Below are 144,179 nucleotides of genomic sequence, written 5' to 3'. Positions count from 1 at the left end.
AGAGGCCTTATGGAATAGAGTGGCACTTCCCCCTCCAATTTTCAAAAGTACAAACACTCTAACCAGAATCACAATTCGGTAATGAAAAGCAGACATTATTGCGATGTAATCTTGAGCGAGGTAGGACCCACTATCTGCGATTTCCACAGTCTTGGAACTCTTTTCACTCGGGTATAGTGTATCCAGGAGTCTACTCCAGCAACTTTGATTGCGGTGAATGTAGTCAGGAGTACTTGATAGGGTCCATCCCAGTGCTCTTTTAAGGGTTCTTCATTCCAAGTTCTTATATACACCGTGTCTCCAGGCTCTATATCATGTACCGGATTCTCGAGCGCTTAGTGGGCGATTCCACACTAGTGCGGATCTGAGTCGATTCAATGCCCTGCCAAGAGACAACACATAATTGTACAAGTCCTGATTTCCTTTCACATGTACCTCTGGGTTTGGGTTTGGTGCTTCATATGGTTTGCCATACAAAATCTCGTATGGACTTACTGACATTCCACTCCTAGGTTTAATCCTAATACGCAACAATGCTGTTGGCAATGCCTGAGGCCATTGAATTTTTGCTTCCTGACAGATCTTGCTAAGTTGCCTTTTTAGGGTTTGATTCATTTTCTCCACTTGTCCACTAGACTGGGGTCTCCATGGGGTATGTAACTCCCATTTAATTCCCAAACATCTGCTGATTTCTTTTACCAATTGTGCAACAAAGTGTGGTCTCCTATCGGAGGATATCCCCAGTGGTACCCCAAATCTAGGGATTATTTCCTTTAGTAACCATTTTACAGTTTCTTTCGCCTGGTTGGTGCGACAGGGGAAAGCTTCTGGCCATCCTGAAAAGGTATCTACCCCAACTAGTATTTACCTGAATCCTCGGGTTCTGGGAAGTTCCGCATAGTCTATTTGCCAATAATCCCCAGGTTGTATGCCTGTCTTTATTTTCTCCATTTCTATTTTTCTTTTTACTAAAGGATTATTTTTCAAGCAAATTTCACACTTAGCTGTGATAGACTTTGCCATTGTTAACATCTGGACCGAGATAATTTGTTTTCTTAAATAAGTTACCAGTGCTTCTGCACCCCAGTGACGCTTCTGGTGTTCCGTCTGAAGTATTCCTCTCATAATAGTGGTTGGTACCACAACTTGTCCATTGGTGGTTACATACCACCCAGAATTATTCTTGCTGGCTCTTACCAGACTTGCCAATTTTTCGTCTTCTGTAGAATATTTAGGTGGTTCTGAAGGTAATAAATCAATTGCTCTTACCTTCTGGGAGACAAGACCCACCATTATCCTCACTTGCCGTGCTACTGACCGAGCTGTTTGATCAGCAAGCCTATTTCCCTCAATGATTTTTGATGTTCCACTTTGATGAGCTTTACAGTGCATTACAGCAACTTGTGATGGTTTTTGAATGGCATTGATCAGGTTCAGTATCTCCTCCTGGTACTTAATGTTTGTTCCTTGTGAAGAGAGCAGTCCCCGCTCTTGCCAAAGGGCTCCATGCACATGAACAACTCCGAAAGCATATTTTGAATCAGTCTATATATTAACTTTCTTGTTTTCGCTGAGTTCCAATGCCCTGGTCAAGGCGATTAACTCCGGTTTTTGTGCTGAGGTGTTTGACGGTAAGGGTTTAGCCTCAATTACTGTCTTGGCAGTAGTAATCGCATATCCTGCATGCCGCATTCCGTTCTCCACAAAGCTACTGCCATCAGTAAAGAGTTCCCAGTCAGTTTCTGCCAGCAGAGGGTCTTTCAAATCAGGGTGACTTGCGTGGGTATATTCGATGACTTCCACGCAATCATGTTCCAGGTCTCCTTCTTCAGTACCTGCACCCAAAAACTCAGCAGGATTCATTAGGTTAGTAGTTTTTAGAACAACATCATCTTGTTCTGTCAGAATTACCTGGTATTTCATCATTCTGCTTGGGGACAGCCAATGGCCCCCCTTTTGTTCCAATACTGTTGTCACCATATGGGATACAAACACTTCTATCCTTTTTCCCATAGTTAATTTTCGGACCTCCTGGATCAGTATTACTGTAGCACCTACCGCCCGTAGGCACGCCGGCCACCCAGCACTTACCGGATCTAGCTGTTTAGAAAAATAGCCAACAGGTCTTTTCCAGGATCCCAGTCGTTGGGTTAATACCCCCAAGGCAAGTCTTTGTCGCTCGTGTACAAACAGCTGGAAATCTTTGCTCAAGTCTGGCAGGCCCAAGGCAGGTGCCTACATCAAAGCCTGTTTTAGCTTTTGGAAGGCTTCATGTTGTGGTTTTCCCCACATGAACGTCTTATTCCCTTGTGCTTCGTATAAAGGTTTAGCAATCAACCCATAGTCCATAATCCAAAGTCTGCACCATCCTGTCATTCCTAAAAAGGATCTTAATTCATATAAGTTTCATGGTTCTGAAATAGCACAGATAGCATGCACACGGTTTGTATCTAATTTCCGCTGTCCTTGAGAAAGCTCGCATCCTAAATAAATCACAGTCTCGGATGCAATCTGAGCTTTACTTTTCGATACTTTGTACCCATTCATTCCCAATTGGTTCAGTATTTCAATCGTTACCTGGATGCAGAGTTCTTGTGTCTCAGTCGCGATCAAAATGTCGTCTACGTATTGTAGCAACAGGTACCGTTGTCAAGGGATTTCAATGTGGCCTTTCGTAGTCCATTCCTCGAGTTCCTTGGTCAACTGATTTCCAAAAATAGTTGGGCTATTCTTGAATCCTTGCGGCAGACGTGTCCAGGTTAACTGAGTTTTCCTTCCATTGTGTGGATTTTCCCATTCAAAGGCAAATAGCTTTTTGCTTTCCTGGTCGAGGGGTATGCAGAAGAAGGTATCTTTTAAATCAAGTACAGTAAACTATTTATATTTCTCTTTCACAGATGTTAACAAGGTATATGGGTTTGCAACTACCGGATAAATGTCCTTAGTGATCTGGTTTACAGCCCGCAAATCTTGGACTAATCAGTAACTACCATCGGGCTTCTTTACTGGAAAAATTGGAGTATTATATTCTGATTCACATTCCTCTAGAATTCCATATCTCAAAAATTTTTCAATTAGAGGAACTATTCCTAACCTAGCTTCTACTTTCAGTGGGTACTGCCTCAACTGTACTGGCCTGGCATTTTCCTTTAATTCCACTTTTACGGGCTGGGCTGTTTTCGATTTCCCAGGTATGTCAGTTGCCCATACCGTGGGGATCACCGCCTCCTCCACAGCTTGTGGTATTTCCACTAACGGGTTTTCTTTTAATAACAGAATTTGTCCTACCTTGGATTCTGGAATTTTCATTACCAGGTTTCCATTCTCAAATGTTATCACAGCATCCAATTTGGTCAATAAATCCCGTCCTAGAAGGGAAACTGGACAATCTGGAACATATAAGAACTCATGGGTTAATTCCTTTTCTCCAAAACACAGATCTAAGGGTTGCAGGAATGGCCGTACTTCTTCCCTCCCTGTGGCACCAACAATCGTTGTTGTTTTATGACCTATTGTTCCCTGTAAGGAATTTAGCACAGAATAAGTAGCCCCTGTATCCACTAAAAATCTCACATCCTGGCCCCCCACTTGTATTGTCACCAGGGGTTCCTTATTCTGGGTATCTGTTCTTGTGCTGCCATATAGTCAGCTGTTATTATTATACTCCCCCAACACCATAGTTTGTATTGCATTCCCTGCTGCACTTGGTACCTGACTCGTGGAGCCCGCACGGTTCGGGCATTCATTTTTCCAGTGTCCTTCCTCCTTACAATAAGCACATTGATTTATATCAAGCTTTACAACAGGTGGTCTTAAAGGAGTTCCCTGAACATTCCAAAAACCGCGCCCTCGGCCGCCTCTGGTTCCCCTGCCGCGGGCTTCCGTTCCTATTCTCCTGCCTTGCTCTTGGACCAGAGCCAACAAGTCTTGCTGAGAACGCCTCGACTGTTCCTTTTCTCTATTATTATAAACTTTCCAGGCTGTTTCTAACATAACATCCAGATCTCGCAATTGTGCCCCCTCCAGTTTCTGTAATTTCTTCCGAATATCATCCTGAGACTGCCCCAAAAAGATCAAAGTCAACTGGACTCTTGCTTGTTCCGTTTCAATATCTAAATCCATATACTTCTTTGCAGTTTCTTTTAACCTTTCTAAAAAGGCTGAAGGGGATTCATTCTTTTCCTGCCTCACATTATACAATTTTGACCAATTCATTTGTTTCAGCATAGCAGTCTGAACACCAATTAATAACCAGTCCTGATATCTCCGGAGGCGAAGCTGACCACCTCCAGTATTATAATCCCATTGGGGATCCTCTTTTGGGAAATTTTCATCAACATTACCGCCCACTATTCCATTCCGAATATCCTCCCTTACTTTATCTCTTGCTACCCGTATAACCATATCCTTTTCTGTAGAATCCATTAAAGTGTCAAGAATCACTTGCAAATCATCCCAATCCGGATTCTGCGTTTTAATTATCATTTTAATTATCCTTGCAATTTTGTCTGGGTTTTCCCGGTAAGGACCAGCTGATTGTTTCCAGATCATTAAATCTCCTGGCGAAAACGGGACTTTTACATAAACCGGCTCTCCCCCCACTCTTACCACTTGTCGCAGGGGTGCTATTACAATTGGCAGTCCACCCCCCTTTTGGGCTTCCTTTCCTCTGTTCCTAGTCCTGTGGGATACTGGTGTGGTTGTTACTCCTTTTGCACTGGTTGCTGCCCCCTCATCCCCACTGGAATCGATATCACTTTCAGTAAGACGCACAGGTGCCGAGGGTTTAAGGGGTTTAGGTGCAGAGGGTTCAGTTTCTGGAAGCGCAACGTCAAGACACGGCAAATCTAAGGCATTACCGCAGCTGCTTTCTATTGCCAAACACGTCATGCATTTCTTTTCTGCCGTACAGCCCATGCATTTATCGTTAATACCGATCCTCCGGACTAGCATTAACCCACATTCCTTCCTCCAGTCCTGTTTTTGTACAAGGTAGAAAAAGAGATCCACGTACTGTACCTCATCCCATTTACCTTCCCTTTGACAAAACCTCATTAATTCACTAATAGTTCCAGGTTCTAAAGTACCCTCCGGTGGCCACCGTACTTCATTAGGCAAGTCATATTCAGGCCACCAGTGAGTACAATATTCAATTAATTTCTTTTTACTCATTGATTGTCCAAATCCAGCCTCCTTCCAGTGTTTCAACAAACAGTCTAATGGTGACATCTTTGTATCACTCATATCAACACAAAGGGTAACACAGACGATTAACACAGAAAGGTAACACACAGATAACTTTACCAGAACAACAGTAAAGACGGATCAAATCACCAGTTTCAACAGCAAATACAGATCAAATTGCTAAAACCGTAGACCAGGTCTTGAACAGCATAGATAACCAGATCAGGTGCGCGCAAATAACCAGACCAAACCAGGTGCTGAGTCTGCGGCGTAAATAACCAGAACCAGAACAACCAGAACCAGATGCCAATCCTGCAGAGGTTTCCCTCTGTCTAACGGACGGCTGCCTAGGCAATACCTCGGGAGCTCCCTGCCCAACCGAGCGTGGCTTTCGCCGCGTCTGACCGGCAGGCTACCGGATGCCTGACCAGCAGGCTACAGGACCAGAACAGAATCAGACCAGATGGGTACCCAATAATCCAGGTAAAACAACAGATAAAGCACCTTCTTACCAATCAGAGGTCCGTCGTGAGCAGCGGAGAGCCGGTCGTGTCCGATGCACTCCCCCAGAATACCTCGGTGCCGGCCGGAGCAGGATCGAGACGCGATCCATCTCAGCAATGCCCGCGAGGTCCCATCTGGGTCGCCAAAATGTTAGCAATCAGGACACATAACCACGGACGTAGTTATATGCGGTGCTTTATTTCAGCGCTGGGAAACCAGGGGTTCGCACCCAAAGCTGGCTTCGAACAGCTGATTCAGACTATACCTTATTTTACAAGTTAGTCACATACATATTCATTTCACTCTTGACAACCATTAGCATATTCCACACCTATTCTAACACAAACTTTCTATCTAAAAGATGCTGCAATTATCAGTTATTTTCTACGGTACCAACTTTAAAAGAATATATCGTAAATCTATGTCCACCTTAAGAATAAGGCTCGGTTACAGTTACCTGCCTTGTAAGAATATACCATAAATCTATGTCAGCTTTAAGAACAGAGTTTGGTTACTGATTAAAAGAGTTCTATGGCTACAGGGCTGGTTGCTATCCTAAGGTTAAACCAACTGTAACAAATTCAGCGGCCAGTAAAGGCCTAGTCCTGTTCTTCAGTTAAGGCCTGTTCTGTTCCGAAAAGCCCAGTGAAGGCCTGTACTTGTTCTGTTCCATGAAACAAGACATCTTGTAAGGTTGATTACTATCATTTGCTATCACAAGGATTCAAAATCTTTAGCAAGTTGATTTCCAAATATTGTCAGGCTATTCGTGAATCTTTGTGGCAACACCATCCATGTGAGCTGGGTTTTACATTTATTTTTAGGGTTCTCTCATTCAAATGCAAATATTGTCTGGCTAGCTTCATGGAGAGGGAGGCAAAAGAAAGCATCTTTTAAATCTAAAATGATAAACCAAGTCAAATTAGGTGTTAATACTCTCAGAAGGGTGTATGGGTCTGCTACCACTGGGTAGAGGTCCTCAGCTATTTTGTTTATAGCTCATAAGTCCTGAACCACCCAATATGACCCCTCTGGCTTGCGGACAGGCAACATAGGGGTGTTATAACTGGACTCACACTCCTTTAATAACCCTATTTGCAGGATTTTCTCTGTTACTGGCTGAATTCCTACTTCTGAACCTGGGTCAGAAGGTGGATATCTAAGGGGAAATCTGGGTGCTCTGTGCACGTTACACACAACCAAGCAGCCCAGCAGGAACGGGCCAGGCAGCAACTGCCCCCCTGCTTCCTCCACCGCGGGCGGAGAGCCCGGAGGAGAGGAGCTGCAGCTCCAGCCCCAGCAGCCGTCGCTCTCCCCCAGCCCACCCCCTTTTTTTCCACCGCTTTAGCAGGCACTCAGCTTTTCACTTTTTTTTTTTTCTTCTCGCCACAGCTTATCAAGGGGAAGCTGCCAGGCACAGGCTTGGGCTCCTCTTGCCCCTTTTCTCTCTTCATTTAATTCCTGCGACTATAATCTTTATATGCAATTTCAATTATCTGAGCAATTATTACATTCCTCAGCTCCTACCTTTTGTAATTTCTTACAAATGTCAATAAACAGCATATTAAGCATCAATCCCTTACATTAATTTTAGGCAAAGACTTACGAAACTGCAACACATTCAAACAGATACCCACAAAGAAAAAAGCCAGTACTAAAAGGCATCTTGCAGACTGTTCTGCAAGTTTTTCTGTGATCCATTTGTTATCAGTTAATTCTCTCTCCACTTGCTGAAGTTCAAACCGTTCTATTTGTAAATCTGTCTACAGTGATTTAATGATATCTTGCTCAGTTTGCTTGTCTTTCGTGGCAGCTATCAATGCTGCTTCCAAAACAGCAGAAATCTCAAATCTGCTTTCTTTCACCAAGTCCCTTATTTGCAATATCTGAAGACGACCAATGTCCAGAAGCCCACCTAAGACCCTCAGGAGTCTGGCAAGCCTTATCTTTCAGTAAACTCAACATCAGGGAGCAGTCCAGGCCTGGCTTGACCCGAGATGCCATTACCTACTGCCAGAGAACACAGCACAGACCGATCAGTCCTCCTTTAGAGCCTCTGGCTCCTATCCCCCCCCAAACCACTTCTCACAGAATATCCCACTTCTGACACCAAATAAACTGTCCTGTCCCAACAGATGGGATGAGGGATGAGTTAACTCTTTGTTTCTCCTTATTTCTTCGAGTTTTTCTAGTTTCTTATATCTCCCCAGGATTTTGTTACAAACTGGGGGGTCCACTCCTTGAGTCCATTTACTTTTTCCTTGGGTGAACTTCTCTTCATCCCAGAATTCTAGCATGATCCCCCTGGAAGGGACTGTTGGGGGATCCAAAACTCTAACATGCCCCCGCCAAGGGACTGTCAAGGGGGATACCTCCGGCAGGTCACTCCCCTTCGACCTCTTGTGGGAACCTCGAACCCACGAAACCTGGCTCACAACGTGGGGATCGAACCCACTACAACTAGCTTACAATGTGGGAATCGAACCCACTAGCTTACAACATGGGGCTCAAACCCACAACACAGAGAGAGAGTGCTTCGCTCGCTTTGTCCCTTCAGTGGCCAAGCCCCTCACGGAGTGTTGGAACCGCACTTAGGACTCTGCACTCACTTCGCAACCAGGTTGCGTCTCAGCCAACACCAGTCACACAATCACATTACCCGACCTGATGGTACTTACAGTCCATTTTTCCCATCAGGACCTACCCAACCCGGAGGTACCTACAGTCCACTTTTCCCGTCGGGACCTTCGTGCACTCTGGATTACAGGTAAACTGCAGTATTCAGGGGGAGTGAGCTCAATTCTTCTCAATTCTTTTGCTTATGCTTTAATTTTGAATAACGTTGGTAGCTCTCCGCACACCCAAGTCCAAGGGCCACTATTAAAGTGGGGCACCTCCCTTGAACCCGAGGTAACACAGAGCTATCCAAGGTTATCAGGTCGGGGTCACCAATTGAAATAAATAACTTACGCTTTTTCTATAGATAAACAACTTTTAATCCAATTCCTTAATTGTATTCTTTAAACATGTGTTCATTAGAGCATAAGCAAAACAGCGCTGGGTGGGCGGGGGATTCACTCTGCCCAACACGCACACTTTTTAATAATAAAAAGTGTGCTTAAATACAGTAAGGTATTACATATTCATAATGACCCCAGGAACACCTATACATATTCATAAAGTGAGTCTCAGATAACCATTTCCATAGTCCCCTCCTTGACCCTCCCTTGTTTCGCCTGCACAGTGTCACTTGGTGAATTGGAGGAGGGGTCTTTGGATGAAGGCTCCTTCAGCTTCATCACAGTGAACTTTTTACCTTTGGCTCATTATGTTGAATTGACTGGGACCCAAGCTGCCAAGTCGATTGAAACCAGACTGGCGACCCCTTTTGCTGTAAATCTTCGTTATCTTGTCTCCTCAAGTTTACAGCTAGGTGCAGTAAAACTTCTTATCTTGGCATTTGATGGGGTTCTGTTTTTCTTAACATAAGTTTACATAAAGCTCTAAACTAAGCACTTATTGTGTGGCTAAGCCTTAAAGTGTTAGTTCGTTAGTAGGCACCCATTATATGTTTAGTTAACCCTTAAAATGTTAGTTCCCTCTGTCAATATAACTTCTTAAACAAGTTTCATAACTTTTTACATAGAACTTAACCACCTTTTCCTTTTTCCAGGTTCAGAGCCTGTGCCTCATTTGGTTATATCTGTAAACATTAAACATCTTAGCACGAATCACAACTGCATTTTTCACAGACCTAACAGGTCTATCAGTGACCTTGGCTGCTACAGTAATAAAATATAAATGTGGGCCTTTTCTGCATACCATTCCTACTGCTAGCTCAGTAAAACTGTAAACAGCAGGTGTTATCAGCTCTGGAATGGACACTGTCTGAAAAACATACAATCAACTTCAGAAAAATGCAGTTACTTTGAAGAACTTAGCTGAAAGGAAAATTCACTAAAAGAGAATTGGTCTTGTTTTAACCAAAACCAGGACAGTCCCTGTCTCTACTATCATGTTCTCAGATTTACTTTGCACCCCGATCTCAGTCAAGATATTGTCAGAGGTGGTTTGTGTCCCTTCCTTAACCACAGACCTCTGATGGTACTGAACTGTGGCTCAGTATTCACAAGCCAAGCCTCAGTACAGTGCTAGAAGCTGCTGGTTTTCATTGGGGTAGGCAAGGCATCCTTCTATCAGGTGGTGTGTCAGTTTGCCAGGGTTACTTGCATGTTCAGGTGTAAAATCCCAGGTTATGAGAGGTGATAACCACCCTAGGCACCTGCCCAAATCTGTCCACACACCCTGCCACCTAGGGACCAGCCACCTCAGGGCATATTTCCGTATTGCCCCACCCAAAAGTTGTCTCCTCTTACACCAGGATGACACCAGATTCCACAAACCCCTCAGTATTCCAGCAGTGTTAATTAGTAGTATTAAACAGCTCACGTAAGGGCGAACAAGGACCTTGAGAGCCTGCACATTAAAACCACCCACATCGATCCTAGTTTAATACAGAAAAAGCAAAGGGAAACAAAAGACTTATTCTCTACTACCTATCAGCAGGCGATGTCCAGCCACTTCCTGGGAAGCAGAGCCTCAGTACACATAGCAGTTGCTTTGGAAGACAAATGCCTTAATAATGAATTCCCCCTCCCTCTTTTTTCTTGGTGTGTTTTTTTTTTTTCATGGTTTAATCCTAGCTGGCATCTAAGCACCACGCAGTCACTCACTCACTCCCCCCATGGTGGGATAGGGGAGAGAATAGGAAAAGTGAGAAAACTTGTGGGTTGAGATAAAGACATTTTAATAGGTACACCAAAAGCCATCCACTGACTACTGCATTGGACAGATCGGTTAGAAATGACTGATGACTCTACAAGGAAATAATAAATACTTGATTTAGTACTGTGGCATCTTGTCCCTTTTCTGGTTTTTTCAGTCCTTGAGGTTGTAGTTTTTTCCCCTACAGTGTCCTAATAATTCATTGTATTGCCTGTGACTGTATGTTGTGACATCAGCCAAATTAAACATGTTTTCCTATCCTTTAAGATTGCTGTTAAAAATATTGAATAGGATAGTCCCAAAATGGAACTTTGGGCACCTCTGTCAGTAATATTTAGTGTGATGCTTAGGAAAGAAAACTTTGTGTAATGCAAACTACTTCTAGTATATCCATGCAGCATTTTATTACATTTACCTCCATGTTTTATTCTTTCCTTCAAAATTTGTGATAAAGCTTTGCATAATATTGAGGTCAGGGTTATCCAATCTTTTTTTCCCTTTCTTTATGAGCATTACATACTTGCTGTCCTTCAGTGATGTTGTACCAGTCCAACCTGTTAGACTTATTAAAAAACACCAGACTTTTGATTAAATGTGCCAGTTCCTTTGGAATTCTGAGATGATAAAGTATGTTTTTTTCCTCCACTCCCAAATTCAATTTGAACGCACTAATATTGGCCTGGATCCTAGAATTAGCCTTTATGCCAGTGAACAGAAGTCTGAGAATTGCTTGTGCTTACCTAAGAAAACCATATCTGTTGTATCTAAATACATCATGTATGTTTGCATTTCAATATACAAATATAGAAACAGCATTCTAAACTTGAAGCCCACTGCATGCTAATGTTGAGATAAGACTCTAAAAGGGAAGCATTATTTACTGGTGTTTAGGATAAGCAAAGAGTTTATCTTCACTGTAATTTTTAAAACTTTGAGAATGTTGTCTATAGCAGGGTATTGCTTCCAGAGACTTCTTACTGGGATATTGCAATGAATTTACTTTTAATCTTGTTTCTCAACAGTTTGCCAGTAGTATTTGCAGTAGTAGATATTTTTAGTAGTATCTACTTTGGAACATTTTTTTACATAAATGTACAATGATGGGACTTAATTTAGTTAAATATATGCAATTTTGCTGAAACTTTTTCTATAGGATGCATGTATTTCAGTCCTCTTTCCTTTATATTTTAATCATGATTTCAAACAAAAAATATTTTAAGAAATATTTCTGTATTAGCAAAACTGCAAGGGAGGTAAAACTTGAGGGCTGCCTTGGCTTCAGCGACCATGAAATGATGGAGTTCAGGATCTCATGTGGCAGGAACAGAATAGCAAGCAGAATCATGACCCTGGACTTCAGCAGGGCAAACTTTGGCCTTTTCAAGCAATTGCTGGGGGAAATCCCATGGGCGAGGCTACTTGAAGGTAAAGGGGCCCAAGATAGTTGGTTAGTGTTCAGGGACTGCTTCTACCAGGCTCAAGATCAGGGCATCCTGACATGTAGGAAGTCAAGGAAGGGAGCCAGGAGACCTGTCTGGTTAAACAGGGAATTGCTGGGCAAGCTCAAGTGGAAGAGGAGAGTTTACAGATCATTGAAGGAGGGTCTGGCCACTTGGGGAGAATATAAGGCTGTTGTCAGAGGATGTAGGGAAGCAACTAGGAAAACTAAGGCCTCCTTAGGATTAAACCTGGCGAGAGGGGTCAAGGACAACAGGAAGAGCTTTTTCAAATACATTGCAGATAAAACTAACACTAGAGGCAATGTAGGCCCACTGATGAATGAGGTGGGTGCCCTGGTGACAGAAGATATAGAGAAGGCAGAGTTACTGAATGCCTTCTTTGTCTATTCTGCCGGACGCTGTCCTGAGGAGCCCCGTACCCCTGAGGCCCCAGAGGAAGGCAGGACAATGGAGGAGTTTGCCTAGGTTGATGAGGACTGGGTTAGGGAGCAATTAAGCAATCTGAACATCCATAAACCCATGGGTCCAGATGGGATGCACCCGCAGGGAGCATGAGGGAGCTGGCTGAAGTCATTGCTAGGCCACCCTCCATCATCTTTGCCAAGTCTTGGGAAACAGGAGAGATGCCTGAGGACTAAAGGAAAGCAAATGTCACTTCAGTCTTCAAAAAGGGGAAGAATGGCCTGGGTAACTACAGACCGGTCAGCCTCACCTCCATCTCTGGGAAGGTGATGGAAAAACTTATCCTTGGCACAGCCATCCAGCGAGACCTGGACAGGCTGGAGAGTTGGGCATGGGAAATTTAATGAAATATAACTAGGGCAAGTGTAGAGTCTTGCATCTGGGCAAGAACAACCCCAGGTTCCAGTATAAGTTGGGGAACGATCTGTTAGAGAGCAGTATAGGGGAAAGGGACCTGGGGGTCCTGGTGGACAGCAGGATGACCATGAGCCAGCACTGGGCCCTTGTGGCCAGGAAGGCCAATGGCATCCTGGGGTGGATTAGAAGGGGGTGGTCAGTAGGTCGAGAGAGGTTCTCCTTTCCCTCTGCTCTGCCCTGGTGAGACCACATCTGCAATATTGTGTCCAGTTCTGGGCCCCTCAGTTCAAAAAGGACAGGGAACTGCTGGAGAGAGTTCAGCGCAGGGCAACAAAGATGATTAAGGGAGTGGAGCATCTCCATTATGAGGAAAGGCTGAGGGAGCTGGGGCTCTTTAGTTTGGAGAAGAGGAGACTGAGGGGTGACCTCATTCATGTTTATAAATATGTAAAGGGTGAGTGTCACGAGGATGGAGCCAGGCTCTTCTCGGTGTCAACCAAGGATAAGACAAGGGGCAATGGATACAAACTGGAACACAGGAGGTTCCACCTAAATATGAGAAGAAACCTCTTCACAGTGAAGGTGAGAGAGCCTGGAACAGGCTGCCCAGTGAGGTTGTGGAGTCTCCTTCTCTGCAGACATTCAAATCCCCCCTGGACGCCTTCCTGTGTAACCTCATCTGGGTGTTCCTGCTCCGGCAGGGGGATTGGACTAGATGATCTTTCGAGGTCCCTTCCAGTGCCTAACATTCTGTGATTCTGTGAAAAGTAAAGAACATCTCTCTGGGCTACAAAGATGATGAGGGGTCTGGGTCATCTTTCTTATGTGGAAAGGCTGAGAGAGCTGGGTGTGTGCGAGGGCGAAAAATCATGGACTCCACACAATCCAATATGAATTCAAGCGAAGCCATTGATTACAGAAACAAGGCTCCTTATATATGCAGTCATTTCCTGATCATGCGTCCACGCTCCAAGCATGCATTAGTTGATTGGATATTGTCTATGTTCATGAGCTGTCCACGCACCCGAGTCTCACTGCTAATAGGTCTGTTGATTTACGTCGTGTTTTCAGCTTTCCAGGGTGGCCTTGAAATTCCTTCGGGCCTGGCTAGTTCAGTAACAAATCTCCATCTAATAGAAACCCATCCACACATTAACTTCAAGAAAATCCCTCAGATCTCCCACAGGCGTGTTTAGCCTGGAGATGAGACTATTGAGAGGGGATCTTATCACTGTTTATAAATATCTTAAGGGCAGGTGTCAAGATGATGGGACCAGACTCTTTTCAGTGGTGCCCAACGACAGGATGAGGGGCAGTGGGCACAGACTGAAGTATAGGAGGATTGACCTGAATATGAAACTTCTTTGAGGGTGACAGAGCCCTGGAACAGGCTGCCCAGAGAGGTTGTGGAGTCTCTTTCTCTGGAGACATTCAAACCTGCCTGGACACCTTCCTGTGTGATCTGCTCTGGTGAACCTGCTTTAGCAGGTGGGTTTGACTAGATGATCTCCAGAGGTCCCTTCCAACCCCAAACAGTCTGTGATTCTGTGAAATATTTTTAGCTTTCCAAGGAATAACTACTATTGAACAGTGAGTTTCTAAGTATACCTGCTATATATTTCTTCTACAATTTTACAGATTGTATAGTTAAAGAAAGAAGATTTGGGAAGAATATTGATCTTATCCTGACGAAGTGTTCATGTAGAGATTGTGTTTTTAAAAAAAGTTGAGCTAGAATTTAAAACCAAGCTAAGTTGGTTACATAAAATAACAGTCCTGCAACAATAATTTTGTTGAGACCATTACACCAAGTATACTTAAAGTTGAATAATTCACCCTTACAGCTTTGTGTTTAGGTGATGTGTAAATATTTCCGTGGTTATGGGTTTTTGAAGTTCTGTATGAGTATAACAAATCTTTGTGACAGAATGGCAGAGGAAATATACATTCTGTCACTATGACTTTTATCTTTCCTTTAGTATGGGTGGACTAATTCTCTGTCTGTATTTCTTTTCTGAATTAAACCTTAGTTTTTAAGTTCCATTGTAGGAATTCAGATGCTTAGCATGGGTGTTTACAGCAGCAATTTAAAGAGCAGCTAGGCTGAGTATTTGATGTGTACTAGTATATTAAACTTTAATTAATGCCCCTGTCATAATGGAAGAAGTGACAACCGATTCAGGCTAATATTTCTCATCAATTATGGTAACAAAATTACTAGTTTAGATGCAGCCTGTATCTTCCAGCCAGGAGAGGTTGAAAATGTTTCCCTAGTAGCCTCTGTGTAGCTTTACACTAAGAACTTAGATATTTGTATCTCCAGTCTCTTAGAGTTAGCTGGAGAGAGTAGAACATGAAACAAGGTCACAAAGCTATGATCTTTTTTATCACCAAAGGTGGTCTTTAAGTTTACAGAATTAGCTTATTAGAGGTGTAATACAGTGAGTTCTGGCTAAAGTCAATGAACTGTGGGTGTGCATATATATAGTCTAGCATATGAATGGAGGTTTGCTTCTACTGGTTTCAACTGAGAAGTTCAAGCATGCACACGTGAAGAAAAACTACAAACTGTCTAGCTATTTTCCCTGGCATCAAAGCAAAACATCAACTGGAGCCTATTGCAGTGTTTGAATCTTGAAGATTTCTCAAAATAAAGGGGTTTGGAGTTGATTGAAAGTGCTATTTTATTTTTAGACCAGTGTTAAAAAAGAGCCCTGCTACAAAACTTTAAGAGGCTGAGCAGGTATCTGGACTTGTTGAATGTATCAGAAAGGTGGTGGTGGGGAATAATTTCTTCTTAACGTGAAGACCTTATTAGGCAGATCTTCTTCCTTGTTCTCCAGAGTTCTTGAACTGTTTACCTTTTCAGAGACTGCCCCTCTGAGCTGGTAATGGGGATGATCTAATATTCAAAGCAGCCAAGAGCTGAAGTTCTGCTATTGATGTTTTAAGTTCATCATTAGGACTATAAAGAGCAACACCTGCAGTCTCCAAAGAGAAAGGACTACTGTTCCTCCCTTCTAGAGAATATTGTCCATTATATTTGTTATATTTTGAGAATCCCTGATACTAAAGATGTTAACAGTAAACCTCCTGCTGTTGCATACCATCCAAGTCTGCAATGAATCTGAGAGGGAGAAGATTTACAGTGGGTAACATGAATATTTAAACCTTTGGGAATGTTAATGTTTATTGTGGTTCAACCCGGCAGACAGCTAAACACTACACACAGCCATTCACTCATCCCCACCCAGTGGGATGGGGGAGAGAATCAGAAAAAAAGGTAAACCTCATGGGATGAGATAAAGACAGTCTAATAGGACAGAAAGGGATAATAACAATAATTATACTAAAAATAAAATAATATATAAACCAAGTGATGTACAATGCAATTACTCACCACCCATCAATTTGATACTCAGCCAGTTCCCAAGCAGTGCTTGCCCTGGCCAGCTTCCCACAAAATATATACTGAGCATGACATCATATGGTATGGAATATCCCTTTGGCAAGTTTGGGTCAGCTGTCTTGGCTGTGCCCCCTCCCAGCTTCTTGTGCACCTGGAAGGCCACAAGAAGCTAACAAGTCCTTGACTACCGAGCAACAACTAAAACATCAGTGTATTATCAAAGTTATTCTCATTCTAAATCCAAACCACAGCACTATACCAGTTACTAGGAAGAAAATTAACTCTATCCTAGCCAAACCCAGGACAATATCCACCTCTAATTCTATACCATCTACACTATGCCCAGGTCCTACACTTTCCGGTACATTCCAATTAATCACCACCACTTTTCCTGTCTTCTGATACAATACACATATAACATTCCCTTAGTCCATGGGCCATCCCTCTAAAATATCTTTTGAGTACATTTAGTCCATGAATTTGAGCTCCACCTTTCATAACAGTCTCTCAGAGCAGGAGAGATGGTGGGTGGTGGTGTATGCTGCATCCAAAGCTCATAGATGGTGTATCTGGCATGGTACATGCCCATGGCCTGCATGTTAAAGATGTCGATCTCAAGGAAGTTGCTGGGCACCAGTTGCTGAAGCCAGTTCTGGTTCCATCATCACTGCACTTCGCTTGGTTTCATCAAAGTTCATTCTTCATCACTCTGGATGATTCTTACTAAAATACTGTTGATATGGCATAGAGCAACCATAGTAGTGATGACATACCGTACTATGGAGCAATTAACATCATAAAATTCAAATCATTGGCTATTCTCATCTAGAATCAAATCCTCCTGAGGTACACATCGGACTTCCCCATTCTTCTGCATTACTCACCAAGTGCACCCAGGTCCTTGAGCAAAAGCAATCCCAGCGATGGGTTTGCCTTTGCCTGAGGCAGGAGTAACCCAGACTGCCTTCCCTAATATATTTTTAAAGTGCACTACAGGGTCTTTATCCCCTTCTATAGTATGTAAAAGTTTTGACTGGGCGGGGCCAGCTCAATTGGTAGGTCCCCTAGTGGACAGCTTTTGCTAAATGTGTATCCCAATGTTTCAATGTCCAGTCACTCATTGCTCTCAATGTAGTCTTTAACAGTCCATTGTATCATTTGATTTTCCCAGGGGCTGGTGCATGACAGGGGATGTAATATATCCACTCAATGCCATGCTCTTTGGCCCAGGTGTCTGTGAGGTTGTTCTGGAAATGAGTCCCATTGCCTGATTCAGTTCTTTCTGGGGTGCCATGTCTCCACAGGACTTGCTTTTTAAGGCCCAGGATAGTATTCAGGCAGTGGCATGGGTTATGTTTCCAGCCATCTGGTGGTTGCTTCCACCATTGTAAGCACATAGCACTTGCCTTGGCAGGTTTGTGGGAGTGTAACAGTTAGTCTGACAGGCCTCCCCATATTTATATTTTAGCCATCGTCCTCCATACCATAGAAGCTTTAACCACTTGGCTTGTTTGATTGCAGCACATTTCACATTCATGCATAACCTGTGTAATATTGTCCACGGTCAAGTCCACCCCTTGATCATGTGCCCATCTATATGTTGCATCCCTTCCTTGATGGCCTGAGATGACATGGGCCCACTGAGCTATAAATAATTCACCCTTATGTTGCCAGTTCTGAGCCACTTGAGTCTCAGCAGACTGATCCACCGGCAGCTAGAACCACATACAGCTCACTCACCCCTCCCCCGTCCCCGGTAGGATGGATAGGAGAATTAAAAACAAAACAAAAAAAAAGGCAAAAACTCGTGGGATTGGGATAAAAAACAGTTTAACAGGGCAGCAAGGAGAAAACAACGAACAAGCAGTAACAGCAATGGTAAAGGAACCTACAAAAACGATGAGCACACAGCGCAGCCTTCCCCACGCGGCTGCCCGCCGCTGCAGCAATCAGCGCCCTCCTAGCCGTCAGCTCGCGCTTAAACTCGTTCGCAGCCGCGCTGAAGCCGCCGCTCTTACCCCCTCCCTACCCCGAATCGCGACTCGCACCTGAAATACCAAGAGGAAAAGCAACCACGTGGTCCCTGCAGGAACCGAACTAAGCCGAACCCGGGCGCGACCCGCCTCCTCCTTTGCCTCGCCCCCGGAACCGGATAAAAAGCTCAAAGAAAGTCCGGATATAGAATCATAAAATGTTAGGGATTGGAAGGAACCTCGAAAGATCATCTATTCCAATCCCCCTGCCGGAGGAGGAACACCTAGATGAGGTTACACAGGAACGTGTCCAGGCAGGTTTTGAATGTCTCCAGAGTAGGAGACTCCACTACCTCCCTGCGCAGTCTGTTCCAGTGCTCTGTTACCCTCACTGAGAAGTTTCTTCTCAAATTTAAGTGGAACCTCTTGTGTTCCAGTTTGAACCCATTACCCCTTGTCCTATCCTTGGTTGTCACTGAGAAGAGCCTGGCTCCATCCTCATGACACTCACCCTTTGTATATTTGTAAACATTAATAAGGTCACCCCTCAGTCTCCTCCAAACTAAAGAGACCCAGCTCCCTCAGCCTTTCCTCATAAGGGAGATGCTCCACTCCCTTAATCATCTTGTTTGCCCTGCGCTGGACTATCTTCAGCAGTTCCCTGTCCTTTTTGAACTGAGGGGCCCAGAACTGGACACAATATTCCAGATGGGGTCTCACCAGGGCAGAGCAGAGGGGAAGGAGAACCTCTCTGGACCTACTAACCATCCCCCTTCTAATACACCCCAGGATGCCATTGGCCCTCTTGGCCACAAGGGCACAGTGCTGGCTCATGGTCATCCTGCTGTTCACCAGGATCCCCAGGTCCCTTTCCCTTACACTGCTCTCTAATGGATCATTCCCCAACTTACACTGGAACCTGGGGTTGTTCCTGCCCAGATGCAATACTCTACATTTGCCCTTGTTATATTTCATTAAATTTTTCCCCGCCCAACTCTCCAGCCTGTCCAGGTCTCGCTGGATGGCAGCACAGCCTTCTGGCGTGTCAGCCACTCCTCCCAGGTTGGTGTCATCAGCAAACTTGCTGATAGTGCACTCTATTCCCTCATCCAAGTCACTGATGAATATGTTGAACAGTACTGGCCCCAGCACTGACCCTTGAGGCACTCCACTAGATCCAGGCCTCCAACCGGACTCTGCCCCGTTGACCACGACTCTCTGGCTCCTTTCCTTCAGCCAGTTCACAGTCCACCTCACTACCCGATCGTCCAGACCACACTTCCTCAGTTTAGCTGTGAGAATGCTGTGGGAGACCGTGTCAAATGCTTTACTGAAATCAAGGTAGACCACATCCCCTGCCCTGCCATCATCTATCCACCTCGTTATATCTTCATAAAAGACTATGAGGTTGGTCAAGCATGACTTCCCCTTGGTGAAGCCATGTTGACTGCCCCTAATGACCCTCTTATCCTTGATATGCCTTGAGATGGTACCAAGGATAAGTTGTTCCATTACTTTCCCAGGGATGGAGGTGAGGCTGACTGGTCTATAATTACCCGGGTCTTCCTTCTTGCCCTTTTTGAAGACTGGGGTGACATTAGCTTTCCTCCAGTCCTCAGGCACCTCTCCCGTCTCCCAAGACTTGGAAAAGATGATGGAGAGTGGTCCAGCAATGACCTCAGCCAGCTCCCTCAGCACCCGTGGGTGCATCCCATCTGGGCCCATGGATTTGTGGATGTCCAGATTGCCTAATTGTTCCTTAACCCAGTCCTCATCAACCAAGGCAAATTCTTGCACCGTCTTGACTTCCTCTGGGGCCTCAGGGGTACAGGGCTCCTCAGGACAGCCTCCGGCAGAGTAGACAGAAACAAAGAAGGCATTCAGTAACTTTGCCTTCTCTGTATCTTCCATCACCAGGGCACCCACCTCATGCATCAGTGGGCCTACATTGCCTCTGGTGTTAGTTTTATCTGCCACATATAGAATATCCCAGGTGTCCTGGCAGCATAGAAATTAACCCCATCTTGACCGACCCAGCACATTCCACCCCTTATTCTACACCATATACAAGTCTCACATGCACCCACATGTTTTAACTAATTATTACCACCTTAAATACATATACATATATATACACACATGGATATTTTCTCCCTTAGTTCATGGCATAGTCTCATTCCTTTGAAACATTCATCAAGTCCGTGATTTTTGGATTACATCATCAGGCAGGACAGATGGAGTGACATGTTGGAGTGTTGTATTGCTGCATGCTGCATCTGGAACATTTAGTTCATGTTCACAGAAGCACTGACCTCAAGCACGTGGCTGAATACTAGTTGTTGGAACAAGCTTTGGTTCACTGCCATACTTTGCTGAGTTTTGTTTAAAGTCATTCTTCATTAACCTGAAAGACACTTATTGAATACTGTTAATCTTAGGTATAGTATTATGCAGTAATCACCAGAATACAATTCATGTAATGGGAGCATTCTCACCTAACGTCAAATCCCCCTGAGTGGGGGAATCAGACTCCTCCATCTTCTAACATCACCCACCAAGTGCACCCAGGTCCCCAAGTAAAAGCAGTCGCACAGATGGGTTTGCCTTTGCCCAGGGCAGGGGTAACCCAGACTGTTTTTCCCGACATACTCTTCATTCACACGACAGGGACTTCATCCCCCTCTACAGTTTGTGGAGGCTTCGACTGGGCAGGGCCAGCTCAGCTGGTAGATCCTCTGATGTTAACCAACCAGGTGGCCTTTGCTAAATTTGAATCCAAATTTCTAAAAATTTCACCACCCATTGCTCTTAGTACAGTCTTTAACAGTCCATTGTACCATTTGATTTTCCCAGAGGCTGGTGCATGGTAGGGGATGTGATATACCCACTCAATGAATCAACGAGTCATAGAATGACCTGAGTTGGAAGGGACCCACAAGGATCATCAAGTCCAACTCCTGTCCCTGCATGTGACAACACCACAGTTCAAACCATGTGTCTGAGGGCATTGTCGAGTCTCTTATTGAATACTAGCAAGCTTGGGGCCGTGACACCTCCCTGGGGAGCCTGTTCCAGTGCTCCACCAACCCCTGGGTGAAGAACCTTTTCCTAATGTCTAGCCTAAACCTCCCCTGGCACATCTTCCTGCCATTCCCTCGGGTTCTGTCATTAGCCACTAAAGAGAAGAGTTCGGCACCTACCCTTCCTCCTCCCCTTGTGAGGAAGCTGTAAACCACAATGAGGTCTCCTCTTAGTCTCCTCCAGGCTGAACAAACCAAGTGACTTTAGCTACTCCTCATACAGCTTCCTCTCCAAGTCCTTCACCAACTTCATAGCCCTCTTCTGGACACTCTCTAGTAGCTTTTTTATACTGTAGCACCCAGAACTGCACACAATACTCCAGGTGAGGCCACACCAGTGCAGAGTAGAGTGGGACAATCACTTATTTTGCCCAGTGTCAGAGTTTAAGGCAAGGCAGCAATAAACTGTGGCAGACACCCCGTTACCCTCCTACCTCCCCCTGATACAGGGAATTGACAATTAACTAATTAACACTTAAAAACTAACACTTAACACTTAGAGAGCTAACCCTTTAACCCACATCACTCTTACCTAGCTTTGCTTAACTCTGTGTAACTTATTGTAGGAAAAACAGGACTTCACTGATGCCTTGCAAAAATAATAATCCTTGGGTGAACTAGATTAAAGAAACTTGGACACAGGACAGGAGATACGCCAGTTTTAACCAATTCATCACACTGGACCAAAGGTGACCGTGTACAGAGAAACAGGACCCGGGTTCACAATCACTGCGCAGCTGCAACCAGGAGGAGCCAGAGGTGGAGACTCTGGAAATGGTCTCCCGGAACTCGTAATAAGAACCGCCTTCTCAGGGACAGGTTATGAATATGTATAGGCATTCCTAAAACTTTCATGAATATGTAACATTTTACTGCATTTAACCAAGTTCACAGCTACTGTAACTTGACACACTCATTAGGTGAAATGATTCCCCGTGTGTCCGGCGTCGTAAATAAATGCATACCTTCCTTATAACTTCAAGGGTTGTAAGGTCATTCCGCACCTCACCACCACCCCTTCCTTTAGATCGGAAAGATGATAAAGAAGAGAGAAGGAAGAGAGACTTCGACTTGGAAGTTGGAAGGTTTTAAAGGGTTTTACTAATGCTACTAATAAATAGAGAAAAAATACAAAATATACAAAAACAATCTTGAGTGCTCTATGTGGAATTGGCATCACTCCAGCAGAGGCGGAGCTGGGTGTGCAGAGCTGTCGGGCTCCAGCAGGTGCAGATCAGGCTCCCGGAAGTCATGGGCGGCACTTCACAGCAAACCGGAAACTGGTTGCAGGGATGCAGGGCTTGAGACTTGTAGAATCTCAGGCAGACAGACGAGGTCTTCTCTGGATGCCAGTCATGGTCAAAGAGAAAACAGATGTTTGTGATCACCCTTTATATAGGGGGTATGATGATTATGGGATGGAATACTCAGTTGGTTAATTTAAGTCACATGTTCCATGCACCCCTCCTTAAACACACCCCTCTCACAACAGAACATGGGAAAAGTTATCAGTCTTTCTTGGCTACCATAGTAATAAATCTAAACATGAGCTTCTTCAGCATTCTTTTGGTCTTCTTATCAGCACCGAGTACAGCATCCGAGGAAAAATATGCAGGCTAAAACTCAGAAAAGTACAGCCACCTAGAAGAACTTAGCTGAAAGGAAAAATCACTAAAAGAGAACTGGTCTTGTTTTTAACAAAACCAGGACACCCGGCTGTCAGTGCTGTGCTCCCTTGGCTGCCAGGACACACTGTTGGCTCATGTTCAACTTGCTGGCAACCAGAATCCCCAGATCCCTCTCCGCAGAGCTGCTTTCCAGCTTCTCGTCCCCCAGTCTGCGTGTACAGCCAGGGTTGCCATGGCCCAGGTGCAAAAACCTGGCACTTGCCCTTGTTAAATTTCATGTGGTTGGTGATTGCCCAGTTCTCCAATTTTTCCAGATCCTTCTGCAGGGCCTTTGCCCTCGAGAGTGTCAACAGCTCCCCCCAATTCTGTGTCATCAGCAAACTTACTCAGCAATCCCTCAAGTCCTGAGTCTAAGTCATTTATACAGACACTGAAGAGTGCTGATAACCATTCATTCCAGAGTCTGTGTCCTGGAGCTCCAGAGGCAAACTTTCAGGCAAGGCCTGTATCCGTTGTGGTGCAAACTTTCAGGATTCTTCTCTCCCTGATAACAGTTCACTTCAGAGTCTGTATTTAGAGCTCCAAAGGCAAACTTTCAGGGGAGGCCTGTACCCGTTCGCAAAAGCAAACTTTCAGGCATTCCCTCCCTGACAGCCGTTTGCCCTGGAGTCTATAGTTTAGAACTCCAGAGGCAAACTTTCAGGCAAGGCAGAGGCAGAGCAGACTTTCAGGAGACAAAATCCTCAGGGGAAAAAAAAAAACAAACAAACAAACAAACCAAAACAAAACAAAAAACCCAACCAAACAAACAACCAAAAAAACCAACCCCAAAAATAATGGAGTAGAATAGCAGGAGGGCTGCCTCAAGCTGGGTACCTGCGCAGAGGTCCCCCAAGCATAGAAAACCACAGACTTTTATATCTTTACAGACCATTCATACCATGATTCAGTCCAACAGCAGTATTTCACTTTGGGGTCTTCTTGCTTCTCATTGTATCTTTTTCACTGATCTCATCTGTGCCTTTGTTTTGTTCAGCTGTAGACATTGTTTATGGTCCATAGCCTTGCAGGTACTGTTTTGTCTGAATAAATCCTTTCTTCTCAGTGAAGTGCAAAATAGACCCTGTTTTGCAGATGTCTATAATGTCTCCATGTTAGTCTTGGATCATTGTTTTTGCAGTCATTTCTGTTTTTCCCAGCAAAGTGCAAACTAGACCTTATCTTGCAAGTGTTCATTGTAGTTTGTAGTTACTTTTGGTAAATATGAGCAGAACTTTACAGCTTAAAATTTTAGAAAATCCAGCTTATCAAGTAACACGAAGCACACATGAAGCAAAAAATCATACAACCTTGTATTCTAGATGATTCATTATATTTAGTATGCATTTACTTAAGCTAAACGATTGATATTAAACTTAAATTGGGCTCATCCACTGATCTGTGAGTAGTAAAACCATTGCCATACGGCTCACTTATTTAGCAGGGAGAGCTCAAAGTGGGCTCATCCAGGCTGTCCTATTTATAGAATAAAGTGGTTGACTCATAGTCAAATTGCATACAGTAGGAAAAGTATGCATGAGACTCCCTGCACCCACAAGTTACCGGCATTCAGTGTGCTGTTCTGCTTCCTCGTGGGTCTCCTGGAAGGAGTTCTGGAGCCTGGACCAAACTGCTGCTGGTTTGGCTGGGGAAGAGGGGGGGGTCAAGTGCATCTGCCACACGCCTTCAAAAGCTTCTTCCCAGGGAATTTCTAAGTAGTTCTCTGAGCAGCATGAAGTCTGCTCTCCTCATATCTAGTGTTAAGGTCTTGCTGGAAGTTTTCCTCCCATTAGCAAAGATTTTAAACCTCACTGCTTCGTGGTTGCTGTGGCCAAGGGAGCCACCAGTTGCCACATCTCCCACGAGACCCTCTCTGTTAGTGAGAATCAAATCTAGGAAAGCACCTTTCTTGGTTGGTTCCCTTAGTACCTGCATGAAGAAGTTATCATCCAGATGCTTCAGGAATTTTCTGGACCTGTTGGTGCCAGCTGTGTGATATTCCCAGTTGACATCTGGCAAGTTGAAGTCCCCCATAAGGACAAGGGCAGATGATTTGGAGGTTTCACTTAATTCCTAAAAGAATAATTCATCAGTGTCGTCATCCTGGCTGGGTGGCCTATAGTAGACACCCACGACAACATCCACTTTATTTGTCTTTCCCTTTATTCTTTACCCAGAGGCTCTCAACTTTGCCATCGCCAACTGCCAGCTCCATGCACTCCAGCCCATCTGCTACATTCAGTGCCACCCCCCCTCTCCTACCCTGCCTACCCCTTCTGAATAGCCTGTAGCCATCCATCATGGTGCACCAGTCACAGGATTAATCCCACCAGGTTTCGCTAATGCCAGTTTTATCATATCCCTGGTACTGGGCCAAGGCTTCCAGTTCATCTTGCTTTTTCCTCATGCTGCATGCTCTTTGGCCCAAGTGTCTATGAGGTTGTTCTGGAAATGAGTCCCGTTGTCTGACCCAATTCTCACCGGGGTGCCACATCTCCATATGACTTTGTTTTCAAGGCCCAGGATAGTGTTCCAGGCAGTGGCATGAGACACAGAATATGTTTCCAGCCATCCAGTCATTGCCTCCACCATAGTACACACATAGCACTTTCCATGTTGGGTTTGTGGGAGTGTAGCACGTTTCACAATTGTGAATAAGCTGTGCAATAGTGTCCATGGTCAAGTCCATCCCTTGATCACAAGCCCACCTATTTGTTATATCTCTTCCCTGATGACCTGAGGCATCATGGGCTCACTGAGCTATGAATAATTCACCTTTGTGTTACCACTCCAAATCTACCTGAGACACCTTAATCTTGGCAGCTCGATCCACCTGATGGTTGTTTCAATGTTCTTCGGTGGACCGGCTTTTAGGCACATGGACATCTATGTGTTGCACTTTTACAGACAAGTTCTCTAACCTTGAGGCAATATATCACCAAAATTCGGCAGCCTGGATGGGTTTGCCTCTGTCCTGCCAGTCATTCCTGTTCCATTGCTGCAATCACCCCCACAGGGCATTTGCCACCCTCCATGAATCAGTATAAAGATAAAGCACTGGCCACTTCTCTCGTTCAGCAATGCTCAAAGCCAGCTGGATCACTTTTACCTCTGCAAACTGACTCGATTCACCTTGTCCCTCAGTGGCTTCTGTGACTTGCCATGTGGGACTCCACATAGCAGATTTCCACATCCGATGCTTTCCCACAATATGACATGACCCATCAGTAAACAAGGCATAACACTTCTCATCCTCGGGTAGCTTATTATACGGTGGGGTCTCTTCAGCACACATCACCTTCCTTTCTGGCAATACTCCGAAATCCTTACCCTCTGGCCAGTCTGTGATCACCTCTAAGATCCCCAAGTGATCAAGGTTCCCCATTCGAGCCTGTTGCATGATCATTGCAACCCACTTACTCCATGTGGCATCAGTTGCGTGATGAGTAGAGGAGACCTTTCCTTTGAACATCCAGCCCAACACCAACAGTTGAGGTACAAGGAGGAGCTGTGCTTCAGTACCAGTCACTCGAGAAGCAGCTCGAACCCCTTTGTATGCCACTAATATCTCCTTTTCAGTTGGAATGTAGTGGGCCTTAGACCCTCTGTATCTCCGACTCCAAAATCCCAGGGTTTGACCTTGAGTCTCCCCTGGTGTTTTCTGCCAAAGGCTCCAGGTAGGGCCATTCTCCCTAGCTACGGTGTAGAGCTCATTTTTAACATCTTGTCCTGCCCAAACTGGCCCAAGAGCCATGGCATGGACTATCTCCTGCTTAATTTGTTCAAAGGACTACTGCTGCTCAGGGCCTCGCTCAAAGTCATTCTTCTTCCAGATCACCTGACAGAGAGGGCTCATGATCTGACTGTAATCTGAATGTGCATTTTCCAAAAACCCACAACCCCCAAGAAAGTCTGCATTTCCTTTTTATTATTCGGTGCAGACATAGCAGCTATTTTGTTGACCCCACCCATCAGAATTTGACGATGTCTGTCCTGCCATCTTACTCCTAAAAACTGGATCTCCTGTGCAGGTCCCTTGACCTTACTTTGTTTTATCGCAAAAGCAGCTTGCAGAAGAATCTGGATTATCCTCTCACCTTTCTCAAAAACTTCCACTGCTATGTCGCCCCACACGATGATGCCATCAATGTACTGCAGGCTTTTCAGAGCTTTGCCCTGCTCCAGTGCAGCCTGGATCAGTCCATGGCAAATGGTGGAGCTGTGCTTCCACCCCTGGGGCAGTCGATTCCAGGTGTACTGGATGCCCCTCCAAGTGAAAGCAAACTGTGGCCTGCACTCTACTGCCAGAAGAATAGAGAAAAATGCATTAGCAATGTCAATTGTGGCATACCACTTGGTTGCCTTCGACTCCAGTTCACAATGCAGCTCTAGCATGTCCGGCACAGCAGCACTCAATGTTGGCATGACTTCATTCAGGCCTTGGTAGTCTACTGTCAGTCTCCACTCTCCACTGGGCTTCCTCACTGGCTATATGGGACTGTTAGAATATAAAATAAAAGATACTCAATGCAATTCGCCACAAACTCCATCCGCACTGAGCATCCAGTCCCAGGAAGCAGCACTCTGGTCCTGAACAGCTGATCCTGGAGAGTGAAGAGAGAAAAAGGCAGGAAGGCCCAGAGGCCTCTACAAAACGGCAGGATGGCAAAAGGTTGAACTAAAGAAACTCCCAAACAGAACTCAACCAAAATGTAGCAGAACCAGAACAGGTCTCCGTCCCTGTCCATCCCGACTCTGTCCCTAGCCAAAAAGTCCCGACTCTCCTTAAATATGAAGCATGACGCTAATGGCATGGAATATTCTTATTGATCAGTCTGGATGTCAGTCAAGGTCTGCCCCATCTATGCCTCGCTTCTTAGCTGCCTCACACCTGTGGACAGAAAGCTCAGAAAGGCCTTGGCTCCCAGACAACAACAATTAAAAACATTAAATCTGTCCTGGGGTGTTATCTTCTTGTTCTCAAACTAAATCCAAACAATGACTGTGCTAGCTACAAAAAAGAAAGGTTTCTAACTGCATGAAGAAAATTAACTCACTCTCAGTCAAACCAGCACAAACATCTTCCTTGAAGGGATACCTTTCCTTCACATCTGACAAGAGTTGCCTCCCGAGGCTGAGGGCTTGTGTCCCTTTTCCAATCACTTTGTCAATGCCTCCTTCCCTAGAAAGGGATCCCAGTTGCTTGGCTTCTCTACCCTCTAATTCCAGGCTACTGGCCCTGTTATTCCAGCATCGGAGCAGCCAGGTGACAGTGTGCTTGCCTGGATGACAGCTGAAAATTTTTCACACATCTTGCAGCTCACTCAGGGATAGGGATCGGGTTAGGGTTACCATCTTGTCTTCCTCTTCTTCCTTCTCTTCTTCTGGTGGCCCTGATTTTTCGTCATCCCTTACTAAATGAGCTGACTTTCACTTCCAAGCTTTCTTTTTTATAGGGGCGACTGATACTGGCATGGGTTGGTTCTCTGGTTCAGCTGCAGTGCCTGTAGCTGGGGTTTGAGTAACTGCAGTGCCTGTCACAGGCCAAAACAATGACAATGTTAGTATAATAAAATGCATGGATAAATTCTGTAGAACCTGGTTTGATATTTCTGATGTTTTGCTGTTATCATGGGATCCCAGTTTCTGACCATGTTTCGGTGCATTGGAAAATGTGATATCTTCTCAATAAGAAAAAATAGTTACCTTGATGTTAAAATAGAGGTGCTGCTAGGCAAGCCTCCTGCCTGGTTGCAGAAAATGCAGGGAATTGAGAAAGTCTGAAGCAGACCAGGATAGTAAATAATTATGGGAAAATGTTTCCTGTATATGCAATGTATCCTTGAGCATAATCTAAGTGCTGTGCAAGCCACAAGATGCCACAGAAGTATCTTTACGTGAAAGCAGTTATTCACTTGAAGTCTGAGAATTGCCCCTTTTTTAATCCAATTCTTGGGTTCAGAAGTCCAAGCACAAAACAACCGTTCAAATATGAGGGTGCTTCAAAACAGAAATTTTGTTTTGTCACAGATTCATATCTTAGGATGCAAGTAGGGGAAGCAGGCTAGGAGGTCCTTTCCAGTTATGTCCTAGATTGACAGCATTGATATTGTGATGAACTGGGTTTTTATTAAGGTATTCTTTCAGCATTGTTAGAGGGTTGTTTTTTCTTTGGGAAGTTGTGGGAAGGAGGTTTCCCTCCAGCAACTGCTACCAGATTGCAACTACTGGTTGCGATGCTGGGCTAGATTGACCTCTGTTCTATAATATTTCAAGGTGACTGTTATTCTTAGGTTATCCATAGGTGTGGCAGATTGCTACTTTCAAATGCATCTAAAAATGAGTGAAAGTCTTGAGGAAAAAGAAATACTGTTTTCAGGTTTTTCTATAATATTTTTACTTCAAGTATAGTTCTTACTACTTAATCAGAGTTAAGGTTTTTGTCTGTGTCCTTACAACATACTCATTTGAGCATCTTCAGGAAAGACCGATCTGTTCACTAAACTCCTTTTTGAGTCAGGGAGCGTAATGACCTATTTTGTGTTGTATTAGGGCTGTTGATGGGTCACATGTAGAAATCTTTTTACAACCCTGTCTGTATTTAAACCAAACTGTTTCTGTGTTTCATTTAACAAAGAGATAGTCTTGTCACTGAATGTAAAAGATTCCACTGGGGATGGTACATTGATTGAAGGTCAAGACTGCTTTGAACTTATCTTGGACGAGCAGTTGAGTTCGGGATCTAGCGGTTATTTATCTTGCAACCAAGGATTTACTGAAAGAAAGGTCAGTCTGCCTTCTAATAGAAATATCAAACTGGATTAAGCAGCTGACTAGAAAGAGAATATGGAAGAAAACACAAGATTAATTTAAAAGTTGTTTTACCATGTGGAAGACTGCAGGTATTCCTGTGATGAGGCTTTTTATATGAAATGATTTGATACATTGCCTGTATTAGAAATTCAGCATCTTAACTTGTACAGACTGATCCTGCCTTTCTTCTTTTACTTCCTGTATACTTTTGTATATGATGATAGCACATACTCATAATGAATCCAATGAAGTGCTTTAAAATCTATGGGATGAAGGAAAACAACTGTGTTCAAGCAGATGCAGAAAAGCAGGCGAGATCCAGTTTGTTTGCTGCTTTACCAAAACCCCAATGAATAAATGAATTTAAAATAATATGCAGATTTCTGCACAAATCATATTTGTATTCTTATGCAAAAAATATTTGAGACTTGTAGATCTTTTTTGAAGTTTAATGATGTAAATAAGTGCTGAGATCGCTTGTCACAAAATACAGTATATTGTGATAATTTGTTATGCCTTTCTGTTACAGATTAACTAAACTCCAGATACTGGAACTCAGAGAAAGCCAGTTAAAAATATTGCCAAAGTATGTATGAAATTTATTTAAAATACTTTGGAGTGTTTTTTTCTGTAGCTATACTATTAATGTAGTGCTTATCAAAAAGTAGATTACAGCTTAAAATCTGTAGCCAAGTAACTGGACTAAGTTCTCACAAGGAATTTCCCTTCATACTGCTGAAATTATATCTATCTTCAGACTCACTGGTCTTCCTATTCAGAGGTTTACCTATTCAGAGATTTTTTTTCTGTCCATCTTTAGTTCCGGATTTCTGATCCACCTGTCAGGCTTTTAAGTCAGCATGTGTGATCGTTCGGAGGTGTCTGATGCTTTTTCCACACAGCATTGTATTGGTGCCCAAATGCCTGGGGTAGCATTCTGATGGCTGAGTGCCTAAAACTTAGGCATTATCTCTAAATCAAATGTGGAGTTTGAGATGTTTGCTCAGAATGACTGAGGGAATGTGATTCACATGATGTGAACAAATTTTTTTCACTGCTAAAGAAAGTAAAAACTCCTTACTGTGTTGCAGTTTGTTATGCAGTATGTATTCTATAATGTAACAGGTTTGTTTAACATAACGGAAGCATATTAATCAGACACATTGTCTGTAGTTGTAAAATAGTTATGGAAATTATCATAGTATTTGTTTTAACAGTAAATGCAATTGTACTTATCTCTTAAAATCTAACACCTTCCTAAGCCCTGCCTTGCAACTCTTACTCTCTTCATCAAACAATCGCAGATTGATGGTGTTGCATTTCCTGCTGTTTCTATGAACTAGAGCAATGCTCTGAATTTTCCGACTTGGACCCTGGAGCTCTAAGTGGGTTAACAGGTATAAAAGGTCAATTAAGAGAGAAACAGAGATCCCAAAGATGGGATGTGAATAACTAACTGTAGAGTCCTGAATATGTTGTGGTGTGCAATGCAAGGGATCCTCCTCTGGCAACAGACACTGGTAAAGAGAGGTACTGGTTTCAGATGTTTTGGTGGAAGAGGCACTAACAATTGAATATTAATTCTGTCCAGCTTATATGCTTGCATGCAATAGCTGAAGTGTGAGTTGCCAGCCCTTTAAGTACAACAGACAGCTTTTCTAGTGACTCTAGCTAACTATGTTCTTTAAGACATGAACCTCCATAATGATCATGCTGAACTACCACCTTTATTATTCTCTTCTGATACTCTTGTGGTTCACTTAGGGGAGATTAAAGCTTTTGAGAATACTTTTTTATTTATTTGAACACATTAATATGCATTTTGCTACAGTGAGGCACTGGAAAAATATATTGTTTATGTATGATGTACACTGGAAAAATTTATTGTGATGTCCATAGTATGCAAGAGGTGAATTTGCCTTTCAGAATAATACAACTGTGCAGCAGTTGACCTGGCCAACAAAGGCTTCTGTGGCCAGCCTTTAACTATTATGTCAGAACGGAAGCTGATGGGAAATTTGAACTTATACAGTTTCCCAAACCTGAGTATATGTTTTAAAAGGAACATGATTTACAGCTTTAAACAGTGTAGAAAATACAAAGTTGGTATTTTGTTTTTTTGAGACCAATAAAATATAACAGTACATGATAATATTTTTGCTATAGAATATAAATATTTTCCTTGTTATTCTCTCCTTTTTAATATTTTCATACTTGTAGCTGCTACTTTTTGTATTTGTAATGAGAGATGTATTTGGATAAACTTCTAAAAAATCAGCTAGCCCTCTTGCTGAATTAAACATGCACATAATTTTTAACACTAAAGCATAGAGCACTTGAAAGACTCTTTATCAAAATGGGTAATTAATACCAACATACTAGATCAACTTTACTTTGTGCCAAATGCATCATTTTGCTTGGAGCTTGTCCGCAACCAGAGACTGCAGAACTGGCAGTATTATAATGAAAACCAGCTCAATAAAAATATTTCTACTGAAAGGAAAGCAAAAATATGCAGAGACTTTTAGAGGTAGTTGAAAGTTGGGAAAATGGTCTAATGCAAATATAAAGTTTTCTTTTTGCCTTTTTTTAAAAAAACTTCTGTCTGATGTCTAATTGTCAATAGAGTAACCTTTTTTAGAAAGGAGGAAGTTATTTGAAGGTGTAATTGTGATGATTCAGAGTCCTATCTTGCCTATCACTCACACCTCTTGAATTGTATGCTACTTGAAGTGGTATTGTTACCTTTAGTGAAGTTGACTATTTACGACATCAGAATCTGAGGCATCATTTATAATACTCATTCTGTTACTGTTGGATTGATTTGACAGCAAGTTCAATAATATGAATTATGAAACAGATTTTTCAGTTTATGAAAGGGATTACATAATGCTGTGGCAGAGATAGAAATAGGTGTAACTCAGTGATTTAGTAATTTTTTGTTTCCAGTCCTATATTCCTCTTCCTTTAGCATTGAATTTTCCTGTTACTTTAAAATTTTCTATGTATGACAACCTTTGTTTGCATTTTGTCTGAAGGTATAGTTGCTCTATAAACAATATGGAAAAGTAAAGAGAGATTAGTTTTAGGAAACATTGTCAACAAAAAGCTGAAAATGCTATAAATTAGGCAGGCAGTGGGGAAGAGGAGGAAAATAACTGAGGCCCTAGTCTTGCAAACACATTGTGTGTGTGTTACAGTTGACTGGCTATGTTTACTAGAGTAGAGGCATTTTGAAAAAAAAAAAGGCATAAAATCAGTAAGCTGCTTTGTTATACTGCCAAAGTTACATAACTCTAATTTTGCAGATACTTGAGAGAGATTTGTAGATATTTGTTCTGATTCCAAATGGTAAGGCCAGGTCCCTTGGTGGAAAAACTGTAAGTCTGTTGAGTTTTGGGGTTGTTTTTGGGGTTGGTTTTGTAAATAACACAGTGAAGACTGAGGCAAGAATAGCAACTTCAGGTTGCCTTAAAGCCACTGAGGATGTAGCACTAGCAGGATGGGAAGGGGAGGGATTACCTAGATCTTGGGTTTGTTTGGAGCAGAATTTGTGTATCTGGTGTAATTTGGCAGTGGGGAGGGGTGAGCATTATTCCTTAGATTCTGTGAATCTGGTGTTAGCTGTGTAAGCAGTTTGGCCTGAGAGTTGAATGGTGTATAGGAGGAAGAGGGGGAGAAAATCACTCATGCCTTGGAGTTTATTGGTGTGAGAGAATGATTTTTTTTTCTTGTCTTTTTAGCAAACCATTAAGATAAAAAGAGAAGAGTTCATGTTGAATTGAAAGAAAAAAAAATCCTTTTATCCCAAACTGCAGTAAAAAGCCCCAACTGGCTTTGTTTTGATCCAGCCTCATCAAAATTCACTTAAATCAGATCGAACTTTTTAAATTTTGCTGTTACCTGTTTTTTTTTCCTTAATTTAAAAAATTTCTGTTCATTTTTAAGCTGAAAATTCAGTTCAAATAAAAATCAAGGCACTGTCTAAAAACTGTTGAAATGTAAGGACTATAAAAATGTTAAAATAAACCTTTTTTTTTTTCCAAATAATCATTTATCTGTATTGAAACTAATTTGTCAAATTCAATCCCACATAGCTGTGATCTCCCTTAACCTGCTTTTTGAGGCTGAAATTTAGATTGTCAGTGGAGTTTTGGACTGCTCTCTCTGGTAGCCCACAGTCTAGGTAGCATAGTTTAAAAACAGAAGAAATGGAAAACCTTTTTAAATGGATGCCATCAGTAAAAATAGATTATGGTGTTGTCCAGAGAGTTTTGAAAGCTGCAGAATGATACACTAGATACTTTAAGTAAATCTTCAGCTGTGCTTCAGGGAGACACATTGGGGCAAATTTATTCACACCATAGAGCACTAAAAATGGTATTGGCACAGTCTCATGATGCTTTGAGAAGTTCAGCTTACATGGTATTTCAGAGGGACTTAAATAATTTGTAGAATCATATAATCATAGAATCATTTTGGTTGGAAAAGACCTTTAAGATCATTGAGTTGAACTGTTAAACTAGCACTGGCAAGTCCACCTCTAAACCATGTTTCTAAGAAAAACATCTTTTAAATATCTCCAGGGATGGTGACTCAACCACTTCCCTGGGCAGCCTGTTCCAATGCCTGACAACCCCTTCAGTGCAGGACCCAGACCTTGGCCTTGTTGCACCTTATACAACTGGCCCCAGCCCACAGATCCAGCCTTTCCAGATCCCTCTGTATGGCCTTCCTACCCTCCAGCAGATCAACACTCCCACATAACTTGATGTCATCTGCAAACTTACTGAGGGTGCACTCGATCCCCTCATCCAGATCACTGATAAAGAGATTAAACAGAACTGGCCCCAATACTGAGCCCTGGGGAACACCACTCATGACTGGCCGCCAACTGGATTTGACTCCATTCACCACAACTCTTTCGGTCCGGCCATCCATCCAGTTTTTTACCCAGTGAAGAGTATGCTCTTCCAAGCCATGAGCTACCAGTTTCTCCAGGAGAATGCTGTGGGAAATGGTGTCAAATGTCAGTAAGAAGTCTAGGCAGACAACATCCACAGCCTTTCCCTCATCCACCTTGTCATAGAAGGAGATCAGGTTGGTCAAGCAGGACCTGCCTTTCATAAACCCATGCTGACTGGGCCTGATCACTTGGTTGTCCTATATGTGCCACGTGATGGCACTCAGGATAATGTTCTCCATGACCTTCCCTGGCACCAAGGTCAGACTGACAGGCCTGTAATTTTCTGGATCCTTCTTCCAGCCCTTCTTGTAGATAGGTGTCACATTTGCCAACTTCCAGTCAACTCGGGCCTCCCCAGTTATCCAGGACTGCTGATAAATGATAATTGAAAGTGGCTTGATGAGCACCTCATCAGCTCCCTCAGTACCCTTGGGTGGCTCCCATCTGGCCCCATAGACTTGTGTGTGTCTAAGTGGTGTAGCAGGTCACTAACAATTTCCCCTTGGATTATTTGGCCTTCATTCTGCTCCCTGTCCCTATCTTCCAGCTCAAGGGGGTGTGTACCTGGAACACAACTGGTCTTACTATTATGTTAGAATTTGGAAAATTAATTTTAGCATTTGGCTTATTGTTCATCCTGTTTATGAGCTTCAACAAACAAGGCAAAATGTTTCTTGGATTCTTCTGGAGGTAGCCTTCTCATCTATTTTTTTTTCTTATTTGAGACAGTAGGAATGTGAGTTAAAGGCTTTCCCCTAAAACCTATGTATACTGTGTGTGCAGCACAATAAAAATAACTTATGTTATTGTCTTGATCACATCTTATTTATGCTTAATTCCTAGTTTTTCTCTAGCATGATTACTATAGTGCAATGAAAATCAAGTCTATAGATAAATGTTGAGTTTAATCCTTTTTGGAGATTATGTAATGAATAACATTAACAATCACTTAAACTTACTTTCAATAAATAAAGCATTTTTCAGTAGAATATAATATTTGAACTGTGTATTCAGAACAACTGTAATAGTGTAACATCTTTGAAGAACAACTGGAACTTTGAATATCTGCATAGAGCATCTTGTGGTCATGAAGATGTTTTTTAAAGATGTTCATACTTAAATTCTGATGATACAAAATTATATTCATCTTATATTCTGATGATACAAAAGGCTCATCCAGTTAGCTCTTTTTTAGTTTTTCTAGAATTTTATACTATGTACACACTTATAGTTTGTTTTTGATATATTAATTGTTCTACTGAAAGCTATTATTAAATAAATACAGAACATAATGTCATATGAGGGATTCACAGCTCCTTTGAAAATATTTTTAGGTAGTACTACTGTTGACTGATCATGTATACAATCACGTGCAATGGTAGATATTCTCCATAGAGTCCCCAAAGTTGTCTTAAACGGAGAAAAAATTTTGCCAAAATACAGCTTGAAATAATGGATTTTACCTTATTTCAGTTATTGATTTAATCTTTGCCTTAAGTTGGTTTGAAGAATATTGATGTGTCATGAAATCCCATTTAGTAATCTGATTTGTTGTAGGACTAGAGGAATACTTAGGATTCCAGACCATAACATATGGAAGCAACTTTGTCAGCAGCCTGGAGAGGGAGAAAGGTGTTGGTGGTTACTGTGATTCAACAGTGGTCTTTTGTGTTTTATCTAATCATTAGGCAGTTCTCTTTCTTAGAGAGGAAAACGTAGTTAATCAGCCTGTGGCTACTGAGAAAGCTGATTGTGGCTGGAGGTGAAAAGCATTCAAAGGACTGTAGGTGAAAGACACTCAAAAGAAAAATAACTTCAGAGTTATTCTTTATCATAAGGATGACTGTAATGGTCTTTAGTTTTTGTAAACTAATTTGTAGATGAGTTGCAGCGTACTCATTGTGTGACAGTCACGGTCAGCATGATCATTAATGTGTGCCCAGTTGAATAGTGTGTGAAAATTTGACCTTATTTAGATATGTCCAGTAACAGAATAGCATCACTACTTAATACTGATTAAAATAATATATTTCTATGAATATAGGAAGATTAGATGTAACTACTATTTTCTTAAATCTAATTCCTTATTAATCCCCTTCCTGTGCAGAACCATGTCCAGACTGACTCAGCTGGAGAGACTGGACTTAGGAAGTAATGAATTCACAGAAGTGGTGAGTTTTGCCTAAGTAACAGGGCTTTGTATTTTTTATAACTCTCTTTATCTTTAATCTATTTTTAATCAATATGAAAATGTAAAAATCAGCTTTAAGAGTTTCTGCTGAGCAAATATTATGTGTACCTTATACTACTTTATAGAGGCTATTATAAAAATTATGTGCATGTTCTTATGAATATGAGTATGTGTTCAATTTGAAAACACTGTGGTATAGTGTGGCTACATTACTGGTAAAAAGTTAATGGTAATATATATTTGAATTATAAACATAACCATTTGACTTAAAAGAAATTCTAAACACTTATTTGTAATCATGTATTTAATGTTGCAAGTTCTGTATAAGCTGTGCACAACCTACTTTTATTAGCGTGTACAAGCTATTTGTATCCAAAGGAAACTATATTAATTATAACTTTGAATATTATTCAAAATAATATTTACAGTTGAGGTGCTCAGATTTTTCCTTCAACATTTATCAGCTTGTTTCCTGTTCATAATGTCAGACAAATACATCTTCCATTTACAATCACTTAACATCTCTCTGCTTCTACAAGTACTTTCCTGTATAAGGGAATTGAAACAGAAGTATAGTGGAACATACTGACCTGCTGTATAACAAAGTCAAGAAGCCTCTGTGTGCCACCAGTAGGGTGCTTCATTAGCCACAGATCATGCAGAACTGAACACTTTCCTAGCTGTATGGTTTGGCAGATAGGGAAGTATATTTAAGGAATTGTTCTTTAGTATTTCACTTCTAGCTGTTACTGTTACTACCTTTCCCATTACTGCCATATTCTCATTACACTGGAGATATTTGTGTAGGAGCCTTAAACTAACATGCTCAGGCCCACATTAAGCCATAACAACCAGGAACTAAGTATAGGCTGTAAAAATACTGTTTGGGTATCTTTTTGGCAGATTGCTTTATCACTACCAGCCTTTTATCTAGAAGAGTCAACTACTGATGACTTATTTCATTAAGATCTTTTGGTTTACCAAAAGCACAGAAAAGTTTGAAACTGCTTTTTGGGTAAAGATATGTCTGAAAGGTAGTCTTCAGTTAAGATCTTCTCTTGAAAAATTAATTACTGGAAACCAGGACTGCAATTTATGCAGGAATACTGTATACTCACAATATAACAAAATTGAGATTTACATTTAATTGAACTTGGTTGTAGTTGTTAAGGTGCAGTAACACCTGTTTTGTATTACATTCTCAGGAGGGAAGTTTAAATAGGAAAGCATATGCAACATGGATGTTTACCAAGATGTAGTCTTTCCCTGATACATAAGAAACTTCTAACATAAGGTTGTAGTGGGAGCATATCCTACAGTTCACTTTATGGATAGGGTGGCTTGCTTGTATCAGGCAGATGAACCCTTTGTTTGCTGCTCAAAAATTAAAATTTCTTTCCCATTTCCCAAAAAACACAAAAACTTTGTGGTTTTTGAAAAACACCTCTTCTGAGTTCATGGAATTTAAGAGGTTTTAGACCTCTGCAAGAGGGGGAATTATACACATAAGATTTATTTATTGTGTGTTCCAGTTGAAAAATACTTTCTATATAAATAAGACCTTCTATAAGGGTTATTTAGTACTGTAATCAAGTTCTTAAAAGATTTTTGTATATCTAGTATATATTTACTTTTTTAAAAGTGAATTATCTGGGTTTTATTTGATGACCCAATGAAACAGTGTATATAACAGCTATAAGAAATTACTTAAAGTTGCAATAGATGAATCACGGAAGTTGTTTTTGTCTTTCACTGTTTTTGTACGAAGTGTTTTTAAAACTGTTTCTTTTACAGTCTGAAGTACTTGAACAACTGAGTGGGTTAAAAGAATTTTGGATGGATGGTAATAGACTAACACTTATTCCAGGGGTAAATCCTTTTTTTGTGTTCAACATTTATTATTTTAATTTACAGTGGTATTTGCTTTGTCAGCTATCATATATGTTGAAGTTGCTGTATAATTTTAATGTTACTTAAAGCCAAAAGGCTAAATGCCACTTAAATGCTTGACTGGTCTACTTAGAAATTGTTCCTGATCATGATAGTTGGGTACACAGTATTTCTTTCATTGAAAGTTATAATTCTCTCATCTAAAAACTATCTTCCAATTTCAGAAAAGGGTAAAAATCCTACATCAAATCCTGGATGAAATTTAGGGTGGACTGGTCCTTCCAAAAAGGAATTATTTTGTGTTAGACAGCAAGCAGGAATTTACAGGAAAAATAAGTTGTGTGAATTTTTACTGGTCATGGCTGTAAAACAAGCAGCGTCTGTAAATAATTTTTTGCCATGTATACACAGAGTATAGTTAGTTCCTGAGGAAATGTTCTGTTGACTAAAACCAGGTTTTCCCGACATCTCTTAGAATTACATGAGGTCCAGGATGATCTGTCATTGCAACACTTGTGAACCTGTGTTTATTTTCAAGTAAACTAGTATTTGAAATTTAGGAAGCAGCTGGTCTGTTTTCAGACTTAAAATCACTAGCAATCTTCTGATGTGAGGGTTTCTTGCCCGATCAGTAGTCTTCTCTCACTTCAGCTAATAATTCTTTGAAGAACAGTTGGGTGGATGCATTAAACCTTTCTACTCTACAGTAAAAGTAAAACTGTATTTGTGAAAGTGACTGCATCTTCCTTGTGAAGATTTTAGTAGTGTGCACAGATATTTAAGCTTATTCTTGGTTCATATGGAAATGTAATACAAGCTTATATTTTGGCTTGTATTTTTCAGGTCAGTACAATTAGGGATTTGTTGTTGGTGGTTTTGATGTTAAGTAGGATGCAGTTTTATGCAAAAGGCAAAAATAAGCATTAAAAGTCTTTACTGGAGCTGTGTACATCTCTCTGAAGTCTGTTCTAAAGCTTCAGTCACTTGATTCATGATAACTGATCAAACAGTTGAATTTACAGCAGACTGACTTTAGAGACGCTTGCAGAATAACTGTGGTATGTGTGTGAAAAAACATCAACTGTGCATATCTGCACAAAATATTTCATTATAAAATTTGGATGTTTTGCATAAAATTTTATTTCAGTACTATAAATAGGTTTCCTCTTTTCTTGTGGCATTACACTTGAAAGAGAGTTTGTGGCCAAATCTGCTGGCATTTTTGGTTTTGAACTTGCACATTATTTTCTCTTGCTTTTAGTTCATAGGAACTTTGAAACAACTGACCTACTTGGATGTTTCTAAAAACAACATCGAAGTAGTTGAAGAAGGTATTTCAGGTTGTGAAAGCCTTCAAGACCTACTGTTATCCAGTAATTCACATCAACAACTGCCATTTTAGGTCTAAGTTTCAATTCATTTGAAGTTCCTGTTCTGGATAAAGCTGTAATGTGTAGCTGAATAATAACATTTATATTTGTTTCAGAGCATTCTTGACTTCATACAGCAGTTTGTAAATGGATGAGAAACTGTTGACCATAACAGAGTAAAAAGATCCCTCCCGTAGCTGGCCCATGTAAGCTGGCAAAAAAGTTCCATAAGCTTGTCTGCTTATTTCCTTAGTAGATATATAGCACCATAGGCATGCCAGGGAATGCAGATGTGGTTGCTTACCCATAGGGTTTTTTTTCCCTCTAAATTTAAAATTAAAACTAAATTAGATGAACTCAAATGTCCTTTTTCATTTACTTGTTCATTTTACTACAGGTTCCCTGAAGAAGGTAACAACACTTAAAATTGATGAAAACCAATTAATTTATTTGCCAGACTCCATAGGAGGGTAGGTATTTTACCTGAATAAAAGGTTGCATTGCCTTTCTGCACACTTTTCTGTAACAGTAGCTCCTCTTTTGAATGTTTAGACCTCCTTGATCTATTTTTTCTATATATTAACATATTAAAATTGAATGCAAGTGCTTTCATATCTTCTAGTTCACAGCATTATTTAATATCAAGACCTATGTTCCTTACTCATTAATGCAGACACCAATTTATAAAAGAAAAATTGAATGTGAAAAAACCCAAGATGCTTAAAAAGGCAGTCAGCTGTCTGAAAGTGGTTTTTTTTGTCAGTAACATAGCTGTGGTAAATATTGCAAATGATTGAACCAGTATCAAAAAGCTTGTAAAAAGTGCATTTGAACACACACATTTATCTTTTTTACATCATAAGGAGAATTTTCACCTGTTAATCAGCAGGAATTTTTAATGTATAATTTGGTGTTCAGCAATTTAATTTAAAACTCGCAAATGACAGCAAAAATAATTGGTTCAGAATTAAGTGCTATACAAATTAGGGTATTTGTTCAAATTTCTGTTCTCCTGTTATAATTAATGTAGGTTATGTTTTGTTGTCAGAATTTACAAAATACTTATTTGCTGCCAAAGTCTTAGATTCACTGTCTCTAACTTTTTAAATTATTTTCTTTTTCAGGAACTGCACTTAACTCCTGTTTGGTTATGATCTGTCCCACTCTGAATGTTTTCAGTGCCTTGTACTAGCACATTTTCATGTAATACACAAACATTTGATGTTGCTGACCCCCCTGTTTTGACTGAAAGTTCTCTTATGAGGACAGTGTAAAGGAGATTTTAAAAAACAAATCCAAAAAGCAACCCATCCACCAACCAACCAACAAAAAAACAAAGGCAAAAAACAATTCAGGCAATTAATAAAGAATTTCTCTTGGATTCGAATTCCCTTGGGTTTCAGAGTTTTATTTTGAATTTAATTTGAGATTTGTATTTGATAGTGGCATTAACTTTGTCTAAACTTAAAGTATTCATTTAATGCTGGATGAATTCACCTGTATAGAGAAGTATTTTTTTTTCTTCAGGTTACTATCAGTAGAAGAACTGGACTGTAGTTTCAATGAGATTGAAACATTGCCTTCATCTGTTGGGCAACTCTCTAACATAAGAACATTTGCTGCAGATCATAACTTTTTAACACAACTGCCATCAGAGGTATGTATTTAGTTACAAAACTGTAAAAATTGTATGTATCTTAATCAATATAGTTAGTATAACTTTTGGATAAGTTAATAATTCTTGAGTAGATTTTCTGTGTGTATGTTTTTAAAGACAGGTGTATACAAATATACAAACTTTCAAATAATGAAATTCTGAATTTCTTTAAGCAGGAAGTAGAAATTTGTTGCTAAGGTTTAATATGTAAGAAGAAAACTAATTGTACTTTACAAGCAAAAATAGCTGTAATACTAATTGTTTTGAAAGAGTAAAAATTGTGTATTTAAAGTTGTGAAGATGAATTAATTCTTTGGGGTATTTTTTTCAGATTGGAAACTGGAAGCATTTAACAGTGTTGTTTCTGCATTCTAATAAGCTTGAATTTCTCCCTGAAGAAATGGGTGATATGCAGAAATTAAAAGTCATCAGCCTAAGTGACAATAGGTTTGTGCATACATTAATTCAAATAGAAGTGTAAAATGCAATAGCATTGCATATAGTGTATTGTAACTGATGTCTATCCTCCAAATGTAAGTAGAGGTATTGTTATGAACATATTATGCTTTCTTTCCTTATCTCACCCACAGCTTAGAAGCTGAACTGAGATGCATGTGTTTAATGTATTATTGTTGTATTCTGGATCTCAAAGATCCATTTTATTAAGCTGTATTTATTTTAATGATGTAAGCACGTGCATTGAAGCACACCTTCAAAAGATTGATGATTGTTAGCATGTAATTTTCTAGGGACTTAGTTCGATATTTTCTTAAAACTTTGATTCTTACTTAAAAATTAATAGATTCCTGTATTGCATACAGAGGACACAAAACAGTGTGAGTGTGCTGGAGAAGGGAGAAAAAAGTGCGTTGTGTTTTATTAGAGCTGGACATGAAAAAATGACAAAACATTTCTCTTTTGAGAATTGCAAATTTGTAAAATTTCAGTGTATTGGGAGAGATAAGTCTGAGCTCTCCACGCTGTTCTGCCAATCCAGCTTCTCTGTACTCCATCTGTAGCTTTCATTTACCAGAGTAGCCCCATTCCCATACATGTTTATTGGGGAGAAACAGCACTTTTTTCACATGTAGCAGTTTTTTCTTAATTGGAGTGCATGTGTATTGACAGATAAAATTGCTGAGGATTCAGATTTAAGTCTGAAAATAGCTTTGATTTTGGATAGTTGATTTCCACACAATGCCAATGATTGTCATGAAAACTGTATTCAAGTCAATGAACTGAGTTAAATTCAAGTCACATTGTCTCATTTTTTTAATCTGCTTGCTAAACTGATCAGAAATCTGTTTTGTTTTGTTTTGTTTTTTTTAATTCTGGGTGTAGCTTTAAATCTAAAATAAAAGCTGTTGCCTTTCAACTGTCAATAGTTTATTCATTTAACTATGTCTGTAAATGTATTTTTTAAGCATTTTACAGGCTAATGCAGCATTGTTTCTTAACAGTATTGATAAGTGTACTTACGTAAACTCTTCTTGTGATTTACAGACTGAAGAATTTGCCATTTACCTTTACAAAACTGCAACAGCTCACTGCTGTGTGGCTATCAGACAATCAATCAGGTTAAGTTTTTAAAAATTAACGATGTTGACTTTATTCCTAATGGAACTGACAAGTACAGAGCCATCTGTTAAATAATGAGATGTGGTACTGTGTATATACATCAATACTTCCTTGACATTATTACTCTGTCAGTTCTCCTAAAACGAAGAACACTGAACCTACCTGACTTCAGAGACTTTCATATTTCTGGCAAAGTTCTGTGCCATTAGGAAATGCAATTTAACAGATGTTGTTTTTTGTTTCTTAATTCAGGTTTGTTTATGCAGGAAAGCTAGTGCTTGAAAAACTAGTATTTGAATATGTAGCATGCTGTTTCTTCCACTGATATACCATTAGGGAAACTTAGCATGCCTTTTTTTTTGTGCTGGGTGTCTTGTCCCACCTTTGAACTCTGTGACTCTCCAAGTTTCAAGCTAATGAGAGGCAGCTCATGCACTTGTGGCTTGTATTTTTTCTGTGTATTGAAGCCCCCTGTACTATGACAATTTCCTGAATGACATTAAGCTGTACAGGGCTGCCAGAAATCCACTAGGCTCAGGTGTAGTATAGTAAAACCGCTTTTACCAATACAGTAATTTCAAGAATCCCCTGCCCTTTTTTTTGTAAGGGGTGGGGGATATTCAATCTGGTGTCAAAATAAAATATTGAATACAAAATTTTTCTCCTATATATGATTGTCTACAGCTTTAAATGGTTAAATATATCTGTGTATTCCAGATCAGTTGTCTTTGGGATAGTAATAAGTCCTAGCAAGAAACTGGGTTACTCTTAGAATATCCAGTGTTTGCTGTTCTCTTAAAGCCGTTACTGGGTTTCAGTTCATCAGTCAAAGTCAGACATGTTAATAACTTCATTTTGTGAAAATTATTCAGAGGACAACTGGTTTAATACAAGGCAGAGTAATCTGCAAAGTAATGGGACAGGCATACTCTGTGATATGTAGATCATATTTACTTTTTACACATATATATTCCTGTAAAACACCCTTCATTCATCTCCTCCTTAGTCTAAAGCACTTACCCTCTTCAAAAAGAAGCTGACCCTGACACAAAGAAAACAGTGCTTACTAATTACATGTTCCCCCAGCAACCTAGGACCGAGGATGGTAAGAATTTCTGAAATACCCTGTCAAAATGTTGACTTTTGAAAAAAATAATAGGAAGACAGTCCAGCTAACATGATTTTCACTAGATAATAGATACAAGTTTGAAGTAAACTTGTAAGTGATGAAGAGTTACATCTGAAGAATGAGAACAGTAACTTAAAAATGTGATCTGCATATTAACAAATTCTAGGTGAAACTGTTCCAGTTGGAAGTGTGCATGTATAGGGAATGAGGTGAGGAATGGACTAGTGGGATCATGTTCTTTGATGGCTGCCACTTCCCAGTGTGACAGCCTTATTAATTCCAGCAGAGCTTAATAGTTTAGGTTGAAATTCTCCTTGACATGTGTCTGATTCAGACTGACTATTTTAACAAAATGTTAGACAAAATGTTTAATCCATTATAATGTATTTTTGAAAAGTATGTAGCATTCTGTATTTTATTTTAAAAAAAAAAGGAAAAAAAAATCAGTCAAGAAAAAATGTATTTTGCTCACATTTAGTTCAAGTTTTTTATAAAAGGTTGGGCCCAGAACATTAAGATCTTGCCAGAAAGTTATTTCTGCACACTTGTGAAATATTTAGGAAAATTAGTAACATTCCATGAGTAACCCCATCAGGAGTTAGGGAAAGAGTAAAGTCTCTGTATTTCTCCACTTTCCTCCCCCCATGGGCAAAAGGAAAACACTTGTGCTTCTTTAACAGAAATGGGAGGGCAGTTATCAATGGGAATAATTGAAAATTGACAAATTGTAGTGGCAGAGCCCCCCCCCCCCCACCCCGGGGGGATGGGGTTGTCGCCAGCCTGGCTGAGAGGTGAAGCCAGAGACAAAAGAAACTAAAGGAGCACCGTTAGAAGGTAACAATCAATAACAAGTAACAAGTGAGCAGTCGCTGGACAAATGCATGCAGAGCACGTGGACAGTACATGCAGCCTATCACGTTATTGTATAGCACGAGTTACAACCAATCACATTGTTGTAAGGCGCGTGAACAGAGCAGCTTTGCTATAAAGCTAGCCCGGTCTGACAATAAAGCGAACTCTGTGAACATCACATTGGTGTGTCAGGTTCCATGTCTCGCATGGAAAAAGCAACAACAAATGGCAACATTTTCTATTACATGGCACAAATGTCTAGTACACTGAGTAACCAAAAATATCTGCAAAACCAGTAAATTTTACATTACTTTTAGAACCTTGTAATGCAGATAATGCACGTGTAATAGCTCTGACAGAATGTGAGAATTATAAAATAATTTGGAGATTGTCAGTGAAGCTGAAGATAGTTCCTGAAAGTGTTCTCTCCATTTGAACTTATTTTAACCCAGTGGCAAGATTTCTTTCTGTAGATGAGGAAAGGGCTGCTTGTTTGGCTTAAGTTGACAGAATAACTTCCTCTGAGGCAGTTATATCAAACAGAAGATTTGAAGTTCAATAGATAACCTTTTTAAACTTTAAAATTCATAAAATTCTTTAGAAAGTTCTTTTTTTTTTTATTGTGCCAGGAACTGTTTCAGCAATAGTGAAGTCTATTAGAATATTTTTCAGATGTGTTAAAATTGTAAGTTTACCCAGTAAAAACAGTGTAACAAATATTTCAATGCACTTGGTGAGCCCTAAAATTAAGCATTTTTCTATTTCAGATATAGTTAATACAAACAGTCTTGGCATTGCTAGTGAAGTATATAGGTTTGCTGAGGTGGTGGTGACAGATTTATTAGACTATTTGGCATGCTAAAGTAGAACCTGGCTAATGTAACACAAGGCATGGAGACATGCCAGAATAAAAAACAGTGGGTAATGAAAAGATTTTTTTTTCTCTTGTAAAATTAAGCAAGTAATACTTTGTAAAGCTCCTGTCATTTATATAACTTCTGCAAAATCATGTGTTTACCTTAAGTTTTAGGTGCTTTTGGTTTTTTTCAGGATTAGTAATAATGCAGGTTTTTCTCAGTAAGTCATTTTTATTCTTCCTTTTTCAAAAAAATTAATTAAGTGAAATCAGGTGAATGCTCTTACATGTGCTTAATGAGACCACCTCACTGAAGTCAGGCTATATAAATCTATATAAGTAACATTTACTTTTTTATACATAAAATACACATTTTCATATTTATACATATATATGAACAAAAATACTTTGCAGCAGAATTCTGCTGAAAATTTGCAACTGCGAGTGTTCCGACTAGTGTACAACTGTGTGTATGAAATTTTATTTACTTTACAGATAGGGATTTTACTATTATGAAAATACAACTAAGTTTATAAAGCAGTAGCAGTGCAGCTATTAATCAATTTATTGTGCTGCTAGTCTCTTATCTTTTAAGAATGCATACAAAACCACACCAATCCCATCCAAGAGGATTTCTATTTTGCATATTGTATCTTATTCGTATGAGAATCTTTTTTTTTTATTATTATTTAGTTATGTTCATATCTGATAATGAAAGTTTCAATCCATCTTTGTGGGAGGAACAGAGGAAACAGCATGCTCAGGTGGCATTTGAGTGTGATGAAGACAAAGATGAGAGACAGGCACCGCCTCGGGTCAGTATTGAATTTATTTTTTAATACCTGGGACTTCGCTCCCTCTTCTCCTCCCCCTACCCCCAAATCCCATCCTTTTCCTTACTCTGGCTGTGGATTTCTCTCTGCTGAAGAAATCAAGTCTTCAGTTGTTAGTTTAAGATTATCTTGCAGGATGAAGCACTTCCCGCACTCCCCATCCAATCACAAGGAAGCATAAGGGGAAAAGTCTCAGCTGATCTAAGGCAATGTAGGGCATAACTAGGAGACTACTGGACTGATGGTGCTATGGGGAAGAATAGTGGGGAAACAATAATTAATCCTGATTTTTCTTTAAGTAAATTACAGTTGTAATAATTCTTCCTGCTTGCAATCAATGGACAATTTTTTAAAAAGTGATTTTTAATCTTTCTGGGTTTTATAAACTTAAGTCTGAGTTAATCCAGGTGGATTCAAACAGTGAAGTGCAGATCCTGGATTGCTCTGCTGAGTGTTTTTTCCTCATTAATTGTCTGGTTTTAAACTGATGTTTTAATTATAGCATTTAATTAAATTCAGAACATTATTGCTTTTTGTTACACAGGAAGGCAACCTGAAGAGATATCCAACTCCGTATCCTGATGAACTGAAGAATATGGTTAAAACAGTCCAGACAATTGTACATAGACTAAAGGATGAAGAACCTACTGAAGATATTGCCAAGGAGTCAAAACAAGAAGGCCAGACAGTTTCTGTAGAAGATGTGAGGGTAAAGGTTAGATATAATATTCTCTTCTGACTTTGCAAGAACTTCCCAAGATCTATAGTGTCATTGATTTCTTTTAATTCTCTTCTTTCTCAACACTAATGCTTTAGCAGGAAAAAATGTCAGAGAACAGAACTTACCTCTTCACCATCTAAAGAAGTCTCTAATAAGTGTCTGTTTTGCAATAGCAATTTTCCTCTGACACTAAGAACAAGGAAAGTGACTTGATTCTCAGGCAAATATAAACTATAGATGTGTTAAGAAGCTGGTTTGTTTTCTGGAGGACAGCATCTTTGTCATCCTCTGATCCTCCTTTATCCACCAGACTTCACAATGAAAATCAGGATAATCTCTAAGGATCTTGCTGCTACCCTCATGACTGAAGGTTTTGCATGATAAGCTGGGAAGGCAATTGTAGCAAGTTGGCATAGGAGTCGCTTACAGGTTGATGTAGCGTAATAGGACTATTGTTTGGTGCTGATGTCTCATTGTAGATATTCTCGGCCTTTTTAAATTTAACTGGAAGTTTAATGGTACAAATTCACCCCAGTAAAGAGGAGAGTCAAACTGACTGGCAAAGAGTAGGGACTGTACCTCAGTAATCTGCAGAGATTTCTCTCTACCTGGTGCATTTCATACTTTATCATTTCAAAGCTCAGATTTTTCATTCCATAGTTTCACAAAATATATAATGTTAACTCTAATTATCATATGTTACTGAAAACCTTTCCGGTTGTTTTTTTCTGCTAATGTTCTTGATCCTGTAGACTTCAGAAATTGCTTCAATAAAGAACAAAGCAGATGAGAGAAAGCAATATTCAGCAGGAAGCTCTATGCAGAAACCTACTGAACCAGAAACTGAGCACAGCACTGCAAATTCACAGATGACTGCCTTTGTTAAAACCTTGCAGAACATGAAAACAATTGTCAGCCATGAAGACACGCTCAAGGTATGTCACTGTGATGAACAGAGCAGTCAAAGAATTGTGCTGGTGTTGTACTGAATTTTTTACTCTGAGACATGAAAATTTATGCTGACAATCGGAAAATTGCCATCTTGAAGTGCTGTAAGTACAGATGGTTTGTAATGCAATATTTTCCTCACTTCAGACTATATTAAGTTGAAATAGCTAATAAAAAGTTCATAATGAAAGATGTATACATTTCAAGAAAAATAAAAGAAACTCAAAAGTTGACCGCAGTATCAAACTGTGAAAAGACTCGTACTTAGATAGGATTTTCCAGTTTTTTCTTGATTGTCAGTTGTTCAGTAAATAATTTATTATAATTGTCACTGAAATGTCAGTATATCTGATTAGTGGGAACAATCAAAAACTTCTATATCTTAGTGACTCTGCCCATTCATTTGGAATGAAAAGTAAAAGGTGAGTTTAAAAAAATGTATTCCTCTATTTATTAGTGATCTGTCATGAATATGACTGAAATTGTATCTACTCCTTATAAAGAGTCAGAGATTTTTAACTTCTGAACTCTTTGTACATCTCTGTGACAAACTCCACGTATTTGTTTTTTTTTTATTTATGTGTTTCAGACTTATGACAAATTTTGGAACTTGTCCCTTCATCAGTTGCCAATCACAACCCGTAAAATGCTTTTTTCATCATTTCACGAGCAGATTATTTTTACCTGTGTTGTGTAAGCAGTGGCACATGTACATCATGCTTTTTCTGAAGAGGCTTTGTGACAAGCAGTTGTGGCTGTTGCTGGCTCTTTCCCCACTAACGTGTTCCTGCTTTTACATCCTTTCTGAAAATATTGGTTTTGACATTTTTCTTTAGTTTAAATACACAATTTCAGAAAATCATATTAGTTGTCTAACAACAGTGACAGCAATTCTTTGAAGCTGGTTGTATGTCAGTTTGTAAATGAGGCAGCAGTGCATGGTTGATCAGGTGTAGGAAACAATTATTTTGCAAATATAATAGGCCCAGGCAGAATCTCTTGGCAAAGCATATTTAAATAACCGGGTGTTCTACCTAAAGGTAGGCACACCTAATAGGGCAAAAAGCCCCTGCTTATATCTCCCCAAAATCCCGGCCGCAATTTCCCTCCCCTGTTCCCCATTGGTTGGGTACTTCAGGGTTTACAGACTACCCTGACACATACAGTACCCTTCCCCTTATCAATCTATTTAAGATATGGATTCCTGGTACTCTGGCTACACTTCCCCTAAATTAACTTGTAAATACAGGTATCAGTATGTATACAGGTATCAGTATATATTCCAGGAAAAGACTGTTTTACATTAAGGATTCATAGTCCGATGTCTCTTGCTCCTTCTCCCCCTGCTGGGCTCAGGTGCCAGGTCCTCAGTTATGTAAAAACAACAGTTCTTCATTAAATGTTCCTTACAATTTCCTCCTCTCCTTATTTTATACTTTTGTTGTTTTTGCATTTTCTTATGGTACAGTTCTATAGGTGGCTTCAAGCCTAGACAACATGATTTCACATTTTTCTTCTGGAGTTATGCATTTGCTGTTCCTTCTTTCTTCTTCTTCTTTTAGCAGGATCATTTTATCTGAGTATGGCAGTGGCCCTAAAGGCATTTGCTTTGATAGAGCTGCCTCAATAAGGTGTTTAACAAGTCCTCGGACACACGGAATGATGCAGCATACTATAGAAATTAGTGCTCCTGCTACTATGATTAAAGAAGTAAAACCAGATACTATAATTTCTTTCCATTTTCCAAACCAAGATTCTAACAGTCCCATGAGTGGACTATCTTTACCTGAATTCTCAGCCAATTCTTCTGCTAAAGTTGTCCTTGCAAAGCTCTGGTTATACATACATCACCTTTTTCTGCCAACATCACATCTAGGACCATGTTATTTTCCCATGCCATTCTACTAGTAGCATCTAATTGTTCGGTGATTCCTTTAACTGCTTGTCTATTGTTGCTTTTCCATGCGAGAGACAGAACCTGACACACCAATGTGATGTTCACAGAGTTCACTTTATTGTTGGACCGGACTAGCTTTATACCAAAGCTGCCCTGTCCACATGCCTTGCAGCAATGTGATTGGTTGTAACACGCGCTATACAATAAAGTGATAGGCTGCATGTACTGTCCACGCGCTCTGCACGTGCATGTCCAGTGATTGCTCACTCATTGTTACCTTCTAATGGGACTCCTTTCGTTTCTTTTGTCTCTGGCTTCACCTCTCAGCCAGGCTGGCGACAACCCCATCCCCACGGGGTGGGGGGGGGCCTCTGCCACTACAGTCTAGTATAACTTATAAATAATTGGTTATAATAAATGTTATTTATCCAGTCTACATTCTTGTTTGTAGTTACCTACCAAAACAAAAAGGACTCAAAACCCACAGCTACTTGATTTCTTGCTTTCTGTTCATTGAGAACCCCTTTGGGAACCCCAATCGAATCGAGATAAACTCTGTCATCAAAGGAAAACCCTAAACTCCTTTTTCTGTTGCCCTGATGAATCACAGTGTTCAAATGCCAGGGTAAAAGGAATTGCCAATTGTACAATGTCACAGGTACCTTCCCAGTGGGGGGTAGAATGGAATGAAGTGTCATCTTCCCACAGTACCACCAAAGATCCACTCAAGAAGCATTTGAGGACATATGAGGACCAACTTCCTGTGTCTCTACACACCTACTCATGTTCCTAGGAACTTGGTATCATTCCTGCCCCGTTGTGAGAGACAGGCAGTATGATTTCCAATTATTCCTGAAAATGCCAGGGGAATTTTGATATTTTTCCCTGCAAAGCTGGAAGTAGTAGGGAGAGAGTATGACACGACTTATTTCCCTATGCCGTAGAGTCTTGGTATAAGGTTAAGATGCACTCCATCCCCTGTCAATCTTTGCTCCATCCCAGAGGGAAGGGTACCACTTGGGCCACAGGCCTTCCTGATGCACGGACATAGCAATTGCTCTTGTTTAGGCTTTGCACCATACATTTGATCCATTCTACCCAGGCATTTGTATCTCCATATATTTTGAACCTTCCCAGGGCATCTTTTCTACTAATGTCTATTCATGATCCATAAACCCCACTTACTGAATCATCTGCTCCCTGTATTGTAATTAGCAAAGGGTTGCACTGCAGAGACTCACATCCCGGGAGAGATTGTCCTTTAGATAGGGTAATTTTTCTTTTTAACTCTATAACCGTTCATTGCTCACTGTTCATCCCCTAAACTCTGTGGTCCAGATAACACTGTACCAGGAGGGGCACTGAGAGACAGCAACAAAAACTGTGCACTTATTTAAATCATACTTAGACTCAGTCCCCTTGGACACGTGTTTGTTTTCATAATTCAATTCTCTTTAGCTCTGTACATTCCCACAGTTAAGGATCTGGCAATCATCTACTCAAATTCTTAGGGAACCTTCAGTTTCAGTGATGTTTATGTTAAGTAACCCATTTGTAAATTGTACATAATACAGGATTAATGATCCCCAACAGTTGCATTTCATTTTCATCTCTGTATCTTTAGTCGAAGGGGGTCATCAGTTGTCAGTACTTGCCACTCATTGTCCTTTGGAGGTTCGATTGGCTCTTTAATCCATATGTAATGAGTCCACCCTTTCTCAGCTGGTCGTGCCACTGTCTCGGTGATCAGCAGAACTTGAAATGCTCCTTCCCAATCTGGCTGAAGCTTAGTTTCTTTCCAGGATTTGACCAGGACCCAGTTTCCAGGCTGAAACTTGTGAGCTGCAAACTCTAATGGCAGAATTTGTGCTAGAAGCCCTTGGTGCCTGAGAGAAGATAGAAGACAACCCAAGTATACAGTTTTTGAGAAACAAATCCTTAGTTTCAAACTGTGCAGGTCCATCCATTATTTCACTTTTGCTACCACTGCCGCCACGGCAGTGCTCACGGGGAAAGCTTCTTCCCACCTGGTAAGATGATCAAACGCTAGTAAGTTTTGAATTCAGCCAACTGCAAGTAATTCTGTGAAATCAACTTGAATATTTTGGAAGGGTCATAAACTTGGACTCCACCCTCCTGCAGGCTGCTTCCTAAGTGCCTTTTTATTTACTTTTTTACAAACCACACATCATTCACAAATTTGCTTGGCTATAGTATAAATTCCAGTACACCTATATTTTTGTAACACTATGTCACACATTACTTGTGTTCCCCAGTAACTCTCCTGATGTAAAATTGCTAATATCTCCCTCATGGTTTGCTTATTTAACATTTCTCTACCATCTGGGAGTACCCATTTCCCACTCTGTTCCCTGGCTCCTAATTCTTGAAGGACTTCTTGTTATGTTTCATTGAAAACTGGAATTTCTTGCGGGACCAGGACCTCGGTCGTGAGATAACTTACAGTTATTGCTTCAGGTTTTAAGACTGCTTCTCAGGCCATTTCATCTGCTAACCAGTTTCCCCTGGCACAAAAGGAGTTTCCCCTCTGATGGCCATTAACGTGTCCTACAACCACCTCTATTGGTTACATCAGATTACGTAACACTTGTCTAACTAGTTCTTCATGAACCAATTCTTTCCCTTTGCTATTAATTAGACCACATTCTTCCCAGATTTTCCCAAAGATGTGCACTACTCCAAATGCATATCTAGAATCACTACAGATGGTACCTTCTTTTCCTTCTAACATTTACAGTGCCTGAATGACAGCTTATAGCTGGCATGTCTGAGCTGATCAGTTATTAGGCAACCTTCCCGTTTCTTATTTCACCACTCACACCTTCAATGATAGCACACCCATTGTGTCTTTTCCCCTGAATTACCCTTGAAGACCCATCTATGAAGAGTTGCAGCCCATTGTCATCTCTCCACAGGAAAGCAGCAGGGTTTAATTTCCTGCTTTCTTTCACCAGAAGAGCGGTTACTGCTGTAGTTTGCACACACTGGCCAACCTCGAGACACTGTGTCTAAGAGCTTAGATAAGTGTGCCACTGGCTGTCACTTCCCCCCCAGCCCACTTGCTGGTGGAGCAGTGTGTGAGAGACAGAACAACCCTCCACTCTGTGCAAGCATTGCTCAACAATAACAAAAACATCTCTGTATTAGCAACACTGTTTTTAGCACAAATCAAAAAACATAGTCCCATACTAGGTACCAGAAAGAAAATTAACTCCACCCCAGCCAAAACCAACACAAACTTCCAGGTAATATAATAGCTTTCAAATTTTCTCCTTGTCACCCCCCAGGCAGTAACTGTGTTTCCACACCCATGTTAGCAATCAGGACACATAACCACAGACTTAGTTATATGCGGTGCTTTATTTCAGCGCTGGGAAACCAGGGGTTCGCACCCAAAGCTGGCTTTGAACAGCTGATTCAGACCATACAGTCACATACATATTCATTACACCCCTGACAACCATTAGCATATTCCACGCCTATTCTAACACAAACTTCCTATCTAAAAGATGCTATAATTATCAGTTATTTTCTACGGTACCAACTTTAAAAGAATATATCGTAAATCTATGTCCACCTTAAGAATAAGGCTCGGTTACAGTTACCTGCTTTATAAGAATATACCGTAAATCTATGTCAGCTTTAAGAACAGAGTTTGGTTACTGATTACAAGAGATCTATGGCTACAGGACTGGTTGCTATCCTAATATTAATACAACTGTAACAGATCCAGCGATATCCAGGGTAGAACCATCAAGGCCCATCCTGTCCTGTCCTGTCCTGTTCCATACGGGAACATAGAAAGAAACATCTTGTAAGGTTGATTACTATCACCCAGAGCCTGTAAAATATTTTTCTCTAATGAATAAGCTGGGGAATCTTCCACTAATATATTCCTTCCCCGTACACTTTTAATTCTTATTATGACAAATAGGAATTTATTAATAATCGTCTCTCCTTCCCCCCTGCTACCCCATTTATTACAACTCTTTCTTCAGTTTTAGATCTTTTTAGGGTAGAATTTAGAAGAGATAGGGTAGCTTCCGTTTCTACTAAAAACTAGACCTCATTACTTCCTACTTTACCAATTATATGTCCTTTTGCGATTTAAACAAGTTTCCCCACAAAAAAAAGCAACCCCACCACGAAAAACATTTTCAGCCCCTCTGATTTTCCAAAGTTGTTGAGGGTTAAGATTGTGGAGTGACAATAAAACCCTGGCAGATGTATTGTTAACCCCCTCTCCCCCTTTTTGCCCCTCCCTCTCCCCCCTTCCCACTCAGGACAGGCCATTAAGGTTCATTAAGTTCATTTTGTCACAACAGTCTCCCAGGGCAGGAAAAATGATACAAGTGCATCTCATGACCACTGTTTGTGGGTTAAAGACACCAACTTCGAAGAAGGTGTCAGGCACCACTCGAAGAAGCTAGCTCTTGTTTCATCACCATTGTCTTGATCTGAAAGACACTTATTAAACACTGTTAGTGCAGCAATTCACATCATACAGTTCAGTATTGCATATTTTCACCTAAAATCAAATCCCCTTGAGGTACACACCGAACTTCTCCATCTTTAAGCATCACCCACCAGGTGCTGCCAGGTCCCTGGGCAAAAACAATCCCACGAATGGGTTTGCCTTTGCCTGAGGCAGGAGTAACCCAGACTTCCTTTCCTAACATATTTTTCATGTGTACTGCAAGGACTTTATCTCCTTCTACAGTATGAAGAATTTCTGATTGGGCAGGCCTGGCTCGATTGGTTGATCCCCTAGTGTTGACCAACCAAGTGGCTTTTGCTAAATGTGAATCCCAGTTTTTAAAGGTTCCACCACCAAGTGCCTTTAGTGTAGTTTTTAACAAACCATTGTACCTTTCAATTTTCCCAGAGGCTGGTGCATGATATGGAATATGATATACCCACTCAATACCATGTTCTTTGGCCCAATTGTCTATAATACTGTTTTTGAAATGAGTACCATTGTCAGATTCAATTATTTCTGGCGTACTGTGCCGCCAAAGGACTTGCTTTTCGAGGCCCAAGATAGTATTTCGGGCTGTAGCATGAGGTACGGCATATGTTTCCGATCATCCAGTGGTTGCTTCCACCATTGTAAGTACATAACGCTTACCTTGACGTGTTTGTGGAAGTGTCATATAATCAATCTGCCAAGCTTCTCCATACTTACACTTTAACCATCGCTCCCCATACCATACAGGCTTTAACCGTTTCGCTTGTTTGATTTCGGCGCAAGTTTCACATTAATGAATAACCTGTGAAATAGTGTCCATAGTTAAATCCACCCCTCGATCGCGAGCCCATTTGTATGTTGCATCTCTACCTTGATGCCCTGAAGCATCATGGGCCCACCGAGCTAGGAAACGTTCACCTTTATGTTGCCAGTCCAAGTCCACCTCAGCTACTTTAATCTTAGCAGTTTGATCCGCTTGTTGGTTGTTCAGATGTTCCTCGGTAGCTCGACTTTTAGGCACATGAGCATCTACGTGACGAACTTTCACAGGCAGGCTCTCTAGCCGAGCAGCAATGTCTTGCCACAGTGTGGCAGCCCAAATGGGTTTACCTCTGCGCTGCCAGTTGCTTTTCTTTCATTGCTGTAGCCACCCCCACAAGGCATTTGCTACCATCCATGAGTCAGTATAAAGTATTGGCCACTTATCTCGTTCAGCAATGTCCAAAGCCAGCTGGATGGCTTTCACTTCTGCAAATTGACTAGATTCACCTTGTCCTTCAGTGGCTTCTGTAACTTGTCGTGTGGGACTCCACACAGCAGCTTTCCACCTTCGATGTTTTCCTACAAGACGACAGGATCCATCTGTGAACAGTGCATACTACTTATCAGTCTCTGAAAGAGTATTATACGGTGGTGCTTCTTCAGCACATGTTACTTCCTCCTCATCTGGAGACATCCCAAAATCTTTGCTTTCTGGTCAGTCTGTCATCACTTCTAATATCCCTGGACGATTGGGACTTCCAATTTCAGCTCGTTGCGTGATTAGTGCAATCCATTTACTCCATGTAACTTCGGTTGCATGATGTGGAGAGGGAACAGTCCCTTTGAACATCCAGCTCAGCACCGGCAGTCGAGGTGCCAGGAGGAGCTGTGCTTCAGTGCCGATCACTTCTGAAGCAGCTCGAACTCCTTCATATGCTGCTAGTATCTCCTTTTCAGTTGGAGTATAGTTGGTCTCAGATCCTTTGTATCCTCTACTCCAAAAACCTAAGGGTCAACCTCGGGTTTCTCCTGGTGCTTTCTGCCAGAGGCTCCAGGTAAGTCCATTATCTCCGGCTGCGGTGTAGAGCACATTTTTAACATCTAGTCCAGTCCGAACTGGTCCAAGGGCCACCGCATGAGTTATCTCACACTTAATTTGTTCAAAGGCTTGTCGTTGTTCCGGGCCCCACTCAAATTGGTTCTTTTTACGAGTCACTCGATAGAGAGGGCTCACAATGTGGCTGTAGTCAGGAATATGCATTCTCCAAAAACCTACAACGCCCAAGAAAGTCTGTGTCTCCTTTTTATTAGTAGGTGGAGACATTGCTGCAATTTTGTTGATCACATCCATTGGGATCTGACGACGACCATCTTGCCATTTTGTTCCTAAAAACTGGATCTCTCGTGCAGGTCCCTTGACCTTGCTTCGTTTTATGGCAAAACCAGCATCCAAAAGAATATGAATTATTCTCTCACCTTTCTCGAAGACTTCTTTCGCTGTGTCGCCCCATACGATGATGTCATCAATATATTGCAAGTGTTCTGGAGCTTTACCTTGCTCCAGTGTGGTCTGGATCGGTCCATGGCAGATGGTAGGAATGTGTTTCCACCCCTGGGGCAAGCGATTCCACGTGTACTGGATGCCCCTCCAGGTGAAAGCAAACTGCGACCTGCACTCTGCTGCTACAGGAATAGAGAAAAATGCATTAGCAATGTCAGTTGTAGCATACCACTTGGCTGCCTTTGACTCCAGTTCAAATTGCAGTTCTAGCATGTCAGGCACAGCAGCACTCAGTGGTGGTGTAACTTCATTCAGGCCACGATAGTCTACAGTTAGTCTCCACTCGTCACTAGACTTTCGCACTGGCCAGATTGGGCTGTTAAAAGGTGAGCGAGTCTTACTGATCACACCCTGGCTTTCCAATTAACGGATCAGCTTCTGGATAGGAATCAAAGAGTCTCGATTGGTGCAATATTGTCGGCGATGCACCGTCGTGGTAGCAATTGGCACCTGCTGATCGTCAACCATCAGCAGTCCTACAACAGAAGGATCATCTGAAAGACCAGGCAAATCAGACAGCTATTCAATTTTCTCAGTGTCCACAGCTGCTATACCAAAAGCCCACCTATACCCTTTTGGGTCCTTAAAATACCCTCTCCTGAGGTAGTCTATGCCAAGGATGCACGGAGCATCTGGACCAGTCACAATGGGATGCTTTTGCCAGTTTTTTCCAGTTAGGCTCATTTCAACCTCTACAACAGTCAGTTCCTGGGATCCCCCAGTCACTCCAACAATATTGATGGATTGTGTTCCTTTATAATTAGAAGGAATTATTGTGCACTGAACACCAGTGTCCACTAAATCTTTGTACTCCTGGGGTTGCGTTGTACCAGGCCATAGTATTTGTACAGTCCAATAAACTCTGTTATCCCTTTCCTCCACCTGGTTGGAGGCAGGGCACCTCTAATTTCTGTTTTGCACAGTCTCTGGGTGTGAATTAGAGGTTCCTTCAAGAGCATCAGAATCTCTTCTGCTCCTTTTGTAAACTGGAGCAGCCACCTTCCTAGGAGTTTTTCCTTTTATCTCACGTACTCGTTCTTGAAGTTCTGAGGTAGGCCTTCCATGCCACTTATTCATGTTTTCTCCCTGCTCATGTAGGAAGAACCACAGTGAACCTCTTTTTGCGGGCTGCCTCTGTCCTCTCTCTCGAGATTGGAAACGCCTTCTCCTAACAGCTGAAACATAGGTTTGTGCAGGTCGTGAACGGTACGAGTCTTCTCTGAGCTCTTTGATTTCTTGCAGCAGCTTTTCAAACCGGTCATCAGATTTTTCACACATTTTCTCCACAGCGGAGACACAAGCCCGTAGAGAACCAGCAAGGCTGTCCTCAAAGTCACGGAGCTGCTCAATCACTTCATTAATTTCTTGTACACCTCTAGCTGACCAGACCATTCCTGCCAATGACTTAGCATATGCAGGTGGTGCACTTTGTAAAAATCTGCTCCACAGAGATCGTGTACAATTGATTCTATCTGGGTCTGTCCCCTCTTGGTTGTCTGATCCAAAATAGTTGATCTCTCGCACAACTAATTCTCTCAGGAACTGGATACCTCTCTCCATAGTATTCCATTTCCCTAACTTGGATATACAATCTTCCTTGTAGGGAAATCTGACTTTCATAGCTGCCAGGAGTCGGGTCCAGAGAGTAGTGGCATTAGACGGTCTTGAAATTGCCCTATAAATGGTGGAATCTTTTGACAGAGATCCCAGCTGCCTGGCTTCACCATCTTCTAATTCAATTGTTTCTGCCCCATTGTCCCAGCATCGCAGCAGCCAGGTTAAAATATTCTCGCCTTCACGACGACTGAAGTCTTTTCGCAGATCTCTCAGCTCACCTGGAGAAAAGGACCGAGTGGTGGTCACTTCATCTCCTCCCTGTGCTGACGATGGCCCTTGGGTTGATGTTGGCCCTGTGCCATCACCTACTGCACGGGTAGTCTTTCTAGTGACTTTCTTACGACCGGCAACTGATGCTGATATGGGTTCACCATCATTTGATTCATCTCCAGAGTCTGAATGACTGTCACAGTGATTGCTGTGGTTACAGCAGCAACAGTGAGCAGTGTGTGAAGAAGAGGGGGCTGCCTTGTTAGCCTTTGAGGCTGGAGAGGTAATGTTATCTGCAGCGACCTTGGCAGAGGAGCTCTGCGGAGGAGCTGTAGCTTCAGCCTGTGAAGCCGCAGTTGGGGGGGCAGTGGCTGCAGCAGCAGCTTTGGCTGTTTTGCCTTTTCTCGAGCGGCTAGGAGTGCTTTTCGCTAAAGCTTCCGAAGACGCACTGCAAATCTCAGGACTAAAAAGAGACGCAAACCTCCTATTGAACCTCATTTCTCTTAACAGTAACACAAACTGACACACATTCAGCAAAACAGATAACACCATCACAGTTCTATCAAAGTTCCAAGGATATTCAAAGTTCTCTAAAACATTTGCAAACTGTCCTAGCGAAAAAACAAAAGTATTGTTAGTCAGCCTTTCTAAAGATTCGCTTGACCAATTAGCAAATATAGAGCCATACTGCTCTTTAATCTCTCCTGGAGGTTTTTCAAGGTAAAGCAAAATCGAGTAGAAATTCATTAACGACTGCAGTATAATGAAATAAACCAGTGCCAAACCACACAGAATCATCATGACCGCTGTCCAGTTTCTTGTTGTTATATAATGAATACTTCGATTCGGAAAGAAACACCAACACAGATATGGGATCAGTGAGCACAATGTAGAAAATAACTGATACAACTTTTGCCATAACATCTTTAAATCAATGTAATTCACTTTGCCTTAATACCACTAAATAATATCCAAAGCAAACAGACGCGCAAGTATCACAACTCTATGAACTGGCACCACGTCAAGAAAATTGAAAGGTATGTCAGAGCAGTAGAAAAGCCAAAAATCTCCAAATTTACCCCTTTATCTCGCCCCACGTTGGGCGCCAATTATCTTTCGAGGGTTAAGATTGTGGGGTGACAATCAAACCTTGAGAGATGTGTTGTTAACCCCCTCTCCCCCCTTTTGCCCCTCCCTCTCCCCGATTCCCACTCAGGACAGGCCATCGGGAGGGAAAGAAGGACAGAGAGAAGAGAGTTGGAAAAATTAAAGATGTTTTACTAATGCTACTAATAAGAATAGAGAAAATAATACAAAATATACAAAACCAATCTTGAAAGTCTCAGCAACTGCAGAACCAGCAACCCAAAGTCCTGGATTAGACTCTGTAGCCAACCAGAGCTGGATTCAGTCTCTCACTAGGCCTCAGTTCGCAGGGACAACCAGCAGGGTCCTCTCCTAATGTCAGCCATGAGGAAAAAGGGAAGGAAAAGGTCAAAAGGGCCGAGATCCTCGTGATCTCCCACTTTTATATGAAGTATTCACGTGAATGGAATGTTATACACCATTGATCAGTCTCTCGGTCACCAGTTTCTCGTTGGCCCTCTCGCGAGATGTCCATCCGTGCTTATCAATAAGTTTGCGTTCCATTGCTAGGTTTAACCAAAACATGTGTCGGGTTCTCCAGGAAAATGCAGCTAATATGAAGGCTTTAGCTGACAGGCAAAATTCACTAAAAGAGAAACTTGTTTTTTAACAAAACCAGGACAAAAGTGTATTGAGTTTTCTTCCTTTAGTCATTTCTAACAGTTGCCATCTAAGGGTAAATATCCCAGATTTCCACAATAACAGTATTCCATTTTCTCTCATTCTCTCATTTTTATCACCGACTTCAGTCTAAATCTTGTTTTTTTCCCCTTCCAATCTTTATCTTTCACTTGCAAATTCCTAGCTAAAGCTGCTGCTAACAAATCAATCTCCTTCAGCTTTCTGCTTCTCTTCCTGACCATCATACACAAACATGACCACACTCAGAATTTTTGCAAATTCTTCCTGCCAACCTGCCACATGCTCTCTGAAATACTTCCGCAGATCCACAAACACACTTGCTACCAGTTCATTACAAAGCCTTCCAAAAATCTTCCCCAGTCGGTGCTGGGGCGCTCCTCTGGCTTCTGTCTACATTCCTGCACTTCAGTTCAATTTACTCTTATCTCCTCAAAAACTCAAAAGCTTTTATGAGATTTTTAACCACTGTTTGGCAATTATCTCTGTTTGTTTGATTATTATAATCTCAATTAGAATCACCTTGGGGCCCAGCAGTCCAGTTTCCCCCTGTCTGTAGGGTTAGTTCCACATTCTTTTAAATGATCTTTCTGGACAGATCAACTCTCTCAATAACAGGTTAACTTCAGCTCAGGATGGATTATATCCTGAAAAAAATTAGAAAATAATGATGCACATCGATCCCCATCTTCCCTTAAGAGTCTGATTTCCTCACATAATCAAATCCCCAGGGTGCCAGGGGTGATGGTGCATCCATGTAACACTGGAGGGCATTCACATGTGCATCCCCCCCCTTTCACACTTCTTCCCCTACACACACATACACACACACATCTGCTGCTGGCTGCACTGCAGAATAACCTTAGCAATCCCAGGGTAAAGCCCTGCAAAAGCAGTAAGGACAACAAAGACAGTTGGGGAGGGAATCACGAGGTGATACAGAGAGCAGAGAACAGCTCTGCAAGCACCTTAGTTAAATTACTCTCAACTGTAGCTAAAATTCTTCTCCAGGTTTTTATACTCATTTTTGACCATCCTCTTTATGGTGGTCATATGCCAAATCATCCTATACATATCAGTAATTCATTTGTCCAGGACATCTGTTTTCTAGGTGATTTTTCGTTACAATTTGCCAATCTTCTCAATATAAGGTCATTTCATGCTTTTCTGGACAAACTTGCTGTACCATAAATATTTTCCCAATTTTGCAATACCTCAGCCAAGTGCGTCCCCTTTTCTATGCCGAGTTTTATTTCCCATCACTAAAAAATTCAGGGAGACCCTCCCGTTGAGTCACGAGGTTCAGAAAGGACCCCCTTGCTTTCTAAACTCCTTCAGAGAGGAGTTTAGGTGCGGCTGGATCCAATCCTAGTCTCAGACTTGGTCAACGGTTTACGTCTAAAGGATATTTTCCCATTCTCGAGAGAGACTTGAACCCCCTTTTATGTGCACTTTACACTGATCAGGCCACGCACTTTGCATTCAAAAACATGCTGCAACAAGGGAGGGACTCGAACCCACTCTGGTATGGAAGAAGATTTAAACCCCCTACAGTTTTGGTTTTTTTTATGTACCAATTTAGATCTTTGCATAGCCAATTGTCATTGGATCCGTATTTTGGCCAGAATACCACTCTATTATGGGCTATTTTGTCCAGACAAAACACAATACTTTATCATTTTCTATTTATCCTTCCTTTTTGTACATCACACGTTTCCCCAATACCTTAACATCCTCCCTAAAGGACCATATGGAGGAATGTTATCATTTTTCCTTTACATTTCCCATTCTGAGTCCCGAGGCTTCTCCTTCCTCCTCATCTCTCCTCTCAGAATGCCCCCGACCACCAAAGTAATACTTAACAGTCTGTTTTCTTACCTTGGTCTGTGCACAGAATTGTCTGGTCGCTTGTATTGTGTCTACCACTTTTTCCTTTCCCCTTTCCCCTATGGTTTTCAGGGATCTGCCTTTTTCAATACAGCCTCAGGATTTCTGTCGGTCTACCGATGATCCACAGGACCGTTGAAATCAACGGGGCATGCCTTCCTGACCTTCAGCGATAGGGACCCCCAAGATGACGACGTTTCTCCCAGACGAGCCCCCAGTTCTGTAGGAAACAATTATTTTGCAAATATAATAGGCCCAGGCAGGATCTCTTGGCAAAGTATATTTTAATAACGATTTTGCAAGAGCGGGTGTTCTACCTAAAGGCAGGCACACCTAATAGGGCAAAAAGCCCCTGCTTATATCTCCCCAAAATCCCAGCCGCAATTTCCCTCCCCTGTTCCCTATTGGTTGGGTACTTCATGGTTTACAGACTATCCCGACACACACAATACCCTTCCCCTTATCAATCTATTTAAGATATGGATTCCTGGTACTTTGGCTGCACTTCCCCCTAAATTACAGGTATCGGTATGTATACAGGTGTCAGTACATATTCCACAAGAGACTGTGTATTACATTAAGAATTCATAGTCCGATGTCTCTCAGTCCTTCCCCCTGAATTAACTTGTAAATACATGTATCAATATGTATACAGGTATCAGTGTATATTCCAGGAAAAGACTGTGTTTTACATTAAGGATTCATAGTCTGGTGTCTCTTGGTCCTTCCCCCCTGCTGGGGTCAGGTGCCAGGTCCTCAGTTATGTAAAAACAACGTTTCTTTGTTAAATGTTCCTTACATCAGGGATACTGAATTCCTTATTTCCATGTAATAACCTGCTGGTAACTCTGTGGCAGTTGAAAACAAATATCTAAACTTCTCATGCCTCTAAGTTTATGCATTTTTTTTCATCTCAACATTGATTACACTTGTTGTATGTTACATCCAAGGGGAACAAACAGGTGGACTTTTTTAATGAATACTGTCATACATTGTTTGCTACACCTCAGTCAGGTTTGTCCTTCCTTTACTCCAAAGAACTGGCCAGTGTCACGGTTTCTCTTATCTTTTCCCCATACAGGCCATCAATTAAATCTGTCATGGTTTAATTGCAAGGCGACAATAAACTGTGGCAGATGCTCTCTGTTAATTCCCCCCACCCTCTACCCTCTTCACATAGGAGAAAAAGTCCTTGCTAAGGGAAGGTGATAGGAAGGAAAAATTGAGAGGGACTTCAAGTTGGAAAGGTTTAAAAAGGCTTTACTAATGCTACTAATAAATAGAGAAAATAATACAAAATATACAAAATATACAAAACCAATCCTGATTATCCCAGGATAGCATTTTTGCCTGATGCGGAGTTGGCATGACTCCAGCAGCTGCAGGGCAGGCACCTGAAAATCCTGGGTGGGACTTCACAACAAACCGGAATTGGATTCAGGGATGCAGGGTCTTAGTCCTTGGATCCCAGGCGGACAGGCAGGGTCCTCTTCAGATGCTGGCCATGGTCAAAGAGAGCGAGAACTTCGTGATCTCCCTCTTTTATAGGGTGTATGACGTGTATGGGATGGAATATTCAGTCAGTTTTAGTCACCTGTTGTGTCCGCCCCTCCTTGCAAATATGTCCCGTTATCAGTTAACCTTGGTTACCATAGTAATAAATCTAAACATGAACTGCTTCTGCACTTCATTGGTCATCTTATCAGTCTGCACCACAGTGTCCAAGAAAACATGTAGTTACTTAGAAGGAACTTAGAAGAACTTAGCTGAAAGGAAAAATCACTAAAAGATAAACTGGTCTTTTTTTTAACAAAACCAGGACAACCAGGTACTCAGTATCATGAGAAAGATGGTGCTTCGGTAGGTTCTACACATTAAATGTTCTGAAAGTTGTAAAAAAAAGTGCATACTGACAGACTGTTTTTGCATTCTGTGACACAGATTTTTGTAGCATTTGAAAGAGGAAGCATGCTTACGAGAAAAATGTTTCTACTTTAGGGAAAGGAAGCTTTTTCCCTTCAAAACATTAGTGAAAGCAATTGTTTTTTGAAGATGATAGGGATATAGGCCTGGTAGTAGGATACCGAATCAGTCACATAGCTGCTCTTGCAGCAGCTTTGTCAGTTACTCTCTTTCATAAATGCACCAAGTTCCATCTTATAGTTAGGAACTAGTGATTTTGAGCTGAAATGTATTCAGCATCGTTTTATTCCTCTGCTGCGAGGGTGAAAACTCATGGACTCCACACAATCCAATACGAATTCAAGCGAAGCCATTTATTACAGAAACAAGCCTCCTTATATATGCAGTTATTTCCTGATCACGGGTCCACGCTCCAAGCATGCATCAACTGATTGGATATTGTTCATGTTCACGAGCTGTCCACGTGCCCAAGTCTCACTGCTATATTCAGGGTGCTGTTTTTCAGCCTTTGAGCTGACCTTGAGATTCCTTTGGCTAGTTCAGAAATAAATCTCCATCTAATAGAAACCCATCCACACAACAACCTCAAGAAAATCCCTCAAATCTCCCACAATTCCCCTTTTTTGTTTTTGAACCAGCCAGGCCTTGTTTACAACGCGTGGAATCATCTTTGAAATACACTGTAGCATACAACATATGATTAACAACAACGATTACAGTTACATATAGTGTAGCTAAGCCTTACATAATAAAATCAAACAACCACCCACCTATTTCCAAGCTTTTAAACCATTTGTCAAACCATAATTCTACTATGAAAATCTTATTAGCGTGCTGTTTTAGTTTGTCTAAAGCACTATTAATAGATCCAGAATGATTAAACAAGTTAATACAACATCTTTCTCTTAAATTCATCACAACCATGTCCTTCCGATAACAGCAAAAACCTATGGCAACACGATTTTGAAGTGTAACATGCTTAATACCATCAACATCTACTATTAATTGAGTTAGTATCTCAGAAGTTAGATTAGCCTGTTTAAAAGACCAATAGCTTAACTTTGATATGTCTCCTAAAGCTTTACCAGCCGCTAGATTAGGGAGAAGGAGTGCAGTAGATACTATGGTAGGAATGTCTCATAATTTTACCTCATTTTTGCATTGACTATCTAAGTGTAATATCACCCTTTTGACTCTCCTGCTGTTTGTTCAAATTGCCATTCTCCACAGAAGGTACATCATCTGCTTGCTAACAGACTTCTAGACCACCAGGTCTGTGAGCATCCATAACACTGAATTAGGATCCATGGTTTACATCCGAAACAGTCCTCACAACTTATCTCCCTCCTGTCCATCTGCATCCGTTGCATCTTTGTTGAATCCACTTCAATCCTCGGCCTGTAATGACACAAGCATAACCTTTTCCCCAGGTTATCAATCGATGTGACCTTTTCCATTTACCATTAACTAATGATTTGACCATAACTAATGTAGGTTCTTTCTGATTTAGCATGGTTTTGGGTCACACTTGCAAAGTGTTTCATCACAGGGCAAATTTAGGGTGCACAACTTAGATATAAGTGATACAACACATACAATGCTTTTGACAATTGGTTTTGTGGTGTTTTCCCTACTTCTCCCCCCTTTTTGTTTAAAACAAAAACAAAAACAAAACAGTTCAGAATCAGATACTTCCACTGGACCTTGACTACGTACTCAGAATCACAAATCAAATTTAGAGGTTCCTCCTTAAAAAACTCTTAAGTAATGTAAAGCTGCGCCAAGTTCTGCTAATTGGGTTGAACCTTCAATAATTTTTACAGAATCATGTCAGTTGTTATCTTAACGCCAGACCACTACAGCTTTATGAGACTGCCCAGAACCATCAACAAAAACTGTGCAAGTATGTAGGATCAGACCAACTACAAGTATGGTCCGTGACCTGATGTTAAAGACTTGTAGGTTCTGCAGCAATTTACATTTAGGCATGCCAAAAGCTGTGCTGTTAAAAAAAATCAGCTAGTGCAATTTACAAGGATGTAGATTGCAAATAAAAAATCAAAATTAAATTTCACAAATGGTACATGTATGACAAAAGGATCACAGCCTATTAAGACTTCAATTAATTCCCTGCATTTCTTGATCAGAGTAACAATTGGTATATCAGTCTGTTAGCATTCTCATCATACTGTCCCACAATAGCCACAGCTTTTTCTATGTTGTAGCTATAAATAGACAAATCTGCAAGTCTGACTGTGAGGGTAACAGAGCACTGGAACAGGCTACCCAGGGAGGTTGTGTTTCAGATCTATCAGTGTAGTGTTTGCTTTATCGAAACATTGCCTGTTAATACTAGTGGAAATACAGCATTCGAAATTTCCTTGGAGATTTCTCACTTGCAGCAAGCAGATCTGCACCATCCAAGCCGCTTCTTGTAGGACATGCAACTAAACAGAATTCTCAGAAAATGTTATTTGAGCTTACAATTTTCATAATGAATCTTGACCCAAGAGAGGTATAGGGCTTTCTGGCAAATACAATAATTCATGTATTAAAACTTTGTTCCAAATTTGGCATTCTATTGGTCTCAAAAAACAACCTTTCTTTCATTCTCTCCCATGACCTCAAAAAGTAGCACAGTGAATTTACTAAGAAGTCTCTTACAACTAGTTACCACAGAATGAGTCTATTAAAAAAAAATTTTGGTTTAATTTCCCAGCTTCATTAGAACTATGGACCCACTGGAAATGCCTTTAAATTTCAATCCTCAGACTCCTTGATTCAGTATTACAGTTCTCTAGCAGTAACATTGCTGAGGGGGGAATAAAACCTCCCTCTCGCCCCATCTGAGATGGCAGAATCTCCAGCCCAGCATAAAAACAAATCAGTTCGATCTCCACATCAAACCAACCTGGCTGCACTCCACACCCAAATCAGTACCACTCTGATCCAGAGAAGCACTCAGCACTCCGACCCCCAAAAGCTGACCAGTGTGAAAAGACTGACCTCAGCAAGGAAGTAAAATGATGAGCTCTCTCCCCAGACGTGCCAAAACCTAGGAGACAAGACAGAAGCAAAAATAAACATCACCAACAACCCCTGATTCAAAGCTGAGAAGAAACACAGTGCCACAACAAGGATGGATGGCAATACTCCAGAGAAGAAAAAAAAAAAGGACAGAGCAGGGGGAGTAAAGCCCCCCTTTCTCTGCTTAGCAGCAGGAAAACAGGTTTTTTTCCTTCTTTTTTTTTTCTTCTTTCTTTTCTTGCTGCAGTTCAGCTGTACCAAGGCCACGCAGCTGGCGTAATCTCTGGTACGAAGTGGGAGGCTCTGAGAAACTCCTCAGTTACAATGAGCTGAGTTTTATACACAGTTCCAATTAGCTCAACACTTGTTACATTTCTCAGCCCCATTTACCTTTCACAATTTACAGATGTCAAAAACCAGTATATTAAGCATCAATGCATTATTCAATTTTCCTAGATCCAAATTAGTTCATATTCTAGCACCTTTTAAATACAACCTCATACAATACCAAGTTCACATCCATCATAGCATTTAGTTGTTTGTTTGTTTGTTTTTCTTTTCTTTTTTTTCTTTTCTTTTTTTCTGTTTTTTTTTTTTTTTTGCAAAGTAGAGTTTAACAATTTAAATTCTTTTCTGGTCTCAAAATTACTAGATAACAATATAAGCAATAACTCTAATGCGTAAGAATGCATCCTAAGGGGGAGCAAGGTGGAATTTTAGCAGTGGAACTGGTTCCCATTTTGTAATTATCTCCCCAAACAAAATTCTTTTGGTACCAAATATAAATATGCAAACTAAAATACTGAGCTCAGATATGAAAACCAAAGACAAAGTTCAAATATGCAGATAGATCAGAGTTACACTTATTCAAGACAATATCTCAATTTTTGCATTGCACCTTTGGGCCGCTTACTGCTCAGTCAGGTAGCGGTGCCGCTGGGTCTCCCTGACAAAACAGGTCAGTGAGCACTGGAGCCCAATTGGCACCTGCCCCCCCGCCACTGCAGCAAGCTGGACTGGGTAAGGCTTTTAATAGTGTCTCATCTGGTGTGCTACAACTGTTATCCCAACGGTAGGATTCTTTACTTGGTGTGCATACAAAAGAGCCAAATCCAGCACATGGAGATGAGACACAGCCTATCACACAGTTGCGCAAGTCTGGATATTGGAATAAAGCTAGCATTCTAGAAAGAAAAGTAACAGCTATTACACATAAAATCTTATCATCGCATTCACGCAGTAAGGAACTAAGTTAGCCATGATCTTCTGTATTATCACAAAACGCACTTTTTGAGTCAACGGATTCTCATGATTTAACAGTCTGTGAACTTACTGTACCATATAACAGACAAAGACTTACCAAACTATAACATGCTTAAACAGATACCTACAAAGAAAACAGGTTAATAAGGAAAACATCGTGCAGACTTCAGCAAGTTTACTGTGACCTGTGTGTTATCAGTTAACTCTCTCTCAGCTTGTTGAAGTTCGAACTGTTCCGCCTGTAAAACTGTCTGAAATGATTTAATGATCTCTTGTAGGGATTTATTTTGTCTTCTCGCCTTTAAAAACAACATTAATATCAACAAGGTGTTATACTTCAAGATTCTATTCTCCGGACACTTTTCCCAATCAATTAACTTATACAGCAGCCACCATTAATTACAATATTTTACAAGATCTTCCTTCCTCCTATTTCCAAGTGCTTTCCTATGTTTTAAAACATCTCCCAATACCGATTTCTTAGGAACATGACTGAAAACAGTAATTTCTGACCCCATCTCGTAAGTAAAAAGCTTGGGAAGAGGGAGGGAGGAGGGGAAAACACAGGGCTGCTTGCAGTGCGAGTGGGAAAAATGGGGAGAAAGTTTTTTGGTGTACTTATACCACAAAGAAACAATTCTAACAACAACCAGTAAAACAATTAATTCACATTCCTGACAAGCTGCTTGATTTTCAGAGGGGCAATACACAGAAGCACATAATATGTACTGCAAAACCCGCAGATAACACGTTGAAAGCAAACATTAGCATTCTCTACTGATAATTTCAACACCAGTGCTTCCTTGACTTCTAAGTTTTCAACCTGCTTATTGATAGCCTCTTGAAGATGGTCAATAAATTGCATGTAATTCTCACTGGGACCCTGATAGTTATAAAAGCTTTGGCTGCTTTGTTGGTTTCAGACACCTCTACTATAGCTTGATATGCAAGGTCTGTTGACTGCCTCAGGATTTCAGAAACTATAACTGTTACATTGCATAGGTCTAATTTTGCTTGAGTCTTTCATGGTTTTTATCTGATCTCGGGGAAACATGTACACATACTCTTTTTCCTGTTAACTTTTGAAGAAAATGCTGCAAACCCCATCCTCATCCGAGTCATCAGCGAACGCGGACTTGAGCGGTACTGGAGAATCATTAGTAACAGGGGGGTTCGGAACAGTGCACATTCTCACCAATACTTTCTAGCATCAGAATTATTCGTATAAACTGAGTCCCCAGGCGTACCCCCTTTCCCGTCATGATCATCATGACTGCATTGCTGACTGTTGGATTCACTCGGTATTAGCTGATCTAATCTTTCACATAGTTCTGTTGTCCAGTTCTTATCCAGTGACTCCTTCTGCTCTCTCGTGGAAGTTGGAGGGTTAAAAGATGTTAAAGGCAGATAAAAATTGGTAAAAGGACTGATAGTACACTTGTTAACGACCTTAGCATTCTCAGCTTTCACAGGTTCTTTGGGCAAATCATCCGACTCCAATCCTCTGGACTTGCTGTTCTCACCAGGGTTGGGCAATGGTACAGGAGACCACCCACTCGGCATTTTTCCTCCCCCCGCCCCGGACTGCTGAACTATCGGGGGTGCCGAAAGCACAGCAGGGGATTGAATAGGGAGGGTATCAAAGACACGAACCGGGTAAACTTCACAGTGACTTTCAGGATACTTATCAGGCTGCAACGCTGCAAAAATTCTGGCAGCAGCAGAGCGTTCAGCCTTAAGATCTTTTAAGGTAGTGATTATAAGCTTCCATGTAGTTACTAATGATTTAGCTTCTTTATCTCCATTGCTGACTTTATCCCATGATTTCTGCCCTATATCATCCCAAAATTCAAGTTTAAGTCTTTTCAGGTTTTAATTGCTTCACTGTAGTAATTATAAGTTTCCAGGTGGTTACAAGGCCGAGAATATATTTTTCACTGTGACTAATTGCCTTCCACAGCACAGTTCCCACTTTTTCCCAAGTCTCTATTTGAAAAACTCCTAACAGGTCAGCAGGAAACCCATTGCCTCTGCACCAAATTAATAGTCTTTTGAGGTTACTCTCCTCATACTTCACCCCTCTCTTAGAGAGAATATGCGAGAGGAGCCGCAGTATTTCTTCTTCTTCTTTAGAAATATTCTGCCCCATGTCCTCTCGCCCCCAGCTGCTCACCTCTTTGGGTGTCCGTTGCAACGATATCGGATCCTTTATCCCTCCTCTGTTGCTTCTGTAGCGATCAATCAGGAGTCACGCAGTCCATAGACTGCGTCCCGGTCACGGTCCAGTCGAGTCGTTCCAGCTGGGGCTCGCTCCCCGCAGCAGTCATCCCCCTTCCATAAATTCACCTTATGGATCACGTCGGAATCACCACTTGCGAGGGCGAAAACTCATGGACTCCACACAACCCAATATGAATTCAAGCAAAGCCATTTATTACAGAAACAAGCCTCCTTATATATGCAGTTATTTCCTGGTCACGTGTCCACACTCCAAACATGCATTAGCTGATTGGATATTGTTCATGTTCACGAGCTGTCCATGCGCCGGAGTCTCACTGCTGTTTTTCAAGGTGCTGTTTTTCAGCCTTTGAGCTGACCTTGAGATTCCTTTGGCTAGTTCAGAAATAAATCTCCATCTAATAGAAACCCATCCACACAACAACCTCAAGAAAATCCCTCAAATCTCCCACATTCTGCCCTTGTTGTTCTTGAAGATAAATAACTTCTGTTCCTTTTGGAATTTACCCCCAATGTAAACTTAAATGTATCAACCCAAGTTACACTTGTTCTTTTTTTTTTTTTTTACTAGACTAGGCAAGCCAAGATCATTCAATCTTTTCTCACAGCATAGCTCTCCATTCCTAAGTTTGTCATAGTAATATTACTCTGTAGCTGTTTCAGTTTGAGCTTTCATCTGCAAAACCAATACCCAGCTAATCAGTCTGGAGCATCCACTGGTTCAGTGATAACTTTCTGACTTGAACTCCACTGGAGGTTCTCTCCAGTGGTGGAACAGAGACTGCATCTGCTTACTCCAAGTAGGTTCTTGCAGTTGAAGTTAGTACCAGTTGGTCAGTGACAATGCGAGTCTACCTATGCTGCTTCTTAAAGATAGCTCAGTGGCAATATTACTAAATTCCGTTGACTTGCACTACGAATGCACTACACAGTTGCTGTGTTATGTTGCTTGTTTAGTTTTTCCCTTTATTGTTTAGTGGGCAACAGTTGAGATAGTGTTTACTTAACATTTTAAGCACCTATAAAAAATGCTCAGCACAATAAAGCTGGTTTTCTTTTAGCAGGAATCAGAACTCTCCTCTGATGAAGAGATGAAAATGGCAGAAATGCAACCACCACTGACAGAAACCTCCATAAATCAACCAAAAGTGATAGCTCTTCACAATAATAAAAAAGGTTAGATACCATAGAAGACCCAATAGAAGTGGTGCGCTATTCTGATAATTTCATGACTCAAAATGGCAAGTTTTTTTCTAATTGAGTTATGTAAAAGTAGATTTTTGTGTTTTAAGATACATAATAAATTCTCTAGTTAAGTAATGAAAGCAGAAAAAAATTCTGCATTATCTTATACTTGAGTGTGTGGTAGAGAAAGCTGTGTTCACAACCTAATTTTCTTGATTCTTGTCATTAGTTTAAAAGTGGAGGGGGAAAGGAGATGCTTGTGTTTTGGGGGACTGTTAGCTTGAATGCACTCTTGATACGTTTAAGAAAAGGATTGCAGAAAGTGGTATTTTCCTTGGAAATATTCCATATTCTTTTGGCAGCAATATCACTTGTTTAAATCTCTCAGAGAAACTGTGCTCTCTTCCTAAGGTTTAAGAATAAACTTCTCTTGTGGCAACTTCTTCACCAGAGTCACTTTACTCTTATTTTTTTCTTCTTTCCTCTCACAGGAAACTTCAGAACTAAGTTTTATATTCTCTGAAAGCTAATTTCAGTCGGGGTAACCGTTTACTTAAGAGTAAGGAATGACCTAGGATTCAGAGAACACAAAATTTAACAGTTAAAGAGCAAATTGTATTTTGCTTCATATGATATCCTAGTCCAGTACTTTCCAGGACAAAAGACTTTTCTGGTCATTACATGTAAAAGGGTTAAGATTTAGTGAGGATGAAGGAAAACCACATGGAGGTAGCAAGAAGAGTCTGCGGAGGATTACATGCAGGTGAAAAGACTGATGTTTATCAATGCTGTATTTGGGGTTTTATGCCTAGCTAAAGTACTAAGTCAAAACTTCTTTCTTGTCTCTGGAGACATAAATTAATTTCACAAAATCTATGCTTTTGGCACCTGTAACCATGTCTTGAAGTAAAAATTTGAATGTATTTGTTTGTACACTTGTTTGGCCATGTCAAAATCATGGCTGACTTGAAGTCCTGCAGGTAATGATTTTTTTTATATGGATGTAGGATCTAAGTATGTATGCATTATACAAAAATCAATGTACACAGGTGTAAATGACTCTGTCCTAAGTGATCTGCAAAGCATGGGAATGCATTGATTCCAACTCTGCAGAAGAACATTTTTCTTTCCTTTTTTTTTTTCTTTACATTTATAAAACTATAAAAAAATTTTATCCAGTGATCTAGGTCTTTCCAGACTGTTTGGTCTAATAAATGGCTATTTAACAATGACAGAATGTTCAAAAGCAGGAACTGTGTACACTTTTAAAATCCTGCATGTGAAGCAGTGTACTTCATATTCATAAGGGCCGATAGACTCATGTGATTCAAAACTTTGGAATCATTGCAAAAACAGAAATATGATTTGAAAAATATTTTGGGGAAACCCTACATAATGTAGTGCACTAGCTTATGCCAAGGAAACTTGGAATAAGGCAACAAGTTAAATTTCATTAACAGGTGAGGGCTGTTTACATTGAGACAAATACAGGTTGTTTCAGAAAGATGGACCCAATTTGTGAAATATATTGCTTTGAAATTGGGTCCATATTTTTGAAACACCCTGTATTTAAAAAATAGGAACTATTGTCAACAGTCCTTTGTAAGTTTATAAAAAGTTTGCAAAGGTGTTAGCTTGTGTGAGGTGTGAGCAGGTGCAAGATCTGCTCGACATGGTTGTGAAACTTAAGGAGGAGGTTGAGACACTGAGGTCCATCAGGGAGTGCGAAAGGGAGATCGACTGGTGGAGTAACACCCTGACGTCTCAGTCAGAAAGGCCCCAGGGAGGTACCCCCGAAAAGGAGATGGACCTCCTTCCCTCTTGAACAGAGGCGGAAGTCCTGAGACAGCCCCACCCTTGTCGCTGTCGGGCAGAGGTAGGTGACCTAAAAGACGACAAGGGCTGGAAGCGTATTTCAGTTCGGCATCACGGGCAGCCCCCCTCCCTGCCTACTTTGCCTTCCCAGGTGCCCCTACGTAATAGGTTTGAGGCCCTGGATCTTGAAGAAGAGGTAGGTGAGGCGGTGGTGCCAAACCTGACTACAAGATCACATAGGAAGAGGCGGTTGACTTCACAACTTAAGACTGCCTCTGATAAGAAAGAAAGAAGGGTGATTGTAACAGGAAATTCCCTTCTGAAAGGAACAGAGGGCCCAATATGCAGGGTTGACCCTCATCTTAGGGAAGTCTGTAGTCTACCTGGAGCCCGGATCAAGGATATCGCTAGAGAGCTCCCCAGACTGGTGCACCTGACAGACTACTACCCGCTGCTGGTCTTCCAGACAGATGGGGAGGAAGCTGCTTCCCGTAGTCTGAGGGGAATGAAGAACGATTTCAAGGTCTTGGGAAGGATGGTGAAAGACTCAGGGGCTCAAGTGATCTTCTCTTCGCTCCTTCCCTCTTCAAGTGATGATGTGGGGCGGAACAGGAAAATTCAGTCTCTAAATGGTTGGCTCCAAGACTGGTGCTACAGGCAGGGCTTTGGATTTTTTTATAATGGCTGGTTTTATAAGACTCCAGTCCTGACAGTGTTACGCGGGAAAGGTTTATCTTGCAGGGGCAAAAGGATGCTGGGGCAGGAATAAGCTTGGCTCATTTGGAGAGCTTTAAACTAGGCTTGAAGGGGGATGGAGTGGTAGCTGGGCTTGTCCCAGTGGGGCAGCATTCTAAAACGGATGAGGACCGGGTGGCCTCCTGTGCCCCTAGGGAGAAATTGGTGTGCTCTGCTCGCTCCCTGAAATGCCTGTACACCAATGCGTGCAGCATGGGGAATAAGCAGGAGGAGTTAGAATCCTATGTTTGATCGGGCGATTATGATCTGGTGGCAAATACAGAAACATGGTGGGACAGTTCACATGACTAGAATGTGGTCATGGATGGCTATGCCCTTTTCAGGAAAGACAGGCCAACCAGGCGTGGTGGTGGAGTTGGTCTCTATGTGAGAGAGCAACTGCAATGTACTAAATTCTTCCCAGGAGCGGATGAGGAACGAGTTGAGAGTGTATGGGTCAGGATCAAGGGACAGGCTGGCAGGGGTGATACTGTTGTAGGTGTCTATTATAGGCCACCAGATCAGGCTGAGGAAGTTGATGAGGCCTTCTATGCGCAGCTGAGAGTGGCCTCACAGTCACAGGCCCTGGTTGTTGTGGGTGATTTTAACTTCCCTGATGTTTGCTGGAAGGACCATTCAGCCAGCCAACCACAGTCCAGGAGGTTCCTCCAGTGCATTGATGATAACTTCCTCATGCAGATGATGGAGGAGCCGACTAGGAGAGGTGCACTGCTGGATCTCATCCTCACTAACAAGGAGGGTCTGGTCAAAGCGGGAAAAAGTTGAGGGCTGCCTGGGTTGCAGTGACCACGAGATGGTGGAGTTCAGCATCTCGTGTGGCAGGAACAGAATAGCAAGTAGAATTGCAACCCTGGACTTTAGCAGGGCTAACTTCGGCCTTTTCAAGCAATTGCTAGGGGAAATCCCATGGGCAAGACTGCTTGAAGGAAAAGGGGCCCAAGAGAGCTGGATTGCATTCAGAGATTGCTTCTTCCATGCTCAGGATCAGAGCATCCCCACACGTAGGAAGTCGAGGAAGGGAGCCAGGAGGCCTGTGTGGTTGAATAGGGATCTGTTGGGTATGCTCAAGCAGAAGAGGAGAGTTTACAGGTCATGGAAGCAGGGGCTGGCCACTTGGGAGGAATATAAGACTGCTGTTAGAGGATGTAGGAAGGCAGCTAGGATAGCCAAGGCCTCCTTAGAATTACAGCTGGCGAGAGGGGTCAAGGACAGCAAAAAGAACTTTTTCAAATACATAGCAGATAAAACTAATACCAGAGGCAATGTAGGCCCACTGATGAATGAGGTGGGTGCCCTGGTGGCAGAAGACACAGAGAAACCAGAATTACTGAATGCCTTCTTTGTCTCTGTCTACTCTGCTGGAGGCTGTCCTGGGGAGCCCCGTACCCCTGAGACCCCGGATGAAACCAGGTCAATGGAGGAGTTTGCTTTAGTCGATGAGGACTGGGTTAGGGAGCAATTAAATAGTCTGGACATCCATAAATCCATGGGTCCACATGGTATGCATCCGCGGGTGCTGAGGGAGCTGGCTGAAGTCATTGCTGGACCACTCTCCATCATTTTTGCCAAGTCTTGGGAAACGGGAGAGGTGCCCGAGGATTGGAGGAAAGCAAATGTCACTCCAGTCTTCAAAAAGGGCAAGAAGGAGGACCCGGATAATTATAGATCGGTCAGCCTCACCTCTGTCCCTGGGAAAGTAATGGAACAACTTATCCTTGGTGTCATCTCAAGGCATATCAGGGATAAGAGGGTCATTAGGGGCAGTCAGCATGGCTTTACCAAGGGTAAGTCATGCTTGACCAACCTCATAGCCTTTTATGAGAATGTAACAAGGTGGATGGATGATGGCAGGGCAGTGGATGTGGTCTACCTTGACTTCAGTAAAGCCTTTGACACAGTCCCTCACAGCATCCTCACAGCTAAATTGAGGAGGTGTGGTCTAGACAATAGAGTAGTGAGGTGGGTTGCAAACTGGCTTAAAGAGAGAAGCCAGAGAGTGGTGGTCAATGGTGCGGAGTCCAGTTGGAGGCCAGTATCTAGTGGAGTGCCTCAGGGGTCAGTACTGGGGCCAATATTATTCAATATATTCATTAACGATTTAGACGAGGGAATTGAGTGTACTATCAGCAAGTTTGCTGATGACACTAAGCTGGGAGGAGTGGCTGACACGCCAGAAGGCTGTGCTGCCATCCAGCGGGACCTGGACAGGCTGGAGAGTTGGGCGGGGAATAACCTGATGAAATTTAACAAGGGAAAGTGTAGAGTCCTGCATCTGGGCAGGAACAACCCCAGGTTCCAGTATAGGTTGGGGAATGACCTATTAGAGAGCAGTGTAGGGGAAAGGGACCTGGGGGTCCTGGTGGACAACAGGATGACCATGAACCAGCACTGTGCCCTTGTGGCCAGGAAGGCCAATGGCATCCTGGGATTTATTACAAGGGGGGTGGTCAGTAGATCGAGAGAGGTCCTCCTTCCCCTCTACTCCACCCTGGTGAGACCCCATCTGGAATATTGTGTCCAGTTCCGGGCCTCTCAGTTCAAGAAGGACAGGGAACTGCTGGAGAGGGTCCAGCGTAGGGCAACAAAGATGATTAAGGGAGTGGAGCACCTCCATTATGAAGAAAGACTGAGGGAGCTGGGTCTCTTTAGTTTGGAGAAGAGGAGACTGAGGGGTGACCTTATTAATGTTTATAAGTATATAAAGGGTGAGTGCCACGAGGATGGAGCCAGGCTCTTCTCAGTGGCAAACAATGATAGGACAAGGAGTAATGGGATCAAACTGGAACACAAGAGGTTCCACTTAAATTTGAGAAAAAACTTCTTCTCAGTGAGGGTAACAGAGCACTGGAACAGGCTACCCAGGGAGGTTGTGGAGTCTCCTTCCCTGGAGACATTCAAAGCCTGCCTGGACATGTTCCTGTGCGACCTCACCTAGGCATTCCTGCTCCAGCAGGGGGATTGGACTAGATGATCTTTCGAGGTCCCTTCCAATCCCAAACATACTGTGATGCTGTGATACTGTGTTGTTAGTTTCCTGTAATAAATATTACTGAAGAACGAGGTACAATTTCTAAACACTGCAACACATTGCATACATCTGTTTAATAGCCATGTAACTAAATTGGTAAATTTTTATTTCAGATTTTTCAAAAGATGCTGATTCCTTATCAGATGAAGCTACCCACAATAGCAATCAAAATAACAGCAACTGTTGCTCTCCTCCTCAGATGTCAGATTATGTTTCCCTAAATACTGATAGTAGCCAAGATATTTCTCTCTGTTCTCCAGACAAAGAAGTACATGCTGCTGTCTTATCCAAGATCAGGTTTGTAAAATACTGTATACCACTGAGCAAATGGTCATACCTTTAATTCATTAATGATTCCTTTATCATGGACTTACAGGTTATCTTTTTGTGGTTCTAGTTAAAACGTGCCTTTTTTTTTTAAATTCATCAATAGAAACAAGACATTTGTTCAAAATTGTCATGGAACTTGCAAGTATTTGATAAAAAAATGAGTTATTGTCATGTTGTACTTTTTGACACTTTTAAACTGACTTTAAAAATTGCTGTTGAATTTAATTAAACTTCTGAAATCAGAATATGATCATGTAATTCATGACAGAAACAAGAGTTGCCAAAATGAGCCCTCTATAGAATATATTTTTGTAATGGTAAGATAGCAAATCATAAATTTGGTTGTATACTGGTGTTTGTCCTATACTGTGTGTACAGTATGGCTGTGTTGCATGTCACTTATTAATTTTTTTAAAACAGTTCTTAAAGGAAAATGTTGGTTCCTTTTGGAATTTCTTTAAAGATTCATATTTTTTTCCAGGCGAGAAGATGAAAATTTGAATAATCTTTTGCAAAATGGAGGTCGATTGAGCATTACAGTAGAAAAAAAAATAAACGTGCAAGAGAAGGTTACAAATTTGTCTGAATACGAATTAAGCATTGAAGAAAGATTAGGCCTCATAAGAAAAGATGTTGATCTAAGCACTCCTACAGAGGGGTCTCACAAATCAGACCAAATAAACATGAATATCAATAGACTGGTTAATGAAGAGGCAGTGCCAGTTCCTGTAGAAAGGTTACAAACACAGGAAACAATTTGAGTAAAGAGCTTTTTGAAAAACAATATGAAAGGAGAAAGTGAGTACTTGGAAAATGGAAATAAATATCCTATAAATAAAGTAAATGGACATCCTGAGGAAGCAGTACAGTCTCCCAGTAAAGACAAACTAATGAGAAGCACTACAGTTGATGGTGATTCTTCTGCTGAGCTGTCTGTTTCAAGGAGCACTGAAGATGTGTCCCCACAGAAAAGTGGTCCTGTGATAAAATCTCACAGCATCATCAGTATGGACACTGGTCTGAAAATCTACGATATTGTCAGTGAGAATGGATCTCAACAGCCAAACTCAGTGGTAAAATCAGCATCCAATAGTGCGAATGGAAAAACCATAGTCCGAAGTAAATCAACTACTCTTCTGTATGATCAGTCTTTGCAGGTTTTTCCTGGACTGTCATTGTCATCTGATTTATTGTCTTCTGCAAAAACTGTGTTCAAGTTTGACTCAAATCACAATCCCGAAGATGCTAATGTAGTGAGAGGATCAGTGACAAGTGGTGCACAGGTGTACTGCACTCCCCAGTATAATATTCAGTGCAGCAGCAGTGCAACAATGAAAGACATCTTGTGGCTCCAGAAACAAAACATCCAAACAGAACAAGGCAGCTTACCTCCTTCACATCTGCTTAAGTCTAACAGAACAGAAATCCCCAGCTATGTAAAGCATTCTGCCAATATGAATTTATCCAATCGTAACAATGTCCAAGCCAGCACTGTATATAACACTCAGCAACAGATGGCTGGGAGACACATAGATGTGTGGGCTATTCCACCAAATGATAGACTGCTCCCAGGAGGAACCAGACACACTCTTCAAAGGCAGAGCAGTGTATGCTCTACAGCTTCTATAAATGTTTGGCATACTGGACCTTCAAGGCAGGTCTGGGTTCCTGAAGGGGACTACTTAACATACAGAGACTTGCATTCAGTGGGAAGAGTTCCACCAGTAATCTGGGCAACAGAGACCTCTTTCTGCAGGGACATATAGCATTGATGATCCAAAAGTACCCTGACCACAGAGTGCTCAGCCATCAGTGAATGAAACACCAGAAAGAACTATGTCAGTTAGTGACTTTAATTACTCATGGACTAGCCCTTCAAAGAGATCAAACCCAAGGGTTAACTCTGACCACTCTTTATCAGACCCTCCAGGGAAAAGTAAAGTCTCTCATGATTGGAGGGAACAGGTACTGCGATATATTGAGGCTAAAAAGCTAGAAAAGATAAAAATAATATTAAAAAAAAATTTCTAACTTTCTGTTATCTAGATATGGAATAAGTTAAATATTCTGTGTTTTGAACTGCTTTTAATTACCAGTGAAAATGTACTTCCGATACTGCCTTAAAAAGGATAAACATGTTTGTGCTGAATATGTGAGAAACAGTCAAATGGTAGACTACAAATGAACTTCTCCCCCAAAGAAAAAAAGTCCCTGTTGTTTTTTCATCATACTTACCAACTTAGTCCAATTACTTGAGAATACATTAAATAATGCCATATTGACCTGCTGGACTGCAAGGCCAGCTCTTTTAGGCCAAGTCATTTTTATTGTTGTAACATTGTATTCATATACTAAAATATTCTCTTACACTTCTTTTGACCTTTCTGTTTTGCCTTTTTTCCCTATTTTTTCAATTTAAGAACAAGGAAAAGAAAGTCAGTAAAATGTATTTGGAAGTATAGCTCTACAGCTTCAGTTGCTGAAGAATTAAAAAGCCATAATTAACATATATTTGCCTCCAAGCCAGTTGTCTTTTGAAGTTGGATATTTGACAGATTGTTGAATGAATATTTATTGCTGTGAGATGAGGACACTTAAAAATCTTGTTCATTTCAGGAAATCACAGGAGGTTTTGGTATAAATAGAGATGATGAAAAGGATTCTTGCCACCAAGAATTTGAGCTGATACATAGAGCTGAACAATTATATATCTTCAAAGAATTTGAGACTGGAAGAGTGTAATCTACGGTGTCCAGCAAAACCAATTTAAAATATCATCACTAAATATTGGGCAGAATGTCATTACTTGATCCTATTTCCTTGGAGGGGAAGTAAAGCAGCCAAAATACATTTTGATTATGCCTGCTAGATGGATTTTCTTTTTCTTTTGCAAGAACATAGTTTGGTTTGTGATTATTATGCTAAATACTTTGATATCTTTGATAGTTAAAGAAATTTAATGGGAGATGACTGAAAAAATTACTTTTAACTATGATTTTTCTTTGGAAATACAAGTATTTGGAGGGATGGGTTTGGTTTTGTTTGTTTTAGGTTGCATAACTTCTGCTGATAGAAAGGGTTGGCTTTTGTTTTTTTTTAAAGAGGCCTGTACAACAGCCACATCTGTTCTTCTGATCCATTTTGAGTCAAGTACAACATAAAATATTTTAAGACTTTCACAATACTGTGCTGCAGTGTGGGGACCCTTTGTCCCATGAGGCAATCACAAACCATACCATGTTCCAACCCTAACAGTGCATTCTTTGATATTCTCTTCTCCTTGATGCACAAATCAAATCTTACATGAAACAATAGAGAAGTAAAAATCCTAGCAATACTTGAATGGAGGGGAAAACAAAACTTCAGTGTACTGCTAATGCAATTTGTTTATAGCTCCTTCCTATATCATCTACATTTGATGTTAGAAATGTTGTTTAATACATCGGTGAGATCTGTTCAGATACTGTAGCAGTGTAGTCACCTTGACTGAAGTGAAATTGATTGCCTGACTTGATTCCTTTTATATCTGTCCATATTTTCTATCATGCTTTATGTGTAAACTTTAATTTTTGTTTCCTACTGGAATGATATGGAATAGCTGTTATTGAATTCTTAGCTGTGCATCTAATTTAGCAGATCTTTAGAAGTCTGTTTTGTATGTGTGTATTTCTTTTGTTCTGTCCTTGAAGAGTTTTAAAGTAGCTTTTATTTAGCAACCTGAGACTTATTTATGGGTTTAAAAGTGAATGTGTATGTAATTGTCTACTTTATATTCTCCAGAATATGACTAATATTTTTTTTTAAATCTGGACTGTGAAAAATATAGATATGATGCAATATAGCAGATGACCAATATGATAATGTGGAAAAGTTAAGGATTCACTGGATATTTTTTTTTGTTCTTTTAAAATAATAGTTTCAGATATTTTGTTTGTAATTACAAATTAGCTTGGAGGGGGCTTAATCTGTAAACCAGACTTCTGAAATATTTTGAAATCTGAAAAAAAAATTCCGTAATTACAGAACTTACTTAAGGAACAAGGATTTTTTAGAAATTGCTTTGACAAAGCTTTCATGGATTTAAAATGGTGTGTTGTTTTGGTTTTTTTTTAAGCATAAGATACAACAGTGACAAAAACAGGTATACAAAATTAAGCCTTATGATGAATATTTAATTAATATCTTCTTGTCTGTGGTTATACACAACAGTACAGGTTAATAATGTTACCTTTGCTGTGACTCTTCAGAGTCTGTTATTGAATTTATTCATGTTTATTATTTCTATGTTGTGCTTCTTAGGAAAGAGCGTGTAGAAAGTTTTTTGAGTTTGGTTTTGTTGGTTTTTTGTTTGTTTTTTTTTGTTTGTTTGGTTTGGCTTCTTTTTTTTTGTGAAACTCCTTAAATACTTTTTTGTTTTTATAAAATTTAGTAACTAGGGGGGTGGGTGAACTCAATTAAATAAACGGTGTCTGCTTATTGGCCAAAATTGGAGAAGCTAATTCTTGGGGTTTTTATTAGCCCTTTTTACATGATACAGGTGGAAAAAACCTTTCAAGAGTTTAATTTGCATGAGGAGATATACAGGATAGTTTTAAGTCCAACAAAAATTATTAAAAATGGATTCCAGCCAAGTAACCAGCATTTGTAACCTTTGACAAGATGTAAGGGAGCATATTCCGATCAGCTAAAATGATCCATCTGATTGAAGGAAGGTGAAAACAGACTATTTGTAAATAGAAATTTTGCATATATTCAGGATAAACTTTTTGCTTACCTGATACAAATAATATTTTTTGTGGGATAGAGAAAAGGACTTCTTTAAATGTCAAGCTGCTCTCTAGTGGTTATATGTGTAAGCTGTTGGAAAGCATGCAATCAATTCTGCTCCATTCCCCAATCTTATAACTTTAGTGTACAGGTGAGTTTTTAAGAACAGTAATATTTTTCAACATATTTTCTTTTGGAGGGTGACTTGCCAATTTTTACTACCTGATATGTCACAATAGTGTTCTATAGTACTCTTGTTGAAAGTTTTCATTTAGGAATTTAAACTCATACTGCCTGTCTAAGTCATTAGTAACAAACATTTTATTGTGTGGTAGAGGGATTTCTTATTTGCAAACTGCAATAATAAATATCTGCAATGGTTATCTACAAATATCTATTATATTTCTATGTGCTGAGTAGGCAGAAACAGTTGCTAGGCCTGATTCTAGCCTTTCCTTACATAGGTATATTTTCTTTTTTGTTGTGGATCTCTTGGGAATTCCATCAAATGTGTGTTTGCTTTAAATTCTAATTTTATCTGGAATTAAGTCCTCTATTTTTTATCTACTTTATCTAATATTTATCTAGAATGGCAGAGCATTCAGAGAAGAGGTCATAAAGTTATATTCCTGTTTTCCATTTCAGAAATTAAAATAGGTGGTTTTATTCTTAAAGTTGCCAGTGTATGGTCCCTTATTTAAAAACAAAACAAAAAAAAAAATCCAAGTGTTTCAATATTGATATAGAATTGCAGTTTTAATGAAAGTTTGAAATTTTTTTCCTGATTTTTTTTTCTCTACATACCTAATTTAGAAAAATATTTTCATTGGTACAGCCTCAGATTCTTTCCAAGTTAAACTTGTTTAAATATGTCAAGGGAAGTAACTTCAGTGGGTTTGTGCACACATAAAATTAAGTGCTTAAGTGTTTGAAAGATCATAGCCTGAAGAATATTTGGACTCTGATAAATTACAGGAATGCTATCCATTCAGTTAGCTGTCAGTTTTAAATTTTAATTTCAGTTTTGTTTTGTTTCTCTATTTTAATGGACTACTGAACCATCAATGTGTTATAATGATATTTTTAATGTAAACAACAAAAGTTCTGACCCTGCAAACATTTTATGACAGCAATATTTAAACTACATGTAATTATCCATATGTAACTCTTCAACAGGAACACTGTAACTATTTTTTTTCCCTCAGGATCAGAAGCCTAATATTTTTGTTTTCCCCTCCCTTATAACTGAAGGAGAATAGTTTAATAATGTTTAAGTTACTCTTCTTTGGGGTAAACTGGTATCTTACTAGAATTCTGTAAGATTTCAAACAAAGCTTTTTTAGCTTGCATGCTTTTATTCAGAAAGGCTTTAAGCATCAATTTTAAGCATTGAGTAAACTTTTTCCAATCAAGTTTAACTAAAGAATTTTAGATAGTCAAGGTGAGAATGAAAAGTGAAGGGATTTCTACACATTTAATATAGCCTCTAAGGATTTCTATACCAAAATTTAATAGATTGCCATGAGAGACTCCAACCAGTCTTCTAGGTAAATTCCACTATTGTCTTGCACCTATGTAAATATGTTAAGGTACTTCAATTCCCAAAAGACACAATTTTGAAATCTGAAATTGTTAATTATCTTTTAAGCTACAAAACAGAGAGCATGTTCTGATTCTTAGCATTCAAAAATACGGTAAATAAACTCCAAAACTATGTTACTAGCTACCTGCATCTAAAGTGATTCCTTTAGAGGCTGATTTTTACTACAAATCTTGATTTACATGCTGAATACTTTTTAACTTCAAACATAGCCATTTTTTTCTTGATATATTGTAGCTTTTAATATGTGTTCTTCATGGCTGAATAACTGATTTCTAGTAAACTTAGCTTTTACAAAAATATAATGGAACATGACATGTATATTGGTTAGTATATATTAGAGTAGCTGAAATGAGATTACTCAAGCCTCAAATATTTAAATTGTTATTTTGCAGGCCTAAGACACTGTAGCAAATCAGGTAGAGAATGCAGTTGGTACTTGGAATTAACATTCATATTTAATCTGAAGTTTAGACCATGCATTTATTCCATATAAAATTTATTTTTAATAATTTGAAATTAAAATCAGAGGGGTTTTTTTGGCACCTGCTTATTTATATTTCTGGAAATGTGTTCTCTGGTGCAGCAATCTTCAGAATTATTCCTAGGAAATGTACAACCTTCTTTTGTGTTTGTGTTGAGAAGCAAAATTAAGAGGGATACCATTCACTCTCCAAATGCCTCAGTTTCTCTCTTCCCAGCTAGAAATAAGAAAAGGAAAAATACTTCCTAGATTTGTCAAAGGGAATATCTTCTTGTCTTAAATTAATGCTTTCATATAGCTCCATGTAATTTAAAATAGTATTTATTCTGTATAGTTTGTGCTTATGGGTTCTTTCTAATTTAAGTGCTGAGATACTGTGTCCAATGTAGAGAAGGAGAAAAATGGTGTTTGCAGTACTTTTCATGTCTTCCATACATCAATTGCACAATCAGTTTTTGTACTTTGGAAAAAGTCTCTACCAAGAAAGGAGTTTTTATAAACCCTTGAATAAAACTACTCTTGGGCTATGTAATCACCTTGAAGCTCACTAAACTGAGTTAACTGAAATCTTAATTCCTGATGGACAAGTTTGTGCCTCTACAAATTGTAGGAAAGTTCTACCTCCTATTGCAGATCTACCTTAGAATGTCACTATTTATTGACCATCTCTTTGGGTCTTTCTAGGAGAGAGTGAACCTAATGAAACTAGGGATCTTTATAGTAAGATGGTCTTCTAGAGACACTTTCAGAAGATAACTTTCTAGTCTCACCATGCATTTCTTCTATTTTTATTTATCTTTTTGCCATTTACAGAAGATGTAGAGATATAGGAGCCTCTGAGAGGAGCTTCCTGTGAGGAGACTTCAGGGAGTTGCTTGTACAAGGCCACCTGGATAATTATATAGAATAGTTTGAGAAGAGTTGTAGGAAGATGCTTTGAGACACTACGGAGCTAAGGAAAATTGGCTTTAGCAGTTTCATCTGGGTGTTTGGACTGAAACTTAGAGGACCAGTAAGCTCAGATAGAATTTTTAGTAGATACTTGAATGCCAAGTACAATTTTCCCCTCCCAAGAGGGAAAAAGCTTCTGGAGACTGGTATGGAAACTTGAAAAATACATTGGCTAGAGAACGGGATAGGTGTAGAAGAGAAGCATGAAGAAAGATCACTGTGCCATTGAGTGAGAGGTTATCCAAGAGCCTTGGCCAAGAAAAGCCAAGTGTTGTCAGTAAATACTATTTTCCAAGGGGATTTCAAATGATTGTGCTACCAGAACATCTGAGGAGTATGAATATGCAGAGGCATATAACCTTGATTATTAAACTGGTTTTAGTTTCACAAGATAAAGCTAATATGAAAGAACAAATGTCTGCTTGAGGACTAGTGACTGTTTTCAAAATCAGAGTAGTATGTGTAGTCAACAGACAAACACCAAAATGTATTTATTCATGTAAGAGTTGTTGTAGTATCTTAGTCAACTGATATATATTTTGAACTTTTTTTTGCTTGGAAAAATAAGAAACCTTAAAACAAAAACAAAACACACTTTGGATTTGCCGAGTTTTGATGCTTTGTGGTATATATTTTACTATGACTGTATCTTTTCATGGGTCTTTGTCACTGTTTTAAGAGAGGTTTGTTTTATTTCTCAGGTGGCACATGGGGGATTTTCCTTTTCTTCTTTTGTGCAGTGTCATGGTTGAGACAGAAATCAGGTTTTTCCCTTTTTTTTTTTGTTTGTTTGTTTTTTTTTTTCTTGCTGCAGTTCAGATGTACCAAGGCCACGCAGCTGGCGTAATCGCTGGTATGAAGTAGGAGGCTCTGGCAAACTCCTTGCAGTTCGACACAGGTCTGGGATATTTTGCTTTTTTGTTTTCCCATTTAATTCCAACCATAATACACTTCATATGCAATTCCAAGTAGCTCAGCAATAGTTACATTCCTCAGCCCCATTTACCTTTCACAAGTTACAGATGTCAAAAACCAGCATATTAAACATCAATCCATTATTCCATTTTCTTACATCCAAATCAGTTCATATTCTAGCAACTTCTAAATACAACTTCATACAATACCAAGTTCACATCCATCATACCATTTAAGTGTTTGTCTTTTTTTTTTTTTTTTTCAATGCAAAGCAGAGTTTAACAATTTAAATTCTTTTCTGGTCTCAAAATTACTAGATAACAATAGAAGCAATTACTCTAATGCGGAAGGATGCATCCTAAGGGGGAGTAAGGTGGAATTTTAGCAGTGGAACTGGTTCCCGTTTTGTAATTATCTCCCCAAACAAAATTCTTTTGGTACCAAATATAAATATGCAAATTAAAATACTGAGCTCAGATATGAAAACCAAATACCAAGTTCAAATATGCAGATAGATCAGAGTTACACTTATTCAAGACAATATCTCGATTTTAGCATTGCACCTTTGAACCACTTACTGCTCAGCCAGGTAGTGGTGCTGCTGGGTCTCCCTGACAAAACAGGTCAGTGTGTGCTGGAGACCCATCAGCACCCGCTCCCCCCGCCGCAGCAGCGAGCTGGACTGGGCAAGGCTTTTAACAGTGTCTTATCTGGGGTGCTACAACTGTTATCCCAAAACCAGGGTTCTTTAATTGGTGTGCATACACAAGAGCCAAATTTAGTACATAGTGATGAAACGCAGTCCATCACAGAGTTGTGCAAGTCTGAATGCCGGAATAAAGCTAGCATGCTAGAAAGAAAAATAACAAATACTACACACAAAATGTTACCATCACATTCACGCAGGAAAGAATTAAATTACTCATGATCTTCTGTATTATCACAAAATGCACATTTTGAGTCTCATTCTCATTATTTAACAGTCTGTGAAATCACTGGACCACACAACAAAGGCCTACTAAAACTGCAACATGCTTAAACAGATACCCACAAAGAAAACAGGTTAATGAAGAAAGCATCTTGTAGACTTCAGCAAGTTTACTGTGACCTGTGTGTTATCAGTTAACTCTCTCTCAGCTTGTTGAAATTCAAACCATTCCACCTGTAAAACTGTCTGAAATGATTCAATGATCTCTTGCAGAGCTTTATTTTTGTCCTGCTCTTCTCGCTTTAGAAACAGCAAAGAGTTATACTTCAAGGTTCTATTCTCTGGACACTTTTCCCAATCATCAAACTTACACAGCAGCCACCATTTATTACAATATTTCACAAGATCTTCCTTCCTCATATTTCCAAGTGCTTTCCTATGTTCTAAAACACCTCCCAATACCGATTTCTTATGAACACGACTGAAAACAGTCATTCCTGACCCCATCTCGTAAGTAAAAACCATGAGAAGAGGGAGGGAGTGGGGGGAAGCACAGGGCTGCTTGCAGCGCAAGTGGGAAAAGTGGGGAGAAGGTTTTACGGCGCACTATACCACAAAGAAACAATTCTAACAACAACCAGTAAAACAATTAACTCACATTCCTGACAAGGTGCTTGATTTTCAGAGAGTCAATACACAGAAACACATAATATGTACTGTAAAACTCGCGGATAACATGTTGATAGCAAACATTAGCATTCTCTACTGTGAATTTCAACACTAGTGCTTCCTTAGCTTCTAAGTTTTCAACCTGCTTATTGATGACCTCTTGAAGATGGTCAATAAATTGCATGTAATTCTCATTGGGACCCTGATTAATAGTTGCAAATGATTTGACTGCTTTGTCAGTTTCAGGCACCTTTATCATAGCTTGATATGCGAGGTCTCTTGACTGCCTCAGGATTTCAGGAATTTATCGTGCCTGTAGTTGTGGAATGCCAATTAGTGTCTCTTCGAAGAGTTCAGGGGTAAATCCCAGCTTTTTGGTAAATTCGGTTTACACTCTGAAACTCTACCCCCACTCTCAGGAATTTGCTCTGCAGCAGCATGGGAGGGGGGCGGGGGCAGGCTGGGGGGACCTAAATTTATAGAAATTACGTTATTTGGCTTAGTCTGGCTCACCACGGGAGGATCCTCCCCACCTAAATCTCCAGGCAAGGGCGATAGGAAAATAAAAAGTCCACTTTTTCCTTCTGTGACTGATAGCGGCGGGGCAGAAGGTTAAACTGTGACCAATGGCGGTGACGTAGACGGCGGAACCGTGATTGATGATGGTGGAGCACACGTTTGAACCATGATTGATGACGGCAGAGCAGTCGCTTGAACACACTGCTCTGACCGGTGCTTCGGGGGCCCCTCCCGAGATCGTATATAACCCAACTCTGGTTTTTCATGTGAGTCTTTCATAGCTTTTATCTGATCTCAGGGCCACACATACGTACGCTGCTCCTCTGTTCCTTTTAGCTTTCCAATAAAGTGTCGCGGATCCTTATCCGTATCAGATAATATGGACTTGGGCGGTGATTGACGAACCTTTAGTAACAGGGGGGGTCGGAGTCGTACTTAATCTCGCCTTTTCCTCCGAATCAGGCCCAGGAGAGCCAGGAAGACCATCCCTCCCCGCTGTCTCTGCATGTTCCCGTTGTTCTTTTAATCCTCTGAAAGTCTCTAGCAACAAGTGACATGTTGTTAACAGTTCAGTTGTTTATTTGCATCTTTTACTAGTGCTTTGCTCCATAGTAACACAGTCCTTCCTTCATAAAATCCGTTCCAGAGGGTTAATACCCTGCTTCTTCAGAAGCAACTTTCATGTAGATAATATAATACCCTCTTCTTTAGATAAGTTCCACCCCCTCCTGTTCCCGGTAGCTCACCAACTCTTAGTGTGGTGTCTTTTCAACGATCCGGATCTTCAGCAGCTCTCCTCGGCTGCTCTATCAGCTGTACCGGGCTCCGTCTCCACAGCTCTTCTTTGGCTGTCACAGCTTCACGCTGTCTCCTCTTCATGCGAGATCCTCTTCAGGCAGGATCACGTCGGGGTCACCATATGTCGTGGTTGAGACGGACAAACGACATGGACCAAGTTCTTCCAGGATGAAAGTAGTAGATGCCATTTATTGCCACAAGTGCATTTTTATACAGTTTTATCAATTCATGTGTCTCTTCACTATTGGTTACAAGTTACAGCAGTAACATCTCATTGGCTAATTTCGCTATCATCAGTGTTACTCTTCTACTCCCTTCTCTCTCACGGGTACACCCTTAACATCTCCGGATACTCCTTTACTCACGGGTGGGCCTTCATATCTTCAAGGCTAATTTCTGTTCTCATGCCCTCCATCAGGGAATCCACGGACTCACTGTAGTCCCCCACAGTGCAGTCTTTTTATTTTGTTTTGTTCTTATAACTACAAAAATCCATGGTGGCAAGATGGTTATGTCTACTGTTTTCTTTCTGTTACCCTTGCTAATAATGCAGAGGTCAGGTTTGCAAGGTAATGAAGCTCAAAACCAAACCACTATCACTTCTGTCCTTGAACTCACATTACCTGTTTGATTGCCTACAGTGGCACGGGGATGGACTCCAAGGTTTCTTACTAGCTTCTTTTTCTTTAAATGAGGCTCATTCACATTCTTGAATGAAGTGTTATGGAAATGCATTGTGGATGTTGACAGCATTGCAATGGCAAGAAAATCCAGTCTGTCAAATCTCTGTCTCTGTGTAGGTGCAGGTAATTATCTACATGACACCATGGATAGGATATGATCATTTGTAGAAACATATGCTGGGATAGCAGTTGGAACTGGGGCTTCTTTAAAATGTGAAACAGGATTTGACTTTCACTCAGGTATTGAAGGCAGCATAACTGAAATAGCATCCTCTTTTTATAAGACAAAATAGTTAACTATATGAAGGGGGATAGTTTTCTTTTTTCTTCAGCAGGGGCTTTGAAAGAAGAAATTTGCAGCAAAAGACATAATTGCAAGTGGAAATTGGAATATCAGGGATGATTTCAGGAAAGCAAATTGAAGCTGATTAAACCTTCCAAAGAAAAAACTTGAAATCTGTTCTGATGAAATTCTGATCATAAGCTAGAATTTGTAGGAGACATTCTGGATTAATCTTTAAGGACCATATATACAGGCAGGACTTACTGCAATGAAACTAAATGGATGCTTGTAAGTTATTACGATGCACCAATCTATTTTCTTTTTATAACTTCAGTAATTTCAGTTACATTTCTACAGACATTGGATACTGGGAATTTACATAGTTGTTGATGCATATTGCCTATGTAGACTCTACCTTTGTCAATGCAACAAAAAATAGTTTTCCTGTTATGCTTTCGATTTTTAAAAAAGACAGTAGAAAATCATGTAAATTTAATACAGCTGATCTGTAAATAAACTAAAAAAATATGAGTACACACATTACCATTTCTCAGAATAATTTTGGCATAAAAATCATCTTAACAGAATAGTTTCTGATATGTGTCCATTTACATAGGATAATTAAAGGCTGAAATTTGCACACTTCAGTTATTTATAATATTCAGAAATAGAGTATTTTAATATCCTTGTATCCTATTACTAGTGGGATAATGGTGGTAGGCAGAAAAGTCTGTAACTCAAGACTGTAGCATTTTTTTTTAATGTGGGAATCATACAGATGGATGAGTGACTACTTAGACTGGGTAAGAGCACGAAGCATATGGGCGAGGAGGGAAAAGGCTGACCATCTCAACGCACAGCTGTGGAGCTGAACAGTAACTATGAGGTTTCCTAAGAAATGTTGTCATCTCCAGCGTCGTTCTTAGTGAAATAGTTTGAATGCACTGTATATCTTTACAGTTGTGTACCTTACTGCTGTTTGTCATCATTATACTTATCAAATCAGTGACACATTTTAACAAAATAGCAACATTTATTGGACATATCATTACAGTTTTCATATTAAAATCTTGAGCTTGTATGTGAATTCGCTCAGTTTTTCTTGTGAAGTAGACACCAAAAGATGCTCAGAGAGCATATAATTTCCATCTGCTAGCTGTGTGGGATTCTTGTTTTGTGTATGATCTATTGGGAATTGTTACAAAAATCTCTGAATTTTATGCAGTAAAAGTGCAAATACTATCAGTTGCACTGCAAGAAAATAATTATTGAGGTAATTCAGTGAAACAAGTGCTAAAAGCAAAGATCTTGTTTAGTATGTTCTAGTAGATATTAGCACTCAAAGTAAGTTTTTGGTTTTCAATTTTTTTTCTCTGGAGGTCAGAGCTGATGAATATAATGAAAATTGAGTGCAATTGTACACGATCCAGAAGAGTAGTTTTAGTAATGTTCCTAGAATTAAAAGCAGTCAAGCATGAGAAATATTGAAATAATAAAGGAAGAATTGAGGATTGCTGCTTATAAAATGTATGACACTGAGTATCCATGTTTTATTCAGATACCTTTGACAAATGGACAAATGTGCCAGCCTCAAAGACCTCAGGCAAACTACAGTCAAGTCCATCATCTCCCTCCTCAATCATCAGTAGCAAGACATCCATCTAGAGAACAATTAATTGATTATCTGATGTTGAAAGTTACCCACCAGTCTCCCTATACCCAATCTCAGTGTTCCCCCAGACAAAGCCATGAATTGGCAAAGCAAGAGGTAAAGATAAAATCTAACTTGAATGAATATATGACACCTGTCTGTCAGTGGCGGTGAATTGTTATATTGTTTTTGTTTATTACTGTTTCTCTGTAGATGGTGACAGAAATCATATAGAAATTTATCTCCAGCAGAAGACAATGTTATCTCAGTGTGGTTCTACTACTGAAATCACACATTCCTTCTAGCTTTGAGCTCTTTTTCCTTTTAATGTGAACATTTTTTAAGAGAAATGCAGTAGTTTCTTAACATAATGTACCAGAAACTTATGCTTGCATCTTTATAGTGAGATATAAACTTATTTTTTACTATGTTTATTGATCCCCAGATAATTATTGATGTAGTAACTAAAAACAATGCAAAGTAGCAGTACAACTTAGAGTACTTTGCATCAATTCATTGCTATCCAGAATGGTTCAAAAACCTGCAAATGTAGAAGTCTGCAGCCCTAAACAAAACCCAAGATTAAAAAAGTGTAAGCATCTGATGCATGCCTGATAATTATCAGTTTTATTTATGATAGACAGATGTGGGTAAGAAATTCTTATACAATTTAATGGCTCTTTCATTGTGGACAACTTTCTGTTCTTGGACATAGGATGTTTCCTCTGTATTGTTTTGGTTTTGAGAAAATACTGAGAACTATGTTTTCATTCCATGCTGGAATGAGAACTTCCAGTTTTTGTGCAAAATAAGTTTTCTAGTCAACTCTTCTGGCAAGATAAAGGGGAGACTGTTGGTTATGTAGAACTAGGATGAGGGCTGCCTTGGCTGCAGCAACCATGAGGTGGTGGAGTTAAGGATCTCACGTGGCAGGAACAGAATACCAAGCAGAATCACAACCCTGGACTTCAATGAGGCCAACTTTGGCCTTTTCAAGCAACTGCTAGGGGAAATCCCATGGGCAAGGCTGTTTGAAGGTAAAGGGGCCCAAGATACTTGGTTAGCATTTAGAGACTGCTATTTACAAACTCAAGATCAGAGCATCCCAACACGTAGGAAGTCAAGGAAGGGAGCCAGGAGACCTGTGTGGTTAAACAGGGAATTGCTGAGCAAACTCAAGTGGAAGAGGAGAGTTTACAGATCATGGAAGGAGAGGCTGACCACTTGGGAAGAATATAAGGCTGTTGTCAGAGGATGTAGGGAGGCAACTAGAAAAGCTAAAGCCTTCTCAGAATTAAACCTTGCAAGACGGGTCAAGGACAATAGAAAGAGTTTCTTCAAATACATGGCAGATAAAACTAACACTAGAGGCAATGTAGACCCACTGGTGAATGAGGTGGGTGCCCTGGTGACAGAAGATACAGAGAAGGCAGAGTTACTGAATGTCTTCTTTGTCTCTGTCTACTCTGCCGGAGGCTGTCCTGAGGAGCTTCATACCCCTGAGGCCCCAGAGGAAGGCAGGACAATGGAGGAGTTTACCTTAGCTGATGAAGAGAGGGTTAGGGACCAATTAAGCAATCTGGACATCCATAAATCCATGGGTCCAGATAGGATGCATCCATGGGTGCTGAGGGACCTGGCTTAAGTTATTGCTAGGCCACTCTCCATCATCTTTGCTAAGACTTGGGAAACAGAAGAGGTGCCTGAGGACTAAAGGAAAGCAAATGTCACTCCAGTCTTAAAAAGGGCAAGAAGGAGGACCTAGGTAACTATAGACTGGTCAGCCTCACCTCCATCTCTGGGAAGGTGATGGAACGACTTATCCTTGGTACCATCTCAAGGTATATCAAGGATAAGAGGGTCATTAGGGGCAGCCAACATGGTTTCACTAAGGGGAAGTCAGGCTTGACCAACCTCATAGACTATGATGAGGACATAACCAGGTGGCTAGATGATGGCCAAGCAGTGGATGTGGTCTGTCTTGATTTCAGTAAAGCATTTGACACAGTCTCCCACAGTATCCTCGCTGTTAAATTGAGGAAGTGTGGTCTGGATGATCGGGTAGTGAGGTGGACTGCGAACTGGCTGAAGGAAAGAAGCCAGAGAGTTGTGGTCAATGGGGCAGCGTCTATTTGGAGGCCTGGATCTAGTGCAGTGCCTCAAGGGTCGATACTGGGACCGTCAGCAAGTTTGCTGATGACACCAAGCTGGGAGGAGTGGTTGACACTCCAGAAGGCTGTACTGCCATCCAGCAAGACCTGGACAGACTGGAAAGTTGGGCAGGGAAAAATTTAATGAAATATAACAAGGGCAAGTGTAGAGTCTTGCATCTGGGTAGGAACAACCCCAGGTTCCAGTATAAGTTGGGGAATAACCTATTAGAGAGCAATGTAGGGGAAAGGGACCTGGGGGTCCTGGTGGACAGCAGGATGACCATGAGCCAGCACTGGGCCCTTGTGGCCAGGAATGCCAATGGCATGCTGGGGTGTATTAGAAGAGGGGTGGTTAGTAGGTGGAGAGAGGTTCTCCTTCCCCTCTCCTCTGCCCTGGTGAGACCCCATCTGGAATATTGTGTCCAGTTCTGGGCCCCTCAGTTCAAGGACAGGGAACTGCTGGAGATAGTCCAGCACAGGGCAACAAAGATGATTAAGGGAGTGGAGCATCTCCCTTATGAGGAAAGGCTGAGGGAGCTGGGTCTCTTTAGCTTGGAGGAGACTGAGGGGTGACCTCCTTAATGTTTATAAATATGTAAAGGGTGAGTGTCAAGAGGATGGAGCCAGGCTCTTCTCGGTGACAAACAATGGTAGGACAAGGGGCAATGGATACAAACTGGAACACAGGAGGTTCCATTTAAATTTGAGAAGAAACTTCTTCCCAACGAGGGTGACAGAACTCTGGAACAGGTTGCCCAGGGAGGTTGTGGAGTCTCCTTCTCTGGAGACATTCAGAACCCACCTGGATGCCTTCCTGTGTAACCTCATCTAGGCAGGGGGATTGGACTAGATGATCTTTCAAGGTCCCTTCCAGTCCCTAACATTCTGTGATTTTGTATAATAAGAGCAGAATATTTAATTTTTATATAGATTTCCAGTATCTTTTCCAGAAACATTCTTATATTCTGGGGTGATGCTTTTAGTTTTCTTCTACCTGACATTAGGATGGGTGATACAAGCTGAAACATTAATCAGTTGGATCAAATTCCGGACATTTTTCACACTTCTAAAGACAAAAAGAGGTCTACTGTTGTCATTCAAGATGGAACAGGAGCATTTTCATTAGGCTTTACTATCATTCAGTTATTTAACTTGTGGTTATTCACATGCACTTCTCTGAATAATGCACTGTTTGAACACCAACAGTTGCCCCTCACATCCCCGCTGCCCAACTGCAACTCTTACATCCCCCTCCATCCTGCAGCTCTTGCCAGTCTTTTCTACCTCTTCTCCATCTGACAGGTTGGACATGTGCAGGCTCTGGCTGGCTGATATCTGATCACAGCATGTACCTCCTGGCTACCTCATCTACTGCAGGCGAGCCAAGTGGATTGCTTCAGGAGCCATGGCTTCTGGGCTGCAGCTATGCAGCTGTGCTTCTGTAGGAAGTCGGTACCTTTCAGTCATCTGTTGTATCAGATGTATTTGAAATTTGTTTGATGGGTTCATAAGTTATTTGGGAAGGGGTCAAAGAAATGGACATTTAATTTTTCATAACTAACCATATTTTTCTTTTGAGTAATGTATTCTTTGTACTTGTGATAATCCCAGTGACAATGTAATGACAGTCCTACTGTCTTGTTGCTACTTAGACAACATTTGAAGTTTCTTATTATCATCTCTCCCAAAATGACTTTGTTATGCTTGATTTTGCAGCATTCTCCATAAAACATGCATTAGACATGCACATTATAATGCATGGTTTATGGAGAATGCTGCAAAATCAAGCATAGCATATTATAACGCATGTCTAATACATATGTCTAATAAAAATATTATACATGACTAGTGACTAGATAATTGCATGTAAGTCTTAAGATATTGTTACATATTAGGTTAGGACTAGGACATGTTGTACAGATGATGATTTCATAGAATCATATAATAATTTTGTTTGGAAAAGACCCTCAAGATCATCGAGTCCAACCATAACCTAAATCTAGTACTAAACCATGTCCCTAAGAGCCTCATATATACACCTTTTAAACACCTCCAGGGATGGCCACTCTACCACTTCCCTGGGCAATCTATTCCAATGCCTGACAACCCTTTCTGGGAAGAAATGTTTCCTAACATCCAATCTGAACCTTCCCTGGCGCAACTTGAGACCATTTCCTCTCGTCCTATCACTTGCTACTCAAGAGAAGAGACCAACACCCTCCATGCTACAAGCAGATAGTTGTAGACAGCAATAAGGTCTCCCCTCAGCCTCCTTTTATCCAGGCTAAACAGCCCCAGTTCCCTCAGCCACTCCTCATAAGACTTGTGCTCCAGACCCCACATCAGCCTCGTCACCCTCCTCTGAACTCTCTCCAGCACCTTGAGCTCTTTCCTATAGTGAGGGGCCCAAAACTGAACACAGTATTCGAGGTAGGGCCTCACCAGCACCAAGTACAAGGGGACGATCACTTCCCTAGTCCTGCTGGCCACACTGTTCTTGAGGCATGCCAGGATGCTGTTGGCCTTTTCGGCCACCTGGGCACACTACTGGCTCATATTCAGCTGCTGTCGATCAACACCCCCTGGTCCTTTTCCACCAGGCAGCTTTCCAACCACTCTTCCACAAACCTGTAGTTTTGCACACAGTTGTTGTGACCCAAGTGCAGGATCTGGCACTTGGCCTTTTTGAATCTCATACAGTTGGCCTCAGCCACTGCTAGACATGGCAAGGGAAAGGGAATTTTCATTACATTCAGTCTGAACTGTGTTCCACAAAGGGGTAGACTGGTGGGGGTGTGGAATTAGTGTATCACAGTATAATGGTTTTACCATTAATAACGAGTATTCTAAGCTCTTTTCAACTTCCTGTTATTACTGTCTCAACTCCTAAGCTATAGTAGCAGGTCTTGTGGTAAGTTGGATCAGTTCTTACCAGATTGCCTGTTTAAATTGTCTCGATTCAATTGCTGAACAATAACATGCTCTCCTTCTTGTGAAATCAGCCCCTCACATGAAAGGTGAGAGTTCCTCTAGATACATCTTTCATTAGGAATTAAAGGTACTGGATTTTTGAGGATACAGAGAAACATAGAGAACACCCAAAGTATGGGAAGAAACTGGAGTGCTAAAAGGGGAGCTGTTTTAAGGTGTGATGTGTACGTTCCACAATAGCTTGCCCTGTTGGTTGATGCGGTGTCCCTGTCGTATGGGTAACACTCCATAAGGATAAAAATTGAGTGGTAGCCCGAGCAGTATAGCCAGGACCATTATCTGTTCTGATTTCTTTTGGGATACCAAGAGCCGCGAAAGCTGCCCTCAAATGTTTTTGAACATATTTGCTAGACTCTCCTGCCTGAGCAGTAGCGCAGACAACATGAGAAAAGGCATCAACCAAAACATGAACATACTTGAGATGTCCAAATTCTGCAAAATGTGTGACATCCATTTGCCATACCTCTAAAGGCCCAAGACCTCGTGGATTAACACCTCCTGAAAGCCCACCAGAGTAATTTTGACAATCAGCAAAGGACAAAACAATGTTACATGCATCAATCTCAGGGATATGAAATTGTTTCTGTAAAACACTAACTGACTGATGGAAAAAATCATGTGAGCGATGAGCTTGAGCGAACCTGTATATAGAAGGACCTGTCCAAGCAGGTGCAACTAACTTGTCTGCACGCTGATTACCTTCAGCTAAGCTACTAGCAATTCCTGTATGACTTCTGATATGAGTGATAAAGTAACGGTGTGTTCGCTGATTCAGTAAATTCCATAAAATTCTAAGTAATCTATACTGTAATAAAGTGTCAACGCTCTTCAAAACTGCTCTTTCTAACCGCAATACAACCCCCACGACATACAGTGAATCACATACTATGTTTACTGGTTGTTTGTCCCATATCTTAAAGACTTGAATTACTGCTTGCAGTTCTAAAAGTTGAACTGAGCCCTCTAAATCAGTTAGTAAATCAGTTAGTACTAGATCCTTCCATTCTCCCTTTTCTTGCCATGTGATTGCAGCTTTATGTGAACGACCTCCTGCATCTGTAAAAACAGTTGTACCCTTTATTGGAGTCAAAGATAAAAGAGGCATCTGTTCTATCTGAAATGTTGGAAACCACCCCATAAGCTTATGTGGAGGGTAATGCACTCTAACTGATCCTGAATAATCTAATATTGCAGACTGTAGAGCTATAGAATTCTGTAGTGCCCATTGTAAATATTCAGCTGTCAAAGGTATGACTACATAATCTGGTTCTTTTCCGCTTATTTCTACTATGCGGGACCGACCTTTTATTATTAATTGTGCAAATATTTCTATTCTGTTAACTACTGATCGTTTGGGTTGAATTGAAAGAAATAGCCACTCCAAAATTTTAAGTGGGTCAGATTCTTTTGTCCACTGCATTATCAAAGCAAAAGGATGTGCAGAGTTATTAATAATCATTAATCCAATCTCTTGTTCTGGAACCCATCTCTATGTATAACGATTGGAAATTTTTTGCATAATGTTCACTAATGCTTGCTGTACTTCAGCATTTGTTGAACGTGGAGCATCGACCCCACTTCCTCCTTGCAATAATTTAGCAATTGGCAATAAATCATCATTTGTAATACCACAACAGGTACGAATCCAATTCAAATCACCCATCATTTTTTGAACATCATTTAAGGTCTGAATGTCAGTCTTGATAATCAACTTTTGTGGATGAACTGTAGCCTTAGTAATTTCCCAGCCTAAGTATTTCCAAGGCTGTGTCCGTTGAATTTTTTCTGGTGCAATTTTTAAACCTCTGGTCCCCAATTCTTTTTCTAGTTCTGCAACTAGCAATTCTTTTTGTAATGATTTTCCAGCAATCAAAATATCATCCATATAATGATATATGATCAGTTCTTTGTATTTGTCATGGAGAGGTGCCAATGTCCATGTGACATATAATTGACACATAGTAGGCAAATTTTTCATGCCCTGGGGTAAAACAACCCAATGATATCTTTTCACAGGTTCTTGCTTATTGACTGATGGTACTGAGAAAGCAAATTTTTCGTAATCATCCTCATGTAATGGAATTGTAAAGAAACAATCCTTCAGGTCTATTACTAACACATCCCACTCCTGTGGAATCATGTTAGGAGATGGTAAGCCAGGCTGTAGCATACCCATATTTTCCATTAGATCATTAACTTTTCTGAGGTCATGCAAAAGACGCCACTTTCCACTTTTTTTTTGGAATTGTAAAAATCAGAGTGTTCCACGGACTCGTGGAAGGTTGAATATGTCCTAACTGTAACTGTTCTGAAACTAAGTCATTAATTCGGGCGATCTTTTCCCTTGATAGCGGGCACTGATCAATCCACACTGGAGTCTCTGTTTTCCGTAGCACCTCCCATAGAACCACCGGTAGCGCCTCCCGCAGCACCTCCCACCGAACCTCCCACCGCCCCCCCGGAATGGTTATTAGAGATTTTCTGCTCCAGTCTCTGTATTATCATGTCTTCTCTGTTCATTTGATCTTCTAAATAAGCTTGTTGAATCTGTTGTTGTTTCTCCAAACCTTCCAGTTTCTGAATAAACTCTTGGGCCCATTTAGGCTTATCCGAAAACCCAGGACAAGACAGAGGTTCAGGAGTAGGCGGTGTAGACAGCGGCAAAGGAGGATAAAGTAGTTTCTTCTTCCGTGAGTCGATCGGTGTGTTTTGATCAATCTCCATGTCCTCAGTGCACTGGCTCTGTTTTTTCGGTGATTCTTCTTCCAGGGGAGGTGCAGACGGTTCCACTACCGGCACCTCTTCTGGGACTGAATACTGTGTTGGATCGCGAGCAAAAACTTGCAACTTAATTGGCATTTGAGCTGGAAATGCCTGTGTTGATTCAGTAATGCTCACAACAGTCTTTTTAACTTTTGTTGGACTTAATGCCACGAGTGCGCCTTGTGTAACAGTTTTTTCAGCTTTTAATTGCTTTAAGGTAGTAGTTATCAGTTGCCAGACAGTTGCAAGGCCAGGAATATCTTTTTCTCCGTGATTAATTGCCTCCCACAACAGTTCCCACTTTTTCCCAAGTCTCTACTTGAAAAGCTCCTGACGGATCAGCAGAAAACCCATAGTCTCTGCACCAAATTAATAGTCTTTTGAGGTTACTCTCCTCATACTTCACTCCTCTTAGAGAGAATATGCGAGAGGAGCCGCAGAATTGCCGCTTCTTCTTTAGATATATTCTGCCCCATCTCCTCTCGCACCCAGCTGCTCACCTCTTTGGGTGTCCGTTGCAATGATATCGGATCCTTTATCCCTCCTCTGTCGCTTCTGTAGCGATCAATCAGGAGTCACGCAGCCCACAGACTGTGTCCCGGTCACGGTCCAGCCGAGCCGTTCCAGCTGGGGCTCGCTCCCCGCAGCAGTCATCCCCCTTCCGTAAATTCTCCTTATGGATCACGTCGGAATCACCACTTGCGAGGGCGAAAAATCATGGACTCCACACAATCCAATATGAATTCAAGCGAAGCTGTTTATTACAGAAACAAGCCTCCTTATATATGCAGTTATTTCTTGATCACACGTTCACGTTCCAAACACGCATTGGCTGATTGGATATTGTCTATGTTCAGGTCTTGTTAATTTACATCTTGTTGAGACCGTGTTATTATAGAATTGCCTCACTCTCATAACAGGTGTTGTTTTTCAGCCTTCGCGCTGGCCTTGGAATTCCTTTGGCTAGTTCAGAAATAAATCTCTATCTAACAGAAACCCATCCACACAACAACCTTAAGAAAATCCCTCAAATCTCCCACACTTGTCCAGAAGGATGCTGTGAGGGACAGTATCAAAAGCCTTACTAAATACAGAAAAACTCCATTCACTACCTTCCCTTCATCTACTAGGCAGGTGACCTTGTCATAGAAGGATTTCAAATTAGTTTCGTGCTGATTGTGCCTGATGATTGCATTTCAATAGTACCCAGTATGATCTGCTCTATAATTTTTCCAGGAACTGAGGTTAGACTAACAGGTCTGTAGTTTCCTGGGTCTTTCCTCTTGTCTTTCTTGTAAATTGGAACCTCCCCAGACTCCCAAGACCTTTGATAGGTGATTGAGAGGAGTCCTGCCGTAACATGCGCTAGCTCCTTTGGTACTCTGAGATGAATTCCTTCAGGCCACATGGACTTCTGAACATTCAACTGATATAACTGGTCCCTTACAATTTCTGTGTCCACAAATGGAAAGTCACTGTTCCCGCACTCATGGTCCTCCAGCTCAGGGGACCAGGCAGCCCAAGGTGCATCAGTATTATTAAAGACTGAGGCAAAACATGCATTGAATGCCTCTGCTTTTACTTCATCCCTATTAGTCAGATGACTGTTTTCAACAAGTATCAGTTCAATGTTTTTCTTAGACAACTTCTTGCTATTAACGTATTTAAAAATATAAATACTTGGTCAAACCTTGACTTCAGTAAACGAGCAAATTAACTGTCTAATAAAACATGAATTATTTGGTAAACATTGGAGTTTTCAGTGGACTGAAATATGTTTGTTCCTTCAGTGTCTGTGTGTGAAGGTAAACACATGTTAAACTAGATGATTTTTGTAGAGAGTGGGAGAAAGATGTCTCCTGAACTAGTTCAACCAGGATTCAGGAGGAGGAGAGACAATATTGGCCCTTTTCATTTTGAATGCATCTTAAACTACATTTTGAATAGAATAAAATCCATCAGCGGCCTAAGTTATTCAGCATGGAAATGATTTGATGCAAACTCTGTTAATTCTTTCTGTTCTTAATAGGTCATTAAAGAATCAGTTCAACTGATGTAATGAAAAGATGAAGTCTTTCACATATTTATTACGTGAATATGTTTTAGTTTATTTTTTTGGACTGGAGTTAAAAATGTGTATATACTTGAAAGCATTCTACAAACATGGTGATAAGCAACACAGAATCAAACCTTTATAATTATATTGGTTTTGTTTAGAAATACTACCTTGTCAACTGCTATTAAATATTTTTTATTGATCAGCATTTATTCAACATTCCAAATGTTTGGATATAATTAGACTGTTTCTGAGGTAACACAAAGACAATAGATAATAAACTAATGCTCTTTAAAGTTGTGTGTAATTGACTATTTAACTTACAGGAAATTCTCCATAACATGATTTTGTTCTTCTATAGTTTCTGTAGACCTTAGTCTTCTATCAATATCCATTAGTAAAGGCTTATTTGTTTCTGTCTCTGTGCATCTTAGTGCCCAGGGGGTCTTGCTGATTTCATTGCAAGACCAAGTTATTCAGAATAAATACTTTTGTGAATAACCCAATCTTGCAATGAAATCAGCAGGGCAGCCAGTTCAATAGCAGAGAGGGGTGGTTAAGTAAAGGAGCAAGGTTAAATTTAAGAGCATCTTGGGAATGCTCTAATGAGATATACAAGGGTTATTGTGGTAAAGACAGCAAAGAGCTACTCGAATGATTGGCTAATGCCAAATGAACGTCAAGTTCTGCCTTACAACTTTGATTTGAAAGTAAACATCCAAAAAGAAAACCTTATCTCATGCTACAGGAGGTACTCTGAAAAAAATGGTTTTGTCTTGTTGCACAGAACTGTATTTTAAGTGACACTTTGTGTACTCTCACTCCATTTGAGAAAGTTTAAGAGTATGTTCACATTTGTCAAGAGTGAATAAACCTAATGTGCTGTTCCACTAAAGCATCGATGCATACCTGTCACAGCAGAGGTCGTTTAGGTAGTTCTTGCTTTGCCCATATAACAGTGAAAGTTCTTTAAGAATTTATAATTTTATACTTGAACTGACAGTTTTCCTGAAATGCTAAATGTTACTGTTTCGCTAAGCAGAATGATCTCCAATATACAGAAATATTACTGCAAGAAGCTGATAAAAGCATTATATATCTATGAGGTAGTTGCTTCTAGGCTTAGGAAGCCACTGGTTTTAATTCATGTTCTTATTCATCCTCAACAAGTATGCAATAAAATACATATACAAAATACAGATAAAAGCAGATGCAGACGTCTCACAGCTGTTTCAGTTTACCAATGCCGGTTTATATAGTTGACTGCCAGACAGAGACAGGAAGTTTGAAAAGGTTTCAGTTGCCACCACTGATTATTCAGTGTTCATCTGTTAATCTCACCATACGATTTTAAGATTTCAAACTCAAATTTCATCTGGGAAAAAACAAAGACACACAACACTACTAGAGAAATTTTATGCTGGAAAAATCCTTCTAGAATTTTGCTGGGTAGGTCTGTGAAATTGATTTCATACTTTGTGAAAAATAGGTCTTACTAAATGATTTTTATTTCATTTTTGAGATAACAGATGTGTGAATTAGGGATTACTTCACAGAGTTAGGAATTTGTGTTCTGTAGGATGTTTTCCTCTACTACACAACAGTTTTATTAGGAAAAAAAAAATATATAGTAAGGCATATACTAAAAAGAGAGCAGCTACCTAATAAATCTGAAAGGTATGATGATGAAAAGGGTATGAAAGCAAATTCTAGCTTTGGGGAAGAACTGTGGATTTGTAAGAATTTAGAATGAAGTCTAATATCTGTGAAACACTATAAAGTTAACATTTTCTAGTTTGTCTCTATTCGAAAGTTAGTTCAAGTTGAACTGAGGTGCAAATCTGAATTGCGTTAGCTATTTCAAAAGTCCTACTTCCATGTGTAGTTTTATTAAAAAAAAAAAGTGCTGAAACAACTGTAGATGTAGGGAAACATATACTGCTGTTTTCAGATTTCATGTTAATCACCTACTTTGATGAGAAACAGTTCATACTATTAGAACTGAGGTTTCGACCACACACAGAACTTGGCAAGGATCTCTGCATGAACTTATATATTGATTAAAATTCCTGACATTATGAGAGGCAGAAAGATATTCTGCCCTGGGGCATGTCGTGGAGTAAGGGAGGAGGGGAGGGGGAACATGACAAATTATTGAAACTAATTATCAAAGGCACACTTATTGAGAGCAAAGTTATATCCACATTCTCGGCACATAAGGCTTGACTACAAGTTCAAGACATTTTATTTTAAGAGTCCTATTTATCTCCTGCAAAAGTGCTTTGACCACTTCCGCACTATCAGCCTTCCTGATGGGAGAAGCTTTTACCCATCCTAAAAGTCAGCCCATGATTACCAGCAGGTGCTCAGGTCCACTCATGGAGGCATATCAGCATAATCCATTTGCAGTCTTTGGAATGGGATGTATGTCCATGGTCGTCCTATAGTCTCCTGTTTGGGTTTTACATCGGAAAACTTCCAACATGTGGGACAAGAATTCAAAATCCTTTTTTACTGGCATATGTATTCCTGGGGCTGCCCACATTCTCTCAATCTAGTTAACAATGGCTGCCATCCCTCTGTATGCTTTATCATGAAATCACCTACCCAAAGTCGTTAAATATTTTCTTGGTAAAATGAGTTTTCCTCCGAAAGTCCAAATTTCACAACCTCCCAACTTTCACACTGAGCACATTCTTCTTGAGTAACCTCTGCATATATTTGAGCTGGATTATTGAGATCTAGTCAATCATTAGTAGAGGGAGTCATTATGGCAGCACACTTGTATATACATTGGTGTGTGGCAGCTTTTGCAGCTCTATCTGTCAATTCATTACTCCTTTCAATTTTGCTGGATCCTTTGATATGAGCTGGACAGTGTACTACAGCAATTTCCATTGAAAGCTTAATAGCTTCGAACAACATTCGGATTTCAGTCTCATTAGAATTTTTTTTTTTTCTTCCTTGAGGCAAGTAATCCTTGTTCTTTCTATAGCATACCCGTTGCATGACACACTCAAAGGCATATTTAGTCAGTGTAAATAGTTACCTGCTGATTATGTCCCCACCAGACTACTCTAGCTAATGCAGTTAAATCAGCTTCTTGGGTACCCACCAAGGGTTATAGAGCTTCTGCTTCAAGTACCTCTAAGTTTCTCACCACTGCATAGTGTGTGTGTCATTTTCATTCACGTAGTATTGATACCTGTATTCCTAATTATTAGACTGTATTTTAAGTAATCAGAAAACTCATAGTTTAGGAGAATATTAAGGTAGTAACCTTTAAAGATTAACCAACACTGTAACCATAGAATCTTTGTACTTAGTAATCATACCCTATTCTTAAAACTGACATAGATTTATGACATATTCTTTTAAAACAGGTAACTGAGAAGTAACTGAGAAACATGCGAATGTTACTTAGCATTAGTTAAACAGATAGCTTGTGTTAGAACAGGCATGGAATATGACTGGCTGTCAAGAATTGTAATGAATATGTAATTTTTCTGTCAATATGAGCCATGTATGACCAACTGGTCAGCGGCGGACCTATGAAGGAACATCCCTGGTCCGGCCCTGGCGCTGATTAAGAAATGCTACTTTTAAAACCTTAAACCACGGTTTTAAGAGTCCATTACTTTGCTGATTTTACAGTATCATTATGAAAAGGGGTAGATCCAACTTCTCTAGAGGATGATCCCAAAGATCATGATGTGACTCACCATTGGATGAAAAAGGCAGTTAAGATGATGGATTCACAGAATCACAGAATCATAGAATCATGGAATCACAGAATGTTAGGGATTGGAAGGGAACTCGAAAGATCATCTAGTCCAATCCCCCTGCTGGAGCAGAAACACCTAAATGAGGTTAGACAGGAAGGTGTCCAGGTGGGTTTTGAATGTCTCCAGAGAAGAAGACTCCACAACCTCCTTGGGCAGCCTGTTCCAGAGTCCTGTCACCCTCACTGTAAAGAGGGGCTTAACAATACATCTGCCACGGTTTTATTGTCACCCCGCTATCAAACCTCAACATGAGGTCACCCCTCAGTCCCCTCTTCTTCAAGCTAAAGAGACCCAGCTCCCTCAGCCTTTCCACATAAGGGAGATGCTCCGCTCCCTTAAACATCTTTCTGGCTCTGCGCTGGACTCTCTCCAGCAGTTCCTTGTCCTTGAACTGAGAGGCTCAGAACTGGACACGATATTCCAGATGCAGTCTCACCAGGGCAGAGTAGAGGGGAAGGAGAACCTCTCTCGACCTACTAACCACACCCCTTCTAATACACCCCAGGATTCCATTGGCATTCCTGGCCACAAGGGCATAGTGCTGGCTCATGGTCATCCTGCTGTCCACCAGGACCCCCAGGTCCAATTCCCCTACACTGCTCTCTAACAGGTCATTCCCCAACTTATACTGGAACCTGGGGTTGTTCCTGCCCAGATGTAAGACTCTACACTTGCCCTTGTTATATTTCATTAAATTTTTCCCTGCCCAACTCTCCAGCCTGTCCAGGTCTTGCTGGATGGTAGCACAGCCTTCTGGCATGTCAGCCACTTCTCCCAGCTTGGTGTCATCAGCAAACTTGCTGACAGTGGACTCTATTCCCTCATCCAAGCCATTGATGAATATATTGAAAAATACCAGCCCCAGTACTGACCCTTGAGGCACTCCACTAGATACAGGCCTCCAAATAGACTCTGCCCCATTGACCACAACTCTCTGGCTTCTTTCCTTCAGCCAGTTCGCAGTCCACCTCACTACCCGATCATCCAGTCCACACTTCCTCAGTTTAGCAGCGAGGATACTGTGGGAGACTGTGTCAAATGCTTTACTGAAATCAAGACAGACCACATCCACTGCTTTCCCATCATTTAGCCACCTGGTTATGTCCTCATCAAAGTCTATGAGGTTGGTCAAGCCTGACTTCCCCTTAGTGAACCCATGTTGACTGCCCCTAATGACCCTCTTATCCTTGATATGCCTTGAGATGGTACCAAGGACAAGTTGTTCCATCACCTTCCCAGGGATGGAGGTGAGGCTGACCAGTCTAGTTACCTAGGTCCTCCTTCTTGCCATTTTTGAAGACCAGAGTGACATTTGCTTTCCTCCAGTCCTCAGACACCTCTCTCGTTTCCCAAGACTTAGTAAAGATGATGAAGAGTGGCCTAGCAATGACGTCAGCTAGCTCCCTCAGCACCCACAGGTGCATCCCATCTGGATCCATGGATTTATGGATGTCCATATTGCTTAATTAGTTCCTAACCCAGTCCTCATCGACTAAGGCAAACTCCTCCATTGTCCTGCCTTCCTCTGGGGCTTCAGGGGTATGAAGCTCCTCAGGATAGCCTCCGGCAGAGTAGACAGAGACAAAGAAGGCATTCAGTAACTCTGCCTTCTCTGTATCTTCTGTCACCAGGGCACCCACTTCATTCATCAGTGGGCCTACGTTGCCTCTAGTGTTAGTTTTATCTGCCATGTATTTGAAGAAGCTCAAAACATCACATCTTTTGAGAGTAGTAATGTGTGCATTTAAAATCATTAATTCATAAAAATGAACTCTTTGTGGGGACAATGCATATGTAGCATGTTGTTTAAGAGTTGGTTCTATTTCATGCAGGACATAGTTGATTGTTGGTTGAATCAGAACTAATGGTCTGCTCCTTTTTATGACAGTTGCCATTGCTGCTGTCATTTTAACACCGGAGTCATTACCATGCCACTACAGGATCAGGTTGAGTTGAATAATAATCCACAGGGCAGCTGTTTAAGGACTCTGCTGGCTACTCCTTTGTCCTTATGCACAAATATTTCAAACAGCTTGGAGATATCCAGCTAACCCAAGGCTGGAGTGAAAGCTAAAGCTTCTTTGATAGCTTGAAAAGCCTTTTCTTTTTCTGGACCCTGACATAGAGGCTCTACTTTCTCTGCTGCAAAAGATATTGCAAGTATATTGAAAAGGGAGGAACTGAACAGAAGCTGCTAAATTAATGTATGCTGTGATTAAGTTATAAAAGATGTACCCATCATTAACTAATTGACATGAGATAAATGCTTTCTAACCACCTGTAAAATGAGGGGATATTTTAGATCCTTCTGCATGACAAGAGGGAGACAGAAGATTAAGTAATACATTGTTTAGAAGCAGAATGCTTAGCTTATGTTTGACTAGTAATTAATAGATGTATTGTAAGTAAGAAACTAAACAATTATAACTAACATCATCAATTATTTCTTAGTATAGATCTATTGTATGTTAAAAATTTCCAAAAATATTAATTAAAATGCAATAACTGTGTGAATATAAGCAACGTGAGAGCGTCCAGTCGTTAGAGCACCTATGGAGAATAATTCCCAGAGCTCCCCAGTGCTGTCAATAAAGAATGTCTGCTTAACAGTATAATTGATTTTGCTGTTAAGTTTATTTCTCCATTTCAGTTGGCAAGCCAGGCAGGAGGACTGACTCTGCCTGGCTGCAGGACCCATTGAATCAATGACTCTTTTGGTGTGCCCCGGAGATTTCTTTGGAAAGACTCCTCATCTCAGTCAGATCACTGCAGGGACAGACAAGGATCTCTGGAAAGAAGGCATTCTTTTCTGAATGTTGGAATCGGTCATGTGGTTTTAAACTATCCATAAGTCGTGATAAGGATTTTACACAGGATAGCGTATACTGGGTTGCTAGCATGGGACATCACAAGGGTCTCGCTCTCTTCAACTATAACCAGTATCTGAAGAGGACCCTGCCTGTTGTCCCTGTGATCCAAGGCCTGGTTCCAGGTCCTGCATCCCTGAATCCAGTTCTGGTTTATTGTGGAGTCCAGCTCAGGACTTGCAGGTGCCTGCCCTGCAGCCACTGGAATCATGCCAGCTCCACAGCGGCAGCTCTGCGTTGCCCTGGGAAATTCAGGATTGGATTTGTATATTTTGCATTAGTTTCACTATTTTATTAATAGCATTTTTAAAGCATTTTCAACTTTTTCCAACTTGCAACTCTCTCTCTCTTTTCCTCCTATTGTCTTTCCTTGGTGGGGACGGCTGGGGTGGGGGGAGGGGAAGGGGGTTAACAGAGAGTATCTGCCACGGATTATTGTCACCCTGCAGTAAACATTGACAACTGCTGAATATTATATAGAGCTGTGTGCCTGAATTGTTTTGTGTTAATTTTAAGATTTGGAGAGAGTGGGATAAACTTGGAATACAAATTTTGAGGACTGTATGTCATGGGTAGCTTTTAGTATTATCTGTGGAGTATTGATATATGTATTAATACTCCTAGTTTGTATTTATTATAAGATTAGCTATGTTGTTCTGTATAAACCATAATGAGAGGACAGCAGAGTAGTGGTATTCTGAAAAAGAGCCTATTAGGATGTATTTTAGCTCACAGGAAAGAGATTAGGGAACCATCTGGTGATAATGTGAATAGAGAAACCTCGATGAAATATTATGATCAGTGGCCATTGTATAAATTAGATGATGAGAAAAAATGGCGCCTCTATGAAACTTTGAGTTATGGTACTTTAATATTATTCTTGAAGAGAGAAGGAAAATGGAGTCAAGTTATGTATGCTGATATATTTTTCACTTTGCAAAACCACTCAGAGTGGCAGAAAGAATGTGGTATTAACTTGGCACCACAGGATCATTTTGTTTTAACATTGGAAAAGGAGCAGAAACAGAAAGCTTTCTTGCGTTGGCCAGTAGCTCCCACTACTGTTACAAAATTTTTATTTAATGGTATCAATTGCTGATTCTAAACTGAATAAGATGCTCCAGTATAATTTAAAAACTCCATTTTTTTTCCCCTGTTTCCCTAGCTTTACTATAACCAGTGGATCTCCTAGGGTAGATTCCCCAGGTTCCCATCAATCAACTTCTGCTATGATTGCAGACTTCAATTTTGGGCAATTCTGTCTCCAATGCCCCTCTTCTCTGCAAAAAGCACATTGATTTCATTTTAAACTGGGGTCTAGGTCGGGACTCCTCACTCTTCCTAGGAAGCCCTCCCCTACCCTGTCCTATACTATACGCTGAATAACATCATTTTGTCTTCCCCTGCTATAAAGTTAGTCTAAGATTTGAGAGCAATAAATGAAATTACACCCAATACTAGCTAACCCTTACACATTGTTAACCAAATTATGTGACAATTAGAAATACTTTACTGTGTTGGATTTGGAAGATGCCTTTTCTGTCTTGCATTAGCCAAAAGAGTCAGAAGCTTTTTGCTTTTGAATGAGAAAATCCCGATACTGGGAGAAAAGCCCAATTAACCTGGACAGTGTTACGCCAGGAATTCAAGAACAGCCCTCACAAGAACTTGAAGCCTGGGAAGCTCTTCCAGGAAATGAGACTTTGTTATCTCCTTATAGCTACAAAAACCAAAGAAGATTGTGTGCAATGGACTGTAAGTTTATTAATCTTCTGAGATTAAGTGAGTATCAAGTTTCCCAACAGAAAGCCCAGCTGATACAGCGCCAAGTGATTTATCTGGCATTTGAGATCTCCAGAGGACAGTGAGAGCTGGGGATGGAGTGAAAAGAAGCTACTTGCCAGGCACCAGAACCTGCAACGGTAAAAGAGCTCCAGACATTTATTGGAATGATAGGTTGGTGCAGACTTTGAATTTATAATTATTAGTAAAGCCTTTGTATGAACTGTTAAAAGAAAACACCTCCAAGTTGAATTGGACGGGAGAAGCCAGGATGGCATTTTGACAACTAAAAAAGGAACTGATGAAGGCCCCAGCCCTTGGCCCTTCCAGATGTCACCAAACCATTTTGGTTGTATGCGAGGGTGAAAACTCATGGACTCCACACAATTCAATATTCAGAAATAAATCTCCATCTAATAGAAACTCATCCACACAACAACCTCAAGAAAATCCCTCAAATCTCCCACAGTTGTACTCACATGAAAGGCAAAGTATTGCTTTGGGTATTCCAGCACAGCAAGACCTCGTAAATGAGCAGTGGCCTGTTTCCTGACACAATCAGATGAAGTGAGCAAAGGCTGGCCTGGATGTCTTTGAGCTGTGGCAGCTGTTGTACTTGATGTACAGGAAGCTCGCAAGTTCACTATGGGACAGAAAATGACTGTGTTAGTGTCCCATACAGTCATAACCATACTGGAACAAGAAGGTAACCATTGGTTATCCCCCTCGAGATTCCTGAAATACCAGTCAGTGTTTGTGGAACAAGATGATATGAATATTGTCACTATTAATATTGGCAATCCAGCCTCTTTCCTCAGTGGACCTGTTTCAGAGCCTGTGGTCCACGATTGCTTGGAAACAATGGAAGTTGTTTACTCCAGCAGACCAGATTTAAAGGAACAGCCACTGGAGGATGCTGAAGACTCACGGTTCACCAATGGTTGAGCTAAAAAATCTGGATTAAAAGGGGGTTAGAGGCCCCTAAAATATAGAAAATTCAGGGGTGAAATGCCCAGGGGTTAGAGTCCCCTAAGAAAGGTAAAATATTTGGGGATGATGACCCCTAAAAATAAGATTTGAAAGAAGGTTGGGAAAAAAAAAAAAGAGAGAAAAAGGAAAGAAAAGGGGAAAAGAAACTTTGTTCAATCCTTGTTTTAGTTTGAGTGTTTACGAGTGCATGGTTATTACTTACAAGATGGGATTGGTTTGTTCTTAAGAAATACGTGTTAGGGTGGATCTTGTGAAATATTGTAATCAATTGTGGCTGCTGTTTAAATTAGATGATGGAGAAAAGTGACCGGAGAATGGAACCTTGAAGTATAATACTTTGTTGCAATTGATGTTGTTTTTAAAGCAAGAAGGGAAATGAGATGAGATCATGTATGCAGAGATGTTTTTCTGTTTGTGGAGGCATTCCAAATGGCAAAAGGAATGTGGTATCAATTTAGCTTTGGAAAGGGAAGGGAAAGGAAAAGATAATATAAAAATAAACCTGAAAAGGTGTTGTTCCACATGCAAACTGCAAAAATCGCAAGGAGATGAATCTAGGGATTTGGATGTTGTTTGGAGGATCGTGTCATGATAGAGGTTGGCAGAAAGACAAAGGAGAAACTCAATTAATTGTGACTTTAGAGGGAATTACTGATAAAAATCAGGGAGTAAGCCAGGGTCAGGGAATGACTCAAGATGAAGGTGAGGTATCAAACTCCAGAAGCTCGGAGAAAATCAGTGTGTGTATTGTAAACAAGAGGGACATTGGAAAAGAGATTGCCCTCAATTAATAAAAAGAAGTGTTCAGAACCGAAATTCAGTGTGTGTTTGTTGCTGTGCTTAAATAAGGTGGCTAAGCTTAATGAATGATGGGGACCAGGGAAATCTTCCCCAGCAGAATTAAACTGGGAGGAGAAGATCAGAGGTTGAGTGTCTGGTAGATACTGGAGCCTCATTTTCAGTTTTGAATACTAATAATTCATGTCTAGATTTGGTATCCCAATCAGAATGTCCTCTGACCGAGGACCACATTTTGTTACCAAAATTATTTCAGAAATAAGTAGAATCCTCCTCTGATAAAAGAAAATGTGAAATGATATCATACTTAATTGTGGTTTTTGTATAATTGGATAATGAGGAAAATGGCCCGAATATGGGATTCTAAGTAAGTTATAGCACTGTATTGCAATTAAAATGTTGTTCTGCAGAAGTTTAGAAAAACAAGACGAAGTAAAGTACTGTATGTTATTTTCCTCTTATTATGTAATAATTTTGAGACAAGAAAATTTAAGTTGTTAAAAACTCTGATTCGTATTGAATTTATGCACTAGTTGGAGATACGGGAAAGAAAACTAAATGCCGTGCTGGATGCGAACATGGGAGAGGTTGTATTTAAAAACTGATAGAATATAAACTGATTTGGATCTAGAAAAATAAAAATAATGGATTGATGTTTAATATGCTGTTTATTGACATCTGTAAGAAATTGCAAAGGTAAATGGGGCTGAGAAATGTAAAAGGAATACCTATTGACCTATTGCTCAACTAATTGGAATTGCACATAAAGTCTATAATAGCAGGAATTAAATATAAAAAAAAAAAAGAGGCAAAAAGAGCCCAGGCCTGTGCTGTACAGCTTGAACATAAATTTCAGGTCTGCGTCAAGCTGCAAGGTAAACTTTGCTCATTGTAGCCGAGGAGTCTGCCAGGGCCTGACAGCTCCCACTTGGTACCAATGATTATGCCACCTGCATGACCTTGCCTGTGTCTAAACTGCAAAGGCGGGGGGGGGGGGGGCGGGGCTTTTCCTGCCAAAGTGACATGCTAGAGAGCTGTCATAATGGAGGCTAAGAGTGAATTTAAAGACAAAGACATTCCCAGCAGATCCCTGGTTCCAATGAAGCTGGGAAGTTAAACCACAATTTTTTTTAACAGACTTATTCTGTGATAACCAGTTGTAAGAGACATTTTAGTAAATTCACCATGCTAGTTCTTGGAGTCATGGGAAAGAAAGAAAGGTCATTTTTGAAACCAATGGAATGCCAAATTTGGAACAAAGTTCTGACACATGAATTCTTGTATATGCCAGAAAGCCCTATACCTCTCTTAGGTCAAGATTTGTTAAGTAAATTGTCAGTTGAAATAACATTTTCTGAGAATTCTCTTCAGCTGCATATCTGTCACCATTTGATTGTAGGGCGACAATAAACTGTGGCAGATGTTTTGTTAACCCCCTTTCCCCCAGCCCCCCCCTCTTCCTACTAAGGAGAGACAATAGCAGGAAAAGAGAGACAGATTTGCAAGTTGGAAAGAAGTTAAAAACATTTTACTAATGCTACTAATAAAATAGAGAAAATAATGCAAAATATACAAAACCAATCTTGAATTTTCCCGGAAGCTCAGCACTGCTCCAGCAGCTGCAGGGCAGGCACCCGGAAGTCCTGGGCTGGACTCTGCAGCAAACTGGAACGAGATTCAAGGATGCAGGGTCTGTCGCTAGGCCTCAGATTGCAGGGATGACTTGCAGGGTCCTCCCCAGATGTTGGCCATAGTCGAAGAGGGATGAGACCCTTGTGATCACCCACTTTAATATGGTGTTATGACATGAATGGCATGGAATACTTAGTTGGTCAGTTTTAGTCACCTGTTCAGTTCGCTCCTCCTTGTGTGTCTCACTTATGGGACATGCATCCTTATCAGTGACCTTGCATTCCATTGCTATGTCTACCAAAACATGTATCCAACTTCAGAAAAGTGCAGTTACTAAGAAGAATTTAACTGAAAGGAAAATTCACTAAAAGAGAAACTGGTCTTGTTTTTAACAAAACCAGGACAATATTCCACAAGAAAATGATTGGAAAGAGCAGATCTGCTTGCTGCAAGTAAGAATTCTCCAAGGAAATTTTAGATGCTGTATTGAAATGAAAAAACTAAACAGCAGAGTCAATTATACTGTTAAGTGGCATTCTTTTATTGACAGTGCTGGGGAGTTCTGGGGATCATTGTGTATAAGTGCTCTGTCGTGGTTGAGACGGACAAACGACATGGACCAAGTTCTTCCAGGATGAAAGTAGTAGATGCCATTTATTGCCACAAGTGCATTTTTATACAGTTTTACCAATTCATGTGTCTCTTCACTATTGGTTACAAGTTACAGCAGTAACATCTCATTGGCTAATTTTGCTATCATCAGTGTTACTCTTCTACTCCCTTCTCTCTCACGGGTACATCCTTAACATCTCCGGATACTCCTTTACTCCCATCTTTCTCACGGGTAGGCCTTCATATCTTCAAGGCTAATTTCTGTTCCCATGCCCTCCGTCAGGGAATCCACGGACCCACCGTAGTCCCCCACAGTGCTCCAAAGACTGGATGCTCTTGGATTGTTTATATTCACATAATTATTACATGTGCATTACAATTTCTGAAAATTTTGACATACAATACATCTATACTAATAAATAACTGATAATGTTACTTATGATTGCTTAGTTTCTTACTTACAATACATCTATTAATTATTAGTTAAATATAAACTAAGCACTCTGCTTCTAAACAATGTATCACTTAATCTTCTCTCTCCCTCCTGTCATGCAGAAGGATCTAAAATATCCCCTCGTTTTTCAGGTGGTCAAAAAGCATTTATTTCATGTCAATTGATTAATGATGGGTTCATCTTTTGTAACTTAATCACAGTATACATTAATTTGGCAACTTCTCTTCAGTATGAGCAGCTGAAGTATCTGGTAAAGCCAACACTACACTGACAGAGACAGAACTGAAACAGAACTTCAAGCCTGTAAGGCAAAACAATATTCAATAAACATGAAAGCCAAAATGGGGTTAGAGACTTTTATGAACAAGTTTATGCACTATGGACTTTTGCAGGAATGTCAATCAGAGTATAATACTCCCATTTTGCCAGTAAAGAAGCTACATTGTATGGAAGACTGTTTGGTACAAGAATTGAGAACCATTAATCAGACTGTGATAAATGTGCACCTGTTAATGCCAAAACACATACACTCTTTTGGCTAATATAGCAGGAAATAATGTTTTACTGGTTTAGACTTGAAAGATACCTTTTTCTGTGTACCATCAGATTCAGAGAGCCAGAAAATTTTCAGCTTTGAATGGGAAAGAGCTACCACTGGAAGAAAGATGCAACTTGCTGGACTGCTTGCCAAAAGGACTTAATAATCCTGCTTTGCCTGGTAATGTACTGGCAGAAATATCTTAGAAGTGAAGCTTGGCAGGTATCTGTGACTGCATTGTGCCTGTGTTGCTGATTCAAGAGACAAGGAAACTAACTTTGAGACAGTGGATTATTGTTTTTGTGCCACATGCTGTGGCCTCGGTGCTGGAACAATGAGGACACTGTTGTCTGTCACCTAGCAGAGTGGTGCAGTACCAAGTAACATTACTGGAACAGGATGACGTGAGTTTGAAAACAACATCATCTTTGTATCCTGCTACTTTATTGCTTGTATCTAATGATGAAAATTTGGAGCATGATCATATACAAACTTTTGAACAAGTCTTTTCTAGCAGACCAGATTTAAAGAATATTCCGCTGGAAGATGTGGAGTGGACTCTCCATGCAGATGGGAGCAGTTTTGCTCTGAGTGGAGAACGACCATCTGGATATGCTGTGGTAACTCTAGAGAACATAACTAAAACACAACCATTACCATCAAATACCTCAGCACAGAAAGCTGAGCTAATTGTTTTCACTAGAGCCTAAGAATTGTGTCCTGGCTTTGTTTAAAAGACCAGTTTCTCTTTTAGTGAATTTTCCTTTCAGCTAAGTTCTCCTAAGTAACTGCACTTTTCTGAATTTGGCTGCATGTTTTTTGACACTGTTCACTCTGGAGCTGATAACGGTAGCAATGGTATGCAGAAGAGGCGCATGTTTAGACTTATTGCTATGGCAGTCAAGGTGACTGATAAATTTTGCACATCCCATAAGTGGGGCATATTTGTAATGAGGGCCAGACAGAACAAGTGACTAAAATTGACCAACTGAGTATTCCATCCCATCCACATCATACACCCTATAAAAATGGGAGATCATTAGGTCTCATTCTCTTCGACCATGGCCGGCATCTGAAGAGGACCCTGCCTGTCATGCCTGCGATCTGAGGTCTGGTTCCAGACCCTGCATCCTCAAATATGATTCTGATTTACTGCGGAGTCCAGCCCAGGACTTCTGGGTACCTGCCGCTGGAACATCAGCTCCGCCGCAGGCAATGCTGCACTACCCCGGGAAATTCAAGATTGGTTTTGTATATTTTGTATTATTTTCTCTATTTATTACTAGCATTAGTAAACTATTTTAAACTTTTCCAACTTGCAAGTCTCTCTTCCTTTTCCTCCTATTACCTTTGCTTAGTAGGGAGGGCAAGGGGTTAACAGAGAGCATCTGCCACGGTTTATTGTCACTGTCCAGTAAACGGTGACAAATTGTCACAAGATAAGTGAGTTAATACATATGCTAAATATGCTTTTGGAATTGTGCAGGCACATGGGACAATATGAAAAGAAGAGGACTTATGACTTCATGAATATCACCTATCACACATGAGCAAGGAATGTTGAAGCTATTAGAAGCTTTTCTAAAACCTAAAGAGGCATCAGCAATGCACTGTAAAGCTCACCAATTTGTAATTGGATCTAAAATGCAAAATTGTAAGATAGTGTTAAAGTCCCCATCTGGAGAGGCAAAAAGAGGGAATTTTCTGGGATCATATTGGTAAATTAATCTTTCTGAATTTTTTAGATGGCCTGAAGCTTTCCCATGCCAGACCAACAAAGCTAGAGAAGAAGCAAAGAAATTGTTGAATAAAATCATACCAAGGTTTGGCTGTTCCACATTTTATAGCAGAAATGATACAGACTATTTTTATTCTTCTGGGAATAAAATGGGATTTGCATGCCGCTTAGAGACCTCAGTCTAGTGGAAAGGCAGAAAGAAAGGAAGAATCAACCTAAAAAGACAATTAGCTAAATTGTGTTACAAATTTAATGTAAAATGGATAGATGCATTACTTAAAGAATAAGAGAAAAAGTAAGCCCTTTTGAAATATTGTATGGGAGACCCTATTCAGTAAACTTGACAAGAAATCAAATGCATATTTTGGGGAACCAAATGCTCATTGAATATATGTTGTCTTTGGGAAAAAACTTTCTCATAATTAGATAGGTATATCCAGGAGAAAGTACCTGTGCCATTGGATGTGCCTGTACCTCCCTTCTGACCTGGAGATCCAGTTGGACCTGAAAGGACAAACCTTGAAAGAGCGGTGGAGAAGACTCTGTGCGGTATTGTTGGTAACTAACACAGATGTGAAACATAAAGGAGCCAATTCCTGGATTCACCACACTAGATTAAAGAAAAGTACAGAGACTGGGTAGAAATCAGAGGAGACCACTATTTTAACACTAAAACTTAAGAAAAATTAATGAACTGCACTTGGACTGAAATAGAATCTTATACAGAATTTGATTGTATTCAAGGAGGTTTGTTAATATTCATTGTAGCATTAATATTAGCCTGTTTCCTTTGTGGGCATTTGTTTAAACATGTATCACAGTTACATAAGTCTTTGCCTGTTATATGGTACAGTAAGTTCACAGACCATTAAATCAGGAAAATCCATGGACCCAAAATGTACATTTTATGATGATTCAGAAGACCATGCAGATAGCTGCCAAGACCAATTGCCGGGTATGCACATATTTTCTGGAAAATTCAAATAAAGGGGTTCTTATATTAGGAATACCCCTCCCTATTAATATATCTTGGGAAAACACTTCATTCGAATGTTGATCAGTCTAAAAGAATCATGACTGAGTTAGAGGAGATTTGGAAACAGACTACAGTCTTGCATGAGGTACAGAAAAGCAATAGCTCTTACAGATTTCAAGAAGTATAGACATAATTAGTGTCCTGGATTCCTGATTTACAGACATAGATTAAGAAATTGATTGTCATTATTGTATTAGCAATTGTTATATTTGTATGTTTGTTATGTTGCAATGTGTGTAGTGCTGCAGTCCCTAAAAGAGTTTAAAAAGATGAGACTTCTTTGATATATATAGATGAATTGTTGTCATCACTTAAAAGAATGAGTGAATCCTGTCTGCAATTGCTAACCTAAAGATATATAAATCCTTCCAGTTTTAGTGCTCTCACAACAAAGAGTGGCTTGGAAAACACTTAATCATGAGCTATAAACACTATTGACTTTACAGCTTAGACATTTTGAGGCCTGCACAATTAGTTGAGTCTTGCTTTAACACATATCTCAAGATTATTGGATTAAGTATTTGTATGGGGATATAGTGGAAGATTTGGCGAGGAGATTAGTTAAATGTAAATACGCTCAAATGACTTGCACCTGTTTGCAGAAAAAGCACATACATCACACTAATTGTTTTACTGACCTTGTGTGCTTGATGAGTAGAACCTCTGTGTTAGATAACATAGGCCTGTGAGAAACTCTAGGCATCTTATCACTATGTCTGAGATTCCTGCTTTGTTGTGAGAAAGAGCGGGAGGCTGCACCTGCCTGAAGCCTTGAAATACAGGCGAGCTCAGCAGGCCCAGTGATCTTCCAGCAGAGCTGAACTTACCAGTGCCTGCATCCCCGCTTGTGTCACCTCTGCCTGGGAGCTTAGGTGTGGCTTCAGAGATCCCCCAGTAGAGAGGTAACTAAAATAAAACTTGCTCTTTGCAATGCATTCATGGCCTCTGGCTCTTCTTGCAACGTGCCTGCATATGTCTACACATTTGACATTAGTCGGCAGTCGCTAGAACCAGCCATGCTGTGGTTTGCAAAAACACTGGGGACAGGGGAGGCCTTGAGTGTGACTCCCCAAATTCTGGGATGGCCCAGTACAGAACGCTGGATTTCCATGGCTTCTCTCCTGTCTGAATTCGCTCCGCCGGATGCATGGCCTCAGACTGATGATGGGCGGTGATTACCCACCAGGTAATTCAAGCAGCTATGCTAAATTTTCCAACGACTTCTTCTCGCAAATTAGTGGGGAGATTGGGATGGTTATTTGTTACCAGTCTTAGAGCTCTTGATTGTAACATTGTTGCATTGCAGAGTAAAATAAGAGAATTGGAAAAGGAGATTGAGATTTTATAGGATGCAAAGGCGATGGCACAAGAAGTAATTACTGTTCAAGCAGAGCGGTGCTATGAGCTGCAAGATAACGTAGACTAGTTGCTAGTATCTATTGCTAAGGAACAAAAGGAAAAATATGCCAGAAGTGAGTTTTTGTGTTCTCAGGTTTGTACTCTTAGCACAAAACACTCTTGAAATCCCAAGGAATGGGATGGAAATATTTGGAGTGAATCCTCAGACTCCAATATTGAGTCTGAATTTGATCCTGACTTAAATGGCAGGGAGGTGGTGGGAGAACAACCCCCCATACAAATGATGCTGCAGCAGGAACAAGCAGATGAGGGGGGAGAGATCACACATACTCACTCTCCGAAGGAGTTAACGGCATTTTCAGAGATCTCTCAGCAAACGAGCAGGGAAGGAATTCTGGCACAGATTTTGCCAGCTTGGGATAGTGGAGCTGTGTCTATCCATTTAGTAGCAGATGAAAAAGATTTCTTAAGCCCTATAGCCTATGATGATCAGATACAACAACGATATGCTCAGCTGCAAACTGTCAGAGGTCCAGACAGGCAAGATATTATTGCACCTACGCTATATCAATGTTTGTGTGCAGCAGTTTTAACAGCATATGCTGAACCTGTTGAATCTGTCTTGTCCCGTGGAAATTGGTGCACAATGGAGGAAAGTATTGATTTAGTGCAGCAGATGGGGTGGCGTATGCATTGATTATGGGATCCGATTCGGACAGGGTAGAAGTGGTAAGTGCTACAGGTAATGCAGGCACTCTAGCAAATGCCTTGAGGGGAATTGGGGCTGTAACTTGAGAACCCTCTGTTGGGGTGGTGGATAATGGAAATCTGGCAAAACTGAAAGGAGTTACAGCACAGGTGATGAGAACACTAATGTGGAATGATTTAGTACAAGCTGGTATCCCACAATCAGAAATGAGCGGGATCATACCATCACAAATTCTTTGCCACTTGCAAAAGTTAATGCCTATCCAAAAAAGCCAACCAGCCCTAGCCTCCCACCAACATTGCACCCACCCTCCACCCCACCTGCCACCTCAGTGCAAGACTAGTTTGCCTTTACCCGGCAACAAAAACAATATACTTGCTGAGTATTGTCTCAGAGATACAAACACAGTCCCTCCGTTTGCCACCAAATTACAGTAGCTGATATAGCACTATGGTCAGGTACTGTTACTGATTGCCATGATATTGATGATCTGTTGATTATAGCAGTGTCACAACAAGAAACTGAAGCAGCTGCTGAATTTTTGAAGGTGCATTTGCAGGACCAAGGCTGGGCAATTAATCTGATGAAAACACAGGGCCCTAGTGCCAAAGTATTTTTAGAAATAGTTTGGCATAGGCAGCTTAGAGAAACACCAGATAAAGCACAGCACACAGTCCAGCAGTTTTCTATACCATCTGCAATAAAACAATTACATGCCTTTTTAGGATTTTTAGGGCATTGGAGAATTTTCATCCCTGCATCTTCTGTGGAGGAGGATTCCCCTTTTGAAGGGTTAATAGCAGAGCACAATAAAGTTGATTCATTTGAGCCTCAAAACAGGAAGGAAGCAGATAATATGGCCTCTGCTGAGCTGCATGCTCAAGCTCTAAATGTGCATATAGCTTGTGGACATGGATCAGCTTATGCTGCACACACATGGGACATTGGTCACAATCAAACCCCTTTGCTGTTATATACTTGTAAAACATGCTCACATCACTGTGCTGCTTGTCCACAGCTACATTTAAGAGCATGGGGAAAGGTAAAATGGGGTCAGTGGGCCTTGAATACCTGTCAGGTTGACTATATTGGCCCCGCACCCCCATCTAGGGGGTGGCAATATGCACACACTTCCGTGGATACAGTGTCAGCACTAACTACAGGGGAAATGAAATTATTCACACCAATGGATTGTGATGTGGGACTGCAGCCTATTGATCTAGATGTAAAAATTCATATGACTCCAGAGAATGCTGTATGGTTTTGTACCCTGACTTCTCCTCTTATGTTACATCCTTTGCTAATATCAGATTCTTAAGTTCTTGTATTTCAGGTATCTTCAGTGAACACCTGTGTTTTATCTAGAGGAGACAGCACTGGAACAATGTTATTGGTGTCACAGACTCAACATTCAACTGAAGTCCAATCTGAAAAAGTGCAGGCCAGTGTGAAGGGGTTTCGTTAGAAGGAGATATGTTGTTGAATTAGTCAGGCCCAAAGGAATCTCAAGGCCACTTCAAGAAGCTGAGAACAGAATCTGCTGTGAGAAAGAGGGGCATTTCTTCATTAACAGGACCTCAGCATGGCGTGAGTCGTCGGACCTATCATCGGTGGGGCTCCAGCGTGTGGACTGCCCATGATACTCATTTAGCGAATCCATGCTTGGAGCGTGGATTCGTGATTAGAGAATAGTTGCGTATATAAGGAGACATGTTTCTGTAATAAATGGCTTTTGCGTGATTCACACTGAATTGGAGTGCTGAGTCCTTTATCGTTCCAACAGGCCAGGACTTCCCAGTCTGTGTGGGCAATTAACCCACACCAGGTTGTTAAACCCAGAGTGATACCAGCTGAAGGAGCTGGAGCAGCAATGTCTATATTACTGGAAGGTGACAACCCTCATAGCTGTGTTACAGAATTGTGCTATGCTAAGGGATTTTAACATTAATGTCTCTTGTTGTTTCTCTGAGTAGGTAGTGGCTGCAAATGCTGCTTTGATTTTGAAGGCCTGTGTTGCTTCAACACAGATGAACTAGCCAGCATGGAAAACATAATCTCACATCTTTGGAACTAATGCAGCAAGTGAAACAATCTACTGATAATGCCTGGCTGAATGACTCGTTTAATTCCTTGGCAACATGAATAGGACACCTGATTGTTGGAAAGTAAAATGTGGGAAAGCAAGATGTGTGGTTCCAGCCACCTGGATGATAAAGGAAGATCAGTACTAACATGGCCATCCGGACGGTCGAAGACATAATACTGACATAATAATATATAAAAGACCTTGGACAGATTACTTTGAAATATCTTTCTCATAACTGTAAAAAGTTATAGCCCAGACTTGTGAGAATGCTATCTCGGGCCGGATAACCGCCCCCAAGTGCACGGGATGTGTGAATGTCCTTGGGCCTGGTCTGTGAATGAGTGGAAAAACAAGTGAGACAAATATCACATGAGTTTAGTGTGTTCTTAATAACAATCAGTGGAAAAGTACCTTTTTGTAAACATCTTAGTCCATGCCCGTATCTGTAAATCCTATAAATTGTCAATGGTGAATAAAGAAAGCAGCCTAAGCCTAGGCCTAAGTCAGCTCTCTGCTGGGCCAGGCTCTATGCTCCTTCATGAACAAGACCTCTGCCTCTGCGTGAATTCCTGTCTGCGTCCCGGTGTACGTCGTTCCTAATCGCCGCAAATGGTGCCCCGTGTGAGTGTGTGACCCCTGAAGGCTCTTCGTCAAGCAGTGTGTTTGGCGGCGACCATGCAATTCGACGGGTGAGTAAATTTTATTTGTGGCCACATTAATCCCTATAGATAGGGACAAGCAGTCCTCGTTGAACGAGAGAGCTGCAGGATTGCGTTAGTATAGGGCAAGCCACTTCTCAGGAACATAAACTGTATTTGCAGGTTTTACTGCAGCTATTACGTTCTTCTGGGTATCGTACTCCTGAGAAGCAGGTAGCTTTGATTCTCGTATGGGTGAGAGAGAATTGTGCTTGGGTTCCGAGTGAGGGGACGTTTGACAGTAAAATTTGGAAACAGGTCGGGGAACAGCTACACACATGTTGGAGAATGGCTTAAAAATAAGGGACATGGGTCTGCAGAGCAGTTGTACGAGCAGAGCCTGTTCTGAAGACTTTAGCATAAGTAGTAAGGTTAGGCCGCGGTGGGAACCGCTGACTGTTTCACTAAAATCAGCAAGGTCATTGAGACCTTGGCAGAGTTTCACAAACAGCTTTCAACAGCACAAGAATGTAGAATAAGCATAGCTAGCAGCTGCAAGTAGCATGCAAATGTACTGTTAGAGCTTAAGCCAATTAGTAGGTGACAAGTATGCATAATTATCATGAACTGTATAAGTATATGCTATTCGGGCTAATAAATCGAACTATGCTTTATCACTCATATTGGGTTGACCTGCGTGTTCCTCTGCCGCTCAAACACACACAAAAGAATTCAGTTCCCAACAGTTTACATATTACTTGGAGATTTGTATATTCTGCACTACTGCATTTGCAGTCGGAAGAGCACATACTGAAAGGGCAAACAGGGGAGGATGGACAGAAAACACAAATGAGCAGGTTGCTAATGATTTGAGTCTTGACAGCACTCATCCTTTTGAGTCAGGCTCTGTAGATCTCGAAAAAGAGTCAGTTTTATATCCATCATTGATGCCATCACAGATAAGGCCAGAATTTGTGTGGAACTGGATCAGGAGTCTAAAACTCTACCCTCAGCCCCTCCTTTGCCTGATTTTAACGATGCTTATACAGCACTCAGTAACCCCTTCATGACTAAGACAGCAGAACACAAAGGGGTGATGCAAAATGCCGTGAAAAGGCTATGGAGCACGGCAATTTTTGTTTCGCCTTTCCAGTTACTTACAAATCATAACAACCACCAGAACATGACGGAATACCTGCTTCTGTGTATTGCCTTTCTGAAAATCAAGCAACTTGTCAGGAATGTGAGTTAATTGTTTAATTGGTTGTTGTTACAATTGTTTCCTTGTGAGATTTTTTGTATAAGTGCACTGTAAGCCTTCTCCCCAGTTTTCCCACTCATGCCGCAAGCTGCTCCGTGCTTCCCCTCCCTCCCTCCCTCTTCTCATGGTTTTTACTTATGAGATGGGGTTGGGAACAACTGTTTTCAGTCATGTTCCTAAGAAATTAGTATTGGGAGGTGTTTTAGAACATAGGAAAGCACTTGGAAATATGAGGAAGGAAGATCTTGTGAAATATTGTAATAAATGGTGGCTGCTGTGTAAGTTTGATGATTGGGAGAAGTGTCCAGAGAATAGAACCTTGAAGTATAACACTTTGTTGTTTCTAAAGTGAGAAGAGCAGGACAAAAATAAAACTCTACAAGAGATCATTGAATCATTTCAGACAATTTTACAGGCAGAATGGTTTGAACTTCAACAAGCTGGGAGACAATTAACTGATAACACACAAGTCATAGAAAACTTGCTAAACTCTGCGAGATACTTTTCCTTATTAACCTGTTTTCTTTGTGGGTATCTGTTTAAGCATATCACAGTTTAATAGGTCTTTGTCTGTTATATAGTATAGTAAGTTCATAGACTGTTAAATAATGAGAATCTATGGACTCAAAAGGTGCGTTTTGTGATAATACAGAAGATCGTGAGTAATTCAGTTCTTTACTGCGTGAATGTGATGATAACATTTTGTGTGTGACAGCTGTTACTTTTCTTTCTAGCATGCTAGCTTTATTCCAATATCCAGACTTGCGCAACTCTGTGATAGGCTGTGTCTCATCTCGATGTGCTGGATTTGGCTCTTTTGTATGCACACCAAGTAAAGAACCCTGGTTTTGGAATAACAGTTGCAGCACCCCAGGTGAGACACTAATAAGAGCCTTGCCCTGTCCGGCTTGCTGCAGTGGCGGAGGGGCGGGTGCCGGTTGGGCTCCAGCGCGCACTGACCTGTTTTGTCAGGGAGACCCAGCGCCACCTCTACCTGGCTGAGCAGTAAGCGGCCCAAATGTGCAATGCTAAAATCGAGATATTGTCTTGAATAAGTGTAACTGTGATCTATCTGCATATTTGAACTTGGTATTTGGTTTTCATATCTGAGCTCAGTATTTTAATTTGCATATTTATATTTGGTACCAAAAGAATTTTGTTTGGGGAGATAATTACAAAATGGGAACTGGTTCCGCTACTAGAATACCACCTTGCTCCCCCTTAGGATGCATCCTTATACATTACAGTAATTGCTCGTATTGTTATTTAATAATTTTGAGACCAGAAAAGAGTTGAAGTTGTTAAACTCTGATTCACATTGAATTTATGTGTTTGTTGGAGGTATGGAAAGAAAACTAAATGCTATGATGGATGTGAACTTGAAGGAGGTTGTATTTAAAAGTTGCTAGAATATGACTTGATTTGGATCTAGGAAAACTAAAGTAATCGATTGATGGTTAATATGCTGTTTATTGACATCTGTAAGACATCGCAAACTGTAAATGGGGCTGAGGAATATAACTACTGCTCAGCTAATTAGAATTGCATATAGAGTGTATTATGGCTGGAATGAAATGGGAAAATAAAAGAAGCAAAATATCCCAGGCCTGTGCTGTACTGTTTTGAACATTTCAGGCCTGTGTCTTAGCTGCAAGATAAACTTAACTCCCTGGCAGCTCCCAGGCAGCTCCCACTTAGCATCAGCAATTAACACCACCTGCGTGGCCTTGCCTGTATCTAAACTGCAGCAAGAAGAAAGAAAAAAAAAAAGAAAAAAAAAAAGAAAAAAAGAAAAACCTGGCTGCCTGCTTTTAAAACGGTGAAAGGGGGGTTTTCTCTCCCCCCACTCTGCAGCGATGTTGTAATACTGAATGGAGCAGTCTGAGGGTGAAATTTAAAGGCATCCCTAGTGGATCCATGGTTCTAATGAAACTGAGAAATTAAACCAAAAATCTTTTAATAGACTTGTTCTGTGGTAACCAGTTGTAAAAGACTTCTTAGTAATTTCACTGTGATAGTTTTTCAGATTATGGGAAAGAAAGAAAGACCATGTTTTGAAATCAATTGAATGCTAAATTTGGAGCAAGGTTTTAACAGCTGAATTCTATTTGACAGAAAGCCCTATACCTCTTTTGGGTCAAGATTTGTTAAGTAAATTGTAATCTCAAATAACGTTTTCTGAGAATTCTGTTTAGTTGCATGTCCCACAAGAAGCTGCTTGGATGGTGCAGATCTGCTTGCTGCAAGTGAGAAATCTCCAAGGAAATTCTGGAGGCTGTATTTCCACTAGTATGGGCAACCGAAGTATCGGTAAAGCAAACACTACACTGATAGAACTGAAACAGGACTTCGATCCGGTAAGGGAAAACAATATCCAATAAATATGACAGCCAAAATGGAGTTAGAAACTTTGAGGAATAAATTTGACAACCTTACAAACTGACTGTATTCGATTGGGCTTGCAGATTTGTCTGTTTATAGCTATAACATAGAAACAGCCTGTGGCTATTGCAGGACAGTATAATGAGAATAAAAACAGACTGATACACTTGGAATGGATTTTTTTTCCCAATTCTTTTCGTAAAACTATTACTGAGCCCCTGGAATTGATTGTCACTCTGATCAAAAAAGGCAGAGAATGGATTCAGGCTTTAGTAGGCCGTGATCCATCTGTCATATATGCATCTTTTGTGAAAGCAGATTTTGATTTTTTTTATTCACAATCTCTGTCCTTGCAAATTGCACTAGCAGATTTTCTCAACAGCATAGCTTTTGGCACGCCTAAATGTAAATTGCTTCAAAATCTACATGTCTTTGATATCAGACCACAGACTGTACTTGTATTCGGTCCTATCCCAAATGCTCGCACAGTTTTTGTTGATGGTTTGGGGAAGTCTCATAAAGCTGTAGCGGTCTGGCGTGAAGATAACGATTGGCATCATTCTGTTAAAATTGTTGAAGGTTCAACCCAATTAGTGGAAATTGGCACAGTTTTGCATGCCTTAGAGCTTTTTAGGGAGGAACCTCTAAATTTGGTTTGTGATTCTGAGTACGTAGTCAAGGTCCTACAGCGCATCCCCTCTGCTTTTCTTAAAGAAATCTCGCAACAGCAACTTTTTGATATGTTTGTATCATTGCAAACTGCATTACAGCTTCGCAAACACCCACTGTTTGTTACTCATATACGCTCTCATACAACTTTACCAGGTCCCATAACTGAAGGCAATGCAATTGCGGATTCTTATACTGTAGCTACAGTCCGTTTCCAGTCTGCCAGGGCTTCACATGCTGTCTTCCACCAGAATGCTGCTGCCTTAAAAAAGATGTTTGGTCTCACTCTCGAGCAAGTGAGAGACATAGTGCACTCCTGCCCGGAATGTCAAGGTCTGATTACAAGCTCGCCCTCCCTTGGAGTTAACCCTCGCGGACTCTCAGCTAATGACATTTGGCAGTCTGAGGTTACACATGTTTCATTTTTTGGCCGTTTGAAATATGTGCATGTTTCTATAGCTACTTTTTCAGGTATGCTTTGTGCATCTGCACATACAAGTGAGGAAAGCAGAGATGTTCAGCGTCACTGGACCCGTTGTTTTGCTCTACTGGGAGTGCCACAACAGATTAAAACTGACAGCGGTCCTGGATACACTGCTAGATCCATGGAATATTTTTTACAGCAATGGGGTGTTTCACATGTCACAGGTATTCCACATTCTCCCACTGGACAGGCTATCATCGAACGAGCACATTTCACATTGAAACAGATGTTATTAAAACAAAAAAGGGGGAATATGACGCCTCAAGAACAATTAGACAATGCAACATATACCTTAAATTTTTTGAATCGTACTATGCCTCCCTCCTCTATCACAGCAGTGGAAAAACACTTCCATGTTCCAGATTCACTGTCTCAGAGACCAAAGGTTTTATACTGGGATCCCCTGCACAACAGTCAGTGGCAAGGGCCTGTAGAACTAATCACCTGGGGGAAGGGGTATGCTTGTGTTCTTCTTCCAACAGGACTAAAGTGGCTTCCTGCGAAATATGTTAAACCTTTCTACAAGTTGGACCAACATGATGCAGGACCCAGTACCAGAGATGCAGCATCTGTCCCTGCAGCAGAGGGCAACAAAGAAATAGAAGAGACCAAAGGAAGAGTCACTAGCATATCAGAATGATACAGATTTACATTATTTGGACTGGGGACTAACTGGTGAAAAAACTTTCAATGCATTTGTTTTCCTTATTAGTATGGCTAACCAGCTTTCTCCAATATTTGTTAATAACTGTAATTGTTGTAATTTGTATTATTCTGTTCTATTGTAGGTTGATTTGCAACAGGAAAATGACACATAAGGTATGATGATCCACAGTGGGCATTCAAACTCACCCTTTTGACTTTGGAGGCAAGAGATGACTGTACCACCACTCCAAAGTAGTTTGTCAGATGACTGTGGTCACAGGCTGGATTGTGAGGCAGTTACACATTCCCCTGAAATCTGGAGCTTTCAATGAGGAGGTTGATGGTTCTTTAGCACCTTCTGTGCCCCACTGTTCCTGTCTCCACATATATACACCTAGAATGGTACCAAGGTGTTGTCAATAAACTTCACCTCTACCAACTGATGGGTCAGGAGGGGTGGGACCCTCGGTCAATTGACAGGGTCCTTAACAAAGGAGGTGCCCAGACTAGCTGAAAAGCTTCTGGACTATGTTGTAATGCCCACAGCCACATCTGGCCAAACAATGAAACGGGGTTCCTGCCGAAGACCCCCTTTGAGTGGTCTTCTCGGAGTTGCGGGTCTGTGAACTGGAGTCACAGAATCACAGAATCACAGAATTGGCTAGGTTGGAAAAGACCTCAGAGATCATCAAGTCCAACCCTTGGTCCAACTTCAGCCCATTTACTAGATCATGGCACTAAGAGCCATGTCCAATCTCAGTTTAAAAACCTCCAGGGACGGTGAGTCCACCACCTCCCTAGGCAGGCCATTCCAATGCCTGATCACTCTTTCCGTAAAGAACTTCTTCCTAATATCCAGCCTAAACTTCCCCTGGCAGAGTTTAAGCCCATGTCCCCTTGTCCTATTGCTAACTGCCTGGGAGAAGAGACCAGTTCCCACCTGACTATAACTTCCCTTCAGGTAGTTATAGAGAGCAATGAGGTCACCTCTAAGCCTCCTCTTCTCCAGGCTGAACAACCCCAGCTCCCTCAGCCTCTCACCATAGGTCATGTGCTCAAGTCCCTTCACCAGTCTTGTTGCTCTTCTCTGGACCCGCTCCAGCACCTCAATATCTTTCCTGAACTGAGGGGCCCAGAACTGAACACAATACTCCAGGTGTGGCCTCACCAATGCAGAGTACAGGGGAAGGATCACTTCCCTTGTCCTGCTGACCACACTATTTTTGATACAGGCCAGGATACCATTGGCCTTCTTGGCCACCTGGGCACACTGTTGGCTCATGTTGAGCTTGCTGTCAATCAGTACCCCCAGGTCCCTTTCTGTCTGGCTGCTCTCCAGCCACTCTGTGCCCAGCCTGTAGCGCTGAAGGGGGTTGTTGTGGCCAAAGTGCAGGACCCGGCACTTGGCCTTGTTGAACTTCATCCCATTGGAATCAGCCCATTTTTCCAGTCTATCCAGATCTCTTTGCAGAGCCCTCCTGCCTTCCAGCAGGTCAACACTGCCCCCCAACTTGGTGTCATCAGCAAATTTGCTGATGGTGGTCTCAATCCCCTCATCTAAATCATCAATAAAGATGTTAAACAGGACTGGACCCAACACTGACCCCTGGGGGACACCAGGAACAACATCTAAGGAAACTTCCTGGGATTAATGACACCTCACTTCTTTATTTGAGTGAGTGACTATTTCTTGTGAGTACCCTAAAGCAAAAGGCCTCTAGTTTTGTTTCTTGTGAGTGACTACATGCACATTGTGGATCCTCATTATTCTTATGATATTGTATTTAAATAATCTCCTTAGCTGATATCTGAACGTGTATTTTCTGTTATCAAAGTGCTAAATATGTGTAATACCATTATATGGGTTTTTTGTGGGAGCTGGATATGCTTGTGTCCCGGTTTTGTTAAAAAACAAGTTTCTCTTTTAGTGAATTTTTGCCTGTCAGCTAAAGCCTTCATATTAGCTGCATTTTCCTGGAGAACCCAACACATGTTTTGGTTAAACCTAGCAATGGAATGCAAACTTATTGATAAGCACGGATGGACATCTCGTGAGAGGGGCAACGAGAAAACTGATGACCAAGAGACTGACCACTGGTGTATAACATTCCATTCACGTGAATACTTCATATAAAAGTGGGAGATCACGAGGATCTCATCCCTTTTCCTTTTCCCTTTTTTCCTCATGGCTGACATTAGGAGAGGACCTTGCTGGTCGTCCCTGCGAACTGAGGCCTAGTGACAGACTGAATCCAGCTCCGGTTGGCTACAGAGCCTAATCCAGGACTTTGGGTGCTGGCTCTGCAGTTGCTGAGACTTACAAGATTGGTTTTGTATATTTTGTATTATTTTCTCTATTGTTATTAGTAGCATTAGTAAAACATCTTTAACTTTTCCAACTCTCTTCTCTCTGTCCTTCTTTCCCTCCCGATCGCCTGTCCTGAGTGGGAAGGGGGGAGAGGGAGGGGCAAAAGGGGGAAGTGGGGGGGAGAGGAGGTTAACAATACATCTGCCAGGGTTTGATTGTCACCCCGCAATCCTAACCCTCGACAGATAATTGGCGCCCAACGTGGGGCAAGAGAAAGGGGTAAATTTGGAGATTTTTGGCTTTTCTACTGCTCTGACGTACCTTTCAATTTTCCTGGCACGGTGCCAACTCATAGGGTTGTGATACTCGCGCGTCTGTTTGCTTCGGATATTTTTTAGTGGTATTAAGGCAAAGTGAATTACATTGACTTAAAGATGTTATGGCAAAAGTTGTATCAGTTATTTTCTACATTGTGCTCACTGATCCCATATCTGTGTTGGTGTTTCTTTCCGAATCGAAGTATTCATTATATAACAACAAGAAACTGGACAGCGGTCATGATGATTCTGTGTGGTATGGCACTGGTTTATTTCATTATACTGCAGCCGCTAATGAATTTCTACTCTCTTCTGCTTTACCTTGAAAAACCTCCAGGAGAGATTAAAGAGCAGAATGGCTCTATATTTGCTAATTGGTCAAGCGAATCTTTAGAAAGGCTGACTAACAATACTTTTGTGATTTCGCTGGGACAGTTTGCAAATGTGTTAGAGAGCTTTGAATATCCTTGGAGCTTTGATAGAACTGTGATGGTGTTATCTGGTTTGCTGAATGTGTGTCAGTTTGTGTTACTGTTAAGAGAAATGAGGTTCAATAGGAGGTTTGCGTCTCTTCTTAGTCTTGAGATTTGCGGTGCGTCTTCGGAAGCTTTAGCAAAAAGCACTCCGAGCTGCTCGAGAAAAGGCAAAACAGCCAAAGCTGCTGCTGCAGCCACTGCCCCCTCAACTGCGGCTTCACAGGCTGAAGCTACAGCTCCTCCGCAGAGCTCCTCTGCCAAGGTCGCTGCAGATAACGTTACTTCTCCAGCCTCAAAGGCTAACAAGGCAGCCCCCCCGTCTTCACACACTGGGCACTGTTGCTGCTGTAACCACAGCAATCACTGTGACAGTCATTCAGACTCTGAAAATGAATCAAATGATGGTGAACCCATATCAGAATCAGTTGCCGGTTGTAATAAAGTCACTAGAAAGACTACCCGTGCAGCAGGTGATGGCACAGGGCCAACATCAACCCAAGAGGCATCATCATCAGGACAGGGTGGAGATGAAGTGACCACCACTCGGTCCTTTTCTCCAGGTGAGCTGAGAGATCTGCGAAAAGACTTGAGTCGTCGTGAAGGCGAGAATATTTTAACCTGGCTGCTGCGATGCTGGGACAATGGGGCAGAAACAATTGAATTAGAAGGTGGTGAAGCCAGGCAGCTGGGATCTCTGTCAAAAGATTCCACCATTGATAGGGCAATTTCAAGAGAGTCTAATGCCACTACTCTCTGGACCCGACTCCTGGCAGCTATGAAAGTCAGATTTCCCTACAAGGAAGATTGTATATCCAAGTTAGGGAAATGGAATACTATGGAGAGAGGTATCCAGTTCCTGAGAGAATTAGCTGTGCGAGAGATCATCTATCTAGGACCAAACAGCCAAGAGGGGACAGACCCAGATAGAATCAATTGTACAAAATCTATGTGGCGCAGATTTGTACAAAGTGCACCACCTGCATATGCTAAGTCATTGGCAGGAATGGTCTGGTCGGCTAGAGGTATACAAGAAATTAATGAAGTGATTGAGCAGCTCCGTGACTTTGAGGACAGCCTTGCTGGTTCTCTACGGGCTTGTGTCTCCGCTGTGGAGAAATTGTGTGAAAAATCTGATGACCGGTTTGAAAAGCTGTTGCAAGAAATCAAAGAGCTCAGAGAAGACTCGTACCGTTCACGACCTGCACAAACCTATGTTTCAGCTGTTAGGAGAAGGCGTTTCCAATCTCGAGAGAGAGGGCAGAGACAGTCCATAAAAAGAGGTTCACTGTGGTTCTTCCTACATGAGCAGGGAGAAAACATGAATAAGTGGCATGGAAGGCCTGCCTCAGAACTTCAGGAACGAGTACGTGAGATAAAATGAAAAACTCCTAGGAAGGTGGCTGCTCCAGTTTACAAAAGGAGCAGAAGAGATTCTGATGCTCTTGAAGGAACCTCTAATTCACACCCAGAGACTGTGCAAAACAGGAATTAGAGGTGCCCTGCCTCCAACCAGGTGGAGGAAAGGGATAACAGAGTCTATTGGACTGTACAAATACTATGGCCTGGTACAACACAACCCCAGGAGTACAAAGCTTTAGTGGACACTGGTGCTCAGTGCACAATAATTCCTTCTAATTATAAAGGAACGCAATCCATCAATATTGTTGGAGTGACTGGGGGATCCCAGGAACTGACTGTTGTAGAGGCTGAAATGAGCCTAACTGGAAAAAACTGGCAAAAGCATCCCATTGTGACTGGTCCAGATGCTCCGTGCATCCTTGGTATAGACTACCTCAGGAGAGGGTATTTTAAGGACCCAAAAGGGTATAGGTGGGCATTTGGTATAGCAGCTGTGGACACTGAGAAAATTGAACAGCTGTCTGATTTGCCTGGTCTTTCAGATGACCCTTCTGTTGTAGGACTGCTGAGGGTTGACGATCAGCAGGTGCCAATTGCTACCACGACGGTGCATCGCCGGCAATATCGCACCAATCGAGACTCTTTGATTCCTATCCAGAAGCTGATCCGTCAATTGGAAAGCCAGGGTGTGATCAGTAAGACTCGCTCACCTTTTAACAGCCCTATCTGGCCAGTGCGAAAGTCTAGTGACGAGTGGAGACTAACTGTAGACTATCGTGGCCTGAATGAAGTTACACCACCACTGAGTGCTGCTGTGCCTGACGTGCTAGAACTGCAATTTGAACTGGAGTCAAAGGCAGCCAAGTGGTATGCTACAATTGACATTGCTAATGCATTTTTCTCTATTCCTGTAGCAGCAGAGTGCAGGCCGCAGTTTGCTTTCACCTGGAGGGGCATCCAGTATACTTGGAATCGCTTGCCCCAGGGGTGGAAACACAGTCCTACCATCTGCCATGGACTGATCCAGACCATGCTGGAGCAAGGTGAAGCTCCAGAACACTTGCAATATATTGATGACATCATTGTATGGGGCGACACAGTAAAAGAAGTCTTCGAGAAAGGTGAGAGAATAATTCATATTCTTTTGGATGCTGGTTTTGCCATAAAACGAAGCAAGGTCAAGGGACCTGCACGAGAGATCCAGTTTTTAGGAATAAAATGGCAAGATGGTCGTCGTCAGATCCCAATGGATGTGATCAACAAAATTGCAGCAATGTCTCCACCTACTAATAAAAAGGAGACACAGACTTTCTTGGGCGTTGTAGGTTTTTGGAGAATGCATATTCCTGACTACAGCCACATTGTGAGCCCTCTCTATCGAGTGACTCGTAAAAAGAACCACTTTGAGTGGGGCCCGGAACAACGACAAGCCTTTGAACAAATTAAGTGTGAGATAACTCATGCGGTGGCCCTTGGACCAGTTCGGACTGGACTAGATGTTAAAAATGTGCTCTACACCGCAGCCGGAGATAATGGACTTACCTGGAGCCTCTGGCAGAAAGCACCAGGAGAAACCCGAGGTTGACCCTTAGGTTTTTGGAGTAGAGGATACAAAGGATCTGAGACCAACTATACTCCAACTGAAAAGGAGATACTAGCAGCATATGAAGGAGTTCGAGCTGCTTCAGAAGTGATCGGCACTGAAGCACAGCTCCTCCTGGCACCTCGACTGCCGGTGCTGAGCTGGATGTTCAAAGGGACGATTCCCTCTCCACATCATGCAACCGAAGTTACATGGAGTAAATGGATTGCACTGATCACACAACGAGCTCGAATTGGAAGTCCCAATTGCCCAGGGATCTTAGAAGTGATTACAGACTGGCCAGAAAGCAAAGATTTTGGGATGTCTCCAGATGAGGAGGAAGTAAAACGTGCTGAAGAAGCACCACCATATAATACGCTTTCAGAGACTGATAAGCAGTATGTACTGTTCACAGATGGATCCTGTCGTCTTGTAGGAAAACATCGAAGGTGGAAAGCTGCTGTGTGGAGTCCCACACGACAAGTTACAGAAGCCACTGAAGGACAAGGTGAATCCAGTCAGTTTGCAGAAGTGAAAGCCATCCAGCTGGCTTTGGACATTTCTGAACGAGAGAAGTGGCCAATACTTTATCTCTATACTGACTCATGGATGGTAGCAAATGCCTTGTGGGGGTGGCTACAGCAATGGAAGAAAAGCAACTGGCAGCGCAGAGGTAAACCCATTTGGGCGGCCACACTGTGGCAAGACATTGCTGCTCGGCTAGAGAGGCTGCCTGTGAAAGTTCGTCATGTAGATGCTCATGTGCCTAAAAGTCGAGCCACTGAGGAACATCTAAACAACCAACAAGCGGATCAAGCTGCTAAGATTAAAGTAGCTGAGGTGGACTTGGACTGGCAACATAAAGGTGAACTTTTCCTAGCTCGGTGGGCCCATGACGCTTCAGGGCATCAAGGTAGAGATGCAACATACAAATGGGCTCGTGATCGAGGGGTGGATTTAACTATGGACACTATTTCACAGGTTATTCATGAATGTGAAACTTGCGCCGAAATCAAACAAGCAAAATGGTTAAAACCTGTATGGTATGGGGGGCGATGGTTAAAGTATAAGTATGGAGAAGCTTGGCAGATTGATTATATTACACTTCCACAAACACGTCAAGGTAAGCGTTATGTACTTACAATGGTGGAAGCAACCACTGGATGGTTGGAAACATATGCCGTACCTCATGCTACAGCCCGAAATACTATCTTGGGCCTTGAGAAGCAAGTCCTTTGGTGGCACGGTACGCTAGAAAGAATTGAATCAGACAATGGTACTCATTTCAAAAACAGTATTATAGACAATTGGGCCAAAGAACATGGTATTGAGTGGGTATATCATATTCCATATCATGCACCAGCCTCTGGGAAAATTGAAAGGTACAATGGTTTGTTAAAAACTACACTAAAGGCACTTGGTGGTGGAACCTTTAAAAACTGGGATTCACATTTAGCAAAAGCCACTTGGTTGGTCAACACTAGGGGATCAACCAATCGAGCCGGGCCTGCCCAATCAGAAATTCTATGGACTGTAGAAGGAGATAAAGTCCCTGTAGTACACATGAAAAATATCTTAGGAAAGGCAGTCTGGGTTACTCCTGCCTCAGGCAAAGGCAAACCTATTTGTGGGATTGTTTTTGCCCAGGGACCTGGCAGCACCTGGTGGGTGATGCTTAAGGATGGAGAAGTTCGGTGTGTACCTCAAGGGGATTTGATTTTAGGTGAAAATATGCAATGCTGAACTGTATGATGTGAATTGCCGCACTAACAATGTTTAATAAGTGTCTTGCAGATCAAGACAATGGTGATGAAACTAGAGCTAGCTTCTTCGAGTGGCGCCCGACACCTTCTTCGAAGTTGGTGTCCTTAACCCACAAACAGTGGTCATGAGATGCACTTGTACCATTTTTCCTGCCCTGGGAGACTGTTGTGACAAAATGATCTTAATGAACTTTTCAAAGGATGGTCCACTGATTAATTACTCCTGTGTATATATGTACATATGTATATATATATACAGTAGTAGTGATTAATTAGATTATATTGATAGATTGTATTGATAAGGTTTAAGTATTCAGTGAATGTCATATTATAAGGGGTGGAATGTCCTGGTTTTGTTAAAAAACAAGTTTCTCTTTTAGTGAATTTTTGCCTGTCAGCTAAAGCCTTCATATTAGCTGCATTTTCCTGGAGAACCCAACACATGTTTTGGTTAAACCTAGCAATGGAATGCAAACTTATTGATAAGCACGGAGGGACATCTCGCGAGAGGGGCAACGAGAAAACTGATGACCGAGAGACTGACCAACGGTGTATAACATTCCATTCACGTGAATACTTCATATAAAAGTGGGAGATCACGAGGATCTCATCCCTTTTCCTTTTCCCTTTTTTCCTCATGGCTGACATTAGGAGAGGACCTTGCTGGTCGTCCCTGCGAACTGAGGCCTAGTGACAGACTGAATCCAGCTCCGGTTGGCTACAGAGCCTAATCCAGGACTTTGGGTGCTGGCTCTGCAGTTGCTGAGACTTACAAGATTGGTTTTGTATATTTTGTATTATTTTCTCTATTGTTATTAGTAGCATTAGTAAAACATCTTTAACTTTTCCAACTCTCTTCTCTCTGTCCTTCTTTCCCTCCCGATCGCCTGTCCTGAGTGGGAAGGGGGGAGAGGGAGGGGCAAAAGGGGGAAGTGGGGGGGAGAGGAGGTTAACAATACATCTGCCAGGGTTTGATTGTCACCCCGCAATCCTAACCCTCGACAGCTTGTGTGATGTTTTTTCTTGTAGTCCTCTGAATCATCTGGAGAATTATACAGAATGCAAAGAAGAACAAAGCCAGGGTCCTTACTGCACCTGATGTTTAAAACAAAAAAGGGGGAAATGCTGGAAAGTAAAATGTGGGAAAGCAAGATGTGTAGTTCCAGCCACCTGGATGATAAAGGAAGATCAATACTAACATGGCCATCCGGACAGTCGAAGACATAATACTAACATAATAATATATAAAAGGCCTTGGACAGATTACTTTGAAGTATCTTTCTCATAATTGCAAAAAGTTATAGCCCAGACTCGTGAGAATGGTATCTCGGGCCGGATAACCGCCCCCAAGTGCATGGGATGTGTGAATGTTCTTGGACCTGGTCTGTGAATGAGTGGAAAAACAAGTGAGACAAATATCACATGAGTTTAGTGTGTTCTTAATAACAATCAGTGGAAAAGTACCTTTTTGTAAACATCTTAGTCCATGCCCGTATCTGTAAATCCTATAAATTGTCAATGGTGAATAAAGAAAGCAGCCTAAGCCTAGGCCTAAGTCAGCTCTCTGCTGGGCCAGGCTCTGCGCTCCTTCATGAACAAGACCTCTGCCTCTGCGTGAATTCCTGTCTGCATTCCGGTGTGCGTCGTTCCTAATCGTAGCACCTGATTATTGTAGAAATATGTTTTTTCCTTTTTCTGTATGTCTTTATTGTGTGCTCCTGTAAATTGCTCTGTGCTACACCTCACAAGCCCAAATGAACAACTCTGGCTTTGTCAGCCCCAGCAGAAGCAAGTCACGTGAGCGAGGGGATGGAATGTATGGGGATATAGCAGAAGATTTGGCGAGGAGATTAGTTAAATGTAAATACGCTCAAGTGACTTGCACCTGCTTGTAGAAAAAGCACATACATCACACTAATTGTTTTACTAACCTTGTGTGCTTGATGAGTAGAACCTCTGTGTTAGATAACATAGGCCTGTGAGAAACTCTAGGCACCTTATCACTATGTCTGAGATTCCTGCTTTGTTGTGAGAAAGAGCGGGAGGCTGCACCTGCCTGAAGCCTTGAAATGCAGGTGAGCTCAGCAGGCCCAGTGATCTTCCAGCAGGGCTGAACTTACCAGCGCCTGCATCCCCGCTTGTGTCACCTCTGCCTGGGAGCTTAGGTGTGGCTTCAAAGATGCCCCAATAGAGAGGTAACTAAAATAAAACTTGCTCTTTGCAATGCATTCATGGCCTCTGGCTCTTCTTGCAATATGCCTGCGTATATGTACACAGTATCCTTTGGCTGAATGTTGCTTATTATAAACTTGGATTTTAATGACAGTTGAAGCCTAATGGCTAAAAATCCTCAAGAAAAGAGGAGGGATTAATGATAGCTAAAATCAGAAATTAGTAATAAAATAAGTCTATATGAATAAAGGTTGTAGATTTTACGCATTTATAAATTAATAAGAATAAGGTTCACAGATGTTAGGTGTCAGGCACTTATGAGGTGTTAAGTCACAAGAATGGTATATGTTAAGCAGGAGAAGGGTCGAGACAATTCCCTTGTTCTCAGAAGATAAGGTGGGAACACCAGCACCAGCAAGTTGCAAGCTGAATAAAAAAGGAATGTAATGCATATGCAAAGGATTTCTTAGAAATGTAATGAATATGTATGATACATGTGGATATAACCTGTGTTTGGGAATTGTTCGGGGCCCCCACTAGGCAGAAAGATCCCTGTGGATGTACCAGTGCATCAATAAAGGTGATGCTTGCTTTTAAAACCTTAACCCTAATTTTAGAAGTTTCTTCAATTAGCCAATTTTACCATAACAGGATGGCCTGGAGCTAGGTCTTGGATCACAAGCAGAACAGGCAGGGTCCACTTCAGATGCTGGCCATGGTTGAAGAGCTCGGGACCCTTGTGATCTACCACTTTTATACTGTGTATGACATGAACGGGATGGAATACTTGGTTGGTCAATTTTGGTTACCTGTTCTGTCCACCCCTCGTTGCAAGTATGCCCCTCTCACTTATAGGATGTCAAAATTTATCAGCAACTTAGGCTGCCATAGCAATATCACAGTATCACAGTTTCACAGTATGTTTGGGATTGGAAGGGACCTCAAAAGATCATCTAGTCCAATCCCCCTGCTGGAGCAGGAACGCCTAGGTGAGGTCGCACAGGAATGTGTCCAGGCGGGCTTTGAATGTCTCCAGGGAAGGAGACTCCACAACCTCCCTGGGTAGCCTGTTCCAGTGCTCTGTTACCCTCACTGAGAAGAAGTTCTTTCTCAAATTTAAGTGGAACCTCTTGTGTTCCAGCTTGATCCCATTACCCCTTGTCCTATCATTGTTTGCCACTGAGAAGAGCCTGACTCCATCCTCGTGGCACTCACCCTTTATATATTTATAAACATTAATAAGGTCACCCCTCAGTCTCCTCTTCTCCAAACTAAAGAGACCCAGCTCCCTCAGCCTTTCTTCATAAGGGAGGTGCTCCACTCCCTTAATCATCTTTGTTGCCCTACACTGGACCCTCTCCAGCAGTTCCCTGTCCTTCTTGAACTGAGGGGCCCAGAACTGGACACAATATTCCAGATGGGGTCTCACCAGGGCAGAGTAGAGGGGAAGGAGGACCTCTCTCGATCTACTGACCACCCCCCTTGTAATACACCCCAGGATGCCATTAGCCTTCCTGGCCACAAGGACACAGTGCTGGCTCATGGTCATCCTGTTGTCCACCAGGACCCCCAGGTCCCTTTCCCCTACACTGCTCTCTAATAGGTCATTCCCCAACCTATACTGGAACCTGGGGTTGTTCCTGCCCAGATGCAGGACTCTACACTTTCCCTTGTTAAATTTCATCAGGTTATCCCCCGCCCAACTCTCCAGCCTGTCCAGGTCCCGCTGGATGGCAGCACAGCCTTCTGGCGTGTCAGCCACTCCTCCCAGCTTAGTGTCATCAGCAAACTTGCTGATAGTACACTCAATTCCCTCGTCTAAATCGTTAATGAATATATTGAATAATATTGGCCCCAGTACTGACCCCTGAGGCACTCCACTAGATACTGGCCTCCAACTGGACTCCGCACCATTGACCACCACTCTCTGGCTTCTCTCTTTAAGCCAGTTTGCAACCCACCTCACTACTCTATTGTCTAGACCACACCTCCTCAATTTAGCTGTGAGGATGCTGTGAGGGACTGTGTCAAAGGCTTTACTGAAGTCAAGGTAGACCACATCCACCGCTCTGCCATCATCCATCCACCTTGTTACATTCTCATAAAAGGCTATGAGGTTGGTCAAGCATGACTTACCCTTGGTAAAGCCATGCTGACTGCCCCTAATGACCCTCTTATCCCTGATATGCCTTGAGATGACACCAAGGATAAGTTGTTCCATTACTTTCCCAGGGACAGAGGTGAGGCTGACCGGTCTATAATTACCCGGGTCCTCCTTCTTGCCCTTTTTGAAGACTGGAGTGACATTTGCTTTCCTCCAATCCTCGGGCACCTCTCCCGTTTCCCAAGACTTGGCAAAAATGATGGATAGCGGTCTAGCAATGACTTCAGCCAGCTCCCTCAGCACCCGCGGATGCATCCCATCTGGACCCATGGATTTATGGATGTCCAGACTATTTAATTGTTCCCTAACCCAGTCCTCATCGACTAAAGCAAACTCCTCCATTAACCTGGCTTCATCCGGGGTCTCAGGGGTACAGGATTCCCCAGGGCAGCCTCCAGCAGAGTAGACAGAGACAAAGAAGGCATATGTATAATCCTGGGCCTCTTCTGCATACCGTTGCTACCAATATCAGCTCCAGAGCAAACAGTGCAATTACTTAGAAGAACTTAGCTGAAACGAAAATTCACTAGAACTGGTCTTGTTTTTAAACCAGGACATTCCACCCCTTATTCCATACCATTTATGTCATACCCAAATCACTGATGTTTTTTACCTGGCTTCAAATGTATATACACACATATATATGTATATCACCAGTTCATGGTTCATCTTTCTACACTAAGTGTCTGCTAATTTCATTTATTTCATGACTGCAGGTCTCTGTCTGTCACAGCAGTCTCTCTAGGTAGGAGAGATGGTGTGTAATCTATCAGTCTCAAAGAAGTTAATGGATGCCATTTAATGAAGCTAGCTCAGGTTTCATCACCACTGCATCAGCCTGAAAGCCACTTATCAAACACTGTTAATATCATGCAGTAAATAACATCACACAGTTTGAAATTGAGTATTCTCACCCAGAATCAAATCTCCTTGAGGTACACATTAGACTTTACCATCCTTCAGCATCACCCACCATGTACATCCATGCCCTTGAGCAAAAACAGTCCCACGAATGGGTTTGCCTTTGCCCAAAGCAGGAATAACCCAGACAGCTTTTCCTAACATATTCCTTCCATGCACCACAGGGACCTTATCCCCTTCTACTGTATGTAAAAGGTGTGATTGAGCAGGGCCAGCTCAACTGATTGATCCCCTGGTGTTACCTAACCAGGTGGCTTGTGCCAGATTCTTATCCCAGTTTTTAAAGGTTCCACCTCCCATTGCCTTCAGAGTAGTTTTTAACAAGCCATTGTATTGCTCAGTCATCCCAGAAGCTGGTGCATGACAGGGGAGATGATATACCCATTCAGTGCCATGTTCTTTGGCCCAGTTGGTTATGAGACTGTTTTTAAAATGAGTCCCATTGTTTGACTCAGTTCTTTCTGGAGCGCTGTGTCGCCATGGGACTTTCTTTTCAAGGCCCAGAACAGTGTTCTGGGCAGTGGCATGAGACACAGGATATGTTTCTAGCCATCCAGTGGTCACTTCCACCATCGTAAGCACATAGCGCTTGCCTTGTCGGGTTCGAGGGAATATAATATAGTCAATCTGCCAGGCCTCCCCATATTTATATTTCAGCCACCGCCCTGCATACCACACAAGTTTTAACCTTTTGACCTGCTTGATTGCAGCACGTTTCACAATCATGGATTGCCTGTGCAATAATATCCACAGTTAAGTCCACCCCCCAGTCACGAGCCCATCTATATGTTGCATCCTTTCCTTGATGGCCTGAAACATCATGAGTCCACTGAGCTAGAAAAAGTTCACCTTTATGTGGCCAGTCCAAATCCACCTCAGCTACTTTAATCTCAGCAACATGATCTGCTTGCTGATTGTTTTGATGTTCTTCAGTGGCTCGATTTTTAGGCATACGAGCATCTACATGATGTATGTTTACAGGTAGATTCTCTAGCTAAGTAGCAATGTCCTGCCACAATGTGGTAGCCCAAATAGGCTTGCCTCTGTACTGCCAGTTATTTTGCTTCCACTGCTTTAACCACCCCCACAAGGCATTTGCCACCATCCATGAGTCAGTACAGATATAAAGTACTGGCCACTTTTCTCTTTCAGCAATGTCTAATGCCAGCTGGATGGCTTTTACCTCTGCAAACTGGTTTGATTCACCTTGTCCCTCATCAGTCTCTGTGACTTGTTGTGTAGGACTCCATATAGCAGATTTCCACTTTCGATGTTTTCCTACAAGATGGCAACATCCATCAGTGAACAGGGCATACTGCTTTTCATTCTCTGGTAATTCGTTATATGGTGGGGTTTCTTCAGCATGTTACTTCCTCTTCTTCTGGTGACGTTCCAAAATCTTTGCCTTCTGGCCAGTCTGTGATCTTTTCTAAGATCCCTGGGCGATTAGGTTTTCCTGTTTGACCCCGCTGTGTGATTAATGCAATCCACTTCATATAGCATCGATTGCATGATGAGGGGAAGAAACTTTAACCTTCAACATCCATCAAGGTGCCAGGAGGAGCTGCGCTTCAGTACCAACCACTTCTGAAGCAGCTCAAACTCTTTCATATGCTGCCAATATCTCTTTTTTAGTTGGAGTATAGTTGGCCTCCAAGCCTTTATATCTGCTACTCCAAAACCCTAGGGGTCAACCTTGAGTCTCACCTGGTGCCTCCTGCCAGAGATTCCAGGTAGGACCATTGTCCCTAGCTGCAGTATAGAGCACATTCTTAATATCTTGTTCTGTCTGGACCGGTCTAAGGGCTACTGCATGTACAATCTCTTGTTTAATTTGTTCAAAGGCCTGTCGTTGTTTAGGGCACCATTGAAAATCATGTTTCTTTCAAGTCACTTGATAGAGAGGGTGTACAATCTGGCTGTAATCTGGAATATGCATTTTCCAGAAACCCACAACACCTAAGAAGGTTTGTGTTTCCTTTT

The 144,179-nt window shown here is 41.2% G+C and overlaps 1 pseudogene; it reads left to right on the top strand.

The window, feature by feature from the left end:
• Positions 1-27,001: 27,001 nt before the first annotated feature.
• LOC136114489 (erbin-like) lies at positions 27,002-92,880 on the top strand (annotated as a pseudogene).
• Positions 92,881-144,179: the final 51,299 nt, after the last annotated feature.

The sequence above is a fragment of the Patagioenas fasciata genome, chromosome W, assembly GCF_037038585.1.
Source record: "Patagioenas fasciata isolate bPatFas1 chromosome W, bPatFas1.hap1, whole genome shotgun sequence".
In the NCBI taxonomy this organism is placed as follows: domain Eukaryota; kingdom Metazoa; phylum Chordata; class Aves; order Columbiformes; family Columbidae; genus Patagioenas; species Patagioenas fasciata.
Note: the sequence above shows the minus strand (reverse complement) of the source record. Positions and strands in the feature narration are given on the sequence as shown.